At 33.5% G+C, this 144,179-nt stretch overlaps 3 protein-coding genes across 4 annotated transcripts; all 3 read right to left on the reverse strand.

The window, feature by feature from the left end:
- Positions 1–2,158: 2,158 nt before the first annotated feature.
- Positions 2,159–58,741, reverse strand: LOC115701144 (truncated transcription factor CAULIFLOWER A). 2 transcript variants are annotated; one of them, XM_030628850.2, is made up of 8 exons: positions 58,354–58,741; positions 52,708–52,789; positions 52,001–52,083; positions 41,107–41,206; positions 14,188–14,229; positions 14,026–14,067; positions 2,570–2,715; positions 2,159–2,461 (listed from the first exon to the last, which is right to left on the reverse strand). In XM_030628850.2, exons 1-8 carry the CDS (start codon positions 58,536–58,538, stop codon positions 2,338–2,340), a joined length of 804 nt encoding a protein of 267 aa, XP_030484710.2. In that variant the 5' UTR covers positions 58,539–58,741; the 3' UTR covers positions 2,159–2,337. The 2 variants fall into 2 exon arrangements, with proteins under 2 accessions (XP_030484710.2, XP_030484711.2); XM_030628851.2 differs by having other exon boundaries at positions 52,001–52,062; positions 58,354–58,737.
- Positions 58,742–88,872: 30,131 nt separating this feature from the next.
- On the reverse strand, positions 88,873–91,620 carry LOC133030533 (uncharacterized). Its single transcript, XM_061103308.1, has 4 exons — positions 91,356–91,620; positions 91,121–91,215; positions 89,206–89,256; positions 88,873–88,890 (listed from the first exon to the last, which is right to left on the reverse strand). Exons 1-4 carry the CDS (start codon positions 91,618–91,620, stop codon positions 88,873–88,875), a joined length of 429 nt encoding a protein of 142 aa, XP_060959291.1.
- A 21,899-nt stretch (positions 91,621–113,519) lies between these two features.
- On the reverse strand, positions 113,520–114,155 carry LOC133030534 (uncharacterized mitochondrial protein AtMg00860-like). The gene is made up of 2 exons (XM_061103309.1): positions 113,978–114,155; positions 113,520–113,710 (listed from the first exon to the last, which is right to left on the reverse strand). The coding sequence occupies exons 1-2, from the start codon at positions 114,153–114,155 to the stop codon at positions 113,520–113,522; spliced, it is 369 nt and encodes a 122-aa protein (XP_060959292.1).
- Between the last annotated feature and the right edge of the window lie 30,024 nt (positions 114,156–144,179).

Here is a 144,179-nt window from a genome sequence, read left to right on the forward strand (position 1 = left end):
AAGTTATTTCCTTTTGAGGTTATACCATTTCTATTTCGAGATTATGTTGTTTCTATTTTGTAAAAATTATTTTGATTTCAATATATTATGCTAATTTTATTTTAAGGTTATGATGTATCTATTTTTATAATGAATAAAAACTAACTATAAAAGTGTAAAGGAAAAAAAAATCATTTATAAAAGTATAAATGAAAATACCATAAAATTTTTTGGACCCCACTATACCTTTATACATTGGGAAACTTACAAAAATACTGAATTTTGACCTAATTTTTACAAAAATACTGTCATACGGCAAAAATAACTTTTATACTGCCTTGAGACTTCTTTTTTTTTTCTTTTACACTGTAAATACCAAAAATAAAAAAATGAGGTCTCCATCTTTCACACCAACATACAGAACCACAACAGCAACACCAAAACATCCGAAAAACAACCATTAAATATGGTGAGATGAAGCAGAAATATTAAAACTATTAATATTGAGGCTGTCATAGTTTTTCTAATATTGTTTTTGGGTTGTTCTACTGTTGTTTTGTGTGTTTAACAAATGTTAGTTTTAAATTACACAGGTTAAACCAACCACTGAATATTTGTTTGAGGGTAACTAGAATGAAAGAATTATGGACAGTAATAGTCTTACATTCCATTGAAATGGTGAAATCTAGAAGACCAAAAAAAATGAGGATGGAAGCTGGCTGGAAAAATAAACAACATAACAAATACAGCAAATGTAGGGAGCTAGGGCACAACAAGAGAACATACAGGAGAAGACATCAAAAATGAAAAGAATCAGAACAACTAAAAAGCAATACTGAAACAATAGAGGAAAACCGAGCATATATATTGGAGCATATAATACTGAATAAAATAACTTACATACAAATTTCATTATTTTCCTATTACTATTAAAAATAGAGCAATACAATAATATTTGGAAAATATGATAAAAAAATGAAAGAAAACAACATTAAAACAACCATAAAACAATAATAAAACAATACCAAAATAAACCAGTAACCGAAAGAGTAAGTTGGAGAAAGCTGGTGGCCTTAGAAGTACGGTAGAGATGGAGCCAACGCTTTGAGACCAAAGAGACTGAATGACATGAACTTAGTAGGAGTTTCTGAAAGATTTCTACAAGAAGTTCATCACAGAGCAAGCTCTCCATCTCTCTCACACACACAGAACCACACTCTCATCTTTCTCATTCTTCTTCTACCTCCTTCACATGCTGTTTTTATTTAGTTACATACTACAAAAGGAGAGAGATAGCTTTTTATTTGGGTAATATTATAGATTTGAGAAAAAAAAAAGAAAATAAATGAAGAAGAAGGTGAATAGTAGAGAGAGAGCTCAAATACAATGAAAAATAAGTAATAAAAGCTATTATACTTAAAAAGAAAAAGATAATGTGTAGAAACTAGGAAGATGTATATCAAGCTCTTCATGATTAGTTTTTTTTTTTTTTAAAAAAAAAAAAAAATTCACAAAATGACAACACCATCACATCAAAACTTTTTTACTATTAAATACAATAAAACTTTCATAATTAGTTTTTTTTTAAAAAAAAAAATATATATATGTCACTGACGTGACAATCGATTTTTCCATCAACTTTTATTATTTTTTTTTAAAAAAAATAATAAAAAAAACATATCTTGAAGTGACAAAAAGCATAAAAGGGAAAAACCTTTATACTAATTCAGTATGCAATATGTAGATTATACAGTAAAAAAGAAAATATATGCGTGTAACAGTAAAAAAGAAAGTTTTATAAAAAAAACAGTACCGTGTGTAAATATCCCTTATACATATACATCAGGCCCGACCCTGGGCATAGGCGGGCTAGGCCTGTGCCTAGGGCTTACCTAGCTCAAGGGTCCAAATTTTTTTTTTCCCTTTTTAAAATTATATATTTTTCTTACTGACTTTGAAAAATACCATATTTTTTCTAACATAAGGGTCCAAAAATTTTTTTTTTTCTTATGGCCCACTTTATTTCAGGTCTGACCTGATATACATACTGGTAGATTTTAGATTTTTTTTTTTTCAGCAAAATTGTTAGACCTTATTTAAAAGTTAAACTTATCATCAAAACTTACCCTCAAAATGTAAGAGTACTACTTCATGATGAAATGACTCCACACTACATAGATAACATAAATAAATGCATATATATTGTATAATAATATTTAAATCTTTTAACATATATGTAATTCTCAATGAGTAGCTAAAGATAGCTGTGCTCTCTTTTACGAACAATACATAATATTAATTAAGAAGACATGAAACGGATAGTATATAAAAAGTAATGCTAGCTCCATCGGTAAGGGCCTAAAGATCAAAACATTCGTGGTCTTCTGAATTGAAAGCCATCAAATTTTTCATTGAAGGGGCTGCACCCACATTTTCTCTACGACCACTCATCATTCTTGAATTAGCAGTACCATCGTAGCTACTGTATTCAAATAATATTGACGACAACTTAATTAACCAGAAGACACAAAATTATTGTATAGAGAAATACTATCTCTATGAGATGAAGAGAAAGATTCTTATTACGTACCCGATCTGCAATGCAATAGTAGTATTATTGTGTCGCAAAGGCTCTAAATTGAGTTGCACTTGCTCAGCTGATTGGTGGGTATATGAAACATTGTGCTGCCCATGATCATCACCTTGTTTACCAAACAATCCACAAATTTCCTCCAACTGTGCACAATACGAAAATTTTGAAACAATGAGTATTTAATTAGAATCTTTATAAAGCTAAGACTTGACTTATGAATATTGGAAACTACTAGATATAATAGATGAAGTATGTTAAGAGAGTAATAGAATGAAATGTTATAGAGTAAGATATGCGATTCAAATCTTATACCTAAAACACCATAATACATAGATAGATGTATACGAAAATCTTATATTAAGGACAACATTTTTGTATTTATAGGTAAGGATCGATATCTCTATTTTTGACACTTACAAAAACTACAGCACAATTTTTTATATGATGATACATATTGATATATAGTAGGTACTAGTTTTCATAAATTTGTTAATTTTAAGGTGCAGAAAAAAGGATTCAAAGATTCAAGCCTACTATAACGACAGTTAAACTATACATATTTATTATTGCAAATTAATGGAAAGCCTACTAACTACAATTTAGTATGTCATTTAAAAAATGGTGCTATATATATTTTGTCTATTCACAATATAAATATTTTTTCGTGAACGAATATCATTTTAAGTCACAATAAAATATTACTTGTTACTAAAATATTATATTAAATATAAAATAATTGTTACTAATTTACAAGTACATTTAGTTAAAAAAAATTATAATTAATACTTTTATTCACAAATTTTTTTAGTAGTTCATGAAATTTTTAATCACAATATTGTTTCCACTTAATATTATTTCCAGTGGTATAATGATATTGTTCTTTTCTTTATTTTTTTTTTAAACATTATTACTGTATTGATCTTTATATATGTGTGATAGCCCCCAAGATTAACCCTAAGACAAGTAGAGGGTTTGCTTGCTTGTCACTTATTAAACTTTATAAATAAAGACTTGACAGAACTGAAAAAGGGTTAAGTTATTCACTGTAAAAAAATTGATCGAAATTAAGAGAATTCTCTTTATCTCTTTCCCTTGGTGCGTTGCTTGCTATAGTGAAGAACACAATCTTTGTGTTCTTTATTTCACTAAAAAGATCTCACACTCATCATCTGAGCTTCCAAAGTGTGATCTAATTTACCATTGAAAAAGGAGACCACTCGTCCTATTTGATCTTTCTAAACTGCCATAGTTTGGAAGACAAGTAGTTATAGAATTTTGGAAGCATTCAAAGAAAAGAAGAACTTGCTCGTGGTGAATTCGGACTGTATCAGCAGTATGCACAAATAATAGTTATTTATTTTATCCTCTATTAGATCTATCATATCTCGTTCTTGTTATGGTTTTCTAGAGCCTTACTGAATTCATGAAAATTAGATTTATATAAATTTTTTAGTATTCTCCTCTCCAACACCCTTCTACTGCACGTAATCAAAAACAAACACAAACGTATTAAACTAATAAGTTTGTGGGTGGCTGCCCATTGGAGGCTTAAAGCAAAGGCGTTACATTAACCATCATAGACTACATATTTTGAACAAAGACCATTGTGAATATACATGATTAGGTCATCCTCTTCAACATGTTCACTAGTAGAAAAAAAAGGCATAATGCATCTTTGAAAATAGATCTATTCTTGGAATGAACCGAAGTTGGCATCATTCTTGCTTCCATTTTGTGATCCAAAAATTGTTCAGAGATAGAGTTTATTTGCGAACTCGTTATAAATTAATTATTCTAAAGCCAATTAAGGTGATCTAGTTTTGAAAGAATACAAAATATTGTGGCTACATATGTAATTGTGTTGATGAGGTTCCACTTCTGAATTTTGAAAATATTGTATAGTTTCTAGTGCCAAAAATATTGTTCAAGCAATTTGTTACCAAGAGTATGAAAAAAAGTAATCACAAGTGCAACAAAATATTTCAAACATATATTAGATTAAAATTCCTTTTGTGGTAAGATATATATAATGTATAATGACATCTAAGTATTGAAGGGTAATGAATTGTCATGAAAATATTGTGTAGATAGCATAAGTTAATTTATAAAATACCTTTTTGAATCTTTTTTCTCTCTTCCTTCGTTTCTTTCGATGGAAACAACGATGACAATAGCTAAAGGAAAAAGAAATGTGGGGAAAGATACATGGAAGGCCAACAATAAGAAGACAGGGCCTTCTTATTCGGATAGAGTCATACAAATGAGATCCTTAGATACAATTTTAGGGATTTTAGAGTTGAAGATCCAAGTGAAAAGAAAAGAAGAGGAAGCGATTTCGGGGAAAATTCATTCACTTCAACAATTGTAGGAGATCATTCGTCAGTAGAGTGAGATTTAGAAGGATTTCTTATATTGGTTGAGTCTAGCTAACAGCACAGCACATGATGTTGAGTTAGGGAAGAAGATGACTCAACTCATCTTGGAATTTGAGCATCTAGTAAAGAAACTCAATTGTTGCTATGATGAATCTTAGGAAGCTGAGGAGTTACCTAAATAGAGGACAACAAAAGTGAAAATCCTTCCAACAGAGATTGAAGATAAGGTGACCTACTGATAGCCTTCGATTGTTGGGTATGTTGCTACTACAAATCCACCCATAAGTGTGCTTGACAGGTTTGTGAGAAGATTATGGAAAGATAAAGAGATTAAGGTTGGTATGCTTTCTCATGGTATATTCATTATAAAATTAAAAAACTTGGCGCAGGGGGACAAAGTGCTTGATGGAGGTTTCTGTTGGGTTTTATGCTTTAAATAAAACTCATTTCAATATAATCGGATTTACTTATTAATAAAGATCAGAAATAACATTTTATGTTGCATGGTTCACATGATTTATTTCATGATTATATGTACATAATGTATGAATTCTATTTAAGTCCAGAACATATCAATTTGTTAATGATTATAGTGTTGTCAACACAGTAGAATATAATCTTAATTATATGTTCGAAAGTTTATTCCCTGATTTGTCAGTTCACTGGATTTAGACTGACATGATAAACAGCGATATGTATTCTTACACCTTGGATAAGTGTTATGTCCTTTCCAAGGCATTGGCAAAGTTTACCAACATCGGATGTATGGAGTATACATCAGAAGGGACCGATATTGAACTTTGATTAGATATATTAAAATTTACCGTAATATCTATTCAATTCAATATCACCTGTTGATCCTAGATCAAATGATCTTAATTCTGATATGTTTAGGTTCGATCTCAAGAGTATTATACATGTTCTTTGATTTGTTAGTTAAGCCTACTTTTGGGTCAGGGTGATACGTACATTTTGGGAACATGATAGTATAATTGAGTGGGAGCGCTAACATAAATATGGAGTCTATAACTTCTATAGGAATTTAGAAGTCAAACGATGATATCCTTCGAGCTTGGCTAAACAGAGATAAATGGTGGAGATCTCATTTCACTTCGCTGAAATATCATTTTTACGGAGCTAAGTGTTTTAAGGATAAAATACATTGAAGGTGTAACGGTACCTTAGTGCCTTTTCAATGTAGATCATCTATTAGAGGGTCATTGATCACATTAGGATTATAACAATTGATAACTAATGACGTGTCTATATCGTGGAACATATAGAGCGTTCTATATACTGAGAATGCAATTCTAAGTTCTATGCGTGGATTCAACGAAGAATTAATAAGTCAGTGAGTTTAATATATAAATTCTTGATTTGCTTATTGAAAGCTCGGATATATAGACCCATGGTCCCCATACTAGTTGAGACCATACTGCTTGTAAGACTCAGTTAATTGATTTTGATTAATCAATTATAATTCTAAAGTTAGACTATGTCTACTTTGTGAATTTTCACTAAACAAGGGCGAAATCGTAAAGAAAAGAGATTTTAGGTTTATTTATTAATTAAGAGACTTTATATGTCTAATTAATAAATATATTAAATGACAATATTATTTAATAATTAATTTTAGTTATTAAATAATTAGAATTGGCATTTAAATGGTTGAATTTGAAAATTGGCGTTTTTGAGAAAATGAGATGCAAAAATGATAAAACAGCAAAATCGCATAAGTGAGGCCCATTATCCAAAGCCCAGGCCGACCACTATTGTAGGCTTTTATCATTTATTTTTTCATTATTTTAATGCCAAATAATTCTAACTTAAACTTAGGTGGTTACCTATAAATAGGTAGTGATGGCTTCAGGAAAAAGATGATACATCTCATTCCTTCACACAAAATTTCTAGCCACCACCTTCTCTCTTCTTTTCTTCTCTAAATTTCGAAATCCTTGAGTGAATGAGTGAGTGCCCACACACATCAAGTGGTATCTCAATCATAGTGTGTAAGACTGTGGAAAATCAACCAACAAGAAGGAGATTCAGCATCAAAGGAAGGAGAGAAAGAGATCCCGGTTCAGATCTTGGTGATGCTCTGCTACAGAAAGGAATCAAGGGCTAGAGATCAGAACGGAAGGAGTCATTATATTCTGCTGCAACCAATGTAAGGTTTTCTTAAACTCTTATGTGTTTATTTTATTGTTTTAGAATTCATATTAGGCTGTTAATGAAACATGCATGGTAGTAAATCTAGATCCTAGTAAAATATATCCAACGGTTTCATTTTCTTTGATAAGAAACCCTTTATTATGAAACTGTGGAATACATTTGAGGATTTCACTACAGGGAAAATTGATTATGTTCTAACGTGGATCAAGGTGAGGGGATTAGATATCAAGTACTGGGGAGAGCCTTCATAGTTCAAAATTCTTGGAGAAATTGGGAACCCAATTCATGTGCACGACAACACCAAGTATAGAGACAGACTTTTATTCCCAAGAATCTTGATTGAGGCGAGCCTTGCTCAAGACTTTCCAACGAAATTTCATTTATTGATAAATTGGATCAAGATGTTGAATTGGGTGCGAAGTATGAATGAATCCCTATTATATGCAAGATATGTTCGGATATGGATCATGAAAATAAAGATACGAATAAAAATGAAACGAAACAAACTTGGGTTCAAAAGGAAGAAGCAGAAGTGAGGTCCATGGAACCAGTGCTGGATGAAGATGGATTTCAGGTGGTGGAAAAAGGGAAGAAAGTACAACAACAAGATGTGGTTGGAACAAAAATAAATAATCAATTTGCTATTCTAGGAACAAATTAAGCTTAAATGATTAAGAGATAGTTAAGACTAGATATGGGGGAGATCCTTCTACGTCAAATGGATAGAATTCTAGTTTAGAATGTTTGCGGGGTTTAACAGCCAGCACAAGCATTGAGACACTAGGCAATTAATACACTCAAAGAATGTTGATTTGGTTAGTTTGCTCAAAACCAAAGTAAAGAATAAGAATATGGGTGAGCTTTATTTAAAGTTATTTCCTTGTTGGTATTTCACTAATAATAACCCTTGGTTAGATAAATGGAGAATAATTATGGCTTTAAATCCTTGTATGTATTCTATATATAAGAATGTGTACAAGTCAATTCATTCATTGTATTGCTTAAAAAATTAGAAGTCAGTAAAGTTCCATATTACTTTTGTGTATGCATGACTTTAATGAGGAAGTGGAAAGAGATATGCTTTGGAAAGATTTGAAAGGCCTTAAGAATGGAAATGAAGAACCATGGATGATAGTAGGTGACTTTAATGAGATTTTGAATTATGATGAAAGAGCTGATAGAAGGAACCACAAGAAGCCATCTAATAGGTTTAAGGAATGTGTGATCCATTGTCAAATAGATGAATTGAAATATTCAGGATGATTCTTTACTTGGAATAACAAGTAGCAGCCTAATGAGAGAGTTTTCTCTAACATTGATCGTGTGCATTGGTGAGCTCAAAATGGATAGTTTCTTTCTTGAATTTAGAAGAACTTTTTCTTCTGAAAGGGGACTTTGATCATAGTCCTATCCTCATTTCCTTTCTATAAAGATTCAAGCTCCTGAAGGGAGCCATTAGATACTTAAGCATGTGGGCAAGAACAAGAAATTATCAAGAAGAGATTAGGATAAGTTGGATGGCCCCTACTGTAGGTTCTCCTATGTATCAATTGGTGGGGTGTTTGTAAAGGCTTGAGAAAGTGCTCCAAACTATAACCATGGATGAGTTTAATGAGATTCACAAGGCTAATATGCAAGCTAAACAAGTTATGTTAGCTATCTAGGAAGAGTTGGATAGAGATCCTAAGAATAGAGACTTGATAGAACGAGAACAAATGGCACGAGATAAGTATTCTCATTACCATAAAGCTCACAATTTGTTATTAGCTCAAAAGGTAAAAATGAATTGGGTAAAACATGACGATGAGAATACTTCCATTTTCATGCTTCTTTGAAATCCAGGAGAACTCAAACATATTTAACTCTATCAGGGATGAGAGTGATATTTGCCTTGATAATGCAGAGGAGATTCAACAAGCTTTCTTTGATTACTATCAGAACTTGTTTGGGACTTCAATGAGCAATAGACATAAGGTGTTCCAATCGGTTGTGCGTGTTGGTCCTGTACTTTCATCGGAGCACATTCAAGTTCTACAGTAGCTATTCACTTTACAAGAAGTGAAAGATGCCATTTTTTCCAAACCTGGTATGAAGGCTCCTGGTCCAAATGGGTTTGGGCGTTCATTCTATCATGATAATTCAGAGCTGGTGGTAGAAGATGTCAAAAAGGCTATGAATAATTTCCTAAGCACGAGGAAGATTCTTAAAGAAATCAATAAAACAAACATTACACTCATCCCTAAAATCAAATGTCCAGATAGTGTTAAAGACTTCTCACCAATTTCTTATTGTAAAGTGATCTATAAGGCTGCTACTAAAGTCATTTGTTCAAGACTAAGGAATTTCATCCCTAAAATTGTCACGGAGAACCAAGGTCAATTTTTTAATGGGCGATATATAGCTCACAATATTATGGTTTTTCAAGACCTCATTAGGCACTATGAAAGGAAGAATTGCAAGTTTAGCTGCATGATTAAAACTGACTTGAGGAAAGCATATGGCACCATTGAATGAGGATTCATTGAAGAAATGTTTGTTAATTTTCATTTTCCTTGAAAATTCATTGATCTTATTATGGCATGTATCAAAACCCCCAAATTCTCCTTATTAATTAATGGTGAAATTAAAAGGATTTGAGACAAGGAGATTTGATGTCTCTTCTATTGTTTGTTCTAGGCATGGAATACATGTATAGAATACTGAAGGAAGTGGGTTCTTGATAAGGTTTTAAATTCCATATAGATGCCTACTTTAAAATTGAATCACATGTGTTTTGCGAATGATTTCCTTTTATTTTCCCATGGTGATTTTGTCTCAATTTTGCTAATGTTGAAGGGTTTAAAGTCATTTTCTTCAACTTCTGGGCTACTGCCAAAAGAAGAAAAATTAGAGATTTATAGTAGTGGAATGCATGAATTTGAAGTCAACTGAATGCTTGATCTCTCAAGATACACAAGAGCCTATCATCCTTTCAGGTACCTTAGCATTCCCATTTGTTCAAAGAAAATATCAGCTAGTGAATGTAATGGCATCCTTGAGAAAATTGTTGGTTAAATCCGAGTGTTGTGTTTGAGAAACTTATCTTATTACATGGGAAGAGTTACACTTATCAACTCTGTTTTTTTTAACTATACACTCGTATTGGGCTCAAATAATGATCATCCCAAAGAATTTGTTAAAGGATGTACAAGCCAATTTTAGGGCTTGTCTTTGGAAAGGCCCAGCCGACACTACTGACCAGGTTTAGTGGCTAGGAAAAATGCTTGTTTGCCAAAGAATACATGAGGTTTAGGCTTTCGGAAGGTCCTTGATTGAAATATGGCTGCAATCGGGAAGTATGTGTAGGAAATTGCCACCAAAAAGGATTCATTATTTATTAAAGGGATTAATAGCGTTTACTTGATGGACAGTAATGGATTGGAATACTAGCCACCAACTGAATGTAGCTGGTATTAAAAGAGATTAGTTGATGTCAAGGATGTTTTTAGGGCCAAGATTGATTTGCCACACTTTTTGACCTAGGTATAGCTTTAAAAGTGGCCATGACTTATTTTTTTTAGCAATCTCTTGATGTGGGTCATAAGGTGGTTTAGGATGGATTGAGTATCACGAAGCATAAAATGGTCTTTTGGTTTGTAAGGTTGTAGCATCTTCAAACAAGAGAACAAATAAAAAAGTTTGATCCTCTAATTGATCAAATTTGTCTTTTATGTGTTGTTGATAATGAGAGCATAAGTCATTTATTTTTTTATTGTCAGTATAGGAAGACTTGTTTGTAGGAAGTTAAGTGTTGAATGGGATAAAAATGTGCTTCTGTGGATTTATTCTAATTAATTAGGTGGATTCATAAAGCAAAGAAGATGAGTGCTACTAAGAGGAGTATCATGTATGTTACTCTTGCGACTTTACTCTACCACATTTAGAGAGTTGGGAATGATGTATATTGGTACCATATAATATGGCATATAATTAACACATTATAGATGGTTGAAAATGATATACAAGTTATGATTACTCTTGTAATAAAAAAGCTCATACAATAGATAGAGATTGGTTTAATTTGTTATGTCAAAAATTGTGTATAGTTTTTGAATTTTTTTGGGATATGGTTGTACGTGGTTGGTTAATATATTTAGAAGTTGAACAATATAATGATTCCTATTCATAAAAAAAAGCTTATTTTATAATCGCTCTATAAATATGTAGTTGTCTCTAAAAAGCACTGGGGTTCTTGTATTCTCTTCTTCCCTATTAGAGAAAAATACATCAAATAATAGTATATTGTTTGAAGATCAAAACTATCTATGCAAATTCTATTAATGGTTTCAGGTTAGTGCTTCCACTCTCGTGTTCATCATCTTTTTTTATTTAGCAAAGGTTTAATTTATAGAAATATGATTTAAGTTTTCATAATAAAGCACTTTTAGTAGCATGATTAGCTGTTGAGATATTATTAGTTGCTTGAGTGTTTTACATTAATGACAAAATGGGACTCTTTAGGATATGTTACTCTTTGGGGAGATGTGTTAAAGACAACAACTCACATTCTTAATAGGATACCAACTAAGACAGTTACAAAACACCTTATGTGCTTTTGACAGGTCAAAATCCTAGCCTAAAACAGTTTTGACATTTAGGGATGTCCACTTCAAGAAAGAGCATATAAGCCACATGAAAAGAAATTTGACTCAAAAATAGTGAGCAACTACTTTATTGCCTATTCTTAATGATCTTAGGGGTATAAGCCACAATTTGAAATATTTTTGAGACGGGAACTGCAACATTATTTGAAGATGTGGAGTTTCGGGATAAATAAGATTAGACACATTTATTTTGAGTAATTGAATTAAAACGCGATTGCAACTATCATTTTGAAATTTTTCAAGCTTCTCCACATATCATTTATATAAGGAAATAAATATGAAACCTCAACAACACAATATATGTTAAACAAACCCCCCATTTGAACATGAGGTAATTGTTCTAGAAGAACAAACTCAACATGTTTAAGAACAAGAGCCATTAAGATAATCCACAAGAGAAGTAAGAAGTAATTTTAGATGATTGTATTATATTTCTTCAAAAAAAAAAATAATGTGACAATGGAATATTATTCAATCGACTTTCTTTAGGCTGCAAAAAGTTCTAACTCTAAAAAGTTTATTTGTTGAAGAGTATATACTATATGCAAGACAATAAAGTTTAGAAATTTGTCCAATTACTCGAAATTGTAAAATTAATTGGTTGTAAAGGGATATTTAAATCAAAGAGGGATACAAATGTTAATGTGGAGAGGTGTAAGGCAGATCTTGTAGCTAAAGGATATACTATAAAAGAAAGCATTGATTATAGAGGTTTTTTCTTCACTTTCATCGAAAGACTCTTTTTAGATGATAATGGAACTTTCTGCTCATCTTAATCTTGAGTTACATTAGATGGATGTAATATATCTCTATGGTGATACTGATGAGAAAAAATTATATGGTGAAACAAAAAAAACTACTTTTTGTTACGTGAACCAAAGAATATGGTTTGTAAAATGAAAAAATCTAAGCTTCACATGAATGGTATCACAAGTTTCATCAAGTAGTTATCTCTTTTGGTTTTGAGATAAATATTGTGTATATCACTAATTTAGTGGGAGTGAGTATATATTCCTTGTTGTATATGTCGATGACATATTACTATTCACTAATGATATATGTTTATCACACGAAATTAAGAGATTTCTATATAAGTATTTTGAGATGAAAGATTTTAGGGATGCCTCTTTTGTTTTGGAAATTCAGATACATCGAGACCATTCTCGAGGTATTCTTGGATTATTACAAAAGAGCAATATCACTAAAGTACTAAAAAAGTTTGGCAAGCAAGATTGTAGACCAGGTGCTACTCATGCTGTTAAAAGGAGAGAAATTCAATCTTAATTAACACCTTAAAAGTTACTTGAAATTCAAGATATGCAAAAATGTACCTACGCTTCAACTATGAGTCTAATGTAATGTCAAGTATGTAAATATCAAGATGTTGTAACATTGTTGGCAGATTGTAAGAGAAAAATTATATTTGTTGGCAAATATGTATAATGTATAATGCTTAATAAAGAGTGATACAAAATTAAGTGATCAATTATGGTATAAGTAATAAAGGTTATTAAATTATCATGAAAATAATGTGTAGAAGATTCTATAAGTTAATTTAAAATTTCATTAAGAATTAAATTACAAATACCCAAAACTAATTTTATAATCTTTCTATATACGTAAGTAGTGGTCCCCAAGAAACAATAAGATTCTTGTATTCTATCTTTCCTCGTCAAAGAAAAGTACATAAAAATATTGTATTATTTGAAGATCAAAACCTTCGGTGCAATCTCTATTCATGGTTTGAGGTTAGTGCTTTCACTCTCGTATTCATCATTTTCTATTCATTTAACAAGGATTTCATGATTTACAGTTTTTATATTAAAGCATTTTTAGTAACATGATTAGGTTTTGAGATATTTTATGTTCCTTCAGTTTATTATAAATCCTAACATGGCCATTTTTTGGCATTATAAATCATTGAGTTTTATCACAAATTTACGAGTGGTCCTAAATCATTACAACGTATATGAATATTAAAAAGATTAGGCTGGAAAATCATTTGGATGGCAATTAATAAGTAAGGAGTCTATAGTCCAATCATTTTAGCATGAAGGGTCCACTACTAAGAATATTTCATATAGAAGAGGGATAATATACTCCTAATTTTTTTTGTTCATTTTTTTTTTTGGGAAACATACCTATTTTTCTCCGCTATATTTTGGCTGTGAGCTTTAAAGGTCTATTTGTTTTTCTTTGAGGTTTCTCACTCATAATTAATTTTATCATACAACTAGGTATAGGTTAGGGAATTAAAACATACCTTATTTTTTAAATTGTTGTTTTCTTCCATCAACATTTCTTCCTGCAAATTACTCAAACCTTTGTAATGAGTCAATAGTATTGAAAATATAGTACTCATCCACAAACATAGCATTTAAATATATATATATATATATACACAAAGAATGAAAAATACATGTACCTGCCCTCGAAGATGAGAAAATTCATCAATCATATGCTCATTCTGCAAAATAAATTAATGAAAATAATTTCATTTTACCATTATTTAATGTATAGTGCTTACTCGATGACTTTATTCATTACAATCCTTACTTGCTAGCTATATATGTTCATAAATTATTTAAATATATTTCTTTAGATGTATTAATAAATATCCAATTAAATATTTGTTAAATATATGACACCTATGAAAAAATAATTAGAATTTTTTCTTAATAAAAGGCTAAATATAAAGTCTTGTCTTTTGACATAGTTTTTTTCTTAAATAAGTTTTTTTAGTGTTGTATCCTTTGATTCTTCTTTTAATAATGTAGTTTCTAGTAATCGAGGGGTATCAAATTTAAAATCACAATATGATAATATTCGTTTTAAAGATGAAGAAGAGGATGTAGTTTCTTATCAATCATTTCAGTGGTCTGAGGGTGTGGATATGAGAATGTGTTTAGTGGGGTAGATTTTGACGAAAGGTGCTATTGATTTCGACACTAAGAAACACCAATTGACTTCTTTATGGAAACTAGTTAAAGGAGGCTTTTATATAGATGTTAGAACATCATCCATACTTATTGATTTGCTATGAAATTGATATTGGGATAGTCATTGTAGATAGTCCATGGATCTATAATTGGAAATAGTTTTTGATCAAACGATTAAAAGGAGGTAAGAATTCACGACCTGTTGTTATTGATATGTTGGATATTTTGGTACAAATTTTTGAACTACAACAAGGATTCATGTCTGAAAGGGTAATAACAAATATTGGTAATTAACTTGGTGTTTTTGCTGAAACTAATAAAAATAATTTTATTAGTATTTGGAGGGATTTTTCAGGATTCGTGTTACAATTAATATCCATAAACCTTTCTGAAGGAGAATGAAGATATATACAACAAGAAAGAAGTGACGAGTTCTAGGCTTATTTGAAATATGAGAATATTCTGACATTCATTTATATGAGTGGATTAATGGGGCCTGACAAAAGTTTTTACCAAGTTTATTTGAAAATCCAATTAAGAAGATTGTGAATCCTTATGGCTCCTCGATTAAAGTGTAACCTCACAGGTAGAATCATTTAATCAGAGAAAAATATTTGCGGACAAAAATATGTGTTTAGTTGCCAGAGTAGGTCAGTTATTTGCCAGACATGGATCATACAAATATCGTAAATTGATGAGATTCTAATGGTAATAAAATTATGAATGAAGAATTGGTACAAATCAAGGTGATCGTGATCTCATTATGGGAAAGAGTCAAGATAGAATTTGAGGAACAAGTAATAAATTGTGGGGGTGTAAAGTTAGGAAGTTAATGAAATTCATTTTATACTTCTAGAGAAAAGGAAGGAGTGGGCATGTTTATTTTGTAAAACAAAAGGGTTTTATAATTAAAGATAAAAAAGAGGTAGGCCCAACAATCAGGGTGATGGGGGTATGGAAAGTTTATTAGGCTATGAAGAGGAGGTTTCACTTCACTGTACAATTGAAAATTCAAAACATGCATTAGAGGTGGGCCTTTAAGGTAGGGCTTTGCTAGATTATTGATTGTCGTAGAACTGTCATAGGCTTTGAAACCGACGAGCTATTCAGTTCCTAAAAGAACTTTCTGTTCAAAAGAAGCCTAATTTTATTTTTTTTATGTTAAACATTATGTTATAACGTAAATATTGAATCCATTAAGCATCAATTGGGATTTGAAGGTTGTTTTATAACTGATGCTCAAGGTCAGATAGGGGGTTTAAAAATTCTCTAGAGGTTTGATGAGGAAGTTCATCTTTTGGGTTATTCACGCAATTATGTTGATTTATTAATTACTACTGAAGGATATAGTTCATATCAGCAAACATGGGTTTATGGTGAACCAAACCAAACTATATGAAGAGAGACTTGGAATTTGTTAAGATAGCTTCATGTTAAAAGGTGTTTGCCATGATAGGGGATTTCAACACTATAGTTAGCCATGGAGATAAACAAGGTGGCTAGCCTTATTTGAATTGGTTGGTGGAAGGGTTTCAACATGTCTTTCTAGATTTTAGTCTGATTTGTATGGAATTTACAGGGTATAAATATACTTGGGAGACGGATAAGGGTAAAGTGTCATAGGTGGATATTCAGTTGGATAGAGCATCAGTAAATCTTGATTGGCTTACATTATAGCCTCTTGCCAAATTATTTAACTTGGAAATCTCTTTTTCAGATCATACAACTAAACTGTTATAGCTATAATTTATATTACCTACTTCACGAATCTCAAAATTTTGGTTTGAAAATTCTTGTATTAGTAACCCAATGTGTGAACAAACTATCCAAAATATTTTAGATACTCATATGGATGTACTGATACAAGATAAAATTTATTTTTGTTGAGAGGAGCTTCGGGAATGGTGTAAAAAACCAATAGAAAATTCAAAGATTGTATAAAGAATATAACAAGAAGTTCAAGAGTTTGAAACACAAAATTGATGAAGAGGGGATCTAGTTATACTAGGAGCAAAGGTAGCTGTTATTTGAAGTCTTTCATCAATGGGATGTTTTTAGGAAAAAAAAAGATCAAAAAACTTTGGTTGAAAGCCATAAATCAAAACAATAAGTACTTTCATGCTACTGCTAGTGCTCGACGTAGAAATTATCAGTTTAATTTGTTACAAAGGGAAGATAGAAATTGGGTAGATTGGAGAAATAGTTTATCTAATATTGCTCAATTACTTTAATAATATTTTCCAAGCCTCAAAATCTACCTAGGAAGTGATTGTGGAATTAATAAACCCTTATATTACAAACATCGAGAACCAAGTATTGATTAAACAGAGGAGGTAAAGTATGCACTCTTTCAAAAAAAACATATTGATAAATCACCAAGACTTGATGGTATGAATCAAGCCTTTCATCAGAAATATTGTTGGTAAAGATATGGTTTCGGGGGCTCATAATGTTTTCCTCACAGATGTTCTTCTGAAGAGACTTAATGATACTAAAGTGGTCCTAATTCCAAATAATAAAAATCCAAAAACAATGGGAGATTTACAATAAATTTTTCTATGTAGTGTGTTGTTTAGAGTGGTGTCTAAGGTCCTTGCTAATCGGTTAAATCATTTACTTCATGGTATAATTTTAGAGTTCAAAGTACTTTCATATCTTGCCATTTGAACACAGATAACATCATGGTCTCTTTTAAAGTCTTGCATTATTTGTAGAGGAAGCATAAAGGGAAAGAGGGTTATATGACTCTTAAGTTGGATATGAGTAACGCGTATGATAGAGTTGAATGACCTTTCATTTTAGCAATGTTAAGGTGCATGGGTTTTTAGTAGAAACAGTTTCAAATAGTTTAGCAGTGCCTTTCAATAGTTTTACATAAGGGTATGAGGGGAAGGTTTGTGTTAGGGCCAATTGTTCTAATAAGGGGGTTCGACAGGGTGATCCAATTTCACCATACTTATCCTTGATTTGTGTAGAAGATTTCTCACCCCTAATTCAGCTTATGAGATGAGAGGATTGATTCATGAATGTAAGGTGACTAGGGGCCCCTAGTAATCTTTCATATGCTTTTCACCAATGATAGTTGTTTATATTGTAAGGCTACTACAGATGTGATAAAATTATTTAGTGTTTTTGAGTTGCTTCAGTCCACTCAATTTTGCCAAATCTTCCATATTTTTTGTACAAATATAGATATGACTAAATGAAATGGTTTTTTCTCATTGATGGATATTAAAGAGTTTGGTGAGAACAACAACTATTTAAGATTGCTATGTATGTTAGGAAGAAAGAAGAGTGAGTTATTGGGTATTTTTAAGGAAATGGTGAGAAAGTAAATACAAAAATGGGATTGATAGCTATTGTCTTGAGATGGTAAGGAAAGACTCATTAAGAAGGTAGTTCAGGCTTTATCGAATGAAGCAATGAATGTATTTCTTCTTTCATAGGATATGTGTCATGATTAACAACAAATGATGAGTTAATTTTGCTGGGGAAGCTCTAATTCAAAGAGGATACTATTCATTGGATGAGTTCACATAAAATGACTATTTATAAAAGTCAAGGGGGCATGGGGTTTAGAAATCTTTGAGATCTTAATTCATTTTTATTAAGCAAATAAGCTTGGTGCCTTATTCAAAATAGTGAGAGCATGGTAGGGAAGTTATTTAGAGCTAGATACTATCCTACCGGTTTTTTATGACAACAAAATTTGGTGGTAATCATAGTTATGTCTAGAGATCTATTTTAGAATCTCAGCCATTACTTAGACAAGGTGGGGAAAGATTAATAGGGTTAGGTTTTGAAGTGGATATATTAATAAACCTCTGGTTACGAAATGATGTTGATCCATATGTGCATACTCAACATCGAATGCTACTTAATCAACCAGTATAGAGCCTAATGAAGTTTGACAATCGTGAGTGGGATGAGGTTCTGTTGAAAGATGTTTTCTTGGAAAGAGATCTTAATCTCATCATGCAAACACCTTTCACATATTCAGTGAAGAAGAATGGTTGTATTGGAGTAAAGAAATGCAAGGGTATTATTTAATTAGGTTTGCCTATAATATTCTTCAAGAGCTTAAAAAGTGGGACACAAATTACAATAGCATTTTTGGAGGAAGTTGTGGAACCTGAAAATACCAGCAAAATGCAAACTTTGGCATCCATCCACTATCTCTTTACCTGCTAGAAGTCATCTATAAATGATATAGGTGCACTTTTATTCAATTTGTCGATTATGTCTTGGCGAACCTAAAACCGGTTTAGATATATTATTTTAGTGCTCATTTGTTTAAGAATTTTGGAATAAGGCTCATGTGAGGAAACCAATAGGAAGTTGGGGGGTGTTTGCTGACTGGTCCTTTCATATATGTAGATGAAATCAAAAGAAATGACGAGGAGAATATGCTTGTTATGTTGGGCGGTTTGGCGAATTTGAATTGAAGTGGTGTGGAACAAGATTAATCCTTTGGTACATAATGTGATAACATTGGCAACTACTACACTTGATCAATGGTTAATAGTACAAAGTAAAGACACTAATCTAGTTTTAAATGGACATTTGACTCATATTATGGTTGTACTGTGGAATAAACCAGCAGAAGAAACGATTAAGGTCAACGTTGATGATGTTATTTTTGCAACAGAGGGTTAGTTTAGTTACGATTTCCTTGCCCGTGACTCTAGTAGATGATTAATTGAAGCTAAGTATGGTAGTTAGGAGGGTAAAGTTTCACCTGATATGGCTGAAATAATGTGATTGAAAGAAGCACTTAGTTGGATTAAAATCAAGAGGTGAAATTACGTGGTTGTGGAGACTGATTGTGCTAATCAGTTTCATGCTACTTATAGTGATATTACTATTATTTTACCTTATTGTCTATTTATTAAAGATATCAAAGATATGTTATCTTCTTTAAATAATTTTATTTTATATTTTGTTAAAAAATCTACAAATAAGGTTGATCATACTCTTCCAAATATATCTTGTGTTTCAAGTGATTGTACTTTTAGAGGGGGCTTTGTCCTTGCTATTTTTTATCTATTTTGTATGTATATTCTTCTTTTATTTTTATATCATATTGTTTGTAATAACTGTTAGTTACTTTTAAAATTTATTTATAAGCATGTTGATATACAAATTAGTTATTATGTTATACATTAGTAACCTTCACGTTTACTTTAAAAATTAATAAATTATCATATAATATAATGAGCTACCATATTAAGCAAATATTTCAAATTTTATAATGTATCATAAATTATTTATAAGGAAATTACAATATATATATTAACAGCAAGAACTCGTCAACAATGTTATAGTAAGAAATAATGAGTTATAATTGACTTAGATAAGTATGAGAAAATGAGAGTAAGTAGTAGAGGCTGATTCGAGATTAAGTGAAGAGTAAGTATGAAAAGTATTAAATGAATGTTGTATTCAAATCACAGCTCTTCCACATACAAGGTACCGACTCCTTCTCAAGTGTAGTGAAGAGGTATTTATAGGGGGCTCCAATTTTCATTTGTTGCATTTGAGATGCTCAAAGTGGCCCCCTAAAGGGACCATGTACTATCTAGAAAATGGCTTTGAAAAAAATGTTCGAGCATTAGAATTAAAGTAGTGGTGGTTGGGTATCAGGTTATACTGACACCTGGGATCATGCTCCCACTACCTTATATCGTAGGTACATCCTTGTACCTCCACTCTTTCGTCTCATCTTTTGTTTGCGTCATGGGTGTGCTTGCAGACCTATCCTCACGGTGCCTCTTGAAGGTCCACTTTGAGGGGAGTAGGGTTGAGGTGAGAAAGACAACTTGCATGGGATCTCCCCTAAAGGGTCATGCATCTTCTCACTAAGAGGTGAGATCCTTATCGCACAAATGGTCTATGTGGTGTTGAATAATGTAGGGGAGCAAGATATACCATGCACGGAAACAAGCCCTGTCTTGCTTTTGTGACCCATGTGGCGCGGTGCCATGCACAAAAGCGAGGCCCCTCATTTTCCTTGGTTATCTAATGGCACGACAAAAGGGGGTATGACCCTTATATTTCCCATGATGCACCCAATGTGAGAAAAATAGGGTCCCTTTATGACCATAATCTCTGAATGGTGAGATTGTACCCTTCCCCAAAGAGTAAGATTATATCTATTCACTGCTTAACTTTTATTTCTCTTCATGAATTTGAAATCCTTACTCAAAGAATTTGTGGGTAAAATGCCCATGAGTTTATGAGTGCACTTTTCAAGTGTTCTTGTGTACTCTTGTACTCTTTATGTTTTACTACTCCATGCTTCAACCTTTCAAGAAACACATCATCCATGATCCTAGTAGTATCTTTTTGGGAGAGTATGGACCATTCATTGACATCATGGATCTTGATGCAAGCAAGTGTGTTAATCTCCACTATTGATTGCCCTTTGATTAAAGGATTGAGAATCTTCTTCCTTGTTACTATAAATACAACTTTGTGGTATCGAGTGTTTCATTCACACATTTTACTTTAGCTTAGTGGTAGAAGATTTAACTTTAAGTCTTTGGCAAAGGAGCTAAAGTCTCGAGTTTGATTCCAACCCAGATCATCTTTGGCAAGAAGTTTTTTTTTTCATGCATTCATGTGCATGGGTTTTGGGGACCCGAATTTCTTCCCATGTTAACCCTCGCTCCTCATATGGGTCACTTATTGGTTTACCCTTCTAGTGATGGCCCTTCATGGTAACCTTTCCTTTAGGCCTCATTCTCTTGGGTAGCAAGTGGATGTGAGAAAAGTAGGATTTATGTAACTCTACCTATTCGTATACTTAATTCTGAAACTTCCTTGACTCCCACTCTACTTGTTACCTGTAGGCTTTTAGTGTTACTACTATGCTTCTTTCCCATGTCTTTTGAGGCTAGTAGCTCAATTCCTAATTGACTTGTCCCAATGGATATTTTGTCATTTGACTCAGATGATTGGGTTGAGGATCACTTCATGATCTACCATAGATTAAGGGAGGCTCTGATAACTCACTTAGAGTTATTATGTGAGCAAAAGGAACTACTTGAGAGAACTCGAGCTAACATAGTCTCCATTGAATTGGGTGGTCATCTTATATTTATTGATACCTTAATGCACTTAGACCAACTATGATATTCATATTTGGTCCTTAAGGTGAGAGTGGAGACCTTGGAGAAGTTTATGCCCCATGTTCCCATCACCAGTCCAGCGTAACTGCCTTCTCACAAAAGCTCACCTGGGAGGGGCCATCCTAGCTTCGAGATTGGTTTTCCTTCATTCTTCTACCCTTCGGTGAGGGTCTTTTGAGGGATCCTTTACGGGCTTATTTCAACCCCCAGGCAGCCTTCTAAAAATATTGGTCTTGTGATTCTCAGTTCATCTCACAAGACTACTGCACATAGGATGAAAAACTTGAAATGTTGTGCGGACACGTCCTTTAGGAAAACCATGAGGCATGCTGCACTCCCCGCGATGCATCTTAACACCAATTTTTTTGTAGGACAATGTTCTTAGAGAGTTGTCCCCTAAGCGAATCAAGAAACTCAAAAGCATCTACTACAATTGAGTGCATGTAGTGATTATGCCTACAAAGCCTATTTGGTGGGCTTCTCTTCCCCTTGAGGGAACATTCACCTTTAACAATGATGTCTTGAAGGCAGGGATTAACCTACCTCTCCATAGGTTCTTTACGAACATGATCAACTAGATTTGTATTGCTTCTCTTCAGCTCCACCTAAATAGTTGGTTAGCATCTACTTGCCTTTACTTGGCGTACAAGGGTATACCTAATCGTGAGCCTGTGCCAAAAGAGGTCCACTATGTGTATCCCCTTTCCATTAACAAAGGTTAATGAGGTACTTTCTTTCTTCAAAAGGATTCTCTAAAAATGCCCACAATTATTAGGTGTGTATCTAACACAAGGCATTGGGGGACATACTTCTTCTTTATTGATTGTGTGCCTAAGTGGAGCAGGAGCTTTTCATGATCGCGAGTAAGTTTTTTTCATTGATCTTCATTTTCTATATTATACTTTGCTCTTGACATGATTGTTTGAAAGTTTCCTTTAAGAGGTTAGAGACATATCAAAGTTGTCAACAAAATTCTTCGCAAAGGGGCCACAGAAGCTCTTTGGCGTGCCTCTAGAGGACCAGATGTGTGCCAACCTTTTGACACCCTCCAATTTGAAGAAGTATGGCCTCACTGATTGAAAGAGCAAGATCACTTTGAAAAACATACACAAAACTCTACTATCCAAAGAGGCAGGAGAAGATCCTTCTCTCGTTGACTATTACGACGATGGTTCTAATAACACTGACGTTGAGGTCGTGATCCCAACTGCCTCTTTCAAAGAAGTGAATAGTCAAAGAGCAGCTCACGAGACTAAGGCAGATGTTGCCTCTTTATCAAAAACTTGTTCTACTAAGGATGAGGTTTGATCTCCTCGTCATTCAACTTTGAAAGAGTTGTAACCAAGGCATCTAATTTGTTGAAGAAATCCCTCCCCCCATGTCTCAGCTGACAAAGGGGGAGTCGTTAGGTGCTTCTTCTAGTACTCTGATGATGGCTTCTCCCTTGAGGTTTTGGATAATGTTTAGTGAAGATCCTCAAGTTCTGCTTTTCATGTCATGCCCTGGCCACTTTCTGAGTTTTTGGGTGATGATATTTTGTGGGCTCAAAATGTGGAAGTAATTTCTCCTTAACACTTTAGGTCTCTACAATATCAAGGTCACTAGAACTCTAACATGTACATGAGTCCTCCTAAGGAGATCAGTCTGGAGCCCCCGGATCTGATAGTGATTAATGATCCTCAAGATTTTTTTCAAGTGTCGGTAGCAACCTATGCTTCCCTTCCTTCGAGATACTCTTCAAGATCTATTCCATATCTTGCCCAAGGGGAACCTTCCTTTGCACATACTCTATTTCCTCAATCCTCCCAAGACATTAGTAACACTATGTCCAACTATGAAAAAGATAATTGGAAATGGCTCCAAGGTTGTACTGATGTGGATGTATGTACTTCATTAGTCCAAATAGTCAGTTGGGATAGAATTTTTTTTATGGCATGCTATCAACCTTTTTCTTCTTCGTAGAGTTTCTTATGTTTGTTCTTTATATTTTTATACAAAACTGATTCTATCTTTTGCTATATTATTTGCAAGCCTCAATCATGGCTCATACCACCTTAAGGGTCTCCAAGCCAACTCTTCATATCCTCCACTAGGGTCCCAATATCCTTAGAATGACAAGACTGATACGAGGGAAAAAAGGACATGGTTTTGGAATAGGCTTTCTTGAGTGTACAATGCCATTCTTCTTGTGTTGAAAAGCTTTCGACCAAGTTTCTTATTGTTGAGTAAAAGAAGGAGGTAGTAGAAAAGAAGGTGACCTTTTTGTGTGAAGTCAAGAATTGGTCTGAAAGTGCACTTGCCGAGGCCTTAAAGGTTGCTGAGTCAGCTATCCGAGAGAGAAACGACACCCTCCATCCTCTCAAAATAGTGTAAAGATCTAAAAAGATGCTTGAGAAGGAAGTAGAGCATTTAGATTACTTGGTTTATGACTTAGATGAATACTTTCATGGTCAAGAGGAGAGCGCTCGCACTTAGGAGGCTTTGACCTTCGACAAAACCTTATAAAATATTTGAAAGTGCTACCCCAACCTATCCTTTTGCTGTTGAAAGGGTGTCTAATAGATGATCCACTTGTGGCCCTCCATCCCCTTGTGAAGTTGTTCGTGTTGTTTTCCATGAGGTCGTTGGGCTTGAGCTATCTTTTATTATTCTCATTGGGTGACTAAAATATTTATTTTTTTAGAGAAAAAGACTTCTTTCTTTACACATTGTCATCCTTTGGGGCTATCTATGTTTTTTCTTCCTTACTGGCCACTTGTGCTCCGAGGCTGTTTGTGTCAACTCTAAAATTGTTGTACTGGACTTTGCTATGTTTTTTTTTTTATGACTCTTTTCCTTTACGAGGGTCATCAATCTTGTGCAACTCTTTCGATGAGCGAGTATGGGCTCTTTTAGCCAGATCTCTCTCTTTGGGTTTGTCATTTTTTGTCATGAGGACTATGGGCTTTCTGGTTCTTGTCTCTCTCTTCTTGCTTGTTTAATTATGGAGTGTTAGTTCCATGAATCTATCTCAACCTTTTATGTTTATTGATAGTTTTGTGCCTGCTTTTAAGAATTTTTCGAGAAGTGTCCTCATTTTATGGTACTATTTTTCTTGAGCGTCTTTCAACACCCTCATATTTTTAGGCGCCTCAGGCCTAGTTTTTTATCTGCATTGGGGGTAAGGAATTTCTTAAAGCATCTTTTATACTTTTCGTGACTAAGGGTAGCTAGTCCTTGTGCGTGCAAGATTTTTTTTTTATTCTTACCTCCTCTTTCTCCCAAATGTGTAGCGCTATTTATTATGATGGACACTTAAGACATTCTTCAATACTATGACAATTAAGACATTCTTCAATACTATGACTGCTGATTTCGTTTGAAATATAGAAATGTGAGGATGATAGTAACGTAGGAGATGTAGATGTAATACATATATACTAACATACCATTGATAACTACTCTGAGTAACTCTGTATGCATGGGTTGAAGCTCATCGAGGATACCCCTTCTTGATAGGTGTTACTCATTTGAATGAAATAGAAATTTGAAATATTTACTACTAGTATTGGAAATTGTCATTAGTACAGTCCTTGATTCACCTCTTTCATTGGTACTTCACCTCTTTCATGTATGGAGACTTGACGACATTTAAGTAAATGGTTTCACTGCCTTTTCTCTAAGATTTTTGCTAATGGGTGCTTTTTTCACATTTTTTGTAGGTTGGTCATGCATCTTCATTGTCGGCTTTCTTCACTCATTATCATAGTCATGTCCACCCTAAGTTTTATGGAAATGTTCAAAGAAGTGTTGTAGCATTCTCTTGCCTTTTCTGCTTTCCCTTCATCATGGTTAATCCTTCAGTTGTTAGGAATTCCATGGCTAGGTGATAAGCTGAGGTCACAACATTGAATCGATTCAGGGAAGGTATGCCCAGTATGACATTGAAAGCAACAGAGAAATCTACCACAATTAAAATTGCCATTATGGTTGTTTTATGCGGTTTCTCTCCCCTTGTGAATGCTAGTCCTATCATGCCCAACAGAAGGATAGAGTCTCTCGTGAAGCCATAAATGGGGGTTTTTCTTGATTTCAAGTGTTGCAGGCCTAGCCCCATCTTCTCAAGGGTCTTTTTATACAATAGGTCAACAGAGCTGCCATAGTCTATCTGTGACAGCTAGTAGTCTATCTTGTATTCGAGTCTTTTCATACTTAACTTTCCCCAGGCGATCTGGGATTACACAAATTACCCACATCCCTTGAGGAAAGTCAAGTGTTATGACTATGAGACTATGTAGGTATGGGAGTACACCTGAAGAGGGATTAAATGGATTAATTGTACTATCTATATTACCGAGGTGCATCTTATATTCTGGTAGCCCATCACGAAATAATTCTGCAGTTAAGCGTGCTTAAACTAGCGTAATTTCAAGATGGGTGACCTCATGGGAAGTTTTTCCAAGAAGCGTGTGAGTGAGAAAAAACCACGCTAGAAATACTCGTGTTGGTTTGTAGGGCTAGTCATCAGTCCAGGAAGCAGCCAGAGTGGCGTACTCGTGTCTAAGTGCCATAATCTGTTGGGAAGGCCAATTGGAGGCTTAAAGTGGGGACGTTACAAATAGTATTAAAGCCTTGACCAAGCCAAATTGTCGACAAGGATGTTAGACCCTATAACGGTGTTGATTGTGGCTGTCAGTAGTCTCGTAATTTGTAAGGGAAGATACTAGGTAAGCTGTGTAATCACACATCACCTAAGGAAGGTCAAGTGTTATGATTATGAGATTGTGTAGGCATGGGACTACATAGTTACAATGGAATTAAATGGATTTATTTGTACTACCTATATTAATAAGGTGCATGTTGTTTTTTGGTAGCCCATCATGAAAGAACTCCATAGTTAAGCATGCTTGACTTGTGGTAATTCACGATTAGTGACCTCCTAAGAAGTTTTTCTAGGAAGCGTGCGAGTGAGGACAAAGTATGCTTGAAACACTTGTGTTGGTCTATAGGGCTAGTCATTAGACTAGGAAGCGGTCAGCGAGACATACTCGTGTATAAAAGCCATAAATTCGTGGGGAAGGCCCAATTGAGGCTTGAAGTCGGGACGTTACACTGTAAATACTTTTTGGGATCTCATGTTTTCCAATTGCACTATATATACTAGTGGTTCATTGTGTGGGAAATGGACACCAATGGTATCTTCTTCATTGAATGTGACGGGGCATCTTCTACCTTAAAATTTTGTAGTGCCTTTTGTCTAGGCTCATGATGTATTGAGCTATAAATAATTTGTGACATCTCATGTTTTCCAATTGCACTATATATACTAGTGGTTCATTGTGTGGGAAATGGACACCAATGGCATCTTCTTCATTGAATGTGATGGGGCATCTGCTACCTTAAAAAATTTTGGTGCCTTTTGTGTACGCTCATGGTGTATTGGGCTTGTTTTCCCTCAATGGCGTACCTATCCTTACTCTCTTAGGAGTCTCCTCCTAGCCTAGGCCACCCAAAATATCATTCTTACTTCTCCTTGCACCTGTGGTGCTTCTTCACGATGTTGTTGCCACTGCCCTTACTCTTGTTCTTCATTTCACTGGTTCTCTCGACGATATTCATCTAAGTATCCTCTTCATATGAGCTCCTCCATTTCAATCTTGAGGTGGGAACATTCATTAGTTTTTTGTCTAAAGTGCTTATGGAATCTATAGAATTTGTTGGCATCCCTCCTAAATCTATCAATCCTTATAGGTGTTTTGATGGGAAATTAGTGTCATTTGTCAAGAAGATGTGTTCGCTTGAATTAGCCAATTTCATAAAGTGGGTGTATCATAGATGACACAAACCTTCCCCTCACTTTGGCCTCTTATTCATGTCATCTCTTCTCCTCTCAAAGCCTTACTTTCCCCTAGTTTCTTTAGGTACTCAAAATTTGAATGCCTTCTTGGGGGGGGGGGGTCCTTCCATCTAAACTTCATGTTTTCATGTCTGTCTTCCACCCAAATGTACTTTTTTGCCCTTTCATTAAAATCCTTGAGGTCATTTAGCTCTCTTTTAAGCATATTGTTCCACATCTTTCCCTTGGGTTATACACCATCCACTATGGCAATTATCTGTTCATCCTTGGTCAGTCGCCCTACTTTTATGGCATCTGTGTTGAAGCACTTGATGTAGTTCTTCAAGCTTTCATTCTCTCCTTGTTTGACATTAGCTATACTTGTGCTGGATGGTATAGTCTGACGAGGCATAGTGCTAGGCTAGCAATTAGTGAGTTGCTTCCATAATGAGTCAAAGCTGAGAGTCAGGCATTTGAACCACTGACATGTTGCACCTTCCATTGTCAAACATTAGCACCTTGCTTTTCTTGAGACCCTTTTCATAGTCATCAGTTCGTTAAAGGCATCTAAGTGGTATTTTTGATCTGTCGTTCCATCATATGATGAGAAGTTTGGCTCTTTGAAGTTGAGAAGGAGTGGTCCAGCCTGGATCTCTCTTGTTAATGGTGATTTCTCATTTAATTTGTCATCGTCGCAGCTACATTCCTCCGATGCAACTAAGGAAACTTTCTTACATAAATCCTCCATTTTTTGTTTAACTTCTTTCTTTTCCTGTTTTGTTCATTCTGGAGGCCTTGAGGTGTGGACTTTTTCCTATCTCCACTTTTTTAAGGCGCAATGGGTGACGTATGCCTTTATGATTTTCCATTTAGTTTGTCCCTCAAATATTGGGGAGTGGCCTTCGCCAAGGTCCTCTGGGGTTGGACTGAGACATTTCGCCTCCAGTAGGTCTAAAGTTGGCATTGCATGGCCGCACCACTTCGTGGACAAGATTGAGGCATGTTATTGTGGACGATTCAGATATTACTCTAGCCTAACCTTAAGGTTCTCAGCTCATTTGGCATTACGCTTATACAAGGGAGCATCTCAATATCCGTGTAAAAGGTCATTTAGAACTTCTTGCATGTATGCAATTGTTTCTTCCAACCTTTGGTTTTTCCACCTTAGGTAATTCATTGCCTCCACAATACTGAGTAAAACCATTTTTCTTTGTCGGGTCAGTGATGCGATGTACTTGGATCTTGTGGGACTCATAGTAGGGGGTACCATATCAAAGATGGACAATATTGTGGCCTTCAATTGTTTCTGGTGAGGGTTGTTAGCAAGACACTAGCCCCGAATTTCGTGTCTATATGTACTTCCATCACCTGGGCTTAGTTTTCTTCCCCGATGACTGGAGTTATAGGTGTAACACCTGCTAATGGGTCCTTTATATTGGTTGTAATCATTAAGGTTGTTTCCTCCCCCACTTTCTCCATCGAGATGTTTTCCATGGTGCCCTCCGTCTAGGATGACCTCGCCTTCTTCTTCGTCATACACTACAACAATTAAACCCAATAGCGGCGGAGTTATTAGCGGCGGGCACTCTCCGCCGCTAATAATAGGGGTATTAGCGGCAGAGGGTGGGGTCCGCCGCTAATAGTTGGCCAAAATTTTTTTTTTTTTTTGAATAGCATTAGCGGTTGGCAGTCCGCCGCAATTGCTCCGCCGCTAATACTAGTAGCGGCGGGCCCGCCGCTATTAGTATTAGCGGCGGACACCGCCGCTAATACTCCGCCGCTAATAAATGGGCGGGATAATTCCCGCTCATGTATTTCAAACTATTAGCGGCAAACTATTAGCGGCGGAGGTCCGCCGCTAATAGTATTTTTTTTTTTTTAATTTTGATACTATTAGCGACGGACCCCCGCCGCTAATAGTCCGCCGCTACACATATTATAAATACCCCCATCAGCCACACTTCTCCAATTTTTCTTTCCATTTCAAAATTCAAAACCCTTAAATCCCTCTTCCCCCCAAAATCCGATCCTTCCCCACCATCAGCCCCACCCCGAAGCACCCCACTCGGCGCACCACCACCCCGGCGCACCACCATCCCGACGCACTCCCGACGCACCAACAGTACATCCCCACGCACTCCCGACGCTTTTTAGTAAGTTTTTTTTTTTTTTAATCTTATAATCTGGGTATTTGTATTTGTATGCATATTGTAATCTTATAGTTTTAGGTTTTAGATTTGTATTTGTATGCACATTTTGATTTATAATCTGGGTATATATTTATGTTTAGATCGGATTTTTTTTTGTTTTTGTGATAGATCTGTATATGTATAATGTGTATTTGGGTGTATAATTAATAATATGTGTATATGTATACATTATTTGGGTATTAATTTTTTATTTTTTGTATATATATATTTTATTAATATATATATATATTTATTTAAGTATTTATTATTTTATTTATTTATATATTAACTGTATATATATATATTTCTGTCTATATATATTTATATATACATATTAATTGATATATATATATCTTCTGTGTATTTATATAATTTATTTGGGTATTTATTATTTTATTTATTTATATATTAACTATATATATATTTCTGTATATATATATATATATTCACTGTATATATATATTTTTTATGTTTTATTTGGGGATAAATATATTTTATTTGTACATTAATTGTTTTATATTAGTATATATTTTCACTGTATATATATATATATTAATAAGATATATTTTTAAAATATAATGTATTTTTTTTTGTATATTATATATATAATATATGTTTTTTATGTTTATATATATGTAAATTTAATATATATAATTTTAGTGAGTGTATATACTAAATAAATATATTTTGTAAAATTTATATATTTATTTTATTGTTGTAATTTTTTTTACTTTTTTAATTTATTTGTTGGAATTAAAAGTATTTATTTTTGTTATTTTTGTTGTTATATTATAATTTTTATTTGATTTAATTTATTTTATCGGGTATGTTTAATATCTAGTATTATCATAATAAATAGTTAAAAAATTATTTGGTATAATTTTAGGTGTTAAGTTTTGTAATTTATTATTTTTTAAATAAAGAAAAAAAAATAATGAAAAAAATTAAAAAAGTATAATATTACATAAAAATTTGAATATTAAAAATTAAAAAGTTAAATAAAAATAATTTTTTTAATTTTAATAAAAATTGTAATTAAATTATTAAATTTTTATGTAAGTTTTTAAGAAAAAATATGTTAATGGAATTTTATGTATTTTTAAGGTGGTAAAAATTAATTATTTTATATTTATTTTAATTTAGAAAATAAATTTATTTTTATATAAATGATAAATAATTCGAAAATTTAAAAATTTAAAATTTAAAATTTAGTAATTTAATGAATTTTTATAGTGTAATATGTAAAATGAATTTTTTTATAATATAATTAGTTTAAATTTTGATAACTAATTTTAAGTTTCAAAAAATAATAATTCATTTAAAATTTAATTATTTTATATTTATTTAAATTTAGAAAATAAATTTATTTTTTTATGAATAATAAAAATAACACAAAATTTTAAAAATTAATAATAATAAAGAACAATAATAATTCATATTTAGAATTATATTTAAAAATATATCATAAAATTTGTACTCATAAAATTTCATAAGACTTTACAAAAATTCAAAAATTAATAATAAAGTACAATAATAATTCATATTTATAATTATATTTAAAAATATATCATAAAATTTGTATTCATAAAATTTCATAAGACTTTACAAAAATTTAAAAATTAATAATAAAGAACAATAATAATAATTCATATTTATAATTATATTTAAAAATATATCATAAAATTTGTATTCATAAAATTTCATAAGACTTTACAAAAATTTAAAAATTAATAATAAAGAACAATAATAATTCATATTTATAATTATATTTAAAAAAATATATCATAACTTTTGTACTCATAAAATTTCATAAGACTTTACAAAAATTTAAAAATTAATAATAAAGAACAATAATAATTCATATTTATAATTATATTTAAAAATATATCATAAAATTTGTACTCATAAAATTTCATAAGACTTTACAAAAATTTAAATATTTAATACTTCATTTGTCGTCGAAATTGTAGATGGCGACAATCGATAAGTCTTGGACCAAAATCAGAAATCGTGGTTGCCATGAATTTTGGAATGGTCTACAAGCCTTTTTAGCAATGGCATCAGAACATAAGGATTGTGATGGACGAATACGATGTCCTTGTGTGAGATGTATAAATAGTAGGTTTGAAAAAATAGATAGGGTTAGAGCACACGTATTTGATCGAGGTTTTATGCAAGGATATGAGAAGTGGATTTATCACGGGGAGCCTGAGGATGCCGTCGTTGATGTAGCAGTTGCCGATGTTGAATCAGAGGATGAAATGATTCCTATTTTAGAAGACTTCTTTCCCTCGACAATTGAGGAACCACAAGGAGAAGATGAACAACCAACCACAAACCCACAATTTGATGACTTATTTGAGGAAATTGAAGCTGAATTGTATCCCGGTTGTGATTGGATTTCATCTCTTAACTTTTTAGCAAAGCTATTGCATTTAAAAGTTAGGGGGAAAATTCCTAATAACATCTTTGAAGAATTATTGAAGCTTTTAAAGTTTGCGTTTCCGAAGGAAAATAATATTCCATCAACTTACTACGAGGCAAAAAAGAGATTGAAGAAATTAGGCTTGGGTTATGATAATATCGATGTCTGTTTGTATAATTGTTGCTTATTTTATAAGGAGAATGCATCCAAGGAGGCTTGTCCAGTTTGCGGAACTAGTTGTTGGGTTACTTCCGAGAACGGGAAAGGAAAAAAAGTTCCTTGCAAAGTCATGCGATACTTTCCGTTGACACCTCGACTTAAAAGATTATATAGTTCGAGGATTACAGCGAAAAGCATGATATGGCATCATACTGGAAAATCAAAAGATGATGGGGTGTTGCGACACCGGTCGATGGTTTAGCTTGGAAAGACTTTGATGCAAAACATCCCGGAGTTTGCAAGGGACCCAAGAAATGTTCGACTTGGGTTAGCTGCTGATGGATTTAATCCATTTGGCAACATGAGTCTTGCATACAGCATGTGGCCAGTGGTGTTGGCTAACTATAATCTACCACCTTGGTTATGTATGAAAGATAATTATTTTTTGCTCTCTACCCTAATTCCTGGTGCAAAATCTCCAGGTAAAGACATGGATATATTTTTAAGACCTTTGGTAGATGAATTAAAGGAGTTGTGGAATAATGGGGTAGCAACGAGAGATAGTTCGACCAACTCGATGTTCACCATGCGTGCTGCGCTTTTGTGGACAGTGAATGATTTTCCTGCTCGTAGTAGCTTTGCAGGTGGAGTGGTCAAGGTTACAAAGCTTGCCCTACTTGTAATGAAGACACGACGTCCATTCGAGTGATCGGGAAGACATCATATGTTGGTCATCGAAGGTTCTTGCCAAGTAACCATGCAATGAGAAGGGATACTCGATTTGATGGTAAAGTTGAAAGAAGACCTCCTCCAAGACGATTTACTTGTGAAGAAATATTATCACAAGTTAATGCTCTCGAACCCCAAATTCCCGGACATCATGAAAATTTTGGGGGCGTGAAACGTAGAAGAGTTGCAGAAAATTGTAATTGGAGGAAAAAAAGTATTTTCTACGAGTTGGAGTATTGGAGCACGAATATTTTAAAACACAACATTGATGTCATGCATGTTGAGAAGAATGTGTGTGATAGTCTCCTAGGAACCATCTTGGATAATGATAAATCAAAGGACGCAACCAATGCGCGCCATGATTTAAAGAAGATGGGTATTAGGGAATCGTTGTGGATTTATGAAGATGGGAATGGGAGGCTAATGAAACCGCATGCTCCTTATGTTTTGACTCGTGAGAAAAGACAACTTTTTTGTCAGTTTGTTAAAGGAATAAAGTTTCGCGATGGCTTCTGTTCAAATTTAAAGAGCAAAGTTTCTCCAGATGAGTCTAACATTATTGGGTTAAAATCCCACGATTGTCATGTCATTATGCAGCGAGTACTAGCGGTTGGTGTCCGTAAATTTCTACCTCGTGACACTGCAACAACTATTACTCAGTTGTGTAATTTTTTTCGACAGTTATGCTCTAGAACTCTAAATGTAAAAGATATGGAGGATGCTCAAAATAATTTAATTCTGTTATTGTGCAAGATGGAATTGATTTTTCCTCCAGCTTTTTTTGACATAATGATACACTTGGTATTGCATTTGCCTGAAGAAGCGATATTGGGTGGCCAGGTCTTTATGAGATGGATGTATCCTTTTGAAAGGTACATGACAAAATTGAAGAATTATGTGGGAAATAAGGCACGTCTTGAAGGGTCAATTGCAGAAGGTTATGTTGCTGATGAGGCAGTAACCTTTTGTTCAATGTACTTTAAAGGGTGTGAAACAAGATTTAATCAGCTTGATCGAAATGAAGATGCGCCTTCTGTTTGTCGCTATCTCTCAGTTTTTAATTCTCAATCTCGTCCTTTAACTAGCGGACTTATCAAGCCTCTTGATCATATCAGTCGTGAAAAAGCTGAGTGGTACATTCTTCAAAATTCTCCTGAAATCCAAGCTTACTTAGAGTAAGTTTGTTACATTTTTATAAATTATTTTATTAAATTTTTAGTTTTTATTTTCTATCTCCCTCTATCGTATCTTGACATTATCATACTTTACAGTGAACATTTGGACAAGATCAGGCATGAATATCCTAATGGTAATCACGATGTCTTGCATAGGCAAACTTTCCGTCCGTGGTTTCATAAGAAGGTATAACGACAAAATTGTAAAGTTTTAATTCAATCATTTATATTCCTCTCATATTAATACATTTTATGTATTTAGATATATGAGTTGCACAAGCTTGGAACTTTACAAAATGGTGATGAGTTACTCGCTCTCGCTTCCGGGTCCGATTACTTAGCAACATTTTACGAAGGTTGTGTAGTGAATGGTGTTCGGTTTATTGCATCAAAGCGAGACCAAAAGCGGAAGACACAAAATAGTGGTGTTACTGTTGCTGGAACTGAAGGGTTTAATTATTACGGCACACTTGCAAATGTAATCACTATATCTTATATTGGTGCATATACAGTGTCATTGTTTGAATGTAAATGGTATAACACTAATCCATTAAGAAAGAAGACAATCACTAAAAATAATATAACTAGTATAAATACTCGTGGATATTGGTATCAAGATGAACCGTACATCCTTGCTAACCTGGCGAAGCAAGTTTTCTATCTTGAAGATCCACTCAGAGGTCGCGATTGGAAGGTTGTTGAAGATATTAGCCATCGACAAATTTGGGACATTACTGACAACGAAGATGAGACTGATGTAGATGTTGTTAGTGATTCTAACTCTGCCAATTTTGTGTTGACGGTTGATCTTGGAGAGTTGATTATGCAATCGAAAGAACCTCCAGTAATTGTTGAATCGTCCGATCAGTTAGTGGATTCTGACATAGAGAATAATGAACTTGATGAAAATTATGTTGCTGAAGAAGTAGATGATTTACTAGTTGAACATGTGGAGGATGAAAATGTAAACTTAGTGAATGATGGAAATGATAGTGATTCTTCAGTGTAACTTTTATTTTGTAAACATTTGTTACTAAATTTTTTGACAATTAAAGGACTATTTAATTTCTTTCGCATTAACATTTGTGTGATATTTCAATTATGTGTTTCACATTTGTGAATTCTTACATTTTTTTCCGTCTTCAAAGTAAAGTAAAATGTCAGCTACGTTAGCGACATACCACGGTGGTGATGGTGATGGCAGGGATCCCCCTGATCCTTCTAGGGTACCGTCGTCTTGCGAAGCAGGTTTTCATATTTTTTCAAATCTACAATTGTTCTGAATATAAATAGTGAATGTATGATTTACTAATAAAATTATTTTTCCCTCGAATATATATAGTTCCACCTCCGGTCAGAAAGGGTCGTGGGGTTGCCGCAAACGCTAATCTCGAAAAAAAAAGGAGAGATGCTGGTAAGCCCTTACCGGTGGAGGTAGATCTTGAAACAGGCAAAGTTGTCGGCACTGAAGCAAGCAATTATGTTCGATTTCTTGGCCAACAAGTAAGCATGTTGTGCCCGGGTGGTCATCTAAATTTTTCTGATGTACCCCAACAATACAAGGATCAAGTGCTCAATCGAATTAGAGTGAGTGATTTTTAATTATTAAAAGTTGTAATAATTTTATGTCCTCATTTATAAATTAACATAACTTTAAATTACTTTTATCACATAGTACTACTTTGATATCGATGGGAATCCCCATCGAGACCTACTTATGGGGACTTTATATTCGGTGATGGCGGAGCGGTATAGTGAGCGAAAGACACTCAGACACAAGCATTTCAAACAACATTACAAAAAACCAGAAGATTGGGACACAGTTCTCAAATTCCCCCCTGACTACTTGAATACCGAGACTTGGAAACCGGTTTGCGAATTGTTCGTTAGCGAGGCATTTTTGAATCGTTCAACTAAAAATAAATCGAATCGGCAACTAATGAAATATCCAACAACGCAAGGCACAAAATCGTTGGCGTCCATTCGCCACGGAATGGTATGTATTAATTCTTTAATTGTTAAATGTTTCATAAAAAAAAATTCTTTAATAGTTAATAATATTTTTTTCTTATAATAAACTAATTTAATTGTTTATATTTGTATAGGGGGGTCCTCCTGGAGAGCATGTAGTTGAAGCATGGAAGGAGATCCATGTGAAAAAACCGTCTGGAACTTTCGTTAATGAATTAGCTGCAAAAGATTATGTAAGTGATTAAAATGATTTATTATTAAAATTTATATTTTATATTAATTACATATTCTAATAATTTTGATTTAAATAGGAGGAACTGATCAAGGAGCTTGATAGGAAGCGGCGGAACGACAATCCCGGAGCGATGCGGACCGAATCCGAATACGATGCGGTTATCAGTTTGACGTTATGGAAATAGTTCTAGGCCAAAGATCTGACTATCAAAGAGGCGTGGGTAAAAGGCTCAAGGGCAAAGGAAAGAAACCAATCCCTCAAACTCAATCAACGGTGCCTCCCCAACCAACTACTGAAATGATGAGCACTGTGGCAGATATATTCTCGGTATGCGTGCCACTTGGGGGTAATTTGACGCCCGAACAACGTGCCCAAATATTTAACCCACGCTTTGACAATTTCATTCAAACGTACGCCGATCGCGATCGCACGGTGGTTCGTCTTCTCAGAGTCATGCCGCTCCTCCGGAACAGCAACAACAACCTCCTTCGCAACCACAATTTCAGCCTTCCTCGCAACAACAATTCCAAAATTTGTCACAGCAGCAATTTGAAAATTTTTTGCAGCAGCAACCCCAATCTTTTCCTCAGCAGTTTCCTCAGCAGCAACAACAGTCTGCTCCGCCAATGGGAAATCAGTTCTTATACCGAACACCGTCAGAGTCTCCTCCGCTCGGCTCGAACTTTGCTGATTTTGGATTATTTGGGAGTTCATCGCAGGAGAACCAATTTTTTTCAACTCCCATTTTCAACCAAGCTGAGCTCGGTAATTTGACGCTGGGTTTATCATCAGACCAAGCGTATGTGCCTTCTCCGCCACGGGCTTCGGGGACTCGTACCGAAAATAATCCAGATCAAGACTTCATAATTAGAGACTTGAATGAAGATGTTAATGAATAATTTATTTATGTTTTGTAATAATTTAGTTTAATTTTGAGACAATATTTTATTAGGATTAATATGTTAAAGTTAATTACTTTGGAGACAATTTTGAATTATTAATAAATTTTATTAAATTGTTTTAATTATATTAATTAGATTTATTTATTAAATATTTAATTATTTATTTATATATATATAGGATTAATATATAAATAAATTTTTAAAAATAATTATTATTTTTTTTTTATTTTGGGGTGTTGTAGCGGCGGAGCAATAGCGGCGGGACCCCGCCGCTATTGCCCTGTGTCAGTCTCGAAACACGAAACTGACACAGGGCAATAGCGGCGGGGTCCCGCCGCTATTGCTCCGCCGCTATTAATAGTATTAGCGGCGGACCACGTTTTTGGCCGCTAATACTATTAATAGCGGCCAAGCAATAGCGGCGGACCAATAGCGGCCGAGGTCCGCCGCTATTGCCCTTTAGCGGCCAGATTGTGGACCAATAGCGGCCGAGGGGCCCGCCGCTATTGGTCCTTTATGTTGTAGTGATAATTAGTTTCTTATCGTCCAAGTTAACTTCAATGTGCAAGAGATGCCTTGAATGCCTTAGCATCTTAGGGGACCATGTACTATATGGAAAATGGCTTCAAACAAAAGTCAGAGTAGTGAAATTCAGATAGTTGTTGTAGAGTGTCAGGTTGTATTGATACTCGAGATCATGTTCTAAATACCTTGTACTGTAGGTACATCCTTGTACATCCACTCTTTTGTCACATCTTTTGTAGGCGTTGTGGTCGTGTTTTTGACCTATCCTCCACACATCTCTCATCCAAGCTTGTGTATGCCTTACGGACTTTGGCATCATAGAACCTCTTGACGAACTACATTAAGGGAAGTGGGCCTAAGGTGAGAAAGACGTGTTGTATATGGTCTCCTCCAAATAGTACTCATGCATCACGTCAGTAAGAGGTGAGATCCTTGTCTTACATAAGGCTGGTGTGGCATGAAACGATGCAGAGGATTAGGATGGTGTTAGGGAGCGAGACATTGTCAGCCTCCCATCTCGCTGGTGGTTCGTGCGACACAACACCATGCAGAAGTGAGCTTCATCTCTCTTCATGACCAATGTTGTGCGATGCCATGCATGAAAGCTAGGCCCCTCATATTTTCCTTAGTGATCTAATGGTGCGACACGGGGGGCATGACCCATATATTTCTTGTGATGCACCCAAGGTGTGAAAATGGGGTTCCTTTTTGACTGTGCTCCACGTGTGGCGAGACTTTACCCTTCCTTCTAGAGTATTAGATTAGATCTTTTCAATGTTCAACTTTTGTTTCTCATCATGACAAAAAAATTCTTGCTAAAAGGATTTTTAGGTCAATAATATATTGTACTCACTCATATCTGTGGATTATAACTGTTTCAATTTGTTACCCGTGTTTTCAGCATGGGACATGTGGATTTTAAACATAAGCTTAAGGCCCATCAGTGGACCCAAATAACATAAATTGGGCCAAGCCCAAGATCTACTCTGCCTTCTTAGAAAACATCAATACTAATCACTTAGGCGAGGTTTCGTCAAGCTGAGTCAACATCTGAAATGGTATGTCTTTGTTTATTTAGAAGAGGTCCTCTTTACAAATCCGGAAGCATAATTTTCCCAAAATCTTAGATATAGAATAAGATCTTACTAAAAAGGGAAACTGGATAATTTAAAATCAGGTAATTAATGTGTCATTGATTACCCATAAATAGGATGCGGTATGAATAACTAACTACATGATAAGGCCTCCACGTCAGCATACACAAGGTGTGTTATGTGTCGGGCTTCATCAGATAAGCCCAAAGTGAATTATTTAAACAATCTTTCAAAAATAAAAAAGTGAATATATTATTTGTAAACTCCCCATTGGAGGAAAAAGGGTGACTAGAAGGACCTCTACATGTACACTATAAATACTAAACAAATCCTTCATGCAAAGGGTTAGAAATTCTTGGTATACTTGCTCAGGCAAAGAGTAGAATGCACATACTTACTGTCATCCCTTAAGCTTTACTAGCAAAATAATTAATTATATTGACACTTGGACTACAGCTCGTTAATTCCCCAACTACGTAAAAACTCTGAGTGTTCTCTTCATTTATTTCTCTCTGAATTATATTTTCTTTAACTTTTATATTTAATAATTAGTTTTATGAAAAATTCAATAAAAAGAATATATATATATATATATATATAAATAAGAAACTTATAAATTACTTAAAAATCATAACAAAGAATAACATCAAAATTTTAAATTATTTAATTAAAATTTTATTTGAATAAATTAAAAAGCAACTGCAAAGTTACTTCTCATATATAATGTAAACCAATCTCCTTACTTTAAACTAAACATTGTTAACGAAAATAATTTTTTGAAAAGAATTGACTAATCAGTATAATTAGTAGGGTTGTACATCGGTTGGTTTGGGCGGTTTATCCTATATATTTTCTAACCTTATTTAAAGTTCGGGTTGCTAAAACTTAAGTGCAACCGGCCAATTTTTTAAAAGAAAAATTGTAAACCGACTAACGGTTTGGGCGGTTTGGTCGGGTTAACCCGGCCAAACCTTTTTTTTTTTTTTTTGGTTTCAAAGTCAATAAAAATTAAGAAGATAAATTAAAAATATCAAATTCCACCAAAGCACAACACAATATATATGACTTTGAAACTAACAGTTAAGTATATATTTTTATATTATTATATATTTAATCGTTTATGTTATATATAATAAAAACTAAAAAGTACAAAAAAAAAAATCAAAGTTGGGTTGGTCGGGTTATTCGGTTTAATAGGGCGAGTTGGACTTATTTTCAACCCGCCCAATAAACAGATTGGGCAGGTTGTAATTTTTTCGGGTTATTTCGGTTTGTAATTTTTATCAGTTTTTTCGGTTCGGTTTGGGCGGGTTATTCGGTTTGGGCGGTTTTCAAATTTTTTTGTAAGCAATGATGAAAAAACACTTGTTTTCTACATTTTAAATTGATCACTTGAAGAGTATGTTGTGATTGTATTATTTTTTAACACAAATAAAGTAACTCTTAGTTTCATTGGAGTAAGTTTTACAATATTGAAAATAAATAGATAAATAATAAATTGTGCATAATAGAGATCAAGAATTACAATAAAATTAATAAAATAATATATATTTTTAAATTGTTTTAAAATAATAAAGTAAATAACAAAATAATGATAAATCTCACATTAATAATAATAATTTTTTATTAAAAAAAATATAATATAGTTTATTAATTATTATTTCTATTTTCACAACATCCAATGCCCTACTTCAAAAATAATTAAAAAATAAAAGATCTTTTTCTTTGTCCAATGTTAAAATTCCTTCGATCGTTTTAAAGTAAAAAAATAAATACTTCAATTACAAAATTAATGCCAATGACTAGCGGTACAATTAAATTCAATAGTGATATAAAAATAACAGTAGACTTATATAAAGAATTTTGCACGTCAATTTTCAGAATAAAATGCAATAAATGTTCAACTGTATGTAAATTATCCATTTTACTATGATTAACAATTAATTTATTGTACATATGAATTAAACAAAAGAATTTTAGTAAATATTTTTTGACCCCAATATTATGGCAACAAAATAAACTATTTAATTTTTCAACAATAATTGTATGTATGTACCTTAGTTGATCTTATTTTCTTCAATGACATGTCCAATTTTTGCTCAAGCTGTTGAATTTCATTCAGTCCCAAATGCTCCAAATCCTCCCCGAGAATATTCCTAAATAGAATTATAGGAGTATGTTTAAGTAGGGGCTCTACTAGTATATTGTCATAAATTATTTGAAATATGGACACAGTGTGTGTCTATTGTTGGGAATAATGGATAAAATTCAAGTTTCCCTTCAGGAAAAATATTTCTAAGAAAATATAATGGAGTCTCTAAAATTTTTTTTTGATATAAATGATCAGTCAGAACTACAATCCCACAACATATTTAAAATTTTTAGATTTCTTCCAATGTAAATAGCATTTTATGAATCATAATCAAAGCAGTAAATGCCCTCAAGAAATTATCTATTGGCAAATAAAAATCAAGGTGAACTTTCAACTATAATAACAATAATGGGTACACAATATTATACTCTCAAGTTTTGATAAATACTTGTGGTATACAATCAAAAATCTCACACTCATGACTAGTGTGGCAATTTCACCATCTCTCTACAAAATATTTCTCACAATTTTAAGGAACTCTCTTTTTCTCTCTCGGTTAGATTTCTCTCACTAAGAGGTATTCTCTCTATTATTCTCTCAAGAGTCTCACACTTCACTCTTGGAATAGCTTGTGATGGGATAAAAAAATGCAAAGGATTGAGCTCTTTTTATAGGCCTCCTTGGATGTATGAGTAATATACAAAAAATCAACCTTGCATTAAATGTATGGTTCAAAATTTATCTATACCTTAAGTACAAAAATTACAATTTGAAGTTTCCCGTGGTTAAAAAATAACCATTACCCATCAATTCTCTCACCTTTTCAATCTATGTGGAAGAATTGGTCGTGTCTTCATCATCGAGAAATCATCCAAAGACAAGTCAAGCTTATGTTGAGGATTTTTTTGCACTTGGAATAGCTTCTTTTCAAGTGCATCATAAGTCCAATGATATCTGACTCAATGTGGTTCGTTCTATAGTGGTAAGTAGCATTCTTGCTTAGGTCAATTGCACTCTGACTGTCGCAATGAATCACATACCTTTCTTCTTTCAAACCCAATTCTTGGAGAAAATTCTTTAGCCATAACATTTCTTTTCCAAATTCTTCTAGAGCAATATACTCTCTTTCTGTGGTAGATAAAGCAAATACACTTTTGCAACTTTGACTTCCATGATCAAACTCCCCCTAGAAAAGTGAACATATATCAAGATGTATACTTTTTACCGTCAAGATCATTGGCCATATGTGCATCTGCATAACCTTCCAAGATTTGTTCTCCTTTCTCGAAGCTCAAAAATATATTTTATGTCCCTCTGAGATATTTGAAAATCTATTTTATAGTTTCCCAAAGTAGTTTGCCTGAATTTACAAGAAAATAACTTATGACTCCCACTGCATAAGTAATATTCGATCTCATACAAACCATTGTGTACATCAGGCTTCCAATCGGTGAAGAGTAAGGAATAACCAACAATTTCCTCTTTTCTTCTTCAAAGGAAGGACCTGACTCTTGATGAGTTTGAAATGGCCACCAAGTTGTGAAGAAACTAGCTTTGCACCTTTCATGTTGAACCTCTCAAGTATTCACTGAACATAGTTCTCCTGTGAAAAGCATAATTTTTTAGAAGGCCTATCAAGAATTATTTTCATTCCTAGGATTTGTTTGGCTGCCCCCAAGTCTTTCATATCGAAGACCCCTGATAGTTCTTTCTTCAGCTAACTTATCATCTTACCATCTTGAGAAACTATTAACATGTCATTCACATATATTAATAAGACAAAAAATTCCTCATTAGGAAATTTCCTTATGAAGACATATGAATCTGCCGCTAATCTCTTATAGCTCCAATACCATCATGAATGAATCAAACTTCTTTACCATTGTCGTGGAGCCTGTCTACACACTCTACAAAAAAGATGTTCTTTCTCTTTCACCTCAAAACCTTCAAATTGTTGCATGTAAATTTGTTCTTCTAAATCTCCATGAATAAATTTAGTCTTTACATCCATCTGTTAAAAGTCAAGATCTAGACTCACTACTAGTCCAAAGATTATTCTGATTAATGATATTTTCACTACTGTCAAAAGTATTTCATCAAAATCAATCCCTCTTATTTTACCAAAACCCTTGGCAACTAATCAGTCTTTGTACTTTACCAAGTTTCCATGTCCATCATCATTTAATCTAAACACAATTTATTCCTTAGGGCCTTCTTGCCTTTTGGAAGTTTCACCAACTTATAGGTGTTGTTCATCGTAAGGGAATTCATCTCGTCCTTCATGGAACCTATCCACTTGTATTTGTATTTATGAGCCACTACATTTTGGTAATTCTCTGGCTGCCCCTTATCAGTTAGAAGAATGTACTCCAACTATAGATATCTTTTGTATTTAATTAGTCTTCTAGTTAACCAACTGTGAGATCCCTCATTTTCTGGTTGCTGGTACTCATTGCTCCCCCTGATTGATGTTTTCTTGTGTTGGTACATCTTCTTCAGCATCACTATCATCACTATGGGACATCTCAACAACTTCTTGTAATTCATAGTTTGACCATTATTGTTTTGGAGGAAATAACTTAGTGTCAACCTTTTATGGTTGACTCTTTTCTTCTCTCGCACCTTCAATTATTTAATCTTCATAAAAGACCATATCTTTGCTTCTTATGACCTTCGTGTTAACTGGATCCCTAAGCCTATACCCAAATCATTATGAAGATACATGGAACTGCTTTATCGTCAAGTTTGAACCTTTGTTCATTTAGTACGTGCATGAATGCCTTGCATCTAAACACCTTCAAGTGTGAGTATGACACATATTTCCTTGTCCATACTCTTTCTAGAATATAAAACTTTAATGGAATTAATAGAGATCTATTAAAAAGATAACATGCAGCCTGTATTGCTGCTCCCCAAAATGGTCTTGGTACTTTGAATGATCTCATCAAGCATCTGATCCTTTCTATAATGGTATGATTCATTCATTCTGCTACACCATTATATTGAGGAGTTATAGGTACCGTCTTTTCATATTGAATCCCATGTTTAGAGTAATAATTTCTAAACTCATGAGAAGCGTATTTACTTTCATTGTTTGTTCTAAGACACTTTAATAGCTTTCCGATTTCTCTTTCTACCATATCATGAAATTGTTGAAAAATCCAAGCACTTGGTCTTTCATCTTTAGCATATAGACACAAACCTTTCTTGATGCATCATCTATAAATGTTAAAAAATACTTTGCTCATTTCAAGGATTTAACTTTAATGGGACCACAGACGTTAGAGTAAACTCGATCCAGTACCTCATTTTTCTTAGTAGAGGAACTCTTAAATAAGACCCTATCTTGCTTCAAGCAATGCTCACAAGGATCATATAGAGTACCTTTCTCCAATAAAAGGAACTTCTTTGCGAGTAGTTACAAACCCTTTCACTTATATGGTCAAGTCGTTGTGCCATAAATTTTGTGAAGTACCGTCTACTACATTTATACATTGTTCCAAGCTTTCCCATACAAGAAACAACATAGCTTTTCTCTTGCAACAATCATTGACACTTTACAAATTTTCCAATTCTTGTTTTCAAAGTAGCTTTCGTACCCATGCTCATCTAAGGCATGTAAAGAGATAAGATTAAGACGAAAATACAAAACATACCTCACATTCTTCAATGTTAAATGATAGTTTACATTCATTTGAATAATTTTGGGGCATGCAAAATTACCCATCTTCACATTTTAAAAGTCACCATCATTGTATGTGGTAACACATCTGTTAATTGAAAGTGATGTGAAAAGAAGCTCCTGAATCTACCACCTACTCAGTGATATCATCTCTAAACATTCATTAACAATCACTCTCATCATATCTTCTTCTATAGTGGCATTCGTAGCTGTGTTGCTGTCACCATTGTTTTTCTTCTTTGCTGGCCTCTTGAATTTTTTACTTCAAAATCCTATGAATTTTCTTAATATGATCCAACTTGTCACATTGAATGCAACCCTCAATTCTAGTTCTGGAATTTGATCTGCCTATGGAATTAATTATCATTTCCTTTCCTACGTTCTTTGTTTGGCTTCTCCCCATATTTTTTAAAATAAGGGCTTGAGATTACACACCTCCCTCATTCTTTTGCTTTTCAAATAAAACCAAAGCCACTATAATGATTTTATACTCCAACTTGTCCTTCCAATTAGTAAGAGTGGTGATAAGGTGATCATAAGATGGAGGAAGTGTTTCTATTATCAACACAATTTTTTTCCTCATCCCTAAACTTCCCTTTGAACCTTATCATTTGAGAATATCATGCCATTGAAATTACTCAAATGATGGAGCATATCCACATTGTCTTGCTCCCACATCTAGTACAGTTCCTTCCACAAGTAGAACTTGTTAGAAAGATTCTTGGACATGTATAAATTCTCTAAAAAGTCTCTTAGATTTCTTTAGCAATCTTGTACTCTTTCGAATCTATATTTTTCAAGATGATATCTGATAGATTTAGACGAATTGTACTACATGCGATCTCATCTATCTCCTCCCAATCTTAACCTTCATCATACTAGGCTTTTCTCTTGGCTGGATAATGCCTTGTAGACCTTTTGCTGAATAAGGAGATCCTTCATCCTCCTTTATAAGAGGGAAAAATTACCGTTGTCACTGAACTTCTCAATATCCAATTTTTCGCCCATCATGTTTCTTGAGTCTCACAAAACTTTGTACTGGCTAGGTGATTCCTAGGAAAGACCATGTATATATATATATATATCAAAATCCTATCAACAAAGCATAGGTTTGGATAGGCTTCTAGACGGAATCACTCTTATAAGTGAGTTCCTAAGAAAGACATAGAGAGTCACAAGTGGACTACTTAAATTCTAGTTTCCCATACATTTCTACTTACGTTGTGCGTATAACCAACGCTACTTCATAAGTAGAGCTTCCAACCTTGATAATCTGACACAAGTTGTTGGGAATAATGGAAAATATTTCAATTCCCCTTCAAGATAAATATTTGCAGGAAAATACAATGGGGACTCCAAAATTCTTTTTTGATGTGAAACATTAGTCAAAGCTGCCATCACAGAGAATATTTAGAATTTTTGGATATCTTCCAATGCAAATAGTCCTTTATAAATAACAATCAAAGCACTAAATGCTTCCCAAAAATTATCTCGTGGAAAATAAAAAGTACGGTAAACCTTTTGTTATAACAATAAAATGGGTAAACAATACTATACTCTCAAGTATTGACAAATACTTGACGAATACACTCAAAACTCTCACACTCAATAGTGTGGTAATCTCACTATCTCTTTACAAAATATTTCTCACAATTTTGTACGAGCTCTCATTTTCTCACTCTAAAATTCCTCTAACTAAGTATCAAGTTAGTAAAGCTTTGTGTTAGTGAGTTATTAGTTAGTTGGTATCATAGAGTTGGTTAGTTGAGATGTAACTAACTCAAGCTACTATAAGTAGCTCATTTGCATGCTGTAACATATTTGAACATTAATAAAAAATTTGTTCCATTTTCTTCTTCCTCTGTTTTCTCTCACGATGGATTGCTCATATAATATCAGAGCCACTATTGCTGTGTGGTCTTCTTCATCATCTTTCTTCTTTTTGTTCTGTTGATTCTCTAGTTTTCTTCCTATGGCGCGCAGTGGTGGAGCTCAAACTCGAAACACTCGCGATATTGTTAACAAATCGAATGAATCGAATCAATACTCTGTTCTTGGTGAAAATTCACGATCTAGGACTGCAAATGATCTTTCAAATCCTTTCTTCCTCTCCAATGTTGATAATCCAGTTGCGATACTAGTACCTAAGATTCTGACAGAGAGTGAGAATTACAGTACTTGGAAAAGGTATGATGATTGCTCTTGTTGCGCGAAACAAAATAAAGTTTGTTAATGACAAGTTTCCTCAGCCAGATGAGGAACACGATCATTATGATGCGTGGTGCAGGTGTAATACTACTGTAATATCATGGATACTTCATGCAATTTTTGGAGACATTGCTGATAGCATTATGTACCTCGATAATGCGGCTGAAATTTGGTCTGAACTACATGAAAGGTTTAATAAGAAAATGCTCCAAGAATATTTGAAGCTAAAAAGATTATGCAGAATCTCACACAAGGATCAAGCAATGTTACTACCTATTTGACTTGATTGAAGTCTCATGGGATAAGATTCGTGAATATAAACCACAACCTGTTTCTAGTTGTGGTGTTATGAAGGTTATACTTGAATATCAAGAAGAGGATCGACTTCTTGAGTTTCTAGTTGGATTAAATAATTCTTTCAGCAATGTCAGATCTTAGATTCTAATGAGAGATCCTCTTCCCACTATTAACAAAGCCTATGCTTCAGTCGATCAAGAAGAAAGACAAAGGAACCTAACATTTGGATTTGTTGGATCAGGTGTGTCTAGTGATGCTGAAAATTCATCCAACAACTCTACTGGACAATTTGTTGGTGTTGTACAGCCTTTTCGATCCAAGTACAATTGCACACATTGTGGTATGGATGGACATCCTTCTTGTGTAAAAATTCACCCATTAAATAAAGATTTGAGTTTTCATTCTAATTCCAATTCTTTATTCCATTGCTCAATCTGTCACTATGCTAAAGAAAGGAAGTTACCATTCATTTCTAATCATAATATTGCCAAGAATTGTTTTGATCTTATTCATGTTGACATCTGGGGTCCCTACAGTACTTTGACAACTTAGGGCTATAAATATTTCATCGCAATTGTTGATGATTGTTTTAGGTATACCTTGATCAATCTCATCAAATAGAAATTTGATGCACAATCTATCATTTTCCCAGTTTATTCAACTTGTTCAAACTCAGTTTGGCAAAGTTATTAAAGGATTTAGATCTGATAATGCTAAGGAACTGCAATTTAATGAATTGTTTTGTAAACTAGGGATTGTGCATCATCACTCATGTGTCCAAAGACCACAGCAAAATTCTGTGGTTGAAAAGAAGCATCAACATCTTCTCAGTGTTGCTAGGGCTCTCTTGTTTCAATCTCATATTCCCTTATGCTATGGGGAGAATGTGTTGCTACAGCTACCTATTTAATCAATAGGACACCCACACGTAATCTCAAAAATAAATCACCTTGTGCCATTGTTCATTCCAAACAACATCCATATGATCATTTAAAGGCATTTGGCTGTCTTGCCTGTGTATTTACCTTGAGTCAATCAAGATCTAAGTTTGCCCCTAGAGTTGCTCCTTGCATTTTTCTTGGTTATCCACTAGGAATGAAAGCCTACAAGTTACTTCCTTGAACACAAACAAGCTTTTCCATCCCAGAGATGTTCAATTCATGAACATATATATCTTTCCTTTTGTTACTTCTAAACATCTTCCTACAACATATGATAACTTTTTCTCCCAGGTTCATGTCCTTTCTCATTATACCCCTAACTATCCTGAACCTGAATTTGCACATAATTCTACACCAGCGCAGGATCCTGCCCATGTTATTTTACCTGAACAGGTTTCTAATCCAGTAACTCCTACTGACCAAGTTCCTGCTGCTGTTATTGAGTCTGAACAAGTCCCTGGTCCTTTTGTTGTTACTAGAACAGGAAGATCAACTCATAAGCCATCATACTTAAATGACTATCTTTGTTTCTTGGCTGCTAATGCTTTTACTCCATCTTTTCAGGGCAAATCTGTTACTCTTTATATATCCCTTGTCTGAGGTTGTGTCTTATCATAGGTTGTCACCTACTTTCAGAGCTACTGTCTTGGCCATTTCGAGTTTGTTTGAGCCTCAACTTTTTAGCCAAGCACATGGTATCCCTGAGTGGGATAATGCCATGGATACTAAGATAGATGCTCTTGAAAACAATGATACTTGGATTGTGGTTTCTTTACCTGAAGGATAGCATGTTATTGGTTGTATGTGTGTATACAAAATCAAGCTGAATACTAATGGGAGTGTTGAGAGACTCAAGGCTCGGTTGGTTGCTAAAGGGTCCAACCAACAGGAGGGGATTGACTACGCTAATACTTTTGCACCATTTACTAAGCTTGTGACTGTCAAACGTGTTATTGCTTTTGCTGCAATTAAAGGCTGGTATGTACATAAGTTGGATGTAAACAATGCATTTTTGCATGGTGATCTCATAGAATATGTGTACATGACTCTTCCTCAAGGTTATAAACCTAAGGGGGAGCTTCCACACAACCCTGTTTGCAAGCTAAAGAAGTCATTGTATGGTTTAAAATAAGCTTTGAGAGAGTGGTTTGCAAAGTTTTCCACTACCTTGTTTGATGAGGGCTTTCATCACTCAGCTACTGATCACTCATTGTTTATAAAGCAATACATCCAATCACTTCATATTCTTTTTGGTCTATGTTGATGATGTCATTATTGTTAGCAATGATCTACAACAGTTGGAGGCATTGAAAATCGGGTTAAATGCCCGATTCAAACTAAGAAATTTAGGGAATCTTAAGTTCTTTTTGGGCTGGAAATAACTAGATTAGAGAAAGTCATTTTTTGTATCACAGAGACTATATGCCTTACAACTTCTTGAGGACTTGGGACACCTTGGATGTATACCTATGAACACACCTATGGAAGCCAATTTTAAGCTTGGATAAGATAAAAAGGAAAAGTTGGCAGATCCAACTTTATACAGAAGAATCGTGGGAAAACTTCAGTGTTTCACCATAACAAGGCTAGGCATTTCATACTCAGTAAATACACTGAGTCAATTCCTTGCTGTCCCTCGTGCTACTCACATGAATGCAGCAGTTAGAGTCCTTCAATATGTGAAAGCAAATCCTGGACGAGGAATTTATTTTGCTCCTGATTCTGAAGTAAAACTAAGAGCCTACACAGACTTGGATTGGGCTGCTTGCCCAGACACGAAAAGATCAACAACAGGTTTTTCTATTTTCATAGGGGATTCAATCATATCACGGAGAAGTAAGAAATAACACACGATTTCAAGTTCTTCTGCAGAGGCAGAGTATAGGGCAATGGCAAATACAACTTGTGAAATTGTGTGGCTCTTGTCTATTCTAAAAGAACTCAAGGTTGATCACAATGGACCAACATTGTTGTATTGTGATAACAAATCAGCACAGCATATTGCAACAAACCCGGTTTTCCATGAAAGGACAAAGCACGTAGAGATAGACCGACATTTGGTGAGAGAAAGGTCCAAGAAGGGATTATTAAGATTGTTCATGTGGCTTCCAAGGAGCAACTAGCAGATATATACTAACTAAATCTCTATTCCCTACGCAGTTCAAGTATATTAAAGACAAAATGGGATTGAAGAATACATATTGCCCATCTTGAGGAGGAGTATATCAAGTTAGTTAAGCTTTGTATTAGCTAGTTATTAGTGAGTTGGTATCATAGAGTTGGTTAGTTGTGATTGACTAACTAAAGCTACTATAATTAAGTAACTCATTTGTATGCTGTAACAGATTTGAACATTAATAAAAATTCTGTTCCATTTTTTTCTTCCTCTGTTTTCTTGTTTTCTCTCTCTCGATGGATTGCTAATACTAAGATGTATTCTCTCTATTTTTCTCTCAAGAGCCTCACACTTTATTTTTGGAATAACTTGTGGTAGTTGTGATGGGATGAACAAATGCAAATGAGTGAGTTCTATTTTATAAGCTTCCTTGAATGTATAAACAATACACAAAACATCATTGAATGCATCGTATATTTATACTTTTTAAGTCAAAAAATGACTTGTAATTTTTCACATGATTGAAAAACAACCTCCTTTCATAGAAAAAAGAAAAAACAATTGCACATAATTTTTGTTTTAAAATAGGGTAGGGTAGGATGTGATGTATGGACAATATATACATATATTGTTTTTTTAAGAAAATTATCTTCATATTAATTAAGAAAGCTATTGCTAATAAAAAGAATAGCCAGTATTTGAGAAGGTATTAATGAAGCCTTTTCCAAAACACAAATCAAGAATTTCTTGCAAGAAAATATACAATTTGATTTTGCATATCATTTTATACTTACAGTCGGTATCAACTTTCTAATTCCTGAAGATTGAAAAGTGTATTATATACGTACGAAAAACAAAAACTTATATACTGATTAAAATAAATTAAAATTATTCAATAAATTCAGAAAACTGGCGCAATGTTTAATTTGGTATACTAGATTATAATTTTAGTGCTATAAAGACAAAAATAATGACGCCATAATCTATTGATTAAAAATAATATAATATATAAAAATTTCCGATGTTTATATATATTTACTGTAGCCAACAGCAAAGTTTTTGTGAGTAAGAAATTATATGGAAACCTCAATTCTATTATCCTTCAATTTATTTATTTATTTTACTGTTTTTGCTATTGCCCCTTGTGAGGGAATTTTACTTAAATATTCTGATATCAAAAAACTTTTACATTCATAATTTCATATATATATGATAAAAGAAGATAATGATACAACAATTTATCCAAACTATTCATTTAGAAAAATATGGAAAGGCGCGCTTATGATACTACCATAATTAATGAGAGCTCCAAACACACACACATATATATATATATGTATATTAATTAGTTTGATATAAAAAGATAAGGAATTATTTAGTGTAAGGGTTTATTTGGTGGACTTTAGTTGACAAGACTGATATTAAGAAAATTTTAAACTCAAACACGTATTTAAATTAGTTATAAACCATATATAAAAGTTGAATTACCTCTCATGCATTTAGTTTAAATATATACAAGGATATAAATCTTCCTGAAAAAAACTTAGGTTTACATGATTGTCATTTGCAAAAATCCAAACCAGATAATAAATTCCTCATAAGAGTTTGAATTACCTCTGTGTACGTCGAAGGTGTTCAACTTTTTCTTTCAGCTTTAGATACTCTTGATAGGTACTCTGTATGTATGATAATGACCACTTGAAATTGGGGTGTTATAAATAAATAGCATTAATTTCTAAATTCTGATAATAGTACAGCATACGGGTACATATATATAGAGACAATAATAAATATCATAAAGTTAACTTATCAAAAAAAAAAATATATATATCATAAAGTTATACTACCTCACGAAAACGATACATATATATATTAACAAATTATAGGATCGGGTTAGAAGGAATAATGATGTGTGTACCTATAAATTATACACAAATATAGAGATCCAGTCTAAATAAAAATAATAACTTATATAATTACCATTATGTGCACATATCCCTACTATTATTATTATATCACAGATGTATAAGTACATATTGTATATATTAAGTTAGAGAATCTTTTTTATATATATATATATAAATATATATTTTATTGAATACATCTCTAACTTATATTTGATGAGTAGAAAAAATTAGGCTCTCGTTAATACAATAAAAGCTGTTCTAATGTTATTTTTGCCACCATAAATTTTTTGAAACTTTCCTAAAATTAATAGTATGTTTAGAAAAATATTTCACTGATTAATTAGGGGAAAGGAATACTCTAGCTATTTTTTTTTTGAAAAAAAAATACATATGCATGTAAGTATATGTACGTACCTCTATGTCCTTTCCTGATAGTAGTTTGCTTTCCTGTTCTGCATAGCAGCATTTTTCATACCTCTCAAGTGTCTTGGTGATGCTGAAAAATATTTAATAAAATAATACACGTTATAAATTAGTTTAAAACTAGCATAATTAAGCTATATGTTGCTGTCCATGGACTCATACTAAAATGATAATAGTAGACAGATATTTATATATATATATATATATATATCTATACGACTCGATCGAGATGCTGAATGTATAAATTCTGTACATAAAACTAACAAAAAGTAATTAGTGTCATATTACATTATTTTTTTTATATACAGTCAGTATAGCTACGGTACGGATCGGCAGATATAACTGTTATATAGATAATACTCTACTATTTATTCTATGTGAATATAATCACATAAAACACTACTCATTATATGGCTGCTGTATCATTAAAAGACCAACTAACTAAAAATAAACTGTTCATATTTTGAAGTTGGGATACATTAATTACTATGTGAAATTAACATAATATGTTTTACACTACAGATAATAGTTTAACAACTTATAAATTTATAAATATTTCTAGTATATTTACAGTAGAACTTTTTTTTCTGACTCGAAGGACTATATATAGAACTTTCTAGTTATACTACTAGTCACATGTTATTTCTACTGTACACTATTCTTCTTAACACAAATATTTTTATATCTCTTTCCAAATTAAACTACCATAAAACATGACAATTTATTTATCACAATAAATTAATTCATAATGCAGCAGGGTACATGTGATTATTGTTCCTCTAACTTGAATTCTTGAAAGACGACCATGCGTATGTTAAAGCTTTCACTGTATGACTATTATTGAAACACAATGTAGTATTTATTAGTTGTGGTTTTGTCACTGTGATGCAATTAATATATCGTTGCCCGCACATATTGACAGAAAATGAGGAAGTGAATGAAGAAAATATTATTATAGATAGTGTGACAGTGATAATTAATTAGTGTGTTTAATGATAACTTAATAACGTAATGTAATAATGATTAAACAAATTTAAAATGTTATTACTTCTAATTATAGAAGACTATATATCTAATTAGCATATTTCACATATATTATTAATGCGCGCAGTGTGTTTGGTTTGACCGGTGGAGAACTGGGGGTAGTTTCTTAAAAGAAAGCATCTAGAGAAAAGTTTGCTGAAAGGTATCTACACGTAGTTGAGAGGATGAATAAAGGGCTTATTTAGGGTATTAAATTTTTAAACATTATATATTAATATAATATATATGGAAATGCTTATTATCATCTATATATGCAGATGATAGTTTAATTTTTACTTGCCAAAATTTTGAACATATCAGTCTGAAATTAATGGCTCATTTTGATTCATATTATATACCCTAATGGCAAATGACTTTTTTAATTCTACATTTTGAATCAATCACTACAAAAAATCTTACTTTTGGTCACAACAAAACTTGTGACTAAAAATAAAAAAAATTGTGACTAACTATAAATTATTATTCATATGTTGTGACTAAAAGGTCCGTGACTAAATGTATTAGTCACAAAAATTATAATTTAATGTGACTAAATGTATTTTTAGTCACAATACTTTTTGTGACTAAAACTAAATTAGTAACAACTTGTGCCTAAATGCTATATTTTAGTCACAAATAATTTTTTGTTGTTACTAAAAGTCATATTTTGTCACAAAAAATTAATGTTGTGACCAAAAAGTTGTCACTAAAACTAATAATTTTTTGTAGTGAATATTTTTGGATTAAATCAAATTCATGTTAGGAGGTTTTCTTGTGGGCGCCCATGTTGGAAGTTTGGTTTAGAAATTAGATAAATAGGATATAAGTAGATTGTTCTATCTCAAAACTTATTAATAGTATAATAAGTTTATAAATTGTACATATTAATTATGTTTTACATATCATTAATATATATAAGACTCTCTAACATTATGAAGATTATAATAAACAAAGAAAATGAATATATTGCAGAACAAATATAGTAAATGAAGATAACATGCACGGTTTTGATGCTTATTCCCAAGACTAAGTGCCCAAACCTGGTTAGAGACTATCGACCTATTGCGTGTTGCAATATACTTTACAAGGCTGCTACAAAGTTGATTTGCGCAAGGCTCAAAAACTGTCCTTCCTAGTTTAATTGCTCAAAATTAAGGAAGATTTGTTCAAGGTAGATTTATTGGTCACAACATTATGATTTGCCAAAAGCTTATCCGACACTATGGAAGGAAGTTTAGAAAAGCAAACTGTATGCTCAAATTGGACGTCCAAAACGCATATGAAACTATTCATGAATGAGATTTTATTGAAGAGATGCTTTACGCTTTTCAGTTCCCTCCAAAATTTATTAAGTTGATTATGACTTGTGTGAGAATTCCTCAGTTCTCTTTGATGTTTAATGGCTATTTACATGGATTTTTTGAATCCAAGAGAGGGTTGAGACAAGGAGATCTGATGTCTCCGCTTCTTTCTGTCTTAGGCATGGAATATCTCTCCCGCATCATGCAGAAAATTAGGAAGAGGTAAGACTTTATGTTTCATGATGTGGTGACTTGAAGCTAAATCATTTGACCTTTGCGGATGATGTACTACTCTTTTGCAATGGAAATTCCAAAAGCATCTACCTCATGCTCCAAGGCTCAAATTATTTTCACAAACTTCAGGTTTATTTCCTAACCCATCTAAAACTGTCTTTTATTGCAATAATATGAGTGACTATAAGGTTCAAAGAGTTCTTGATGCTTCGTGATTCAAGAAACACGATTTACCTTTCAAGTACTTAGGTGTTCCAATATGTCCTACGAGAATCTCAACAGCAGAGTGTGGTACCTTAGTTGAAAAAATGGTGGCAAGAATAAGAAGTTGGAGTACCCGAAACTTGTCTTTTTCAGGGAGAGTGGTGCTCATCAACTCAATGTTGATGGCCATTCATTCCTACTGGTGTCAAGTCATGCTTTTGCCAAAGAAGATTGTGTTGGAAATAGAATCTATTTGTCATAGTTTCTTGAGGAATGGAAATCATATACTTACAGGTTCAACAGTAATTGCCTGGAGCACAATTTGCTTCACTAAATTTTCAGGAGGTTTGGGTTTTAGAAGCATTTCAGATTGGAATATGGCAGCTATGTTCAAGTACGTTTGGGCCATTGCTAAAAAGAAGGACAACATATGGGTGAAGTGGGTGTACAATGTGTAGATAAAGGAGGAGAATTGGTGGTCTTATAAGACCACTCCAACAACCAACTTGTATTCCCACAAAATGGTAGCTATAAAGGATAGAGCAAAATAGTTGTTTGACATGAATCAAGCTTCAAATGACAGCTACAAAGTGGTTGTTGGCTTTCATGCTCTTCAACCTTTTCACTAGCAAAGTTGATTGGAGTTCTATAGTTTGGAGCCGACTAAACTTACCTAAACATAGTTTTATTTTTTTGGCTTACCATGCTGAATAGACTCAAGAAAAAGGATAGATTGCAGCTGTATAAACCAGTCAAAAATACAAGGTGTTTTTTCTGCAATGCTAATGAAGAAATAGTGCAGGACCTCTTTTTCGAATGTCCCTTTTCTTTGGGCTGCTTGAAGAAGATCAAAGAATGGCTTAATTGAAAGATGGCTGCCAATTCCCTTCATCGAATTGTAAGATTGATCCGAAAAGTTAAGGTTAGCAAGGTTAAAAAATGATATTATCTGCTGTCATTGCAGCTCTTGTATACAATGTTGGCATGCTAGAAATGATGTTTTGTGGCAAAACTCAACAACAAGTATAGATAGTATAGTTATCAAAGTAAAAGATATTTCTAAAAATAGAATCACATGTACATGGCCAAAGAAAACAACCATTAGTGATAAAAAATGGTAAGACACCTTGTAAAGATTATTCTTGTATAGGTTTCTCCTTTTCATGGAGAATGCTATTTGTTTGTACAAAAAAGTTTTAAGTAATGAAAAACACTTTCATCAAAAAATAAAAAATAAAAAAAAAAAAAGAAGATAGCATATGCATGTAATTTTTAGTTTCTTACTGATGAGGGTTAAAATTCATATGTTAAATTTTAATTCTTTAATTTTTTTAGTTAGAGTAGGTGGAGATAACCTGCAAATTATGAGAATCCAAACTAGTGTCTGTAAGAACCAGTATATTATGTAGTGACAAATTATGTACAGTTGCGTCTGGGATTCGTAGTGTGTTGTCTGGAGTTTGTACTGTTAGTGTACATAAGCAAAGATATTTTGGGTTTTAATTGTTTAGATGGTAACAGCTATCTATTTCGGGATTCTTGGTTTAGCTGGGCATAATTATAACTTCTTGGTATTATGTTGAGAAAAGCTTTTTAATCGGAGATTAGGGATTACGTTTCTTTCTTCTTGTTTCGTCTTTATGTTCCATGGCAGGTGATCTTGAGCTTGGTGGTATTGATCCAAAGTTGCAGATCAGAGCTTGATGATGTTGAGTTCAGACTGAAAGAATTTCAGTATCATCTTCATCACCAGATCTGAAGGGAGTTCAGATTGAAGAAAAGTGTTGAAGAGAGCTCATCATTCACACAAGGGAATCTTGTATCTCCAATCAAGAGTCTTGGTTGGTATGGGTAAGGATTTAAAAGAGTGTATTGTTTACATTATTGTTTGTATATTTGTAAGGTACATATTTGAAAATAGTGAAAGTTATTACTCTGGTTCGAGGAATCTAAGCACTAGGCGCCTAGAATGAGTTTCTAGGGCAGGTGAAGCTTGTAAAGTTATTAATTAGTTTTTATATTATTTTTATACATTGTTATTTTGTTAGAACTATTAGATACTTATTAATGGGTGTGGTCACGATCGGAACAAATTTCATTATGTATAAAAGCACCAGTGATGACAATCATCGCCAGTACTTTCTATAAGTCCCCGTCCACGCGCAGCTAAAGACATTTACCCCAGAGCATATAATATACCCAAAATACATTAGTATATATAAATATATATATATATATATCACATTCTATATACATATATGATCCTGTACATATAATTTTTATATACGTAGCACATATATAATTGATTTAAATATAACTACAGATATTGTGTGTCAGAATATGTAAAAATTTAGTAACCGACCGAATATAACGTAAAGTAGATTAAGAGAGAGATCGATAGGCGTATCGGTTACTTGCCAAAACAAAAAATATACTGAAATTATATTTACGAAAAAGCAGAAGTCGCGATAAAATAAGTTTTGCAGCTTTAGGGCCAAATGGGGCTTTTTTTTTTTTTTTTGTTTCCTTCGAGCGAATATTCTGCTTATCTCGATCCTAACACCTTAACAATCCCGTGAAAAAAAACTGTTTAAAACATGCATTATAGATGCATATATAATATAAATTAAAAGGATATATACTTTTAGAAAAACCAGAATTGATTTTATAACCTAGAAAAAATTCTGAGTTCCTGATCTGGGTGATCGATCAGCTTTGTATAAAGAATTACTAGTCTTCAAGCCACAAAAATTCCTTAAAATCAGTAGATAACGATATTACCCGGGGCCATATTCGTTTTAATAAAATAAAAAATCTTTCACATACTTAATATAAAAAATCATGATATATATATGGGTGAAGAAAATATATATACCTAGGGCCGCTGCAAAACTCAAAGAGTTTGCCTCGAGCAGAAAAGATTATTAGAGCAACCTCAGCATCACATAAAACGGAGAGCTCATAAGCCTTCTTCAGCAAACCATTCCTTCTTTTAGCAAAGGTCACTTGTCGATTTATCTTGTTTTCAATCCTCTTCAGTTCCACCTTTCCCCTACCCATATTCAAATATAAAAATATATATTTCTATATAGCCAAATTATGAATTTAAATGTATATAGTAAGCTTGATATGCTAAACTACTATATATATAAATATAGTTTCTTGTATAAGCCTTATGCCTTTTTCTTATCCGGCCTTTAGGTTAAAGTTTTCTAATCCTCTCTTACCTACCGTATACCATAACATTAGCATAGATATTTAATTTTCCAAAAAGAACAGAGAGACAAGAAGCAAATATTACTATGGGTACTTGGTAGGTTTACTATTATTATTTTCATTAATTAGTTTTTTTTTATATATATATAAAAAAAATTATATTTGTCCTATTGTTTTTTTTTCTAATAGTAAGGCAACCATTCGGTGTAAATACTGCCTTCACCACCTCTTCGTAGCTTTGATAATGTTTGATCTAGGTATCAACTATAGTAGTCTTATGCCTTATTCTGCTTTAATTAAATTATGAGTATGTATCCCATGAGGATTTTCATTCTATTAAAGATAACACTTCCACAACAAAATTTTCTCCCAAAAGAATAAACATAATTCCTTACAATTGAATTGTTATCAAATTCGAACACTTAATCCAAACAAAACCAACTTTACTACTACACAACATGCGCTATTAAAAATTTTACTTTTAGTCACAATAAAATTTATGATTAAAAGTGAAAAAAATTGTAACTAATTATAAATTATCATCATTCTTATATTATGAGTAAAAGGTGTGTTTTTATTAATTACAAAAATTACAATTTGGTGTCACTATATATGTTTTAAGTCATAATATTCGTTGTTAGTAAAACTAAATTAATAATAATTTGTATTTAAATTTTATGTTTTAATTACAAAATAAATTTTTTGTGATGATTAAAAATCACATTTAATTAAAAAAAATATGTTTTGATTAAAAAATTCTCACTATAGGTCACCGTTTTTTGTAATGCTGGTTGCTTTGTTTGTTCTTTTTGTGAGGTCAAGTTGTCTTATTAGTAGTTTGTTTATATATGTAAGAAGTCAGAAAAGATATAGTACTGTCTATATCATCACACACGTAAGTAACATCACCACAAGAAAAGCAGTTTCAATCCTTTGATCAATTCAAAAATAATGTCAGTATACAATAATAATAATAATAAAAATAATTAACTTTTTTAAATACACGCAGTTGTAGTCGTTTACATTCCTGCCTTTAAGGGCTGCTGTATACGTGTCGAACTGAGTATGGTACTGGCGATGGGAATCTTAAGCTTTACTTTCTTTTGCTCAATCTTATTATGCCTTCCCTGGCGTTAACAATATCTGTACGAACTCTTGTTTTGAAAATATCAGTACGAACTCCTTAGTTACTCTTAAAAATATAGTACGAACTCTTCCTATTATTTTTTTTATTGAGAATTGTTAAAATCTATTACTAACTTCTAGGATTTTTTTTAATATTATATGGTTATTAATTTAAAAAAATTATTGCTAATTAATAATAAAACGTCAATTATATAGTACTAAATACTCTTGGTAACTTATAATAATGCTCTTGTTTATTAATTTTAGTGAAATGCTAAAAGACATCAGTAGTACCAAACACCCTTTTACGTGTCAATATCGCTATTGGTTTAATTAAATATCAGGTTCCGAGAGTATCATTAGAAGTTACCCAAGTACATCAATCCTATTCTAAAACGATTTTCCCCCTTAAGTTACAAAAAAAAAAAAAAAAAAAAAAAAAAAAAAAAAAAAATCAAAGAACAACAACATGAGGAGTCTAGGTCGTCTTAAGGGACTGTACTGGCTCTTTCTCGAATGTTTAAAAAAAAGGCAATAATTTCCTTGGTAAGCAAAAAACAGTAATTACTTGTGATATATATTTAACTATACTGTTGCGATAAAATACATCACATTAATGTCAAGATCAAGTAAACTTAATCCCACCTTGCTCCAATAACTCAATCAATCAAGAAGAAAGAAACACAAAATATAACATAAATGAATGTATTGTATTGAATATATATCTCAACTCGGATATTACAACTTGGATATCCAAGAATCTAGGAACACAAAGTAACTCAAACAATCAACTTCTTAACTTTCTAGTGCTCCACATTAACTGAAAACTTAGACACTGGGACACACTTATATACATTTTGAACTAATTGACTTGTAACTAACAAAACTATCATCAGTTTTGAGCTTGGCAAGTGATCGATCATAACACCACAAAATCCTCCACAATCTTGAGCTTGTGCCACTGGGATGTATCAACAAGGTGTTGATTAATGAATTTGTTAAAGACTGAGGTCTCATCCATGACCCTTATGTTTAGTAACACTAACCAATATCTGAATTTGGCTTGTCAAAAAAAAAAAAATAAATAAATAAATAAAAAAATATTAGGAGCGGAATTATTAGTGGGGCGCACCTTCTTCCTCTAATAACTACTATAAAAAGGGTCACCCATGACCATTAAAGATATGTCATTAAATGAGTATTTTTCATGTCCAATGATAGGACTTGTTAAGATACTTTATCACATTCAGTTTTGCTCCACATGAAATGTGATAAATTTTCTTCTTTATTTAAACTCGATATTAATAATCTCTATTTTTATAAATAATCAATATTATAAATTTGGTTTGGAGTATTAATATTAATGTTATTTATTTACATATTTTTAACTCAAATTTTATATTATCATTTGATGAAATATATATTAAAGTCTATCTTTAAATTACACACATAAAAATGATTGAAAAAGGAAATTATGTGAGAATATTTTGTAGAAATTATATAAAATTAATACACGTAAAAATAAACAATTCTTAAGTCTATATTACACTCTTATAGATTATTGTAAACATTTCTAGAGAACCAAACACAGGAAACCCTAAAATACATTATCAAAAAAATAAAATTGAACTATTTAAACATTACTGAGTTCCAAATAGCTAGAGCCTCCACCGCTCCATTAATTTCTTACATCTTGGCAAATAAGAAGATTAAATTTATTAATAAAATATAGAAAAAAAAATATATGTAATGTATCCAATTCACTACAAGAAAATTGGCCTATCCCAATATGAGGTATAGTTCCTTTAAATGAAAAGATTTCTTATCATTCCTGAAAAGTTGTGGACTCATGGATGCAGCTCGTGGAAGGCTTTCCTGCTCTTCCGAGAAAGGTGTCTAGGAAAGCAAGCCCTCCTCCGGAAAGGAGTTCTGGATGGTTAGATGCTCTTCCTAGAAGGTACTTCTGGATAGTCGACTTTAGCTAGCTCTTTCCTATCCATGAAGGACCTTCAGCAAGTGCCTGGACCGTGACTCTGGAAGCCCTCATACTTGCTCTAGGATGCACTCCTACTTACGCTAACATGGAAACCTCGCTCAAAGGAGAGTTGGTTAAGTTATTTATCGCCTAATTAACTTAACAACTTTGATTCTTGCAACCACCGACTTTAGGATCTTGATCCTAAGGCCTATAAATTTTACCAACACTTATCATTTGAAGATAATGATCAGATTGAGATTGAGAGTTAGAGAGAGAAAATATTTAGAGGTACAGAGAAAGGAGAGAGATTGGGTTTTGGTTTTTTGAGAAGAATAATCTATAGACGAAGAAGGTTCTTGGGTAAGAGTGTGAGAGTTAAAACATTTTGAGAGTCGATCACGACTGTATTGTACCTATACTTTCTCAATCAGTAAAAATGATTTGGTGGTAAGCCATAAACTAGAGTAGCCATAGATCACATCAATCTATCAAACTTGAATAAATATATATCTTGGTGTTGATTTTTTTATTTTTTGCCTTATTTGTTTTATTGTTTCCCTTACTCTGTTCATCTTTGTTTTCTCCAATTATTATTTGTGATTTGTAAATCTTTTCATTGTTAATAGTTTGATTTTTTTAACGTTTAGTTGATTTGGTTCTGCACCTTTAATTGTAACTTTCCAACAAATAGATAGTAATCAATCAAGAACACAGAATTAAGATTTTTTTTGCAAGTGTTCTTGAAGAAACTTTAATGTCATCAATGGTGAGATTCCAATTGGAGAAATTTGATTGAATAGGAGATTTTGCACTATGGAGAAAAAATTTGAAAGAAATCCTAGTGCGCCAAAAGGTATCCAAGGTTCTTGGAGATGAGAAGCTTTTGGCCGAGAAGAAACCAGAGAAAAGAGTAGAAATGGAGGAGATGGCACACTAAAGAATCATCATTTATCTATCCAACAGTGTTCATAGAAAAATCATCGCAGAGAAGACGATTAAAAAGGTTTGGAACAAGTTGGAAGAACTATACTTAAAGCTATCAATTGCTAGCTAGATTAATTTGCTAGAAAGGTTATACAGGTTTAAAATGATTTCTTCCCTTTCTTTAGATGATAATATTGATTGATTTAATGACATTATTGTGGGATTAGCTAACATAAGTCACAAGGTTGATGAAGAAAGACAGACTATCATTTTGTTAAGATAACCCCATTTGTGTATCAAGAAGTCAATGCAGCCATCAATTATGGTAGAGACGTAATTGCATTGGATGATGTTCTTTTCGCACTAAAGTTGAAAGATTTCGAACTACAATTGGAGAAAGAATCCAAGAAAGAAGAAGTGCACTTGGCAATAGGAAGATCGCCCACAAAAGGAAGTTCTAAGAGTAAAAACCATCACTCTCAATCAAGATCGAATTCCAGAGAGAAGAAAAAAAGGAAGTGTTACTTCTATGGAAGGTCTGGACACTTGAGAAGATTTTGCAAGAAGTACAAGGAGCAACAAGGCTTCAATAAACCTCACAATGGAGGTAGGAAAGACAGCTGACATCATCACCATGGGAAGGATTTTGCTGCAATCACGGAGGATAATGATACTGCTCCACGGATGAAGAGTTGTTCTCTATCTCAGAGTCCTCAATGAAAAGGGAGTGGATTCTTGACTCTGGATGCAATTATCACATGTGCCCGAGTCGAGAGTCAGTTTTTGATTATAAATCAATTAATGGAGGTAATGTTCTAATAGGTAATGATCATTCATGCAAGATCATTGGAATAGAGAAGGTTGCCATCAAACAATATGATGGTGGAATCAAGGTGCTGATGAATGTAAGGCACATCTGGAGCTTAGAAAAAACCTCATATCCCTGGGTGCACTTGAAGATGAAGGATACGAATATAAGTACATGCACGAAAGCTTGAGGATCACCAAAGGTTCCTTAATAGTGATGAAATGTGAAAAGATCAATGGTTTATACGTTGTCCAAGGAGAAACTTTCGTAGCCAAAGAAGCATGGATGGTGAAAGGGCTAGAATCAGGTATGCAACCGTGGCTTCACAAACTTGGACATATCAGTGAACAAGGTCTGAAAGAACCGCAAATAAGGTATCATTTAAAATTTAGATTCTTGTGTCTTACCATTTTGTGAAGCTTGTATTTTACGGAAACAATATAAGCTAAAATTCACTCCAGTAAGGCACACAACTAAGAAGATACTTGATTATGTGCACGCTAATCTTTGGGAACCATACAAGGTGCATACTCACTCCGTTAAGCAATACTTTCATTCAATAGTTGATAACTATAGTAGGTGTGTTTGGACCTACTTGCTAGCAACTAAGGATGAGTGCCGGGAATAGTTTAGAATTTGGAAAACTCAAGTGGAAAACCAAACAGAACTTAAAATTAAGAACTTTACAACATATAATGGGTTGGATTTTATTAACTTTGAATTTGACAAATTGTGTCAAGAATTCGGAATCACTAGGCATAGAACCGTAGTGAAGACCCCAAAGCAAAATGGTATTGCTAAAAAGATGAACTGAACCCTGTGAACAAGTTACATGTTTACTGTTCAGTTCTGGATTAGAAAAACCATTTTAGGTGGAAGCTATAGCAACCGCCACCTACCTTATAAACAGAAGCCCAAATAGAGTGACAAACTTAAAAACACCTAACGAAATATGGTACAATAGAACCCCCAACCTAATGCATTTAAGAACTTTTGGGTGTATAGCATATGAACATCAATCTATTGACAAGCTAGAACCTAGATCCGGGAAGGGAATTTTCCTAGGTTATGCCTTAGGAACAAAGGGGGATATAAGCTACATTTCCAAGAAGGGTAAACCAATAGTTGTGATTGTTTTATGCTTGGGGACATAACTTGACAAAACAAGCGGTACTTTATTTTGTAAAGAAAATAAAATTTATTCTAATTACAATTAATAAAGACAAGAACATGTATCATAGATTATTCGTGTAATGATCGCATGTTAGATTTTAGATTAGTAAAGGCAATTAGCATTAATTATTGTAGTTTTATAATTTTTGTGGGTTCCATTTTTAGAAATGGGCACTAGAGTTTTAGTTTCTCAATTTTAGAGATTTTATTAAACTCTAAGAGTATTATTTAGGTGTTTAGGTTGAATCAAATCAAGATGGCCAGCTGCCAACCTCACCAGCAGCCACTTAAACCTTAGTGCAAAATTCTCAAAATTCCCATCTTACTTACTATTTAAGTAATTATAAACCTAGGGGTAAAATGGTCTAAAACCATAACCCAACATAAATCCGGTATTCATAATATCTCAAATATTTGTCCCACTACGAATAGGTTCTAAACTTATCCATGTGACTATAACGGCCAACAATCGCATTTTTTATCATCGTTGAGCAAAAATCATAAAAATTGTATAATTTATAATTAGCATAAATAATATTCCTAGATTTTAATAATATTTATGCTAATTATGAATTATACAATTTTGATGATTTTTTCTCAGTGATGACGAAAAATGCAATGGTTGGCCGTTAAAGTCACATGGGTAAGTTTAGAACCTATTCTTAGTGGGATAACTATTTGAGATATTATGAATACTAGGTTTAAGCGGGGTTATGGTTTTGGACCATTTTACCCCTAGGTTAATAATTGCTTAAGTTGGAAGTAAGAGGGGCATTTTAGGAATTTTGCACTAAGGTTTACGTGGCTGCATATGAGATTGGCAGTTGGGCATCTTTATTTGATTCAACCTAAAATCCTAAGTATTATTGGATTTAATTAATTTAAGAAAACTTAGAGATATTACCTTGCTCTCTCTCTCTTCCCTTCGACCCAAGCACAAACCAACAGTTAGATTGGGATTTTTTTAAAGTAATCTTATGGAGATTTATTTGGAATCAAGTAGGGTAATCATAAGATAAGAGCCCTAGCTTCTTCTTGTTGAGTTTTTAAGTTGTTTGGTTAGTTCAAGCATGTTAAGTTGTGATTCTGCTACTGTTCGAGTTAGGGTAGTGACTTGGTTGTTTTCTATTGTTTAGTGGAGTTGTTTTAAGTCTGAATCGTCTAGTATTGGTGTTTGATTTTTGGGTTGAGCAAGTTTGAGTTCTAGGAACTCAAACTTGGATCAACAATGGTATTTTGAAATTCTGGAAAATTGTTATTGTTTCTGGTTGGAAATTATTCTTTAATTTTGTTATAGGTGATCTTGAAGGTTTGGTTTAGTTTGGACACAAATTGGGCAAGTTTTGAACTTTTTTGGGTTACCTAGTGCAAACCGGTTAATTGGCTCTACAGGTCCTGTAGAACCAGTTAACTGGATCAGGGGCAGGATTCCTAAAAAATCCATTTTGTTGGTTTGTGTTATTTTTAGAGCCTTAGTTTGTTGTTTCCTCGATAATTAGAATATTTCCATGCTAGTTATTGATAGAAAAACTTATAATTGTGAGTTTAGGTCCCCAATTCGAGTTTTAGCATGTTATTTACCCATCTGTGTAAATGTGACATAGGGCATCCATCCAGCATGTTACTTTCTGTTCAAGTCGGCCAACACACATGAATTCGGAAACAAGGTAAAACTAGCATAGAATGTATTTTATATGAGTATGTATATTAATTAATGCATGCTATTTTTAATTTGCACACTACCAACACTAGTACGGTAGCGGTACTCAGTGTGTTGGTACAATGTACGATGTTTAAAGAGTCCAGTATGTTGTTACCAACACTAGTACAGACATGTACGCAGTGTATGTGGTATAACACTTAGGGGTGCTTGAGGTACGGGGAAAACCCTACCAACACTTGTACAGTAGTACAGTGGTCGTATGATAGTAAAGAATGTTCTTACTTATCTGATAAGTCTTATGGATAGGTGTACGGGCGCCTAGATGCAAGTTGGTATTATATTATATGTTATGTGCTTTTCTTATTGAGTCTGTCGACTCAAAGATATTACTTCCGTGTGTAGGTAAAGGAAAGGTAAAAATTGAATAGGAATGAGTTCCGGGCTTGGAGGATGATGTTGGATATTATTTTACCAGGATCTTAGATCTACTCACAAGTATGTTGTTTAAACACCCTAAATATGAACTTTCTAAAACGATAAATAAACACATATAAAGTTAAGAAAACCTTACATTGATGCAGCGGAATTAATGTCTCCTTCCACTCAGATCTCTAACCCTTGATTCCTTTCTGTAGCAGAGTATAATCAAGATCTGAGCCCGAATGTCCTTCTTCTTCAAGTTTTGATCCTTCACAGTCTTCCAATCTATGATTGAGTTACTGCTTGCTGTGTGTGGGCACTCACTCTTTCACTAGGGTCGAAATTGATGAAGGAGAAAAGAGAGAGGGTTTCGGCCAAGGTGTAGAAAGTGGGGAAGGCTCAGTTTTTCTGAAGAGAGAAATTTCTGTCAGAAAGATGATCTGAAAACTTATGTTTTGACTGAGCCATCACTTTCTATTTATAGGCAACTACTAGGTCTAGGTTTAGAATTATTTGGCATTAAAATAATGAAAATATTAATTTGAAAAACTTCATCTAAGTGGCCGGCCATATGGTGTTTAATGGGCCTGACTTGATTTTGCAGTTTTATCAAATTTTATCTCTATTTTCTCAAAAACGCCAATTTTCCAATTCTAACCTTTTAAATGCCAAAACTAATTATTTAATAACTAAAATAGATTATTAAATAATATTGTCATTTAATTTAATTATTAATTAGACATAAAAAGTCCATTAATAAATAAATAAACCTAGAAACTCTTTTCTTTACAATTTCACCCCTGCTTAGTGAAAATTCATAAAATTAGACATAGTCTAACTTTAGAATTATAATTGATCAATCACGAATCAATTAATGAGTCTTACAAGCAGAATGTTCTCAACTAGAATGGGGACCATGGATCTATATGCTGAGCTTCCAATAAGTGAACCAAATTTACCAAGTAAATTCCTACTTATTAATTCTTCATTGAATCCACTCTTAGAACTTAGAATTGCACTCTCAGACTTATATAGAGCATATTGTATGTTTCACGATATCAATATACTATCTCATTTAACCATTGTTATAATCTTATTGTGATTTAAAGATCCTCTATATAGATGATTTACATCGAGATGGGATTTCTTTACCGTTCTCACCCCTCAATGTATTTTGCCCCTTAAAACACTTAGCTACCTGTAAATGGTGTTTAGTGATCTAATAATTAGTCAGTTAAACAAGAGCTCATCCATTTACTTCTATTTGCTAAGCTCGAAGGGAATCATCACTTGACTTCTATACACCAGTAGAAGCTATAGATTCCATATTTATGTTCAACACTCCCACTCAATCATACTATCATGTTCTCGAAATATACGTATCACCCTGACCCGAAAGTAGGCTTAACTAATAAATCTAAGAACATGAATAGCACTCCTGAGTTGAGCCTAAGCATATCAGGATTTAGATTCTTTTAATCTTAAGATCAACTACTGATATTGACTTGGAAAGATATGTATAACGGTAAGTTTGTAATATCTTAACTTAGTTGCAATATCGGTCCAGTCCAATGTATACTCCATACATTCGAAACTAGTATACTTTACTAATGTCCTGGAAAGAACATAACACTTACTCCAAGTGTAAGTACACATCATCGCTGATTATCACATTAGTGTAAATCCAATAACAACGATGAAACGGGGACCAAAACTTTTGATTCATATGATCACAATCACATTCCACTGTGTTGACGATCCTGTAATTGTGAATAAACATATGATCTGGATTTAACTGATTTTGTGTGTATGAATGTAATAAACATATTAAACATATTAAACCATTAGCATGTAAAATTCATGCAAACATCAATCACTTCAAATTTCTTATATTGATAAGTAATCAGATTGTAAAGAGTTTTATTTAGGGCATAAAACCCAACAAACTCCCACTTGCACTAATATAAAACAAACTGTGCAAATAGGTCAATCTGATGTCTTGATCTTCGAGATCAAGTGTAGTATATTTGAATCCACCCAAACTTCGGAAACTAGTTCATAAATACACTTATGAAAAATCCTTTACTATATGCTTTACTTATCAAGGGATACCGAAATCTTTCTTGTTTTAAAAGTACATACGAGATTAACGAAGACATATCTCTCATATTTTAAAATATGTAATTGAGATAATACAGTGTAGACTTTTCTTCAGTGATATAACTTTCTTGGATTTCGAATACACAAAGTTATAATTCTTCTCTGGTAGAGCTTGAATTATTATACAATAATTCCTCCACCCCCAAAGTAAGCACCATCTTAAGAATTTCGAAATTAGATGGTGTGATACAAAGACAACTGATACACAGTTCCTTAATATCTAACATATAGATCACTTTCATAAATCCTTCTTAAATATCTTCTAATGTTCCCTATTTGATTACATCTCAGATAGCTCCCACTCAATAGCAGATGTCTGGTTAAATAATACTTTTAACCTCTGATTGTTTAGAGAGTTACCTAGTTGTGACTTTTGTATTAGTCTGAAACTTTAAGTCAAGACTAAGTCAGCAACATAGCAGACTAGTATTTGAAGTGAAAAATACATGCTAGAGATAAAGTAATCAAAATTAAGATACCATAAAATTTTATGAGGATTAAGAATTCTTGGTTCAAGTCATTCGAATGGACTGAACTAGAGTTCTTTATCTTATTCTCATAATTCTGATAAGCTATACCTATCCATGTGAATGGTTAGATTTGCTTTTCAGTAGTGTTCTTAAGTACCTATCACAAGTATCAACCTAATGAAGATGGGTGTAGAACTTTAAAATTCTCCCACTCAATTAAGGTAGTGTGAAACTTTAACAAAGAACTTTCAAAGGTATCAAACTTTTACTTACAACAGTAAAATCGAAATGGAACATACAATCAAGATCAAGAATTTATATTGACAATAGCTGACTCGTTATATTACTTCCATGTTTAAAGAAGATATGTGTTACATAGGGAATTGTGGAATAGACTCCACCCCTAAGAATATACATATAGGGTACCTGTGGATAACCTCCAGCCCTAAGTATATAGAGATTATGATCCACCCCTAAAGGTTGTAAAGATCATGATTCTCTAAGTGTGATAGAGTTTATGTGGAGTTGAATACTATCTAGAGTTCATTAGATATAAAAGATCGTTGAACTGCATAGTTTTCTTAACTTTTCTCCACCCCTATCAGATCATAAGATCCTTTTATTAAACAAATTCTTAATAATTGTATGAGAATTAACAATTATTGATAAACATAGACATAATTTCTAGTGTTTATATAATATAACTATATGAAGAGTTGTAAATATTATAGAATTTGCATCAATAATAAAAACACTTACACATACAAACATACAAATATAATGTGGTAATAATTGATGAAGATAAAATTAAATGAAGCTCAATCTCATTAATTGCAATAGGGAATTTCGAAAAAAAAAACTTTATTAATATTAAAAAAAATGTATTGCAACAATATGAGAGAAACAGGGATAAATATCCCTAACTAAAATTTGAAATCTGAATTGTCTTTAAACTAAAACAATTAATTCAAAAATAAATTGAAGAGCTTCATCTTCATCTGGACGATTTCACCCTTTGGTCCAGCTTTCTGATCCAACTCAATTGAGTTCAAGTAGCTTGGCCTATTAGAAGAAGAAAACAAATAAACAAAGTTAGTCCAGAATCATAAATCCAATTGGATAACAATTCACTAAACTCTTAAAGTTTATAATTTGAAATACCTTGTTTCTTTGCAAGAAGTTTAGGACACTGGGGTTTCCAATGACCTTTCTTATTGCAGTGGAAACACTTTCCTTTAAGTGTAGCATCACCAGAAGGAGCAGCCTTTTTCATGGCTTTTGTTTGCTTCTTGGTGTTCTTCCACTTCTTCTTCGATTTGGGTTTTGAAGCAGAGGCAACATTTGCTTCAGGTTTCATCGTCCCATTACCAGTACCAGGATTATGAGGTTTACTCCCTTTCTTCTTGGGTCCTCCAATCAAATTTTCATAAGTTTGAAGGTCATTGACTAATTCATGAAAGTCAATTTCCTTCTTATTCATGACATAATTTGATGTATATGGTAGAAATGCTGGAGTCAGGCTATTCAAGAGAAGACTAACTTGAGTAGCACTGTCCATTTCAGCACCATGATCCTGGGCTTCTTGGAAATAACTGGACATGAGGAGAACATGGTCACGCACGTTTTGATGAGGTTCCATCCGTGCATTAATGTACTTCTTAGTCGCGTCAGAGCGTGACTGAAGCGATGCCTTACCGAATAGCTCATTTAACTTCGTCATAACTTCAGCAGCCTTCTCGGTTTTAGAAAACCGAGTTTTAAGGGTGTCAACCATGCTAGAAAGCATAAAGTATAGAGCTTTGTCATTTGCTTTCTGCCAACGCTCATACTTTTCTTTCACAGCTTTGGATGCATTATCCCCAGGCACTTCAGGTGACGGCTCAGTTAAAACAAACAAGGCACTTTCTCCTATGAGAGCAATATTAATGTTCTCATTCCATTTATTAAAGTTAGATCCATTCAGCTTATTTTCAGTCAACAGTGATAACATGGGATTCATTTTGATAATACAGGATACTACAAAATAATAGAAATCAACAAATAGAAATTAATAATGGTTTAACACACAAAATCAATTCAGAAATTATAAGCACATAACAAGTAGGAATGATGTGAGAAAATACTTAAAAAATTCAATCCTAAATAATTTCCAAGGTTTTCAACAAACTGATATCAGTGTCCCGTTTAGGCGAGAGTCAAAGCTACCATCCATTGAATAGAGTTGTCAGCTCATCTAAAATGTTAAACATTCTAGCAACCTTTTATTCGATCAAGATTGAAATCCAGCGTTGTCCCGTTTAAGCGAGAGTCAAGGCTATTCTATCTTATGAGCTTCTACCATTGTTTCGCAATTTGCAAGTCAAATATGGTCGCCACCATTAGGGTGATCTATACCATATAAAACACTTACAAACCACTTATCATGCGAGATTAGACGGTGCGAAATTGCTAATGAACGTTCCTCCATTAGGGAGGATTACTCACTAAAACAAACGCGGTGTAAAACCCACAATGGAGATCGAATATCTTAATAATAATAAAGCTCATTATTTAAAATGTATTTTCTTTATTATTCTAATAAATAAATCTCATTAAATTCTAAATTAAGAATTGAAATTCAAAATAAGAATTTAATATAATATTTATAAAATTATTCTTAGATGGTGATTGAAATAAAATTAATTATTTCCATCTTAGTAATAATCTTAAATATAAATATTAAGGAAATTAATTTAAGTTGAATTAAATAAATAATTAGCAACTTAAAAAATTTCCTTTGAGAATATATTTATTGGGTTCGAAAATTTAAAGTATATAAAAACACAATTTTCGAAAATAATAAAAATAGAAAAGAAATACTTCAAGCAAAAATATCACCTATCTAGATATTCTTTTGACTAGTTAATACAATTTCTAATAATATATATATATATTTTAAATTCATTTATTTTAAATTAATCAATTAAATGAAAAAATCATTGATTGTTGTTGGTCCAAGAATTAATTTAAATAAATAATTAATTTACAACTCAATCTATTTTTCAAAATAAAAATTCGAAAAATATTGCATAAATAAAATGCAAATTTCGAAATTGATTAATAAAATAAAGAAAAATATATATATTGAAAATTATTTAAATTTAAGTTGAAAAATTAAATTTCAACCTAAAAATAATTTTCTATTTAATTAAGTGTCATGAAAAATCAATAAATATTTAAGTATCATGATGAAAATCAACTTAGATATTTAGATTCTTCAAGTTAATTAAATGTATTAAATTCAAGAAATAATTAAGTGTAGAGAAAGCTTAATTATTAATTTCTATTTAATACTAGGAAAAATATACTTAATAAAATTGTACCAAAATTAATTATTTAAATAATTAATTTCACAAAGTATAATTTTCCTATTTAAATATTAGAAATAATAAATAGTCTAGAAATTACTATCTAGAAAATATCTTATTTGACTAAGTATCTTTTCAAAAATTTGAAAAATATCTAATTTAAGTTAGATAGAAAAAATCTAAAACTTAAATAATTTCAAATTTAGATTTAATTAAATATCAAAAATTAAGTTGTAACCACTTAATTTGAAGATATCTTTATAAAGTTAATATTTGAAAAGATATTAACCAAAAAATATCTAAAATATTCCATTTTAAGTTAATATTTGAAAAGATATTAACTTAAAAAATATCTTAAGAATCTTTAATAACTAATGCCTAGGATTCCTCAACTTGATTTAAAATTTAAATCAAATATTCAAATTTAAGTTAGATAAGAAAAATCAGTTGTTATAACTAATTTATAACTTAAATAGTAATATTTAATTAAATAAGCTCCAGAAATAATCTTAGTTAGTTAAAATTCTATATTTAATTAAATACAAGAAAAATACAAATAGTTTGTCTAGAAATAATATCTAAACTAAAAGTGTTTTTCTTAAAATTAACTTTAAAATATTAAAATGAAAATAAATTTCATATATTTTAAAAGTTAATTATGTTGCTAATTCAATTTTATTAGGTCAAACTAATATAATCAACCTAGTACAGTTATTAAAATCAGGCAAATGGGCCCTCACAATTGGGGTAGTTCATGTGAGGGGGTGTTGGGTTCAGTATGTCATACCCACTTCTATGGCTCCCAACTCTCACACAAGGCCCAAAAGAGAGGAATTTAACCTTAAAATGAATAACTGTTATTAATTGAATAGGTCCAATAACTAAATGGACCTAAATAAAATCTATCATGGTGTGACATTTTATTTAGCAACAACCTATATGTATCTATATTAAAACAAAATAAACATATAGGCTCACACAGGCACACTTTGGATGGATCCTATCATGTTGCTAGGTCATACACAGATGAAAGAAGATTGTAAAATTTACCTGTTACAAATTATTAACTTGACCAAGGGAGCCATCAGATCATTAGATCTGTCAAAAAGTAACCATGGCTATTTGCAATCAAGTAATAATAGGTTTTGAAAAACTTACACACAAGTTAAAACCACATACTCCTGCAACAAGGTTAGCTGGATAGTTGGAAGTAGGATTTATTTAATTTTAAATAAATAATTTCGAAAAATAAATAATTAAATAAAAAATATTTTAATTTTCGAAAAAATAAAATTTTAAAAAAAATATTTTAATTTTGGAAATAAAATAATTTAAATTTCGAAATTTAAAATTAAACCTACTTTTTGAAAAATTAAGTTTCAACCAACCTAAATATCATTTCAAAAAAATTTGCTAACTACTTTTAAAAATTAAATGTTATTTTAAAAATAAAAATTAGAAAAGATAAATGAAATATCTTTTCAGATTTTAAATTTAATTTAAATAAATAAAATAACAAAATTTAAAAGTTAGCAAAATATCTTACATCTATTTAAAATTACATGATTATAAATATCTTATTTTAAATTTAAATAAGGTCAAAAAAATCTAAAAAAATTTAATTTTAAAAAAAAATATCTTAAAAGATAAGATATAATTAAAAATATCTTAAAAGATAAGATATCTTAAAAATATCTTAAAAGATTTTATAAATATCTTATAAAATCTGACCTTAAATTTAAAAAAAAAAAAGAAGATATAATCAAATTTAAAAATAAGATAGATATTTAAGCAAGAAGATAGATACTATTTCTATTCAAATTCAAATTACACTAATATCTTGAATTAAATTTAAAAAATATTAAATTAATTCAAAATGATAATTAGAATTGAATTAGGAATAGTAATAGTATATATACAAAACTATACAAAAAATCGGAAGTTAATTCCATGAAAAAGCATGAAAAATCAAAGAAAAACGAAAAAATTGTGAACTATACGGACAGTTTTGCGATCGCAGGAAAATTTCAAAGATGTACTCGATTTTTTCAAATCTTCAAAAATTCATAACTAATTCAAATAAAATCCAAATTGAGTTCTGTAAAAGGCTAACTTGCTTAATTTTTTCCATACTATCCAATAAAAATAATTCCAGAAACAGAATCGCAATTATGTTTCACGAAAAATCACAAACATCAATCAATCATCAAATAACACTCAATACAACATGATACCATCCAAAAACAAACAAACAATCGTTTTAAAGTCCAAATTTCATGTAAGTAAATCAATTACCATGGCTCTGAGGCCAGTTGTTGGATATTATTTTACAAGCAAGGATCTTAGATCTACTCACAAGTATGTTGTTTAAACACCCTAAATATGAACTTTCTAAAACGATAAATAAACACATATAAAGTTAAGAAAACCTTACATTGATGCAGCGGAATTAATGTCTCCTTCCACTCAGATCTCTAACCCTTGATTCCTTTCTGTAGCAGAGTATAATCAAGATCTGAGCCCGAATGTCCTTCTTCTTCAAGTTTTGATTCTTCACAGTCTTCCAATCTATGATTGAGTTACTGCTTGCTGTGTGTGGGCACTCACTCTTTCACTAGGGTCGAAATTGATGAAGGAGAAAAGAGAGAGGGTTTCGGCCAAGGTGTAGAAAGTGGGGAAGGCTCAGTTTTTCTGAAGAGAGAAATTTCTGTCAGAAAGATGATCTGAAAACTTATGTTTTGACTGAGCCATCACTTTCTATTTATAGGCAACTACTAGGTCTAGGTTTAAAATTATTTGGCATTAAAATAATGAAAATATTAATTTGAAAAACTTCATCTAAGTGGCCGGCCATATGGTGTTTAATGGGCCTGACTTGATTTTGCAGTTTTATCAAATTTTATCTCTATTTTCTCAAAAACGCCAATTTTCCAATTCTAACCTTTTAAATGCCAAAACTAATTATTTAATAACTAAAATAGATTATTAAATAATATTGTCATTTAATTTAATTATTAATTAGACATAAAAAGTCCATTAATAAATAAATAAACCTAGAAACTCTTTTCTTTACAATTTCACCCCTGCTTAGTGAAAATTCATAAAATTAGACATAGTCTAACTTTAGAATTATAATTGATCAATCACGAATCAATTAATGAGTCTTACAAGCAGAATGTTCTCAACTAGAATGGGGACCATGGATCTATATGCTGAGCTTCCAATAAGTGAACCAAATTTACCAAGTAAATTCTTACTTATTAATTCTTCGTTGAATCCACTCTTAGAACTTAGAATTGCACTCTCAGACTTATATAGAGCATATTGTATGTTTCACGATATCAATATACTATCTCATTTAACCATTGTTATAATCTTATTGTGATTTAAAGATCGTCTATATAGATAATTTACATCGAGATGGGATTTCTTTACCGTTCTCACCCCTCAATGTATTTTGCCCCTTAAAACACTTAGCTACCTGTAAATGGTGTTTAGTGATCTAATAATTAGTCAGTTAAACAAGAGCTCATCCATTTACTTCTATTTGCTAAGCTCGAAGGGAATCATCACTTGACTTCTATACACCAGTAGAAGCTATAGATTCCATATTTATGTTCAGCACTCCCACTCAATCATACTATCATGTTCTCGAAATATACGTATCACCCTGACCCGAAAGTAGGCTTAACTAATAAATCTAAGAACATGAATAGCACTCCTGAGTTGAGCCTAAGCATATCAGGATTTAGATTCTTTTAATCTTAAGATCAACTACTGATATTGACTTGGAAAGATATGTATAACGGTAAGTTTGTAATATCTTAACTTAGTTGCAATATCGGTTCAGTCCAATGTATACTCCATACATTCGAAACTAGTATACTTTACTAATGTCCTGGAAAGAACATAACACTTACTCCAAGTGTAAGTACACATCATCGCTGATTATCACATTAGTGTAAATCCAATAACACTGATGAAACAGGGACCAAAACTTTTGATTCATATGATCACAATCACATTCCACTGTGTTGACGATACTGTAATTGTGAATAAACATATGATCTGGATTTAACTGATTTTGTGTGTATGAATGTAATAAACATATTAAACATATTAAACCATTAGCATGTAAAATTCATGCAAACATCAATCACTTCAAATTTCTTATATTGATAACTAATCAGATTGTAAAGAGTTTTATTTAGGGCATAAAACCCAACAGATGACTCATGTCAAGATGGCGCAACTTGAAGTGTTCAGTCTCGGGACAACTTGGGTTGTATTTTGTAGTTGCTGTGCGACATGTTTGTAAAAGTATTTTGATAAGGATTGTAAAAGTATTTTGATAAAGATTGTAAAAGTTTAAACACGGGATCCCAATTTAAGTAGATATATACATGTTTATAAAGTTTAATAGTCTAAATTAGCACAATTTTTTAGGAAAATCCTTTGATGAGCAAAGGTGGCACGTTAATAGAAAATTACTATAGTGCGTCTAAGTATCAGGGTGTTGCAATTCGATATTAATTTGATCAACACTAAGGTGGAACTTTAATAATTGGATAATTTGAAATTTCTAAATTATTCAATGTTTTTTAAATGCGCTCATGCATCATATTTGAATTCTAAACTTGATATTTATTTTTCATTTATTCCATTTATATTGTATTTATATCATATTGCTTATATCTCACTTTATGTCAATTTTATTTCAGTCTATTAATAAAATAGAACACACCCAATATACAATTAATAACTAGCCCTACAACTTTGTAACTGAATTAGATGGGAAGGTACTGGAGGATTAAGATTGAGCTCACTATTGAAAAAAAATGAGATTTTTGGACTATTAAAAATAATTGAGTATGGTATTGTCATCAATGTCTATGATTGGCGCCTATCCGACTGTCTCAAAACTATGTGGAATAGGTATAAATGGAAAATCATTGGGAAATGCTCTAGCTGGCTATTGAAATAATCAGCAATAACTGGCACTATAGCCGATGGTTTTAAACCATCACATTAAAAAAGTACATATATTTATGGATCTAAGATATATCTCAAATATGAGATTATCTCATATACACACCAACAAAAAACAATAATACAAACAATCTCATATTCACACTATACAAACAACAACAATAATTCGAAAATCTTACGAAAAGTATATCATCTGTAAAGAAAACATCCAAAAAAAAAATTAATAAGCTTCTAAAGATCTTCTTTATAAGCCAAGCCTCAATAAATACTAACCCCAACCACTAGTCGCCATTGTCATTCCCACACTTACCGTGTAATATCCCCAAAAAGAAATGGGAAATTTACCACTCATGACTAAAATATAATGTATTTTGCATTTTTATTTGTACGGTATTTTTTTTTTTTGTACAATTCATTATTTTCATCAATAGTACTTTTCAAATTTTTATTAATTATATTTTACGATTTGGACTTGCATGAATATTTTTGTCTATCTCTCTCTCCCTACTCATTGTTTTCTTGTTCATTTTCTACGTACATTCTTTCTCTCAACACAATTATCCTCTACAATTAGGTCATATCAACTTCTTCTTCTCCTTTTTTTTATTATTTTTTTTAAAAAAATCACTTTATATAGTTAATATATACCCATTTCACATACAATGTTTCCAACCTATAGTTGTAACTAGTTCTAGTTCAGCTTCCCCTTTTCCTATTTTTTTTTTTTCAAAAAAGCTAAGAAAAAAACTCCAAAGTTGTTCTTGTTATGGGTAAAAAATCTCTTTTAACCTTCGAAGCTAACTGTAATTGACAAAACAAGCCTTCTTACTTCTAAAAATATATTTTTTTTTATGAGAAGGCTGAATCTCAAATGACTAAGCACCATAAAAAGCATATAGAAGTGGAGGCCCTATCCACTTTTAGTATTCTATAGTTGATTATTATTATTATTATTATTTATAGTTTTAAAATATAAATTTATATGCTAAAAAATGATTTGGGTCCAAGTTATTGTATTTGAAATATTACATTAAATTTATTTGCATCCACAGGCATTTAAAAATTTATTAAGCTAATTCAATAGTACTCACCTTTCAGCTCCCACCCCCACTTGAAAAAAAAAAAAAAATACTTATCACTTAATCTAGGACACAAAAAATCTCCATTATAGTTATTTTTAAGTATTTTTTTTTTCTAGATTATTTGTGTGTTGTTTTACTTTTTACTTTTTTTTTTTTTCTGAGTTGACCCAATGTGTTGATGGTTAATTATTTTAATTCCATATTAAAGTCAGGTTATTATTCATTATTTGTACATGGAGATTTAGTTGTTCAGTTAAGATCAAATTGAGTATATGTTTATTTGTCATGGTATCAGTGATTTGTAGTTGTTTTTGTTTTATTGAGATAAATTATATGTTGTTCTTACGTCTTTTAGGTTGTCAACAAAATATGTTGATATTTAGCTAACTTACATATTAAAGCTGTGTTGTTGTCTACTTATTTTTTTAATTGTACTTGAGTTGTCCAAAAAAGATAAACAAAATGAGTATATATTTAGTTTTTTAGATATATTTTTGAGTAGTTATCTAGTTGTTTTGTAGGTGATTTTAAGTTGTTGTGCAATTATTTTAATGTATATTTTAATTTATTTTTTATATTTTTTTGTTGTATCATGGTGTTGTATAAGTAATTTGTTGCTGCTTTTGATTTATTGAAATTGATATTTAGTTAATTTACATATTAAAGTAGTGCTGTTGTCTAGTTGTTTCTTAATTGTAATTGAGTTATGTAAAAGAGAAAATATATATGAGTATATATTTAGTTTTTCAGACATATTTTGAGAGGTTGTCCAGTTGTTTTGCTGTTGTTTTGATTTATATTTTAGATTATTTTTGATATATTTTTTTGTTGTGTTTATATAAGTGATTTGTACTTATTTTTATTTTATTAAAATTAATTTTCTTTTGTTCTTACGTTTTTTTTATGTTGTCAAACAATATTAAAAGTAATATCAAATTATATTTTTGTTTGACCAACAAAATGTTATTTTATATTGACCAACTAATAATATTGTTTTTACATTAAAAATTTACTATTTAATTTTTAAAAATAGTATTTTCTTCTTTCCTATTTTTTTATAATGTGCGGCAAAATTATTTTTCGTACAAAATTATTTAAAATAAAAATATATCACACTCATTTTATTAAAATTTTAGATACAGTTATTTTTTTTTTAGAAATTAATGTATTTTTTAGATATGTATTTTTGAGCATTTTACACAACTCTAACTAGCTTATTACTAATCCCTAGTAATTCAAGTGAATAAAAAATATTCTAATTCAAAATTTTAAATCAAATTATACCAAATGAGTATATGTTTAGTTTTTGTTGGATACATATATTTTTGAGTAATTAATGTACAATTCTTTTGTAGTCGTGTTTTATTTTTAAGATTATTTGTGTGTTGTTTTTATTTAATTTTTAGTTGACACAATGTGTTCATGGCGAATTAATTTTATATTAAAATAAAATTATTATCGTGTTGTTTATTCGTTGTTATTAAGTTGGTTGACTAAGAGAAAAATAAGTATATCTTTAGCTTTTTATGGGTACATATATTATTGAGTTAGTATAAATGTGTTTTGTAGTTGATTTTAAATGTATTTTATACATTAGTGGTATTTTTTAATTTCTTAGAATTATTTTTATGCCTATGTAATTTGCATATTGAAATTAATTTTTTATGCAGTTCTTTTTATTATTATATAGTTGTTTAACCAATTAGAGAAATATATATATACATATTTTTTTATAATTTGTGTGTTGTTTTTATTTTTTATTTTTAACTTTACGCAAGTATTGATGTCCAATTAATTTTCATATCAAAATAGAATTGTTATTATGTTGTTTTCTTGTTATTATTAGGCTGTATAACAAAGAGAAAAATAAGTATATATTTATTTTTTTAATGTGTAGATATATTTTAGAGTTGGTGTACAAGTATTATGTAGTTTTTTTTAAATTTATTTTATAGATTATCCGTGTATTTTTTTTCTTGGATCTGATGCAATTCATGGAGTTGTTTTCATGCCTATTTAACTTGTGTATTATATTATAGAGTTGTTAATTTTTTGTTATTTAGTTATTCAATCAAACAAAAATGAATATATCTATATATACATGTTTATTTTATTTTATACATTAGTGATATTTTTTATTTTTTTAGAGTTATTTTAATGCCTATGTAATCTGCATATTGTAGCGGAGTTTATGCACTTTTTTTTTTTTTTGTTATTTAGTTGTTTAACTAAGAGAAATAAATGTATATATATATGTTTTTTTTATTTGTATGTTGTTTTTATTTTATTTTTTAAGTTGACATAAGTGTTTATGCTCAATTAATTTTTATATTAAAATAGAATTGTTATCGTGTTGTTTATTCATTTGTATTAAGTTTTTTCCGTATTGTATTTTTTGAAGTTTTTGTCTTATAAATTTATTTTTGTTTGCATAATATGATAAACTTTAATTGATTTATATGTTATGGTTAAGTTGTTTTCTAGTTATTTTTGTGTTGTTGTTTAGTTGTTTTGCGTCGAGAAAAGAAGCTCTACACATTGAAATTCACTTTGTCCGAATTCGCCACGTTGCAACTACTGCTGTGTTCTGACGCTACAGTTTCTGAGCGTCAGGAAACTCTAAGGCTTTGTCCCTCACTCGCCCACATAGCCACATGCGTATCACACTTCTCCTTGCATATTTAGGGGAGTTTTTCTACCGTATTTTTTCTAAATAACAAACTTTAAAAATATTATATTTGAAATTAATAAACTATATAAATATTTATTTTTTCTTGTAGTAGTATAAATATTTATTTAAAGTAATATTAACCCAAAATAGAAAAAAACCCAAAAGAAATTATGTTTACTTAAGCTTATTTTATTTAATATGAAATTATATGAGTATTTAGGGCATAATGGGTAAGATTCTAATCTTACAAAGCTAATTATGTATTAATTGGAGATTATTAAAAGAATAAATAAGTATGTGTAATTTGTAAATTCCAGAGATTTTATTAGAATATATTAGTATTATATGTGCCATTTATAAAATAAATATTTTAGGGTGCGACAAATGTGGAAACCTGATGGATTAGCCAAAGATGTTACAACAGTAATAATTATGAGATTTAATATTTTTGGAATATTTTAGTAGATATTTGTGTTGTCGGGGTAATTGTTATGACCAATTTACCCCTAGCCTTAGAGTTAACTTAAGAGCTAAGTTAAGGGTATTATGGACGTTTTGTATATTTTTTTAGGATTTTGTCTTTGGTGGAAATTCTAGTTAGGCTGAGTTTAGTTAAGTTAGGATTTGATTTATTAACTAATTTTTTTAGAATAATCAACATCATCCTCTTCACTCTTTTCTTTCTCCCTCTCGAAAGCCTTAGAAGCCAAAAGAAAAAGACCTAGTTTCTAACAGATTTTTATCTCAGTTCAGTAGGGATTCTTGTTCAAGGATAAGGCAATTTTGTGGAGAATATCAAGGTAAGTTTAATCTTTTATTTTCTTTGATTCTTAAAAGAAAATTTAGATTTTTTATGGGTTTTGCTTGAGTTTGGTTCTGTATGGATAGTGTTGGTTAGAATCTATTTTCAAGCTTAATTTAGGTTATTTATGTTTGATTCTAATAGTTATGACTGTTGTTTCAGTGAAAGCCTCAAGCTTGAGTTCATGGAACTAAAGTTTGAACTTTAAGGGTAGTTTTGTAATTTTGAGATAACTCTTGATTTTGAGTGTTTGGAGTTGTTCTATTAATGATTTTAAGCTGATCTATGAAGTTTGGTTGAGTTTGCTTAAGTTTAGAAGGAGTTGTGTTTGAAAAACTAAGTTTAGCCATTTATGTAGGGAAAAACTGTTAACCATTTTTAGACGATGAACCATTTTCCCAGGGTTGAAACCTAGTAAATGGTGAACCATTTGGGGTGTTTTCCAACGCCTAGATTTTTGTGTTTTATCGATATTTAGGGTATTGCCATGCTATTTATGGATAGAAAATTTTTTTATTTTGAGTTTAAGTCCTAAAGCAGGATTAATTGAGTTATTTACCAGTTTACCGTTGTCATGATATAGGGCCCAAGATTGTAGAGAATTGTTCCACTTTGGTTGGCCCGCACACCTGAATTTAGATTTGAGATAAGAAAAGTCAATTGTACCACATTGCATGGCTAATTAAGTTACGGTAATTACCAGTATTACATAAGAGTTACAACTCTATCTTGAAACCGCTGTTTGGCTTCTTACTTATCGATTGCCTCATTAGGTAACGATAGTGACATTAACTGTCTCATTTGGAAATGAGAGTTAGCGAATATTTTATGAAGTATCAGGAATGTCTTATTAGAAAAATAATTCAATTATTAGTATTATGTCATAATGGAATGATCTGTCTGATTATATGTGTGAGTATATGACTGTTATTCCTTATTGTTATACTTTGTACATGAATTTGTGTGTCTCGTTTTTCTTACTGAGTCTTTGTGACTCACAGGTACTTTGTGGTGTAAGTAGGAAAAAAGAAAAAGTAGATGAACCATGATTTAGAAATTTTTCTGCGAATGTACGTACCAGCTCCGCCAACATACTGTGCTTTGTTAATAGGACGATGGTTTCACAATATTTTGGTTTAGTATAAATATTTTGTAATGAAATGATTTTGCGGTACTTTAGTAAAAGTTTATAACATGAGGATCCCCGAACTCAGTAACTTTTTAAACAATGTAAGTTATACTTAGAAAAGTAATTAGTCAACTTTTTATTAAACCACAGTTTCCTTTACAAAGCTAGTTTATTATTGTAAACTAATTTATAAAAGCACAGAGATGGAGCCTTTACAAGTTAGGACGTTACAATATTGTATCAGAACAATCAAGGTTTAAAAGTCCTGAAGACTGGCTTGATATGTACATTTATTGTAAAGACTAGTTTGACTCATGGTATAGTAAGTGCTACTTGCTTATCTATTTTGAGTAACTGCTTATATAGAAATGCATAATGGGAATTATGAATAGGAATATATATACTACGCACCTGAGGTGATTTGGTAGGCTTAATCGAAAGCTTTCTTGGCTCAAGGCTGGTGGTGAGGATATGAATCCTCCACCACCACAAAACTGGAAGAAAATGTATGATGCAATGAATGAGACAATACAATAGCAAGGAAATTAGATTAGAGAGTTCAGGAAGCAAAACCCGCCACTGTTTGATGGTGGTTCTAATCCACAGAAGGCGGAACAGTGGATGAGTATGATAACATATATCTTCGACTTTTTTTAGTCAAGGGTAACGATCTGGTTGGTTGTGCCATATTAATGTTGCAGGAGGATGACCATATTTTGTGGGAAGGTCATCACATAAATACTATGACTTGGGATACGTTCCGAACTTTACACTATGAGAAATATTACAATGAATTTTATTCGGGTTGCTAAGGTAGAAGAATTCATACAACCAGTTTAGGGTAGTATGACAGTGATTGAATATGCCACAAAATTTGATTGACTGGCTAAATTTACTTATGACGAAGTAGCAACTGAGGTTGATAGAAAGGCAAAGTTTAGCCGAGGCTTAGAAGAACATATTGCTTGGGTAATAATTATGGCTGCTAAATAACCATGGGTTGTTTGATCTAATGCTGAAGTGGTTGAATTAGCCCTTGCTAATAAGGGTGCTGAAGATCAAATTCGAATGAAGGGCAACATTTGAAAAGATTCTTGGAAGCTTTTTTCCAATTTTTGTCCCGGTATGGGTTTTGACACCAATGATCGAAAGAGAAGACCCAATGATCCACCAACCACGCGTCCCAATAAGAAGTTTCAAGGTAATCATTGTTTTTTTTTTTTTTTGAACAAAAGGAAATTTTATTCAAAACCTAGCAAGAAATACAGCAAAGGCAAACACCCACAAACTACAAGTGTAACACCCTACTAGTTTAGGCGTGCTAATCAATGCTTTTCAAAACTATTGTGCAACCTTTTTGCTAATCAAAGGGTTTTTCAAAAGTGATAAAATTTAAACATTAATAAATAAACATATACTGTATTACATTTATAAAATCTGGGATCCCATATTTACATTTTTCAACTTTACATAATCAAAAGATATCGCACAATTACTACAAAATCGTGAGCCCTAGTTGTCTCGAAGATCCAACATTCCAGGTCGAACTGTCTCGATATATACAATCTTCATCTAGCTCAAAAATCACTGTCGTTCAACAATAACTTTGCCTTTACCTGCACATAACATAGCATCTGTGAGTCGACATACTCAGTAAGAAAAGCATAAAACATAAATATATAGGCAACCTACGACTAAGTGCCCATACACCTATCAACAAGTCATAAACCATGCAAACATGTATAATTGAGTCTCAAACGTTCTTGACCATAATACCACATACACTCAGTACTCTAGTCGTACTAGTGTTGGTAGCATCAATCCATACTATAAGTACAACTAGCTAAATACCACATGCACTCAGTGCTCTAGTGTACTAGTGTTGGTAGCACTAGTTCATGATTTTGAAAGGATAACCAACCATAATACCACATGCACTCAGTAATCTGGTGTACTAGTGTTGGTAGCATTGGTTCATACTTCTTTAATGGCCAAACACATACATTCACGATATCAAGATGCAATCATATATACACCAACTATCGTTCTAACGGATATGTCATACATGTAGCAAACATAAACATGTACATATGTATGTGTTATACTAGTCTTACCTAAATTTTGATTTCAGGTGTTCCGATCAACCTCAGTGGAAATAAATGCTGGTAATCGAAGGCCCTAAGTCATATTTTCTAAAAAACCAATAAGTGTTGCCCTAACACTTTCGAGGACATAAATTAACAACTAAATTTTTTTCTATTGATAGATATCATGGCAGTAACCTAGGTATTGACAAAACACTCAATCAGAATCCTAGGAAAAATCTTAAGATGGACCCCCAAATTTTGCCTAAATTGGATGGCCTAAAACTCCACTATCCCATTTTAAAACTTCCATAACTCCTAAAATTCTAAGCCAAACCTTACAAAATTTTGCAGGGTATCTAAAAGCATCACAATGAACATTTTTCATGAAGAAATCCCAAAAAAATTCTAAAAAAAAATCAAAATAAATGGCCGTCCTAAAACTACCTAAATCAGATGGCCCAAAACCTTCCTGTCCGAGATTGGAAATCCCATAACTCATCCAATCCTGATCCAAACTTTACCAAACTTTGTAGAGAACCTAAAAACATCATAATAAATATATTTCTTGCGGAAACATTAACCCAGTTCCCAACAAAATTCAAGTTATCACAACCAAGTTAAGTTTGAGTTCTTTGAACTCAAACGTGTATAACTTTTGCTACAACCACCTAAAACAATTCAAACCACTTCAAAACCGTCCTAAATAACCTTAATAATCAGTTCATAACCTTCCTAAACTTATTCAACATGTTCTATTATAAACAGCCACTGAAAACTAATAATAACCCTAGAAAACCAATAAATTTTAGGTTAGGTTTTACCTTAGAAGTTTGGAGGAACTAGGGGTTGAACTCCTTGATGAATTCCACATAGGAAGAGGCTTGAAAGTTGTGGAAAACAGTGAGTTTTGGCCCTGGTTCAGAAGCCATGAAGTAGAGGGAGAAGGAGAAGGTGATTTTGTATTTTTTGACTTTTCTTTTTCGCTTTTGACTTTGCTTTTTCTTTTTGGTTCCTTTTTATTTTGCTTTTACTTTTTGTTTGCTTCCTAAGCAGCTGGTCATCCTCAAAAGGATGAGCCACAATCACCTATCCCTTCCAAAAAGAGTTACTAAGCTCTTAGGGTAAAAAGACTAAAATGCCCTTGTTTCCCCGTAAAGTTATCTCATAACCCTAGAGGTCAAATGGTCCAATTCTGCTATTTTGTTAAACCTCGATATTCTAAGATATCCAATAATATTTCCTCGTAAAATACTTGATAAATTTTTTTATCTATGTGACTAAAATTGCCATTCGACCCTTTTCCATTGTTACCGGGCATAAAAATGTAAAAATATTAAAATTCACAGATAGCATGCATATCACACATATAATTCAATAAAATCTCCGGAATTGAGAAATAATAATCATAACACATATTTTCATAAAAATAGGGTCTATAAAGCATTAAATACATAAATAATCATATAGTCATATTAATTAGTGCTAAGTGTCCCACTAATCCCATGTCTAAGTATAATGGACATTCCAACTATCCCCCCGTTAAAAGGATTTTCTCCCTGAAATCTAACCTAAATAACTCTGGATATTGAGTCCTCATTTCAGACTCTAACTCCCAAGTGGCCTCTTCCGCCTTGCTATTCTTCCAAAGTACCTTGACTATGGTGATAGTCTTGTTCCGTAAAACTTTGTGCTTCCTATCGAGGATCTGAATTGGTTGTTCCCCATAGGATAGATATGGTGCAAACTCTAGGGTATCATAACTCAAGCCATGGGTTTGATTAGATACATACTTCCTAAACATTGATACGTGAAAAACATTGTGCACTGCTGACAATGCTGGAGGTAAAGCTAATCGTTACGCTACTTGTCCAACCTTCTTGAGTATTTCAAATGGCCCTATGAACCTATGACTTAACTTGCCCCTCTTTCCAAAGCATTTTACACTCTTCATTGGTGAAATCTGTAAGAAAACATGTTCTCCTACCTGAAACTCTATCTCTCGATGCTTAGGATTAGCATAACTCTCTTGCCTACTTTCGGGGTAAGCATCCATGCCTTGATCTTTTCGATTGCATCACTGGTCTTTTGAACTAACTCAGGACCCAAATACCTTCTTTCTCCAGTTTCTTCCTAGTGAATAGGTGATCGACACTTCCTACCACAAACAACTCATAGGGAGCCATCCCTATTATACTCTGATAGTTGTTGTTATAAGAAAATTCTATTAATGGTAGGTACTTACTCCACGAACCTTAAAAATCTAACACACAGGCTCGTAACATGTCCTCCAGAATTTGATTTGTTCTTTCAGACTGACCATCTGTCTAGGGGTGAAAAGTTGTACTAAACTTCAGCTTCATACCCATGGACATCTGGAGACTTTGCCAAAATTTGGAAGTTAATTTTGGATCTCTATCTGAAACTATGGATTTTGGAGCTCCATGGAAACACACTATCTCCTTAACATACAACTTTGCATACTGATCCACTATAAAGGTGGTTTTCACTGGCAAAAAGTGTGCTGACTTTGTGAAACGATCCACAATTAGCCAAACTGAATCATACATTCCGATAGTTCTAGGTAATCCAAAAATAAAATCCATGGTGACATCTTCCCATTTCTACTCACGAAGTGTCAAAGGCTGTAGTAACCCTGTCAGTTTTTGATGTTCAGCCTTGATAAGTTGACAAGTCAAACACCTTGACACATAATCTACCACATCCCTCTTCATAATGCACCACCAATAATAGGGTTTCAAATCTTGATACATCTTGGTGGTACCCGGATGTAATGAATATGGAGTGGTGTGAGCTTCATCTATCATCTCTTTCTTAAGCCCACTATCGTTTGGAACACAAACTCGATCCTTATAAAGTAGCATACAAGTATCAGAAACCGTGAAGTCCTTAACATGTCCAGCTACGACTTCGACTTGAGTTTCGATTAACTTAGGATCTTCCAGTTGGGCACACTTGATTCTTTCTATTACATCAGAATGGAGTGTCAAGTTACTAAGTTTGCCCACCACAAACTCAATACCTGTGTTGACCATGTCAGTGGCTAACTGGGGAGAAATTATCTTGGTACGAAAAACTTGTCCAGGGCCCTTCCTACTCAAGGCATCGGCCACTATATTGGCTTTTCCATGATGATAAAGAATCTTGCAATTGTAGTCCTTGACTAACTCTAACCACCGTCTTTGTCTCATATTTAGATCTTTCTAATTAAATAAATACTTAAGACTCTTGTGGTCAGTATAAATTTCACATTTTTCCCCATAAAGGTAGTGTCGCCAAATTTTTAATGCGAACACCACTGCTGGAAGTTCCAAATCATATGTTGGGTAATGTTACCCATACTCCTTTAGCTAAAAAGAAGCATAAGAAATGACCATGTCAGTGTAACACCCTAACTCGCATAGGCCTGTTAACGTGATTTTAAACATACTGTGCAACTCGTTGCTAATCAACGAGGTTATTGAAAATCGTGAATAATTAAAATTTTCTTATTTAATTAAAAACTTAAAGTATAACATATATAATATTTCAGGACCCCGTTTACAAAATACTTTACAGAAGTTTGCTATACATATAATCAAAAGTTTGTCGCCTAGCGACTATACAACAAAAGTCTCGATGTCCCAAAGATCGTACGCTACAGGCCTAACCGCCCCGACATGTACAATCCTCATTTGCCCGTACTCACGCCTCCTCAACTTTAGCCTTGCCCTTACCTACACATAAAGATAGCACTGTGAGTCGACAGACTCAGTAAGAAAAGCATAACATAAACATACAAGTAACATGGGTTATAACCTGGCGCTCATACACCTGATCATAACCCTAATCCCCGTGTCCCACACGGTACTGAGTCTAGAATGTTCATACGACAATACTACTGACCATAATGTCAGCCTATACTCACTATGCTAGTCATACTCTAGCCATATTGATGTGACAGCATCGATCAGTATTTTAGCCAACGTTAACATACATTTATCAGTAATCGATACAACTCTATGTATACTATTACTGCTATCAATGTAATCTAACAGGCATAAAAAACATGCACACTAAACATGTAATAAAATATGCATGATATTATACTAATCTAACCTCAATTGTGAATTCAGAAGTGCTGGTCAACCTGAGTGGAACAACTGCTCGGCAAATTATAGGCTCCTAAAATCACATCGATAACAACACACATAAGTGACTCGCTAAATCACAACCGGGACTAAGGTTTAAAACCAAAACCCTATCCACTGCAACTTAATATGGTAATATCCCAAACTAGCAGGGAGTCAACCAACTAGAAACCTAAAACTGACACGAAACGACAAGCTAAAAAACTGATTTTCCCTACTGCAAAATTCGGGTCACCAGTCTTACAAGTAGTGTAAAATCGGTTAGCCGGTTTTACCCAGAAAACCAACAAAGCTTCAAACCCTAACCAAATCGTTTCCAAATCCAACCAAACTTTCCAGACCTGCATTTCACACCCCAATAAACATATTCCAAGTGATAAAGTAACTACCCATACACAGAAACGAATTTCACCATTAAAGCTTCAAGATTGATTTCTAAAACTCAAAGCTTGGTTAAACCTACATAAAAGCCCTACTTCATGCTTAAAACAACATATCTAAACATAATACCATCACAGAAAACAAAAACAATTAATAACAGCAACCACAACTCTTTAAAATCAAATCATGCAAAGATTCACAACTTGAAGCTTAAGAACTAAGGAGGAAGTTGCTTAGATACTTACCTTGAATTGAAATCACAAAGAACTTGCTTGAAATCCCTAGATGAAGTAACAAATCCACAAACCCTTGCTGGTATCTAAGGGAAAAACGAGAGAGAGAGAGAGAGAGAGAGAGAGAGAGAGAGAGAGAGAGAGAGAGAGAGAGAGAGAGAGAGAGAGAGAGAGAGAGAGAGAGTTTAAAGAGAGAGATGCTATCTTTTTTTTTTTTCAAAATTTCTATTTTTTTTGAATAAATGAAATAAAAGATTGGTGTTACTAAATCAATCTACGCCAAAACAATATTAAAGCCTGATTAAATCCACAAAAAAAAAACAAAAGCTTATGGGGCAAAATGACCATTTTGCCCCATCCCACACTAAAAGTTATAAAATGGCATTAAGGGGTATTTTTGGAAAATTCTAAAATCCCGACTATTCCCGTCATTCCAAATGTCTAAACTATTGTCTCGCTACTAAAAATACTAAGATGTGATTCTAATAGCCATACACCGCGTTCCAAAGTTGTCGGGCACAAAATATGCAAAATTATGAAATTTTTATATGTGACATAAAAATACATTCTGAATTCAAATAAATCATCATAAATAATTAATTTCATATTAATATATATTCTTCATAATAAAGCCCTAATTATCTGCTAATTTCCAAATTGAAGCTAAGCGGTCTTTACAATTATCCCCCCCTTAAAAGGATTTCGTCCTCGAAATCTAACCTGAACAACTCTGGATATTAAGCTCTCATGTCTGATTCTAACTCCAAGGTGGCTTCCTACACCTTGCTATTTCTCCAGAGTACTTTGACAAGAGCTATGGTCTTGTTCCGAAGAACCTTATCCTTTATGTCAAGGATCTGAACTGGTTGTTCTTCATAAGACATATCTGGTTGCTGCTCAAGATTCTCATAGCTAAGTACATGAGTCGGGTCTGAAACGTATTTTCTTAACATCGAGACATGGAATACGTAGTGAACTGCTGAAAGAGCTGGAGGCAAAGCTAATCGGTATGCCACTTGTCCAACCTTCTCTAGAATCTTGAAAGTCCTGTAAATCTAGGGCATAACTTGCCTCTTTTCCCGAAATGCTTGATCCCCTTCATAGGAGACACCCGTAGGAACACATGGTCCCCTACTTGAAATTCTATATCGCTACGTTTGAGATCTGCATAACTCTTTTGTTTGCTCTGCAAAGCAAGCATTCTGGCTTTAATCTTCTCAATCGCTTCATTAGTTTGTTGCACTGATCCCGGACCTAGATATTTCCTCTCTCCTGTCTCATCCCAGTGAATGGGAGACCTACACTTTCTGCCATATAACAGTTCATAGGGAGCCATCCTTATCGTACTTTGGTAGCTATTATTGTACGAGAACTCCATCAACGGTAGGTACTTCTCTAGGAGCCTTCAAAATCCATAACACAGGCTCGTAACATATCTTCTAGTATCTGAATCGTCAGTTTAGACTGTCCATCTGTCTGAGGATGGAAAGCTGTACTGAACTTCTGTTTTGTACCCATAGCCCGTTGCAAACTCTGCCAAAATTTTGAAGTGAACTTCGGATCTCTATCCGAAACTATGGATTTTGGCACACCATGCAGTCTCACAATCTCTTTAACATACAGATTTGCATACTGATCCACTGAGAAGGTTGTTTTAACTGTTAGAAAGTGAGCAGACTTTGTAAATCGGTCTACCACTACCCAAATTGAATCAAATAAACCCATGGTTCTAGGTAATCCAACCACAAAGTCCATTGTGATATCTTCCCACTTCCATTCAGGTAGGGTTAAAGGCTGCAACAACCCTGTTGGTCTCTGATGTTCAGCCTTAATCTGCTGACAAGTTAGTCATCTCGATACGAATTCTACCACATTCTTCTTCATTCTGCTCCACCAGAAGTAGGGTTTAAGATCTTGATACATCTTGGTGGTGCCGGGATGCAAGGAATATGGAGTGGTATGAGCCTCTTCGAGAATTTCATTTCTAAGTTCCACACTATTAGGAACACAGACTCCGGTCTTAAACAACAGCATTCCACTATCCGACACTGTAAAGTCTTTGGATTGACCAGCTGAAACATCTTCTCTGATTTTTATTAGCTCTTGATCAATAAGCTGAGTAACTTTAATATGCTCTAACATATCGGATTGTAGCGTCAAGTTATGAAGTTTACCTACAAAAAACTCGATGCTTGATCTGACCATATCTTCTGCTAACTGAGACAAAATTTGAACCATGTTAGCTAGTGGCCCGGGACCCTTTCAGCTCAGGGCATCAGCCACTACATTGGCTTTCCCAGGATGATAAAGGATCTCACAATCGTAATCCTTAACCAACTCTAACCAACGCCTCTGTCTCATATTCAAATCTTTCTCAGTATAAAAATATTTGAGACTTTTATGGTTAGTGTAAATTTCACACCTCTCTCCATAGAGATAATGCTGCCAAATCTTTAAAGGAAACACTATTGCGGTAAGTTCTAGGTCATGAGTCGGGTATCGCTATTCGTAATCTTTCAATTGACGGGAGGCATAGGCAATAACCCGTTCGGCCTGCATCAGAACACACCCCAGACCCTGTCTAGATGCATCACAATAAACTACAAACTTCTCTTTGTCAGAAGGCAGAGCTAACACTAGAGCTGTAATTAACCTCTGCTTTAGTTCCTGAAAACTTTATTCACACTTATTCGTCCATACAAAACGCTGATTCTTTTTGGTGAGTTCGGTTAAGGGTGTTGAAATTTTAGAAAATCCTTCAACGAACCGATGATAGTAGCCATCCAAACCCAAGAAACTTCTAACTTCTGTCACTGTTTTCAGTCTTGGCCGATCCCTGACGGTTTCTATCTTTCCTGGATCCACTTTGATCCCATCTTTACTAACAATGTGTCCAAGAAAAGACACCTGAGACAACCAAAAGTCGCACTTCTTGAATTTGGCATACAACTTATGTTCTCGAAGTCGCTGCAGAACCATCCGGAGATGTTGCTCATGCTCCTCTTCTAACTGAGAGTACACAAGGATGTCATCGATAAATGCAATAACACAAATATCGAGGAAATCCTTGAATACCATATTCATCAAATCCATAAAAGCTGCAGGAGCATTGGTCAGTCCAAAAGACATAACCAAAAATTCATAATGTCCATACCTAGTGCGGAAAGCTGTCTTTGGGATATCCTCCTCTCGGATTCTCAACTAATGATAGCCCGATCGTAGATCAATCTTTGAAAAGAGGATCTTCCCCTGAAGTTGATTAAAAGGATCGTCGATCCTAGGTAAAGGATATTTATTCTTGACTGTTAGTTTATTCGATTCCCGGTAATCAATGCACATCCGCAAAGATCCATCCTTCTTCTTAACAAACAATACTGGAGCTCCCTAGGGTGACACACTGGGTCGAGAAAACCCTATGTCAAGAAACCCCTGGATTCGAATTTTCAATTCTTTAAGTTCTGCTGGAGCCATTCTGTAGGGAGCCTTGGAAACCGAATCTGCTTTAGGTGTCAAGTCAATAACAAAATCAATTTCTCTCTGAGGTGGTAAACCCGGAAGTTCGTCGGGAAAAACATCTAGAAAATCCCGAACCACCTTGATGTCTTTTGGCCGAACAGAGTCAGACCGAGTGGTATCTAATGCCACGGCTAAAAACCCAAGACATCCCGCTCGTAACAATTCCCTAGCTGTTAACACTGAAATTATTGGAATCCGAGACCCCTGAACCGAACCGACAAAGACAAATGGTTCTTCACCCTCTGGTTGGAAGATTACCATCTTCCTCTTACAGTCAATACTGGTTGAGTACTTGGACAAGAAATCCATTGTAACGCCCCAATATTTTGCCTTATTTTACAAAATACTATTTTTGATGCATTAATTAAAAAGATTCAAAGATGTTTGGAAATACACAGTGGGTTTTACAATAAATATGCAAAAAGGTGAATGATCATTCATATTAAAAATAAAATAAGTAGTTGAGTACAAAAAAAAAAAAATAAATAAATAAACTTGTAACATCCCACTGAGCTCAGATTACTTTACTATATAAAAAAAAAAAACAAAACCAAGGCTCCACCGGCGTTCTAGACCGTTTGCTCGTCCATAGCCCCTCGCAGTATACATACCAGAACTGACCCAACTCATCAAACTTACATTCAATGTTTCCTGTCTATTGCCTGTAGGGGGAAAGTAAGGGGGTGAGCTAAAAGCCCAGTAAGGAAATGCTTAACATACAATAGCATTCAATACAGTAAACATATCTTAAAATTCACAATAATACGATTCTTTATAACATTAACGTATCCAGTCTTAACAAAATTATATGCCTTAGCTCATAATTGTAATTTAAATAACTCCAGATATGGAAAGCTATATCATATACCATATATTTGTACTAAACGAAACCATTACATATATGTAGGGATCACAACCCTGACATCATACTCATAACACAATCATAACAATAACATATAAAAATTATTTCAATCATATCATGTCTTTACCATAACATTGGCATATCATAGCCATTACTTACATCACCTGGGCCTAGCCTGGCCCTACAATATCCTGGGCCTAATCTGCCCATATAATAACCTGGGCCTATGTAGCCCTACCATTGTTATAGGATAGGGTATCTCTATATTCAACAGTACATCACTGTATCATACCCCACCATAACAATGTCATACATGAATCAGACAAATGTAGGGTAGGGTATCTCTACATTCAACGGCCTTACCCCGTATCATACCCCACCATGGCCCCTCATTTGTACCTGAGACGTTAGCATACAACATACAACATACAACATACAGCATACAACACACCACATACATCATACAACATACAACATACAAATCGTACCAACCATAATATATTTCGATTCACAAACCCATATTGTGTCCACACCACACATTCTCAGTACTATACACACATTCATAATAATACATCACAAATAATATTTCAATAGACAAATAATTTAAATTATGCAGTTCAACACATAAAAACTACTTAATTTCCTTACCTCGAATCCCGCTGCTTAAGACTTGTTATCTCGTCACTACTACCTATAATAAGACATGGGTCAAGGCCCTAATATTAAAATTCGTACTCTTACAGTACAGCAGAAAGATCACTATTTTTGACCAACAACTACAGCAATTCAGTAAAAGTTGTCCTCAAAAAAATTATAGGAAATTCTATTATCTTTCCAATGATATAAAGATCATTAAAAATGGATTAAAACTGAGGGAGTTATGATTGTTTTACTGAAACTATTTCTGAGAAGAAATATAGAGTAACGAATTATACGACTTAGAAAAAATACAAACTTTTTGTATTGAAAGGTTCAGAACTAGAAGATAACACCCTCATGAAAGTTTTAGGAAATTAAATTCCCTTTCCAATGATACCAAAATCTTCAAAATCGGAATTATATTGAAAGAGATATTGCAATTTTACCAAAACAGTTTTGGAAGAACAAGATTCAAGAAACGAAGCAAATAATACAGAAGGAAAATAACTTTTCGACATAGTATAACTCCGAATTAACAAAATGTTCCTTCATAAAACTTATGGGAAATCGAATAAGCTTTGAGACCATATATAGATCATTAAAAATGGATGAGAATTGAGAGAGTTATGGTATTTTAAGTGAAAGTACTTTTTCTAAGAATATGAAAAAAACGATTTACAACAATATCAGAAAGATGATAATTTTCGACATAGAATATCACCGAAATGGTGAATAGTTTCTTCATAAAAATTTTAGATCATCAAATCAGCTTTCCAACGATACAAAAATCGCTGGAAATAGATCAATATTGAGAGAGATATGACTATTTTACTAAGACAATAATTTTGAGAAAAAAATAAAAAACGAGATTTCATAGTTTAACCTAAAAGTTCACAACAATAAGTGGAAGAACTCTCTTACCTCTTGATGACTCTTCTTAATCAGTGCTAGATCTTGAAATCTCAGATTATTAGAATGGTGATGATGATCTCAATCTTATGTTGATGAAAATCATGAGTGTTGTTTGGCGAAGAGAACGAAACAAGAAGGAACATTATAAATATTTGATAGATAGCGAGATGAATAACTTGTAGGGTATAGGATTTTATGAGTGTCTTCTCTAAGAATTGTGTTCAGGCTAGAATTGTGTTCAGGCTGAAAGAAAGAGATTGAGATTGAGTTTTATTTTTCTCAGGGTTAGAGGCTCTGCATATTACGTATCAAGAATGTGATAGATTTAGGTTTTATAATCTAATTAAACCTATAAAAGAAAATAATAAAATAACCCCTATAATCTGATGCTAATTTAATTCTAAATAGAATAATAAATAAAAATCTTATTTGTTAGATATAAGTTTTAAATTTGAATTTTAAAACTTAGGGTTTCTATACTAAACTTAACAGGTCGTCACTTTGTAGCTTAATTTTGACCCCAATAAAGTTAAAATTACGATAAATCTATTTCTACATAATTAATAGATCTCTGAATTATCTTTCTAACTCCACTTAAATCACCTCAATACGAGCTCTAGAACTCCAGATATGATCATTTTAGTAAAACAGTTTTTAATCCTGCGAATTTATCCAAACCTACGAATTTTTAACATTAATTCTATAATAATGTTATTTGATATCAGTTATACCATTAATTAAAATCCACTAAATAATTTATAAAACCCTAATAAACTTTCATATTGGGCTTTAATTAAATGATTACCTACCTTGTAAAAATACCATAGTATTTTACTTTCGTAGTTAATATAACTTTAACTCTCTCTAGAAAATTGGTACAATAATCTCAACTCACTAACAACACAAATATATAAGATAATTATCCTCACACAATTAATATCCCAAGGAGAGAAAAAAAAATACTATTTTAATCTTGATATTACATTCTACCCTCCTTAAAAGAAATTTCGTCCTCGAAATTTAACTTACCAACACTCGGGGTGTTGAGTCTTCATGTCTTTCACCACTTACTGCATTACCTCATTATCTACCATATATATGGACCCAATAAACATGCATTTAACCTATGTCTTATCGGTCAATCCATAACACATAAAATATACACAACTTAATTAAGTATTATTATTTCTCTATACATTACTTAAATACCAAAATGTACTCCATTACAATAACGTACATATACATGCTTTAAATACATAAGTTTTGCAATAACATGCTCGTAATTTTATAAAAATTTCTTCTCTTATGAACATCCTTACATGTCATTAAGAGTTAAACTATTTATTCTCTAATGAACATCCTTACATGCCATCAAGAGTAATACTATTCATTCTCTCATGAACATCCTTACATGTCACTTGAGAACACATTATATAATACAAAAATAACAAACACAAAGAGTAGGGTAAAAGATCTTATGCAAACTTCTCTTTAATTATTCCCGTTCTCTCATTGAATGTTATTACAGACTAAAATCTTACTCTCTCTCTCTCTTTTTTATTCCACTGTAAAGCTACGGTGTCATTCTTGCAGTTTCATAGTTGTTACTCATCGATAGATACTTTTTCCGTGGCACTTGGAAATAAACATGGAATCTCTTTAAATGGTATCAGAGCCTTGACCCAGCTGGAAGTGTGGTCGACGAGGACGTCGGACGCCGTAAGGGGGTTTGATTGTGACAGTCAGTAGTCCCGTGATCCGTAAGGGGAAATATCGGGTAAGCTGTGCAATCCCACATCGCCTGGGGAAGGTCAAGTGGGATGATTCTGAGACTGTGTAGGTATGGGACTACACAGTTCAAGAGAGCTCAAATGGATTGATTGGTACTACCTATATCAACAAGGTGCATCTTGTTTTTCGGTAGCCCATCTCGAAAGAACTACATAGTTAAGCGTGCTTGGCCTAGAGCAATTTCAGGATGGGTGACCTCTTGGGAAGTTTTCCCAGGATCCGTGTGAGTGAGGACAAAGCACGCTGGAAACACTCGTGTTGGTCTGTAGGGTCAGTCATCAATCCAGGAAGCAGCCTGAGTGGCGTACCCGTGTATAAGAGCCATTAGTCCGTGGGTGTAAGGGCCCAATAGAGGCTTGAAGCGGGGACGTTACATCCATTCCCAGAATAATATCAAAATCCACTAAATTCATCTCTATCAAATCAGCACTCAACTCTCTATCTTCTATTTTGATCGGCATAGACCTAATCCACCTTTTGGAGATAACTAACTCTCCACCAGGCAGTAGGGTTCCAAACCCTGATTCATAACTATCATGCGGTCTATCCAATTTACTAAAAATTTTGGCTGTCACATACGAACGAGTTGCCCCAGAGTCAAATAACACAGAGAAATAAGAGATGTTGACTGAGAGCTGACCAGTTACTACCGAAGGGCTGGCTTCTGCATCAGCCTGAGTTATCGCAAACACCCTAGCTGGAGTGGGTTTCACTGCAGTCTTCGGTGCCTCAGTTCTAAGCTGGGGCAATCTCTTTTGTAATGCCCTGCCATGCCACACTGAAAGCATCCCTGCCCATTACACTCCCCCAGATGGTGGTTTTTACAATTGGGGCACTCTGGGTAAGTGTATCGGGTTTCGATGCCACCCTGGCGATTTCCTCGACCCTGGTTCCCTTGGAACCTCTTGTTTTGACCCAAGCCACTGGTTGCAGTGGATGCCTTTCTTTTCTGATCTATGGCTGAACCACTACCTCCCTGCTAAAACCTCATGCAGGAGGGGTAGGAGCCCCGCCAACAATCGGAGTCCCACCAGACTCTATCGTGCATCCCACTGCGCCCTTAGCTCGCAGTGCCTTATCCACCATTTCAGCATAGGTGGTTTCGTCGTCAGTAGTAATCATCAAGTAATGTCTTATCTTCGCATTTAATCCATCCAGGTGTTTTTCTTTCTTACTGAAGTCAGTTGGCACAATTCCCAAGGCCAATCTCGCCAAACGGTCAAATTGTGTTGTGTACTCACTAACACTCATATTTTCTTTCTGAGTCAAATGAGTGAATTCTTTTCTCGTAGCACTTCTAACTGCTTCATTGTAATACTTAGCATTGAAAATTTCCTGGAACTTTTCCCAGGTCATTGTCGTGACATCATGAATCATAGACACCATGTCCCATAAGACCAATGCATCTTCTTGAAATTGAAAGGTGGCACAGACCATCGTATCGTTACCGGTGATGCCCATAAAGTTCAGGATTCTAGTAATCACTATTAGCCATTGCTTGACTTTCATGACATCCGGGCCTCCCAAAAAAACTGGAGGTGCTTGCTTGCGGAACCTTTCATACAGGGGTTCCATCCCATTCACTGTCGCCACTGGTTCGGCCTGGACAGCAGGGGCAGGTGCCACTGGAATTTCTAGAGCAGGCACTGCAGGAGCACCCTGCTGTCTCAACCGTCGAATTTCATTATCTTGTTCATTGATCCTAGCCTGCATTGATGCAAACCTATTTTCCCAATTTTGGGCATCCTGAGCAGCTTGGGCAACCTGTGGCGGATTAACATCATCCCGGCCACATGCCCTGCCCCTAAGACCTCTACCTCGGCCATGGACATTTAGGGGAATCTGAGCTCCCTGACCAGCATCAGATCCAACCGAATTGCCCTGGCTGCTGGTATTTCGCCTGGCGTCCTTACTAATCTGAACAGCCTGTGTAACCAAGAGCTAGTCTGGTCAGATTGTGATCAAAGAGAAACTTACTAATGCCGCTTATTTAGAAATTATAAACATGCGCCTATTTTACTATCAGGCTACTAACATGCTTCCTAACAGGCTATTCTTAGATAATACTATAGAAAATAAAGTACTAAGCAATAAAAGCTTACTGAACCGTGAAACGAGCTGACTACCGATGATAATTGTACATGTCGTGACGATCTTCGGAAGACAACCTGGCGACTTTGATACCAAATTGTAACACCCTAACTAGCATAGGCGTGTTAACGTGATTTTAAACATACTGTGTAGCTCGTTGCTAATCAACGAGGTCATTGAAAATCGTGAATAATTAAAATTTGCTTATTTAATTAAAAACTTAGAGTATTACATATATAATATTTTGGAATCTCGTTTACAAAATACTTTACAAAATTTGGCTATACATATAATCAAAAGTTTGTCGCCTAGCGAGTATACAACAAAAGCCTCGATGTCCCAAAGATCGTATGCTCCAAGCCTAACTGCCCCGACATGTACAATCCTCATCTGCTCGTATTCACGGCTCCTCAACTTTAGTGTTACCCTTACCTACACATAAAGATAACACTGTGAGTCGACAGACTCAGTAAGAAAAGCATAACATAAACATACAAGTAACCCGGGTTATAACCTGGCGCCCATACACCCAATCATAACCCTAATCCCCGTGTCCCATAGGGTACTGAGTCTAGAACGTTCTTACGACAATACTATCGACCATAATGTCAGCCTATACTCAATATGCTAGTCGTACTCTAGCCATATTGATGTGACAGTATCGATCAGTATTTCAGCCAACATACATTTATCAGTAATCAGTACAACTCTACGTATACTATTACTGCTATCAATGTAATCTAACAGGCAATAACACATGTACGCTAAACATGTAATAACATATGCATGATATTATACTAATCTTACCTCAATTCCGAATTCAGGTGTGCCAGTCAACCTGAGTGGAACAACTGTTCGGCGAATTATAGGCTCCTATATCACATCGATAACAACACACATAAGTGACTCGCTAAATCACAACCGGGACTAAGGTTTAAAACCAAAACCCTATCCACTTCAACTTAATATGGTAATATCCCAAACTAGTAGGGAATCCACCAATTAGAAACCTAAAGTTGACACGAAACGACAAGCTGAAAAATCAGTTTTCCCTGCTGCAAAATCCAGGTAACCAGTTTTACAAGCAGTGTAAAACCGGTTAGCCGGTTTTACCCAGAAAACCAACAAAGCTTCAAACCCTAACGAAATCGTTTCCAAATCCAACTAAACTTTCTAGACCTGCATTTCACACCCCAATAAACATATTGCAAGTGATAAAGCAACTACCCATACATAGAAACGAATTTCACCATTAATGCTTCAAGGTTGAGTTCTAAAACTCAAAGCTTGGTTAAACCTACATACAGCCCCTAATTCATGCTTAAAACAACATATCTAAACATAATACCATCACAGAAAACAATAACAATTAATAACAGCAACCACAACTCTTTAAAATCAAAATCATGCAAAGATTCACAACTTGAAGCTTAAGAACTAAGGAGGAAGTTGCTTAGAGACTTACCTTGAATTGAAATCACAAAGAACTTGCTTGAAATCCCTAGATGAAGTAACAAATCCAAAAACCCTAGCTGGTTTCTAAGGGAAAAAGGAGAGAGAGAGAGAGAGAGAGAGAGAGAGAGAGAGAGAGAGAGAGAGAGAGAGAGAGAGAGAGAAGAGAGAGAGAGAGAGAGAGAGAGAGAGAGAGAGAGAGAGAGAGAGAGGGGGAGAGAGAGTTTAAAGAGAGAGATGCTATCTTTTTTTTTTTCAAAATTTCTATTTTTTTGAATAAATGAAATAAAAGATTGGTTTTACTAAATCAATCTCAGCCAAAACAATCACTACAAGAAATATGTTCTTTATCTAAACATTTTTTCTCTACAAATATATATATTTGTAAGTAAATATATACCTTACATACGAATATTTTAGAATTCAGACTATTTGTAGGTAAAATATATTGGGAATTATTATCACACTGAGTTATTTATGATTCCTACTGATAAATTTCTATGTAAATAGTTTTACCTCCAAACATAGTGGACAAAATTTAATTAAAATTTTTGGAGCCAAATTTCCCACCAAATTTTTGTAGGTTCTACATTAATTTTTATTTGTTTTACAATTAATAATGTCATAAAGCCTACATGGCAAAAAAATTTGACAAGTCACAGTAACATGCAATATGTTATCTAACCCTGACATCTTATTTGATTATGTTTTGTTCTTCATCAGTCGCCTCCCTACCCTTTGAAGCTTTTTCCATCAAATTCAAGGGCCAAAGTTTTGACCCAGAGCTTTTTCAGTTTTGCTTTTCTGAGATGTCACCTGACTACATCTCGTGCCAAAAATTTGAAGTGCGAGCTCTCTCTCTCTCTCTCTCTCTCTATATATATATATATATAAATATATATATATACATAAAAATTTATATATCTATCTATGTAGGTTTATGAGGAATGGGGATGATGATAACTATTGGGGCTGGGTTTGACGTGGGACAAAGGTCGACGGAAAGGTGATGGAGATCTTGCCATGGTTACTAATAAGTAAGCATTGCCTAAAGGTGAATAAGAATTTTATGAATTAGATATTCTAGCTGATTGTAACTTTTACAGGGATATATATATTTTTTTAGCTAAAAGTACACAGTTGTGATTAAAAAATTGATCTAGTTAATATATATATTGATAAGCTTGATATTATTCACCTTGTGTGAATTTTAAAGAGATTCAAATATTATTGTTCTGGATTATTATTAAATTTTGGGGCATGTACTGAAAGAATTGGATTACTCATGGTCTTTTGACGAGTTGTATATCAAGTGTTCAGTGAAATGCCTCAGTGATTTATTTTGAGTTATATTGTAATTTTTGTGCTTCAATCTACTTTTGGGGCAGATAAAAAAGATATTTTCCTAGTATGTGCTTGATTTTGAGTGGTCATCCATGTATGTGTTTGTCCACTTCATGTTGTGTCTTGTGAATTATTTAGTATATGTCAATTTTATATTTTTCAAGTGATCACTTTTGAAGTCAATTGTATATCAAATACTCTTACATAAATTAATCATATTGGTTTTGTTGGATAAATTCCCATACTAACTATCTCATAAAATAAGTTACAAGGAAAAATAAATAAGACCTTTTTCAAAGTCTCAACAGACCATTATAACTCATAGAGTTTTCGGTTCTATTTTCATAGGCCTAGATCTTTTATTTCTTTACAATATAAAGAAGTAAATAAATATATCAAGACTTTAACAAACTTTCAGCTTTACAAGGAAAATATCAACAACACATTACAACTATTTCTCAGCTCAGAAACAAATACAATAACAGCCAACAACAACAATATAAATAGATGTACATGTTGGAATTTATTTTACCAGGATCTTAGATCTACTCACAAGTATGTTTATTAACATCCTAAATAAGAACTTTCTAAAACGATAAATTAAACACATATAAAGTTTAGGAAACCTTACATTGGGTGCAGCGGAATAATATGACTCCTTCCGTTCAGATATCTAGCCCTTGATTCCTTTCTGTAGCAGAGCATTATCAATATCTGAACCTGGATCTCTTTCTCTGAATCTTTGATGCTGAAACTCCTTCTTGCTGAAAGTCTTTCTTCACGATCTTCCTCACTATGATTGAGGTATCACTTGATGTGTGTGGGCACTACTCTAATCACTAAGGATTTCGAAATTCAAAGGAAGAAGAAAGAAGAAGTGGTAGCTAAAGATAGGGAGAGAGAAGGCTCAGTTTTTCTGATTCAGAAAGTGTCAGAAGAAAAGTCTTATTTTTCTGAAGCCTTCACTATCTATTTATAGCATTCCACTAGGGTTAGGTTTGAATTATATGGCATTAAAATAATGAAAAAATCAATTTAAAACACACACAATAGGTGGCCGGCCATGCCTTAGTGGATTGGGCCTTGGGTTTTGCAATTTTGCAATTTTAACACCTTTTGTATCTGATTTTCTCAAAAATGCCAATTTCCTAATTCAACCATTTAAATGCCAATTCTAACTATTTAATAACTATAAATAATTATTAAATAATATTGTCATTTATCATATTTATTAATTGAACCATACAAAGTATCATAATTAACAAATATGCCCCTATAAACTCTTTCTTTACAATTTCGCCCTTACTTAGTGAAAAATTTCACAAATAGACATAGTCTAATTTGTGAATTATAATTGATTAATCAAAACCAATTACATGAGTCTTACAAGCAATATTATCTCAACTAATGGGGGGACCATGGGTCTATATAACCGAGCTTCCAATAAGTAGATCAAGAATTTAGCACTAAAATTCACTAACTTATTAATTCTTCGTTGAATCCACGCATAGAACTTAGAATTGCACTCTCAGTATATAGAATGCTCTATATATTCCACCATATAGACACATCATTAGTTATCCATTGTTATAATCCTAATGTGATCAATGATCCTCTATATGAATGATCTACACTGTAAAGGGATTAAATTACCGTTACACCCTACAATGTATTTATTCCTTAAAACACTTGACCCCGTATAAATGATATTTCAGCTTATGTGAAATGAGTACTCCACCATTTATGTTCGTTTGGTCAAGCTCGAAGGAGATCATCCTTTGCTTACTATTCGCCAGATAGAAGCTATAGATTCCATGTTTATGCTAGCGCTCCCACTCAATTGCACTACCGTGTTCCCAAAATGTACGTATCACCCTGACCTAAAAGTAGGCTTAACTAACAAATCAAAGAACACGAATAGCCTTTCAAGATTGAGCCTAATCATAACAGGATTAAGAACATTTGATCTAGGATCAACTTGGCGATATTGACTTGAATAGATTTTACGATAAGTTTGATTAAATCTAAGTCAAAGTTCAATATCGGTCCCTTCCGATGCATACTCCATGCATCCAACCTGAGCTTTACTTTAACCAATGCTCTGGAAAGAACATAGCATTTCTTCAAATGCAAGTAAACTCTATTGTAGATTATCATATCAGTAAAACCCTATGTCTGATAAATCTAGGAAACTTTATTCACATAGTCATGTTTACTTTCCAATGTGTTGACGGCACAATAAACATGATCAAGTATGTGAAAAGGGTTTCAGATGAATTTATACATTATGTACATATAATCATGAAATAAATCATGTGAACCATGCAACATTAAATGTTATTTCTGATCTATATTAATAAGTAAATCTGATTATATTGAAATGAGTTTTATTTAGGGCATAAAACCCAACAGTACAACCTTCCACTTTCACAAGTGTGGTATTCAGCTCATGTAGAGAGAAAAGGGCAGTAGTGTTTTCTTTTGTAATCACCCTCAGAAACAAGAGAGAAAAATAGAGAGAGTTAGTGAGAGATATTGTAAGATAAACCAAGAGAAATAAAGTGAAGAAAGGAGAGGAAAAATGTTGAGATTACTAGCTGGTTTATAGCATGGAATCTCCATGAACTAGTAATCCGGCTTTGACATTCTTAGTGGAGATTCAAGCGTCTTTGAGGGAAGCTTGACGGAGATGTACCCTTGATTTTAAGCGGAACTCCGAAATCAAATCTGTAGTGTTCTTCTTTATTTTTCTGTTGTGTTTTTTTTGGCTTTTATCTTCTAAAACCAACAAAGATCATTTTAGATCTTTGTTGCTACTATTTTGTCTCTCGGTTTTGTATATGTGTTGCAGGTTTGAAGGGAAACAAGAAGTCGACCATTGAAGCTACTGCTGTAGCTTGAAGAAGAAAGGAGGAAGAAAAGAAGGAGGCTGCTGCAATACAAAGCTTGAAGGAGGAGAAGATGAGGGGCGGCTGCTAGGGTTTTTAAGAAAGAAGAAAACAAGATGGAGAGGGAGGCTGAAGTGTTTTCGGCTACTAGCTTTGAAGAAGAGTGATTTTGTTGCTAGGGTTTTCATCAACAAAAAAAGGGGAGGCTTTTATACTGCCATAAAAGGCAGTAGAGCTTTGAAAAGGAATATTTGGTTTTTGAAAAGGGAATATTCCCTTGTGATCCTCACAAAGGGAGAAAGACATTTTTACCCCTGGTTTTTGACTGTTGGGGTGTTGGGTGTAGGGGCAGTTTCAGACTGCATAATTTCCTACAGTGGTATCAGAGCTCGGGGAAGCAAGAAGATTCAACAACACCTGGAAACAACGTCAAGAAACAAGAAAGATCATCAAAACATTGAAGAAGCCAAATCTGAAATTATCAAGAAATTGATAAAGAGGAAAACTCTAACCTAAACTTTGTCTTGTTACATTCTTGCTTTTATTATCTTGTTATAATAATTAAACATGAGTAATATTAGAGTGGATGTTGACAAGTTTGATGGATCGGAGGACTATAGGATTTGGAGGAAGAAGATTAGAGCTTTTCTTGCTCATAACAAATTACTTAGGGTTCTTAGTGAACCTATAGAATGGCCAGAAAATACTTCTAAATCTACACAAGAAGAACTTCTTGAAACTGCTACTGGTTTAATCATTTTTAATTTGTCTGATGCTATTATCAGGTTAGTTGACAAAGAAGATATTAAATTGGCTAATTCTGGTGAAAATGAGGCATTAAGTGATGAGAACCAAGCCATCATCATCTTAAACTCATTACCTGAATCCTACAAAGAAGTGAAGAATGCCATTAAATATGGTAGGACAAAAATTACTTTAGAAGAAGTGATTTCAGCCTTGAAGTCAAAGGACTTGGAGATCAAGAATGAGAAGCATGGAGGTTCTAATGGAGAAGTAAACTTCAGTAGAGGGAGACCAAATCAAAGAAAACATGGACACTACAAAAGTAAAAGTCACAGCAGAGATCACCACAAAGGAAAGAGTCACAACAAGGGAAGATCAAACTCAAAAGAACCCTCTGATCCTACGGGATACTACAACTGTGGCAAGCCAGGGCATTTCAAGAGAGATTGCTATTTTCTAAACAAAGGCAAACCAAATAAATATAAAGGACAGGGAGAAAATTCTAACTATAGACCTAATTTTTCTAAAAATAACCAAGCTAATTATGGTGATGGTTATGAAAGTATTGATAGTGGTGAAGTATACATTGCTGCATCATCTTTTAAAGATGATTGGATTTTAGATTCAGGTTGTACCTTTCATATGACTAATGACAAAAGTTATATGTTTGATTACAGGGAATCTAAAGGAGGAAAAGTGATCGTAGGAAACAATCAGACCTGTGAGATTAAAGGGTCGGGATCTATCAGATTTAAAATGTATGATGGGATAGTAAGAACCCTAACAGCAGTGAGGTATGTGCCTAATCTCTCTAGAAATCTAATTTCTATTAGTGTGCTTGATGATTTGGGTATTGTGAGTAAGGTAGAGGCAGGTCATATGAAGCTTAGTAGAGGAGCACTAACAATCATGAAAGGAATCAAAAATGGTGGACTTTACTACCTACAAGGCTCTCCTATTTCAAGCTGTAACATTACAACTCACAACGACAAAGAAGATGAGATAGCTACTCTATGGCACAGAAGATTAGGGCATATAAGTTAGAGAGGCTTGCAACTCATGAGTGAGCAACAACTGTTGGGTAAGGATAAAGTGAGTAAACTAGATTTTTGTGAACATTGCATACTTGGAAAGCATCACAGATTAAAGTTCACAACAGGTACTCACAACTCTAAAAGAATACTTGAGTATGTACATTCTGATTTATGGGGTCCTAAAAAAATCAGTACTCATGGTGGCTGTTCTTATTTTTTATCTATAGTAGATGATTATTCTAGGAAAGTATGGATATATCTACTTAAGAATAAAAATGATGCTTTTACAAAATTCAAACATTGGAAATTATTGGTTGAGAACTTAACTAATGAAAAGCTGAAAACTTTAAGAACTGATAATGGTTTGGAATTTTGTAACAATGAATTTGACCTCTATTCTAAAGAAAATGGCTTGCAGCGACATAGAACAGTGAGGATTACACCTCAGCAAAACGGGGTGGCTGAAAGAATGAACCGCTCCATACTGAACAAAGTAAGATGTATGCTACTTCAGTCAGGATTATCTCAAGGATTTTGGGGAGAAGTTGCCTTGACAGCAGTTCACCTAATCAATAGAAGCCAATCAAGAGCAACTGAAGGTAAAACTCCCGAGGAGAAATGGTCAAGTAAACCTCTAAACCTTTCTCATTTGAAAGTTTTTGGATGTGCTGCTTATGCACATCAAAGCATAGGAAAACTTGAACCTAGGGCTTTAAAGTGTGTTTTCTTAGGGTACCCCGAAGGGGTAAAAGGGTATAGACTTTAGGTAAAGGAAAAAGGGGATTTAAAACTATGAATAGTAGAGATGTTATATTCCAAGAAAATATTTTTCCTTGTTTACCTAAGGAAAAGTCTAGTGCAGGAATGGAAGATACTAACCCTGCAGGTACAAACCTAGAAGTTAAAACAGGTTCTAATCAGGTGGAACAAAATGGAGAGACACCGGGAATGGTTCAGGTGGAACCTAACCAAAACCAGCAGCCCATGAACAATGGTCAAGGGGGAGGAACTGATGCTCAACAAGAGATCAGGGATGAAGACACCGAAGAGGACCTTACAAACTATCAGTTGACAAGGGATAGATCTAAGAGGACTCCGAAGCCTAATCAGAAATACAGCTACAACATTTGGAGTGAATAATTGGTTTATGCTCTTCTAACAGATTTGGAAATGGATGATATGGAACCCAAGACTTATAATGAGGCAGTTAATGGAAAGAATTCTAAGGAGTGGAATAAGGCCATGGATGATGAGATGGGATCTCTCAAGAAGAATAAGACTTGGATTGTGGTACCAAGACCCAAGGGTAAAAGTATTGTGTCTTGTAAATGGTTGTTCAAGCACAAGGAAAGAAGATCTAAAAATGAGCCTATAAGGTACAAGGCTAGGCTAGTCGCTAAAGGCTTCACACAAAAAGAAGGTATCGATTTCAATGAGATTTTCTCTCCGGTGGTGAAGTATAAAATGATTAGAGTGGTCCTAAGCTTAGCTACACAGTTTGACATGGAGATAGATCAGATGGATGTTACCACTGCCTTTCTCCATGGGGAATTGGAAGAAGAACTATAGATGACCCAGCCAGAAGGGTATGTAGAGAAAGGAAAATCGAACCATGTTTGTAAACTGGTTAAGTCCTTGTATGGACTCAAGCAATCCCCTAGGCAGTGGAATAAAAGGTTTGACACCTTTATGATGAAACAAGGTTTTTCAAGGAGTTACTATGATGCATCTTTCTATCACAAGGGAACTGACATCAATACGGTCATCTACTTGTTACTTTATGTAGATGACATGCTTATTATAAGCAAGGAGAGATCTCAAGTGGATGAGATGAAGAGGCAACTCAAGACAGAGTTCGAGATGAAAGACTTGGGAATAGCATCTAAGATACTGGGTATCACTATAAAGAGGGACAGAAAGTTGGGAAAACTATTCTTGACACAAGAGGACTACATTCAAAAGATTATAGAGAAGTTTTCAACGAAAGATTCAAAGAAAACTTCTCAACCAATAACTAGCCAGTACACTTTAACAAAGGAACAATGTCCTGAGACTGAAGCAGAGAAGGAAGCAATGAGTAAAGTGCCTTACTCAAGTGCTGTTGGGACTATTATGTACTTGATGGTTTGTACAAGGCCAGATCTGGCCTTTGCCATAAGTACCTTGAGCAAATACATGGCAAACCCAGGAAAGATTCATTGGCTTGCAATGAAATGGGTTTTCAGGTACCTAGTAGGGACACCTAAGGTTGGACTCATCTACAAGCAACAAAAGTTCAGCACCAACATAGAAGGATACAGCGATGCCGACTATGCTGGGGATAGAGACAGTAGAAAGTCTACTTCATCTTACATGTTTCTACTAGGAGGAAACTGTGTGAGTTGGAAAGCCCAACTCCAACCTGTGGTTGCACTTTCAACAACAGAATCGGAGTACATATCAACCACAGAAGCTATTAAGGAAGCCATATGGATGAAAGGACTCTTGACAGAGATCAAGTTACTTAAGTAGGTTCCTAGAGTGTACTCAGACAGTCAAAGTTGTGTACACTTGTGTAGGAACCCTGTGTTCCATGACCGGACTAAACATATAGAGATTAAGTACCACTTTATAAGGGACAAGGTGACTCAAGGTGAGATACAAGTGGAAAAAGTTCCTACTGAGGAGAACCCAGCAGATATGGGAACTAAGGTGGTGACTCTCAACAAGTTCAAACATTGTATGAACCTGTTGGGAGTTGACACAGGATGGTAAATGGACACATAATCAAGCAATGACCCTCAAAGACAGCAACAAGTAATTAAATACAGCAAAAGGCAAAGATCTTTTGGGACTGTTAGTATGGAAATTTAGGTGGAAATTGTTGGATAACTTCCCATACTAAATATCTCATAAATTAAGTTACAAGGAAAAATAAATAAGACCTTTTACAAAGCCTCAACAGACCATTATAACTCATAGAGTTGTCGGTTCTGTTTTCATAGGCCTAGATCTTTTATTTCTTTACAATATAAAGAAGTAAATAAATATCTCAAGACTCTAACAAACTTTCAGCTTTACAAGGAAAATATCAACAACAGATTACAACTATTTCTCAGCTCAGAAACAAGCACAATAACAGCCAACAACAACAATGTAAATCGATGTACAACCTTCCACTTTCACAAGTGTGGTATTCGGCTCCTGTAGAGAGAAAAAGGCAGCAGTGTTTTCTTTTGTAATCACCCTCAGAGACAAGAGAGAAAAATATAGAGAGTTAGTGAGAGATATTGTAAGATAAACCAAGAGAAATAAAGTGAAGAAAGGAGAGGAAAAATGTTGAGATTACCTGCTGGTTTGTAGCATGGAATATCCATGAACTTGTAATCCGGCTTTGACATTCATAGTGGAGATTCAAGCGTCTTTGAGGGAAGCTTGACGGAGATGTACCCTTGATTTTAAGGGGAACTCCGAAATCAAATCTGTAGTGTTCTTCTTTATTTTTTGTTGTGTTTTTTCGGCTTTTATCTTCTAAAACCAACGAAGATCATTTTAGATCTTTGTTGCTACTATTTTGTCTCTCGGTTTTGTATGTGTGTTGCAGGTTTGAAGGAAAACAAGAAGTCGGCCATTGAAGCTACTGTTGTAGCTTGAAGAAGAAAGGAGGAAGAAAAGAAGGAGGCTACTGCAATACAAAGCTTGAAGTAGGAGGAGATGAGGGGCGGCTGCTAGGGTTTCTAAGATAGAAGAAAACAAGATGGAGAGGGAGGCTGAAGTATTTTTGGCTTCTAGCTTTGAAGAAGAGTGATTTTGTTGCTAGGGTTTTCATCACCAAAAAAAGGGGAGGCTTTTATACTGTCATAAAAGGCAGTAGGGCTTTGAAAAGGAATATCTGGTTTTGAAAAGGGAATATTCCCTTGTGATCCGTACAAAGGGAGAAAGACATTTTTACCCCTGGTTTTTGACTGTTGGGGTGTTGGGTGTAGGGGCACTTTCGAACTGCATAATTTCCTACAAGGGAATATTCTTTTGTGATCCGCACAAAGGGAGAAAGACATTTTTACCCCTGGTTTTTTTACTGTTGGGGTGTAGGGTGTAGGGGCAGTTTCGGACTGCATAATTTCCTACAGGTTTCTTTTTGCATATAAATTTTTCAATTTTAAGTCCAGAAACTTAGCTAATATTTCAAGTAAATAATGTTAAAAGAATCACTTATTAGAAGTTAGCTAATACTCTGTATTTTATTTTATATGTTGATTTCATTTTCTACTATTTTGGTTATCTATTGATATTTATATGTGATTTAACTAAAAAAAAAAAGAAGCTTGGCTACTTGTTCTCTTAATATTAATTTTACTTTTTTTTAATAATTAGTAGGTGGTTGTTTTGCATAAGGATAAAAAAGTACAAAACCTCATTTCATGTTCTTTTTAAGGCAGTAGGTAATCATGGAATTTCTTATTTTTTGTTTATAGTAGTGTAGATCACTTAAAACTATGATTACAGTATTATTCTCTTCTTAAAATCTTGTGTATAACTGTAATTCTCTAGAGATCACTAATTGTCCCTCCACAGCTAACTTATAGAAAAAAACGAGCTCAAGAAAGTCTTATCACATTTGTAATGTATGGAAATTAATTTCATGAGATGTTACGCTCTAAACATGGTAGGTACTATTTAACTTTAACATGTTGTTGTTTTAAATGCACTGATAAATTTTATTATTAAGATTTCTAATATCTATTTTATTATTTTTTTCTTTTTGGCAGGAAATGGTCAAGTTCGATGTTAGTCTCCAATCTAAAGTGTCGTTTAGACTTAAGAAATAAAAAGCGCACCAAGAACACTCGAGCACCAAGATTATTTTTAAAAGTGTTGTGTGATTAATGTTTCTAGTAAGTTTTGGGTTGTATACTGTAAGAAATGTATATTATCAGTGTTTTCAATATTCGTTTTTTTTTTTTTTTTGGTAAAGGATCTCTATAGTGAATAAATGATATACTTTAGTTTTTTTTTAGTGATGTTAATATGTTATGTTTCACTTTTTATAATAATTATTAATAAAAATATAAAAAAAATATTAAAATTAATCATTGAGGGCCATATAATCCATTTCAAATATCAAGTATGATCTAATTAGTGTGCCACATGGATAAATAGGAATGTGCCATATTTCATCTTATGTGGCTACCACGTCACTCACCATGTCATACATTGAGTCATTAGTGCCAACTCGTTATGTGGGGTCCATTAAATATTTTATCTACAAATATGAATAATTGTAGGCAAAAATCTTTCTCCACAATCTTTTGTCTACAAACAAAAATTATTTGATTATTTGTAGGTAAAGATATTTACCTACATTTCTATTACTTTTACCCACACTTATAATTTGTAGATAAAGACCCTATTTTCTTGTAGTGAATATTAAAAACCTGATTATACTTATCTAATTAAATCCACAAAAAGACAAAAGCTTATGGGGCAAAATGACCTTTTTGCCCCTCCCACACTAAAAGTCATAAAATGGCTTTAAGGGGTATTTTTGGAAAATTCTAATATCCCGACTATTCCCGACATTCCCAATGTCAAAACAATTGTCCCGCTACTAAAAATACTAAGATGTGATTCTAATAGCCATACACCGGGTTCCAAAATTGTCGGGCACAAAATATGCAAAATTATGAAATTTCTATATGTGACATAAAAATACATTCTCAATTCAAATAAATCATCATAAATAATTAATTCCGTATTAATAAATAATCTTCATAATAAAGCCCTAATTATCTGCTAATTTCCAAATTAAAGCTAATCGGTCTTTATAGTCATCCTGCATCAGGACAGACCCTAAATCCTTTGTAGATGCATCACAGTATACCACATACTTTTCTTTATCTGATGGTAAGGCTAACACCGGTGCTGTGACTAGTCGCTTCTTTCGTTCATGGAAACTGGCTTCACACTTATCAGACCACACAAACTATTGGTTCTTCTTAGTCAATTCTGGCAATGGCATGGAGATCTTAGAAAAATCCTCTACGAAACGACGACAGTATCCAGCTAAACCAATAAAGCTTCTAACCTCATAAATTGTCTTTGGTCTCGGCCAATCTCTAACTGATTCAATCTTTCCCGGATCGATCATAATACCATTTTCACCGACAATATGACCTAAAAAGGATACTTGGGATAACCAGAACTCACACTTCTTAAACTTAGCATAAAGTTTGTTTTCTCTAAGTCATTGTAAGACCATTCGAAGATGTTGCTCATGTTTTGCTTCCGACTAAGAGTATACAAGGATGTCATCGATAAACACTATGACAAATTTATCAAGGAAATCCCTGAACACTCTATTCATAAGATCCATAAAGGCTGTTGGAGCATTAGTCAATCCAAAAGACATAACTAGAAACTCATAATGTTCGTACCTCATACGAAATGCAGTCTTCGGAATGTCTTCCTCTCGAATTCTCAACTGATGATACCCTAACCAAAGATCCATCTTAGAGAAGATTGTCTTCCCTTGAAGGTGATCAAACAAGTCATCGATTCTTGGAAATGGATACTTGTTCTTCACTGGAAGATTTTTCAACTCCCGATAATCGATACACATGCATTTGAAGGGATCCATCCTTCTTCTTGACAAACAATACCAGAGCTCCCCATGTGAATAAATTGTGTCGAGTAAATCAAATGTCTAACATATCCTGAAGATGATCTTTCAATTCCTTAAATTTAGATAGAGCCATCCTATATGGTGCTTTAGAAACAGGCTCTGCTCCCAGTATCAGATCAATAGCAAAATCTATTTCATGTTGGGGTTGTAAACTAAGTAATTTCTCAAGAAACACATCTAGAAACTCTTTAACCACTCTCACATATTTAGGCCCAACTGTTTCGAGTCTAATGGTATCAATCACTACTACTAAATAACCTATATACCCATCTTGTAATAAGTCTCTAGCTCTCAATAGCGATGTGATTGGAATTCGAGAGCCTTGAACTCTTCCCACAAATACAAATGGTTTCTCACCTACCGGTTGAAAAGTTACCATCTTTCTTATGCAGACAATACTAGTTGCATACTTTGATAAGAATTCCATCTCCAAAATGATATCAAAGTCTGCTAAAGATAACTCGATAAGATCAGTACTTAACTCCATTTCATCCACTGTAATCGGTACAACCTTAATCCACCTCCTAGAGATAACTAACTCCCCACTAGGTAAAAGGGTTCTGAAACCTAATTCATAACTATAACAGGGCCTACCTAGTTTATCAATTACTCTTGATGCCACATAAGAGTGTGTAGCCCCTGAGTCAAACAATAAAGTAAAATAGGATTTATTTATAAAAATCTGACTTGTAATGGTAAATACCCAAGCAAGAGTGGATATGAACTCCTTATTTGGCTCTCCCCTAGTCAACTGAGGGCTCTCCCTCTTAAAGTGTCTCATCTTACAACACTGGAAGCAGGCATTCTTATCACATTCTCCCAAGTGATGTTTTTTACAACGAGGACATTCTGGGTACGTAAATCCACCTTGACGACCACTACTCTAACGATGGTTCCCGTAGAATTGCTTGGTGTGAAAGGAGCCTTCCTTTTTGAATCGAAAATTGAATCACTACTAGTCCTACCCAAACTAGAAGGAGGTGGAGCACTGACACCACAGGAACCTTGAGTCCCTCGGGGCTCATGCAAAAACTGTACTGCACCTTCGGCTCGAAAAGCCTTCTGTACAATCAGTGCATATGGGATAGCATCATCGGTTGTAATTGTTAAATCATGATGGATCTTGGCATTAAGCTCACCTAGGTACTTTTCCTTCTTAGTGTAATCTGTAGGTACTGTACCTGAGGCTAATGTGGCCAATCGTTCAAACTTGGTCGTGGTGTGCCTTCAGTACTAGGACTAGATAATGTCCTAGAACAGTCTCCTGTGCCGCAATATTGGATGTGAAACTACCTAAGATAAGCTGGGTTTCACCTGCTTCTGCTCTCTATAATGATGTCTTTGATAAGATCCTTACTAATGGCCTACTAGGGGGTGTCCATTACTAAATTCCTTGTAGGAACTATAGAGTGCACATGCCCCTTTTGAGCCTGTTGGCATGGTCGGGGCACCACATAGAACATGGGGCGGTGTTGCCACTCCATCAATACTTTTTGGACGTCACAACTTTCTTTAGAATGTGCCCAACACAGCTCATGCCAAAGAGCATTAAGTATCTGTCGGTGATGTTTGTCTTGTATAGGGAGCTATGTTATTCGCCGCATACCCCTTATGAGATTGGGTGTTATTTTGAGTTAGTCTGGCTGAAGCAGAGCAGAACTGACTATTTTTATTTCAGCCAGCTAGGTCACCAATGGATGGGCGACACTAACTGCAAATGCACCATGAATTTCAGTTTGTGCCGCTCTTCAAACATTCCACCCCTACTTTGGAAATAAGGAATAGAGTGAATCACATCCTTTCATTGTCGGCTAAAAAGAGAAACATTATTTGGTTGAACAATGTGGACAACTTCTAGATGTATGGCTTATACGCTCCTGCTCCTAGGGTTGCGAGAGAGCCAGCTATTGATGTGGCCTGCCATGGAGATGGGCAAGGCCCTAACTTGGATGATTAATAAATACCATTGTCTCATATTTTACAGAGTCTGCAGAGGAAAGAAAGAGGTGTTTGTAGGCGCCTGGTCTATGGGGGTCAAGTAGGTGATGCCTCCCTTCGTATCAAGCCTAGAGGGCCAATTTCTGATAGACCTACATGCCCTGTGCCTACATCTAGGGGCAAGGACAAGGCTATAGTTGTGAGGTCTGATAGCGCTTCTTCTGATGATGATGGTATTTGATTGTTCATAACACCATACTTTTATTCTTGTACAAAATATTTTTGAATGCGTTCTGACTTTGCTACTTTCCTTTTGCAGACATCTCTTCCAGGCTGAGAGGTCTTGTAGGTGGGCTTTCGGATGAGACTACTAGACGAGTGAGGGCCAAGGTGGTCAGGACCTCGCACAGTGCAGATACTAGTGGACCATCACTGCGTCCCCCTACACCAAGGCTTTGACCTACCTGGTAGCCTATAGTTTAGCTTGTCGACCAACCATGGTGTTTCTTGCATGTGGCTGGCTTGCCTTCTTCATCTTTTTGCATGTGACAAGTGAGTTATGCTTTTAGTTTTCTTCATCTTCTTGGCACTATATAGGCTTGCCAGCCATGGTGCTTCTTGCATGTGACTAGCTGTCCTTGGGCATTCATATAGGGGTCTGGTCGGCCTTAGCAGTCTAAGGAGGGCACTAGCCGGCCAAAGTTGACTATTTGACACTAATGTTGTTTTTCTCTGTTTTCAGGCCCTGATGAAGTTGAGCTCAACTCGTGATGACTCAATGGTTCTGTAGATGCTTTTCAGGAGCATGTGAATGTCTTGGAGGCATCCCTTGCCCCAAAAGACAAAGCCAATTTCGAGTTGGAGGTCCTTCTTTTAGAGAAGTAGAGAATGGTCTCTGGGTTGGAGATTATGCTGAGTGTCAGGAACAGCAAGAAAACCAACCAGGCTGCTCTCATCTTTGGGTTGTAACCCAATCTTGAGGATCACAAGAAGAATGTTACAGGAGGCTCTTGATGGCCAGTAGGCCATTAAGGAAGATTACATTGACCTATCCTCCGAACTTACTTACGAGTTTTGCCTGCACAACCCTCGATCTGATTTTCCCTACATGGGTATTTTGGCCTTTGTGGAGAGAACATTAGCTTATGGGAAGGCATTATTTGAGTGCTAAAAGGAGACCGACCATACTGCTGCTTATCGAGAGGGGTCATCATTGGGTACCCATGGCAAAGTGTTGGCCGACCCACAAGTGGAGGAGGTGGTCAGCCTGGATGTTTCCCACCAGGTCGACTAAAATGATGATGATGGGGCCGGCCTGGACTCAATGGCTCTTAATCACGCGGCTCCATATTTAGCTGTTTATGCCCCTACACACATGTAAATAGAATTTTTATTAGTATTCAGCATCATGTTTGTATTATATAGACTATGTTTTCAAGTTCTGTATAGTCTGTGGCTTTTGTAAGGCCTATGGCATTTTAGTTTAGGAACATTAGTCACATTGCGTTCCGTGTGGCCTATATGGCCTTTTTGAAACTTTATGTCCTATGTGGCTTAAAGCCTTTTTAGAACATTATTTCATATCCTATGTGGCCTGAGGCCTTTTTAGAACATTACTTTATTTTTTAGCCCTAGGATCTTCATGTTCGTATCTTTGGACATAAGCCCTCTGTTTTTGAACACTACTGGTGTTTGATCATGTTGCTTTTTCATCATGGATTGTTTGACTGACCAGGTAGTCTTTAATCATTGCTATCTTATTATGGTCTTGACAAGTATGGGTCTGGATTTACTTTGCCAAGCCGATGTATACTTGCACGACTTAGAGGCAAGTTTAGTATTTAATACTAAGTGCTAAAATTTCTCTACATAAGTTCTTTATGCTAGTTTGATGTGTTGTACCGTATGGGTGCCCCCCAAGTGACCTTGCAGACAAGAGTCTTGGTCACTTGCTATTCACCATGTTTCACAGACTTTGCATGGGTACTGTCTTGTGAGGGTACCATAGTACGCATTTGGAACTAATAGAATAACTTTGAAAAGTTAATATGTGATCAACTGGTTCATAAACACAATAAATAGAATGTAAATATGGCAAGTATTCAATAATTGGTCATTGCTGTTGTGCAACTACATAAATTGAATATAGAAGCCTATATTGCACAAATTTAGCTTCTAGATGTCAAGTGGCTACTCGTACTCACCTACTAAAGCCGAGACCACTGTTGAAGAACAGTGGGAGACCACGCCCAAGAAGGGTCGTGGGTGCTAGCATTTTTAGTACTTTAATGTTGAGTAGATAGAACTGCTACTTTGGAGTAGACTTCTATAAGCTAGTTATTGGTAGTATTTGCGAAGGGGCTCTCTATTCCGGTATCTTGATAGGAGAACGAGCTCCATGTTATCGTTGTACCTTCCCAGCTTGTAGGATTCCTTACTAGTTATTTCTGTAACTTGATAAGGGCCTTTCCAGTTAGGCCTAAACACTCCTGCTGCAGAGTCTTTAGTGTTTAGGAACACTATTCAAAGCACCATGTCTTCTATGAAAAAATTTCTGCTCTTGACATGTTTGTTGAAGTGCCTTGCTATCTTTTGCTGGTAGGCCTACTGTTGGAAATTATTTTACCAGGATCTTAGATCTACTCACAAGTATGTTTATTAACATCCTAAATAAGAACTTTCTAAAACGATAAATTAAACACATATAAAGTTTAAGAAACCTTACATTGGGTGCAGCAGAATTAAATGACTCCTTCCGTTCAGATCTCTAACCCTTGTATCCTTTCTGTAGCAGAGTATTATCAAGATCTGAACTTGGATCTCTTTCTCTGAATCCTTGATGCTGAATCTCCTTTGCTGATGATCTTTCTTCACGATCTTCCTCACTATGATTGAGGTATTGCTTGCTGTGTGTGGGCACTACTCTAATCACTAGGGTAAGTTCGAAATATGAAGGAAGAAGAGAGAGAGAGTGGCGGCTAAGGAAGAGAGAGGAGGCTCAGGTTTTTCTGATTCATAAAGTATAAAGTGTAATTTTCCTGAAGCCTTCACTATCTATTTATAGCATTCCACTAGGGTTAGGTTTGAATTATTTGGCATTAAAATAATGAAAATATCAACTTAAAAATCCTACAAAGGTGGCCGGCCATGGCTTAGTGGATTGGGCCTTGCTTTTTGCAATTTTGTAATTTTAACACCTTTTGTATCTGATTTTCTCAAAAATGCCAATTTCCTAATTCAACCATTTAAATGCCAATTCTAACTATTTAATAACTATAAATAATTATTAAATAATATTGTCATTTATCATATTTATTAATTGAACCATACAAAGTATCATAATTAACAAATATGCCCCTATTAACTCTTTCTTTACAATTTCGCCCTTACTTAGTGAAAATTTCACAAATAGACATAGTCTAACTTGTGAATTATAATTGATTAATCAAAACCAATTACATGAGTCTTACAAACAATATTATCTCAACTAGTGCGGGGACCATGGGTCTATATAACCGAGCTTCCAATAAGTAGATCAAGAATTTAGCACTAAAATTCACTAACTTATTAATTCTTTGTTGAATCCACGCATAGAACTTAGAATTGCACTCTCAGTATATAGAATGCTCTATATGTTCCACCATATAGACACATCATTAGTTATCCATTGTTATAATCCTAATTTGATCAATGATCCTCTATATGAATGATCTACACTGTAAAGGGATTAGATTACTGTAACACCCTACTATGTATTTTATCCTTAAAACACTTGACCCCGTATAAATGATATTTCAGCTTATGTGAAATGAGATCTCCACCATTTATTTTCGTTTGGTCAAGCTCGAAGGAGATCATCCTTTGCTTACTATTCGCCAGATAGAAGCTATAGATTCCATGTTTATGCTAGCGCTCCCACTCAATTGCACTACCGTGTTCCCAAAAAGTACGTATCACCCTGACCTAAAAGTAGGTTTAACTAACAATTCAAGGAACACGAATAGCCTCTTGAGATTGAGCCTAATCATAACAGGATTAAGATCACTTGATCTAAGATCAACTTGGCAATATTGACTTGAATAGATTTTACGGTAAGTTTAATTAAATCTAAGTCAAAGTTCAATATCGGTCCCTTCCGATGCATACTCCATGCATCCAACCTGAGCTTTACTTTAACCAATGTTCTGGAAAGAACATAGTATTTCTCCAAATACAAGTAAACTCTTGTTGTAGATTATCATATCAGTAAAACCCTGTGTCTGATAAATCTAGGAAACTTTATTCACATAGTCATGTTTACTTTCCAATGTGATGACAGCACAATAAACATGATCAAGTATGTGAAAAGGGTTTAAGATGAATTTATAAATCAAATAGACAAGCAATTGATAAAGTGAACCAAAACATACACAAATGAATGAAAAATACTTCTGTTTCTTTATTGATGTTGAATAAAATAGATTACATTGAAATGGAGTTTTATTTAGGGCATAAAACCTAACAAACTCCCACTTGCACTAATATAAAACTAATTAGTACATATCAATTAATCCTAAATTCTGACGGTGCTTTTCAAAGGCTGTCACGGCCAGGACTTTGGTAAATGGATTAGCTAGGTTGTCCTCTGTGTCAACTTTCTCAACTAGTACATCCCCTCTTGCCACGTATTCTCTGATAATGTGATACTTCTTTTCAATGTGTTTGCTTCTCTTGTGGCTTCGAGGTTCTTTACTGTTTGCTATTGCTCCATTGTTATCACAGAGTAGTACCAGAGGCTTTTCCATTCCAGGAACAACACCTATGCTGGTTAAGAACTTTCTTAGCCAGACAAGTTCTTTAGCAGCTTCGCCGTCGCTATGTATTCAGCTTCCATAGTTGAGTCCGATATCGCGATTTGTTTAGCACTTCTCCAAACCACTGCTCCACCCCCAAGAGTAAACACCATCCCAGATGTAGATTTCCTGTCTTCAAGACTTGCCTGGAAATCTGAATCAGTGTAGCCTATGGGATTTAAAGCACCACCCTTGTAGACTAACACAAGATTCCTTGTACTCTTTAAGTATTTCAGAATATACTTAACTGCATTCCAATGTTCTTGTCCTGGATTAGACTGATACCTGTTCACGATTCCAATAGCATAACAGATGTCAAGTCTAGTGCATAACATTGCATACATTAGACTTCCAAATGAAGAGGCATAGGGAATTTTCGCCATGTCCTCTATCTCTTGAGGATACGTAGGATTTGTTCCTTAGATAGACGAATACCATATCTAGAAGGCATGTTTGCCCCATTGGCGTTGTTCATGAAGAATCTCTCTAAGACTTCGTCTATGTAGGTTGTTTGAGAGAGAGCAAGAGATCTCGTTCTTCGGTTTACGATAATCTGAATACCAAGAACATAGGCTGCTTCACCCAAATCTTTCATATCGAATTGAGTGTTGAGCCATTCCTTGATGTGAGTCATTTTCTTGAAATTGTTTCCAATGATCAAAATGTCATCAACATAAAGGACCAAGAATACTACTATTTGGTCTTCCTTGAGTTGGTAAACACAAGGTTCATCTTCATTCTGAAGAAAGCCGTAGGTCTTGATGATTTCATCAAACCTTTTGTTCCATGAGCGAGAAGCTTGCTTAAGTCCATAGATAGACCTGTTTAACTTGCAAACTTTCTTTTCCCGCCGGGAAGAACATAACCTTGGTTGCTCCATATAGATGGTTTCTTCAAGTATCCCATTAAGGAAGGCAGTCTTGACATCCATTTTCCAGATTTCATAATCGAAAGCAGCAGCTATGGAGAGAAGAATTCGGATGGATTTGAGCATGGCAACAGGACTACAAGTTTCCTCATATTCCACGCCTTCTCTTTGGGTATAACCCTTGGCTACAAGTCTAGCTTTAAAAGTTTCGACTTCGCCTCCAGCTCCTCTTTTCTTCTTGTAAACCCACTTGCATCCTATCGGATGATAGTCGTCAGGTGCGTCTACATATTCCCAGACTTTGTTCTTTTTCATGGAATCCATTTCTGAATCTATGCCGGCTGACCATCGTTTCCGTTGCGGACTAGCCATTGCCTGTTTATAGGTTAATGGATTGTCATCAATACCGTCACCTACGACCATATTGATTTCACCATCCAAGCCATAACGAGCAGGTTTTGTTGAAACCCTCCCACTACGACGAGGTACGGTTGTTTTCTGAACAGAAACTTTAGTAGTAGATTTCTCAGTTTGTTCAACTGAGGGAGTGGGATTGTCTTCTTCACGAGTGGAAGAGGACGGAACATTGGAAGGACTTATATCTGATAGAAATTCCTCTAGAACAACTTTACTTTTCGGTTTGTAGTCTTCAATATAGTTCTCTTCAAGGAAAGTAGCATTTGTAGAAACAAACACTTTGTTATCCTTGTGACTATAAAATAGTCCACCCCTAGTCTCTTTAGAATTTCCGACAAACATGCATACTTCGGTACGTGATTCAAGTTTGCCTTCTTTCTTTCTTAAGACATGAGCAGGGCACCTCCAAATTCTGTAATGGCGTAAACTAGGTGTTCGACCACTCCAAAGTTCGACGGGTGTCTTAGGGACTGCTTTAGATGGAACAACATTTAGAATGTCATTTGCCATCTGTATAGCATATCCCCAGAAGGACGTAGACAGAGTTGAATAACTCATCATAGACCTAACCATTTCCAAAAGAGTGCGATTTCTTCTTTCTGCAACTCCATTTTGTTGTGGAGTGCTTGGGGCAGTGTATTGGGATTCAATTCCAAGTTCAATTAAATGATCTTTGAACTGCATATCCATATATTGTCCACCCGTATCAGTTCGCAAGATCTTTAATGATTTACCTAATTGGTTTTGGGCCAAAGCATGAAACTTTTGAAACTTTTCAAACGTTTCAGATTTCTTTTGCATTAGGTAAAGAAAACTATATCTAGAGAAATCGTCAATGAAAGTGACAAAATACTCATAACCACCTCGGGCTTTGACATTCAAAGGTCCGCAGACATCGGAATGCACTAACCCTAAAGGGATTTTGGCACGCTCTCCCTTTGCAGAGAAAGAACGTTTAGTCATTTTTCCTTCTAGGCAGGACTCGCATACTGGCAGTTCACCTAAGACGACATTTTTCAATGGACCGTCTTTGGTGAGCCTATTGAGTCTATCAAAGCCTATATGACCTAAACGTAAATGCCATAGATAAGTTTGATCATCATTATCAATCTCTTTTCTTTTTAGGTTTCTAGGTCTAGCTACACTGAAAAGTTCACTATTTAGTGAGATTTGAGTACTCGGTCTTAAAACATAAAGCCCTTGTTCCATCATAGCAACACATATTTGAAATCCATTACGAGAAATTGAACAATTTGTACTCGAAAAATTCAATATATAAGATTGTGTTTGCAAACATGAGACACTAATCAAGTTTCTACTAAAGTTTGGAATAAATAAAACATTTTCTAAAATTAAAAATCTTTGTTGAAACTTGATGCGGGCTTTTCCTCTAGCTTTGACCGATACTAATTCGCCATTGCCAACTTTAAGCTTTAACTCTCCTGGAAGCAGATTTTCCCAAGTTTCAAGCAAGCTGATGAAGAACATACATGGTTAGTAGACCCAGAATCAACAATCCAGATGGATTTGTCGTTCTCTAAAACACATGATTCAAAGACAAAAACATTACCTTCGTTTGAATTGTTTAGAAGCCTGGGACATCGTTCTTCATGATGTCCCTTTTCATTACAATTCGAACATAGAAGATTATGTTTGATAATTGTATTTGAAGAAGCAGTTTTGCTAGATCCTTCATACCTAGTCCTTTTCCTTCGATTATTGATTGCAAACCCAGGGGGACGCATTGCAATCAAGTTCCGTTCATGGGCTCGTAATTCTGCTTCGAGCTTGTCCATGTCGGAGGAGTTAGAATTGTTGATCATGTAAGAGATAACAAATTCATTATACTCCGGAGGAAGACTATTAAGGATAAGTTGGACCCATTGTTCTCTTGATAAATCAATTCCTAGTAGATTTGCCTTTTGGAACTTCAGATTCATCATCAACAGGTGCGAGTTAATGCAACTACCAGGATGCATTTTCACACTATAGAGTTCTTTTGCTAAGATAGTAACTAGGAGAGGATCAGGGTGAGGGTTATTCATAATGACACTACAACACATCAATAAAACAGAAGTAAGGTTTTGGCTCATAAATTCATACACAGTTTAGAAAATAACAAGTAATGACATATGTTATAGAAATACTAAATCTAACATAGTTTATTTTCCAAGGTAACTCAACAAACTGATACAGTGTCCCGTTTAGGCGAGAGTCAAAGCATCATCAATTTAATAGAGTTGTCAGCTCATCTAAAATGATAACCATTCTAGCAACCTTTTATTCGATCAAGATTGGAATTCAGCGTTGTCCCGTTTAGGCGAGAGTCAAGGCAATTCTATCTTATGAGCTTCCACCATTGTTTCATAATTTGCAAGTCAAGTATGGTCGCCACCATTAGGGTGATCTATACCATACAAAACACTTACAAACTACTTATCATGCGAGGTTAAACGGTGCGAAATTGCTAATGAACGTTCCTCCATTAGGGAGGATTACTCACTAAAATAAACGCGGTGAAAAACCCACAATGGAGATCGAATGTCTCTTGATTAAAAGCTCATTATTTAAAAAATATTATATGTATTTTGTATAATCATTTTAATTCGATATTATAATAATGAAAAATTACAAATTAAAGTTGGTTTAAATAAAAAATCAACTTTAATTAATTTTCAATTATTATTTAAATTTGAAAAATAAATTCAAATAAATATCGAACAAGTTCCATAATATAATAATGAAAAATTACAAATCAAAGTTGATTTAAATAAAAAATCAACTTTAATTAATTTTCAATTATTAATTAAATTCAAAAAATAAATTTGAATATTAAATGGAACAAATTTGAAAGTTTCTTGTTTAAGTTGTTTTAAAAGAATCTTAAAAATCAACTTAAATATCTTTCAAATCAGATTTAATTAAATTTAAAATTAAGTTGTAACCACTTAATTTGAAGATATTCCATTTTAAGTTAATATTCGATAAGATATTAACCTAAAAAATATCTAAAATATTCCATTTTAAGTTAATATTCGAAAAGATATTAACTTAAAAATATCTAAAGAATCTTAATAACCAATGCCTAAAATTCCTTAACTTAATTTTGAAATTTTAAATCCAAAAGATATTCAGATTTAAGTTGGTTAGTTGTAAATAACTAAATATCAACTTAAATAGGAATATTTAATGAAAAATTTAAATTAAGCTTCAGAAAGAATCTAGATGGTTATAATTCTATATTTAATTAAATACAAGAAAATACATATAGTTTAGCTTAGAATATAAAATTCTTTAAACTATGATTTTCTAAATTAATTTCAAAATAAATGAAATTAATTATGTTGTTAATCAATTTTAATTAGGTTAAACTAATGTAATTAACCTAGTACAGTCATTCAAATCAGGCAAATGGGCCTTCACAATTGGGGTGGTTCATGTGAGGGGGTGCTGGGTTCAGTATGTCGTACCCACTTCTATGGCTCCCAACTCTCACACAAGGCCCAAAAGAGAGGAATTTAACCTTAATAAGAACAACTGTTATTAATTGAATAAGCCCAAAAACTAAATGGGCCTAAATAAATTCTATCAAGAACTATGATAATTTATTTTAGCAACAACAACCTATATACATCTATAATCAAATTAAACACCTAGGCTCACACAGGCACACTTTGGATGGGTCCTATCATGTTGCTAAGTCATACACAGATGAAAGAAGTTTGTAAATATACCTGTTACAAATTATTATCTTGACCAAGGGAGCCATCAGATCATTAGATCTGGCAAAAAGTAACCATGGCTATTTGCAATCAAGTAATAATAGGTTTTGAAAACTTACACACAAGCTAAAACACACACTCCTGCAACAAGGTTAGTTGGATAGTTGGATGTAGGATTTATTTAATTTTAAATTAAATAATTAATTTCGAAAATAATTAATTAAATAAAAATAAATTTTCGAAAATTTAAAAAAAAAATTGAAAAATAAAAAAAAATTCGAAATTTGATTAAATATTTAAATTTAAAATTAAACCTACAATTTTGAAAAAATTAGGTTTCAACCAACCTAAATATCATTTCAAAAATTTTGCTAACTACTTTTAAATTTTAAATGTTATTTTATAAATAAAAAATTAGAAAAGATAAATGAATATCTTTTCCAAATTTTAAATGTAATTTAAATAAATAAAATAACAAAATTTAAAAATTAGCAAAATATCTTATATCATTTAAAAATTACATGATTATAGTTATCTTATTTTAAATTTAAAATAAGATAAGATATAATCAAATTTTAAAATAAGATAGATTATTAAGCAAAAAGATAGATACTAACTATTTTCCAATTCAAATTACACTAATATCTTGAATTAAATTTAAAAAATATTAAATTAATTCAAAATGATAATTAGAATTGAATTAGGAATAGTAATAGTATAAATATAGAACTACACAAAAAATCGGAAGTTAATTCCATGAAAATGCATGAAAAATCGAAGAAAAACGAAAAAATTGTGAGCTGTACGGACAGTTTTCGCGATCGCAGGAAAATTTCAGCACACCCCGATTTTTTTTCAAATCTTCAAAAAATCATAACTAATTCAAATTAAATCGAAATTGAGTTCTGTAAAAAAGTAACTTGCTTAATTTTTTCCATACTATCCAATAAAAATAATTCCAGAAACATAATCGCAATTATTTTTCAAGAAAATTGACAAACATCAATCAATCATCAAATAACACTCAATACAACATGATACCATCCAAAAACAGACAAATAATCGTTTTAAAGTCCAAATTTCTTGCAAGTAAATCAATTACCATGGCTCTGATACCAGTTGTTGGAAATTATTTTACCAGGATCTTAGATCTACTCACAAGTATGTTTATTAACATCCTAAATAAGATCTTTCTAAAACGATAAATTAAACACATATAAAGTTTAAGAAACCTTACATTGGGTGCAGCAGAATTAAATGACTCCTTCCGTTCAGATCTCTAACCCTTGTATCCTTTCTGTAGCAGAGTATTATCAAGATCTGAACCTGGATCTCTTTCTCTGAATCCTTGATGCTGAATCTCCTTTGCTGATGATCTTTCTTCACGATCTTCCTCACTATGATTGAGGTATTGCTTGCTGTGTGTGGGCACTACTCTAATCACTAGGGTAAGTTCGAAATATGAAGGAAGAAGAGAGAGAGAGTGGTGGCTAAGGAAGAGAGAGGAGGCTCAGGTTTTTCTGATTCAGAAAGTATAAAGTGTAATTTTCCTGAAGCCTTCACTATCTATTTATAGCATTCCACTAGGGTTAGGTTTGAATTATTTGGCATTAAAATAATGAAAATATCAACTTAAAAAGCCTACAAAGGTGGCCGGCCATGGCTTAGTGGATTGGGCCTTGCTTTTTGCAATTTTGCAATTTTAACACCTTTTGTATCTGATTTTCTCAAAAATGCCAATTTCCTAATTCAACCATTTAAATGCCAATTCTATCTATTTAATAACTATAAATAATTATTAAATAATATTATCATTTATCATATTTATTAATTGAACCATACAAAGTATCATAATTAACAAATATGCCCCTATTAACTCTTTCTTTACAATTTCGCCCTTACTTAGTGAAAATTTCACAAATAGACATAGTCTAACTTGTGAGTTATAATTGATTAATCAAAACCAATTACATGAGTCTTACAAACAATATTATCTCAACTAGTGCGGGGACCATGGGTCTATATAACCGAGCTTCCAATAAGTAGATCAAGAATTTAGCACTAAAATTCACTAACTTATTAATTCTTTGTTGAATCCACGCATAGAACTTAGAATTGCACTCTCAGTATATAGAATGCTCTATATGTTCCACCATATAGACACATCATTAGTTATCCATTGTTATAATCCTAATTTGATCAATGATCCTCTATATGAATGATCTACACTGTAAAGGGATTAGATTACCGTAACACCCTACTATGTATTTTATCCTTAAAACACTTGACCCCGTATAAATGATATTTCAGCTTATGTGAAATGAGATCTCCACCATTTATTTTCGTTTGGTCAAGCTCGAAGGAGATCATCCTTTGCTTACTATTCGCCAGATAGAAGCTATAGATTCCATGTTTATGCTAGCGCTCCCACTCAATTGCACTACCGTGTTCCCAAAAAGTACGTATCACCCTGACCTAAAAGTAGGTTTAACTAACAATTCAAGGAACACGAATAGCCTCTTGAGATTGAGCCTAATCATAACAGGATTAAGATCACTTGATCTAAGATCAACTTGGCAATATTGACTTGAATAGATTTTACGGTAAGTTTAATTAAATCTAAGTCAAAGTTCAATATCGGTCCCTTCCGATGCATACTCCATGCATCCAACCTGAGCTTTACTTTAACCAATGTTCTGGAAAGAACATAGTATTTCTCCAAATACAAGTAAACTCTTGTTGTAGATTATCATATCAGTAAAACCCTGTGTCTGATAAATCTAGGAAACTTTATTCACATAGTCATGTTTACTTTCCAATGTGATGACAAAGACAATAAACATGATCAAGTATGTGAAAAGGGTTTAAGATGAATTTATAAATCAAATAGACAAGCAATTGATAAAGTGAACCAAAACATACACAAATGAATGAAAAATACTTCTGTTTCTTTATTGATGTTGAATAAAATAGATTACATTGAAATGGAGTTTTATTTAGGGCATAAAACCTAACAAACTCCCACTTGCACTAATATAAAACTAATTAGTACATATCAATTAATCCTAAATTCTGACGGTGCTTTTCAAAGGCTGTCACGGCCAGGACTTTGGTAAATGGATTAGCTAGGTTGTCCTCTGTGTCAACTTTCTCAACTAGTACATCCCCTCTTGCCACGTATTCTCTGATAATGTGATACTTCTTTTCAATGTGTTTGCTTCTCTTGTGGCTTCGAGGTTCTTTACTGTTTGCTATTGCTCCATTGTTATCACAGAGTAGTACCAGAGGCTTTTCCATTCCAGGAACAACACCTATGCTGGTTAAGAACTTTCTTAGCCAGACAAGTTCTTTAGCAGCTTCGGCTGCTGCTATGTATTCAGCTTCCATAGTTGAGTCCGATATCGCGATTTGTTTAGCACTTCTCCAAACCACTGCTCCACCCCCAAGAGTAAACACCATCCCAGATGTAGATTTCCTGTCTTCAAGACTTGCCTGGAAATCTGAATCAGTGTAGCCTATGGGATTTAAAGCACCACCCTTGTAGACTAACACAAGATTCCTTGTACTCTTTAAGTATTTCAGAATATACTTAACTGCATTCCAATGTTCTTGTCCTGGATTAGACTGATACCTGTTCACGATTCCAATAGCATAACAGATGTCAAGTCTAGTGCATAACATTGCATACATTAGACTTCCAAATGAAGAGGCATAGGGAATTTTCGCCATGTCCTCTATCTCTTGAGGATCAGCCGGTGACTGTTCCTTAGATAGACGAATACCATATCTAGAAGGCATGTTTGCCCCATTGGCGTTGTTCATGAAGAATCTCTCTAAGACTTCGTCTATGTAGGTTGTTTGAGAGAGAGCAAGAGATCTGTTCTTCCGGTTTCTGATAATCTGAATACCAAGAACATAGGCTGCTTCACCCAAATCTTTCATATCGAATTGAGTGTTGAGCCATTCCTTGATGTGAGTCATTTTCTTGAAATTGTTTCCAATGATCAAAATGTCATCAACATAAAGGACCAAGAATACTACTATTTGGTCTTTCTTGAGTTGGTAAACACAAGGTTCATCTTCATTCTGAAGAAAGCCGTAGGTCTTGATGATTTCATCAAACCTTTTGTTCCATGAGCGAGAAGCTTGCTTAAGTCCATAGATAGACCTGTTTAACTTGCAAACTTTCTTTTCCCCGCCTGAAGAACATAACCTTCTGGTTGCTCCATATAGATGGTTTCTTCAAGTATCCCATTAAGGAAGGCAGTCTTGACATCCATTTTCCAGATTTCATAATCGAAAGCAGCAGCTATGGAGAGAAGAATTCGGATGGATTTGAGCATGGCAACAGGACTACAAGTTTCCTCATATTCCACGCCTTCTCTTTGGGTATAACCCTTGGCTACAAGTCTAGCTTTAAAAGTTTCGACTTCGCCTCCAGCTCCTCTTTTCTTCTTGTAAACCCACTTGCATCCTATCGGATGATAGTCGTCAGGTGCGTCTACATATTCCCAGACTTTGTTCTTTTTCATGGAATCCATTTCTGAATCTATGCCGGCTGACCATCGTTTCCGTTGCGGACTAGCCATTGCCTGTTTATAGGTTAATGGATTGTCATCAATACCGTCACCTACGACCATATTGATTTCACCATCCAAGCCATAACGAGCAGGTTTTGTTGAAACCCTCCCACTACGACGAGGTACGGTTGTTTTCTGAACAGAAACTTTAGTAGTAGATTTCTCAGTTTGTTCAACTGAGGGAGTGGGATTGTCTTCTTCACGAGTGGAAGAGGACGGAACATTGGAAGGACTTATATCTGATAGAAATTCCTCTAGAACAACTTTACTTTTCGGTTTGTAGTCTTCAATATAGTTCTCTTCAAGGAAAGTAGCATTTGTAGAAACAAACACTTTGTTATCCTTGTGACTATAAAATAGTCCACCCCTAGTCTCTTTAGAATTTCCGACAAACATGCATACTTCGGTACGTGATTCAAGTTTGCCTTCTTTCTTTCTTAAGACATGAGCAGGGCACCTCCAAATTCTGTAATGGCGTAAACTAGGTGTTCGACCACTCCAAAGTTCGACGGGTGTCTTAGGGACTGCTTTAGATGGAACAACATTTAGAATGTCATTTGCCATCTGTATAGCATATCCCCAGAAGGACGTAGACAGAGTTGAATAACTCATCATAGACCTAACCATTTCCAAAAGAGTGCGATTTCTTCTTTCTGCAACTCCATTTTGTTGTGGAGTGCTTGGGGCAGTGTATTGGGATTCAATTCCAAGTTCAATTAAATGATCTTTGAACTGCATATCCATATATTGTCCACCCGTATCAGTTCGCAAGATCTTTAATGATTTACCTAATTGGTTTTGGGCCAAAGCATGAAACTTTTGAAACTTTTCAAACGTTTCAGATTTCTTTTGCATTAGGTAAAGAAAACTATATCTAGAGAAATCGTCAATGAAAGTGACAAAATACTCATAACCACCTCGGGCTTTGACATTCAAAGGTCCGAGTACATCGGAATGCACTAACCCTAAAGGGATTTTGGCACGCTCTCCCTTTGCGAGAAAGAACGTTTAGTCATTTTTCCTTCTAGGCGGGACTCGCATGGGCGGTTCACCTAAGACGACATTTTTCAATGGACCGTCTTTGGTGAGCCTATTGAGTCTATCAAAGCCTATATGACCTAAACGTAAATGCCATAGATAAGTTTGATCATCATTATCAATCTCTTTTCTTTTTAGGTTTCTAGGTCTAGCTACCTTTGAAAAGTTCACTATTTAGTGAGATTTGAGTACTCGGTCTTAAAACATAAAGCCCTTGTTCCATCATAGCAACACATATTTGAAATCCATTACGAGAAATTGAACAATTTGTACTCGAAAAATTCAATATATAAGATTGTGTTTGCAAACATGAGACACTAATCAAGTTTCTACTAAAGTTTGGAATAAATAAAACATTTTCTAAAATTAAAAATCTTTGTTGAAACTTGATGCGGGCTTTTCCTCTAGCTTTGACCGATACTAATTCGCCATTGCCAACTTTAAGCTTTAACTCTCCTGGAAGCGATTTTCCCAAGTTTCAAGCAGCAAGTGAAGAACATACATGGTTAGTAGACCCAGAATCAACAATCCAGATGGATTTGTCGTTCTCTAAAACACATGATTCAAAGACAAAAACATTACCTTCGTTTGAATTGTTTAGAAGCCTGGGACATCGTTCTTCATGATGTCCCTTTTCATTACAATTCGAACATAGAAGATTATGTTTGATAATTGTATTTGAAGAAGCAGTTTTGCTAGATCCTTCATACCTAGTCCTTTTCCTTCGATTATTGATTGCAAACCCAGGGGGACGCATTGCAATCAAGTTCCGTTCATGGGCTCGTAATTCTGCTTCGAGCTTGTCCATGTCGGAGGAGTTAGAATTGTTGATCATGTAAGAGATAACAAATTCATTATACTCCGGAGGAAGACTATTAAGGATAAGTTGGACCCATTGTTCTCTTGATAAATCAATTCCTAGTAGATTTGCCTTTTGGAACTTCAGATTCATCATCAACAGGTGCGAGTTAATGCAACTACCAGGATGCATTTTCACACTATAGAGTTCTTTTGCTAAGATAGTAACTAGGAGAGGATCAGGGTGAGGGTTATTCATAATGACACTACAACACATCAATAAAACAGAAGTAAGGTTTTGGCTCATAAATTCATACACAGTTTAGAAAATAACAAGTAATGACATATGTTATAGAAATACTAAATCTAACATAGTTTATTTTCCAAGGTAACTCAACAAACTGATACAGTGTCCCGTTTAGGCGAGAGTCAAAGCATCATCAATTTAATAGAGTTGTCAGCTCATCTAAAATGATAACCATTCTAGCAACCTTTTATTCGATCAAGATTGGAATTCAGCGTTGTCCCGTTTAGGCGAGAGTCAAGGCAATTCTATCTTATGAGCTTCCACCATTGTTTCATAATTTGCAAGTCAAGTATGGTCGCCACCATTAGGGTGATCTATACCATACAAAACACTTACAAACTACTTATCATGCGAGGTTAAACGGTGCGAAATTGCTAATGAACGTTCCTCCATTAGGGAGGATTACTCACTAAAATAAACGCGGTGAAAAACCCACAATGGAGATCGAATGTCTCTTGATTAAAAGCTCATTATTTAAAAAATATTATATGTATTTTGTATAATCATTTTAATTCGATATTATAATAATGAAAAATTACAAATTAAAGTTGGTTTAAATAAAAAATCAACTTTAATTAATTTTCAATTATTATTTAAATTTGAAAAATAAATTCAAATAAATATCGAACAAGTTCCATAATATAATAATGAAAAATTACAAATCAAAGTTGATTTAAATAAAAAATCAACTTTAATTAATTTTCAATTATTAATTAAATTCAAAAAATAAATTTGAATATTAAATGGAACAAATTTGAAAGTTTCTTGTTTAAGTTGTTTTAAAAGAATCTTAAAAATCAACTTAAATATCTTTCAAATCAGATTTAATTAAATTTAAAATTAAGTTGTAACCACTTAATTTGAAGATATTCCATTTTAAGTTAATATTCGATAAGATATTAACCTAAAAAATATCTAAAATATTCCATTTTAAGTTAATATTCGAAAAGATATTAACTTAAAAATATCTAAAGAATCTTAATAACCAATGCCTAAAATTCCTTAACTTAATTTTGAAATTTTAAATCCAAAAGATATTCAGATTTAAGTTGGTTAGTTGTAAATAACTAAATATCAACTTAAATAGGAATATTTAATGAAAAATTTAAATTAAGCTTCAGAAAGAATCTAGATGGTTATAATTCTATATTTAATTAAATACAAGAAAATACATATAGTTTAGCTTAGAATATAAAATTCTTTAAACTATGATTTTCTAAATTAATTTCAAAATAAATGAAATTAATTATGTTGTTAATCAATTTTAATTAGGTTAAACTAATGTAATTAACCTAGTACAGTCATTCAAATCAGGCAAATGGGCCTTCACAATTGGGGTGGTTCATGTGAGGGGGTGCTGGGTTCAGTATGTCGTACCCACTTCTATGGCTCCCAACTCTCACACAAGGCCCAAAAGAGAGGAATTTAACCTTAATAAGAACAACTGTTATTAATTGAATAAGCCCAAAAACTAAATGGGCCTAAATAAATTCTATCAAGAACTATGATAATTTATTTTAGCAACAACAACCTATATACATCTATAATCAAATTAAACACCTAGGCTCACACAGGCACACTTTGGATGGGTCCTATCATGTTGCTAAGTCATACACAGATGAAAGAAGTTTGTAAATATACCTGTTACAAATTATTATCTTGACCAAGGGAGCCATCAGATCATTAGATCTGGCAAAAAGTAACCATGGCTATTTGCAATCAAGTAATAATAGGTTTTGAAAACTTACACACAAGCTAAAACACACACTCCTGCAACAAGGTTAGTTGGATAGTTGGATGTAGGATTTATTTAATTTTAAATTAAATAATTAATTTCGAAAATAATTAATTAAATAAAAATAAATTTTCGAAAATTTAAAAAAAAAATTGAAAAATAAAAAAAAATTCGAAATTTGATTAAATATTTAAATTTAAAATTAAACCTACAATTTTGAAAAAATTAGGTTTCAACCAACCTAAATATCATTTCAAAAATTTTGCTAACTACTTTTAAATTTTAAATGTTATTTTATAAATAAAAAATTAGAAAAGATAAATGAATATCTTTTCCAAATTTTAAATGTAATTTAAATAAATAAAATAACAAAATTTAAAAATTAGCAAAATATCTTATATCATTTAAAAATTACATGATTATAGTTATCTTATTTTAAATTTAAAATAAGATAAGATATAATCAAATTTTAAAATAAGATAGATTATTAAGCAAAAAGATAGATACTAACTATTTTCCAATTCAAATTACACTAATATCTTGAATTAAATTTAAAAAATATTAAATTAATTCAAAATGATAATTAGAATTGAATTAGGAATAGTAATAGTATAAATATAGAACTACACAAAAAATCGGAAGTTAATTCCATGAAAATGCATGAAAAATCGAAGAAAAACGAAAAAATTGTGAGCTGTACGGACAGTTTTCGCGATCGCAGGAAAATTTCAGCACACCCCGATTTTTTTTCAAATCTTCAAAAAATCATAACTAATTCAAATTAAATCGAAATTGAGTTCTGTAAAAAAGTAACTTGCTTAATTTTTTCCATACTATCCAATAAAAATAATTCCAGAAACATAATCGCAATTATTTTTCAAGAAAATTGACAAACATCAATCAATCATCAAATAACACTCAATACAACATGATACCATCCAAAAACAGACAAATAATCGTTTTAAAGTCCAAATTTCTTGCAAGTAAATCAATTACCATGGCTCTGATACCAGTTGTTGGAAATTATTTTACCAGGATCTTAGATCTACTCACAAGTATGTTTATTAACATCCTAAATAAGATCTTTCTAAAACGATAAATTAAACACATATAAAGTTTAAGAAACCTTACATTGGGTGCAGCGAATTAAATGACTCCTTCCGTTCAGATCTCTAACCCTTGTATCCTTTACGTAGCGAGTATTATCAAGATCTGAACCTGGATCTCTTTCTCTGAATCCTTGATGCTGAATCTCCTTTGCTGATGATCTTTCTTCACGATCTTCCTCACTATGATTGAGGTATTGCTTGCTGTGTGTGGGCACTACTCTAATCACTAGGGTAAGTTCGAAATATGAAGGAAGAAGAGAGAGAGTGGCGGCTAAGGAAGAGAGGAGGCTCAGGTTTTTCTGATTCAGAAAGTATAAAGTGTAATTTTCCTGAAGCCTTCACTATCTATTTATAGCATTCCACTAGGGTTAGGTTTGAATTATTTGGCATTAAAATAATGAAAATATCAACTTAAAAAGCCTACAAAGGTGGCCGGCCATGGCTTAGTGGATTGGGCCTTGCTTTTTGCAATTTTGCAATTTTAACACCTTTTGTATCTGATTTTCTCAAAAATGCCAATTTCCTAATTCAACCATTTAAATGCCAATTCTATCTATTTAATAACTATAAATAATTATTAAATAATATTATCATTTATCATATTTATTAATTGAACCATACAAAGTATCATAATTAACAAATATGCCCCTATTAACTCTTTCTTTACAATTTCGCCCTTACTTAGTGAAAATTTCACAAATAGACATAGTCTAACTTGTGAGTTATAATTGATTAATCAAAACCAATTACATGAGTCTTACAAACAATATTATCTCAACTAGTGCGGGGACCATGGGTCTATATAACCGAGCTTCCAATAAGTAGATCAAGAATTTAGCACTAAAATTCACTAACTTATTAATTCTTTGTTGAATCCACGCATAGAACTTAGAATTGCACTCTCAGTATATAGAATGCTCTATATGTTCCACCATATAGACACATCATTAGTTATCCATTGTTATAATCCTAATTTGATCAATGATCCTCTATATGAATGATCTACACTGTAAAGGGATTAGATTACCGTAACACCCTACTATGTATTTTATCCTTAAAACACTTGACCCCGTATAAATGATATTTCAGCTTATGTGAAATGAGATCTCCACCATTTATTTTCGTTTGGTCAAGCTCGAAGGAGATCATCCTTTGCTTACTATTTGCCAGATAGAAGCTATAGATTCCATGTTTATGCTAGCGCTCCCACTCAATTGCACTACCGTGTTCCCAAAAAGTGCGTATCACCCTGACCTAAAAGTAGGCTTAACTAACAATTCAAGGAACACGAATAGCCTCTTCAGATTGAGCCTAATCATAACAGGATTAAGATCACTTGATCTAAGATCAACTTGGCGATATTGACTTGAATAGATTTTACGGTAAGTTTAATTAAATCTAAGTCAAAGTTCAATATCGGTCCCTTCCGATGCATACTCCATGCATCCAACCTGAGCTTTACTTTAACCAATGTTCTGGAAAGAACATAGTATTTCTCCAAATACAAGTAAACTCTTGGTGTAGATTATCATATCAGTAAAACCCTGTGTCTGATAAATCTAGGAAACTTTATTCACATAGTCATGTTTACTTTCCAATGTGATGACAGCACAATAAACATGATCAAGTATGTGAAAAGGGTTTAAGATGAATTTATAAATCAAATAGACAAGCAATTGATAAAGTGAACCAAAACATACACAAATGAATGAAAAATACTTCTGTTTCTTTATGAATGTTGAATAAAATAGATTACATTAAAATGGAGTTTTATTTAGGGCATAAAACCTAACACCTACAACTTTAGGTTGGCTTGTTCTCTTCATTCTCCTACTTCGTCAAGGGACTCACCCAGCAAGGTGTTGTTTGTTTGTTGGTCATAGGTTCTTCTTCTGTGAGTTAATGGTACTAGCTTTACATGCAATATTGCCTCGTAGCCATAAGCTATATTTAATGGAGTTTTCCCAGTGGCTGTATTCTCGATTGTCCTATGTGACCATAGGACCATAGGAGCAAATCTGGCCAGTTGCCTTTTTCCTCATCAAGGCACTTCTTGAGGGTGTCCTTGAGGGCTTTGTGGACAACTTCAACCTCTCCATTTTCTTAAAGACGGGTCATGATAGAGAAGCTCTTGATGATTCCATGTCTGTTGCAGAAATCAGTGAACATGTCACTGTCAAACTATTTGTCGTTGTTTGACACAATCTTTTAGGGAAGGTCGAACCAGGATATGATGTTCTTGACAACAAAGTTAAGGAACTTCTCGGAGGCGATTTTCGCTAGGGGTTCAGCTTCTATCCATTTGGTGAAGTAGTCTATTGCGATGAAAGCAAACTGTACCCCTCCTTTTTCGTTTGGTAGTTGACAAATTAGGTGTATCCCCCACACTGCAAAGGGCCAAGGAGACTGCATCGTCGTAAGCATAGTAAGTGGAGCTCTTAGTATGTTCAAAAATCTCTGGCACTTGTCACATTTTTTGACATAGTCCATCGAGTCTTCGATCATCGTTGGCCAAAAGTACCCCTGTCGGAGCATCTTTTTTGACAAGCTTTACTACTGAGCATGATTGTCGCAGAAGCGTTCATGCATTTCTATCATAATTCGTTCAACTTTGGCTTTGGTGACGCACCTTAAGAGAGGGATATAAAAACTCCATCTGCACATTATCCTTTCTAGGATCAGGTACCCAGCAACTTTTCTTCTTAGTTTGCTAGCCTCGTTTTTGTCTTCTAGCAAGGCTCTAGTTTGAAGGTAAGCTCTACGATAGGTGTCATCCATGTTGGTGTGCCATCCAGCATGTTGACCTCTTTTGGGACAACAATGCTTAGTTCTTTTATGAACAAGATGGGCACTAGGTTTGCTTTGTCAGCTATGGTACTGCTCGATAGGCGGGCAGGTGCATCTACTGTGGCTAACTATTCTGTGGGGTTCTGATTGATCATGTAACCTTTGAGCTGACTTACTAAGTCTCTAAATTTTCACAATTCGGCGACCATTTCATCACCTCTAGATGTGTATTCACCCAAGACTTGATTCACAACTAGTTAAGATCGCTTAATATGTCTAGGTGCTCAACCTATACTTCATGTGGCAGCCTCAGGCCAGCTATCATGGCTTCATATTTAGCCTCGTTGATTGATGCTTTGAAGCAAAATTTGATTGTTTCATGTAGTTGTTGCCCCTAGGTGTTGTAAGGGCAATGTTGGGTTTTGTGCCCTAAATAAAACCCATTACAATCTGATTAGTTATCAATTTAAGAGATTTGAAGTGATTTATGTTAACATGTATTTTACATGCTTATAGTTTAATATATATATTTAATATATGCACAAAATCAGTTAAGTCCCGAACATATATATTTATTCACAATTACAGTATTGTTAACACAGTGGAATGTGATTGTGATTATATGATTCAAAAGACTAAGTCCCTGTTTCATCAGTGTTTTGGATTTACACTGATGTGATAATCAGCGATGAAGTATACTTACACTTGGAGTAAGTGTTATGTTCTTTCCAGGACATTGGTAAAGTATACTAGTTTCAAATGTATGGAGTATACATTGGACTAGACTGATATTGAAGTTAGTCAAGATATTATAAACTTACCGTTGTATCTTTCCAAGTCAATATCACTAGTTGATCTTAGATGAAAAGAATCTAAATCCTGATATGCTTAGGCTCAATCTCAGGAGTGCTATTCATGTTCTTTGATTTATTAGTTAAGCCTACTTTTGGGTCAGGGTGATACGTATATTTTGGGAACATTATAGTATGACTGAGTGGGAGCGCTGAACATAAATATGGAATCTATAGCTTCTACTGGTGTATAGAAGTCAAGTGATGATTCCCTTCGAGCTTAGCTAAATAGAAGTAAATGGATGACCTCTTGTTTCAGTGACTATATCTTAGATCACTAAAACATCATTTACAAGTAGCTAAGTATTTTAAGAGGCCAAATACATTGAGGGGTGAAACGGTAAATTTATCCCTTCTCGGTGTAAATCATCTATATAGAGGATCTTTGATCAAATTAAGATCATAACGATGGTTAAATGAGATAGCGTATCTATATCGTGGAACATATAGAACGCTCTATATAAGTCTGAGAGTGCAGTTCCAAGTTCTAAGAGTGGATTCAACAAGGAATTAATAAGTTAGGGAATTTACTTGGTAAATTCGGTTCGGCTTATTGGAAGCTCAGTCATATAGATCCATGGTCCCCATTCTAGTTGAGACCATACTGCTTGTAAGACTCAATAATTGATTTATGTTTAATTAATTATAATTCTAAACTTAGACCATACTGCCTGTGAATTTTAACTAAGTAGGGTTGAAATTGTAAAGAAAAGAGATTCTAGGTTTATTTATTAATTAAGAGACTCTATATGTCTAATTAATAATTATGATAAATGAAAATATTATTTAATAATCTATTTTAGTTATTAAATAATTAGTTTTGGCATTTAAATGGTTAGAATTGGAAAATTGGCGTTTTTGAGAAAATAGAAATGAAAATTGTGAAAACTGCAAAAGCCAAGTGAGGCCCATTAACACCATGGTCGGCCACTTGTTCAAGCATTTTCTAATTATTATTTTCATTATTAATGGGTATTACCCATGAATGGGTAAAATTAGAAAATTTTGAGTTTTTATGCTTAATTTTTCTATCTAATTAAAAAAAAAAATCTCTCATTTTTATATCATATGGGCTGAGATTGTTCCATCACTAAAAAAACATTAAAAAAAATGTTTTTTTAGCAAGAAAAATTTGAAAAGAAAAAGTTGAGTTTGAGTTAAATATTTTTGTATGAACATATTTTTGATATAGTGTAAAAAGAGATATTTTTTTGATATTTTTTTTAATTAAGTAGTTAAAATTAAGCATAGAAATTCAAATTTGTGATTTCATTATTCGTTATTAGATCAAAATTCGATAGTTTGATATTTTTAAAATTAATATTTATAGTTAAATTTATTTAGTAACCATTTATTGGTAATTCTTCTATATATATTAGGGAAATGTGACTAAATTATGTAAAGTCAATTTTCACCTTCATAAAAAAAAGTACTGATAATGAACTTTAGACTGCCAATGATTTTTTTAACGTCTCAATTCAGAAATATCTTTCGGTCGGTCGGATCACTATCTCATGTTATTCCCATTCCATGGTGTAATGCAACGATCTATTATTAAAATTTTGGCGATAAGAAAACTGACCAAAATGCTCAGCCACATATGATAAAGTGATACAGAAAAATATCAGATATCTTTGAGCCTTATCTCTAATTAATTATAGCATGAAACGCAGTGATCCAATAATAATGATAAAACTACAAAGCTGGGAACATAGCACAAGAATAACACCCTGGTAAGCACTTTAAAGCAAATCAAGATTATGTTTCATAAAATGAATAAACTACAAGACATGGTGATGTACGTTGTTGGAAAGATGGGATGTAATTTGTTTCTCAAGTGATTAAACTACTCGTACGCACAATGATATTTCTCACCCAAAACTACCCATCTTTCAGAATTAGATTTTTTTTCTTAATTTCTTCTTTTGAATGATACAAAGCCTTGAAAAGTTTGCCTTTTCCAGAAGATAGAATTGCTTTAGAAACGATGCCACTATGTGTGAAGCTAAAATGGCCACGTATATTATTATAGGAAGACATAAATATTTTATATCTGTGGATGACCTTGTCTCTGAAACTTGAATCACATGTGATTTTTATACACATATATACTATATTAATTATATAATACATCAATGATCAAAATGTAGACTACCCTAGTTATATACTTAAAAAGCAATCTTTTTATTTTCCTCTGTGTTTTATGATCATGTTTGGAAGCTGTATTCGATGAACCTTGGAATATCGGATCCACATGTCCATATCTCTTATCTTATCTCATCCTTTAATATTTTCTTTCTTTTTTAAATTTAATTCGAATAAATAAATAATAGAAAATAAAAACCTTAGTAGGGATATGATGTAGTAGGTTATTAGCTTAGCTAGTAGTAGAAGTAGAAATCGTCCTGAGACAGGCAACCAATTGAAGGCTACACCTACCATCAGATATGTTCAATACTTACGACTTTTTGGGTACAATGGGGGACAATTTAAGGCCCTGTCCCATAATGTCTCGCCACTGAGAACATTACTTGCTGAGTTTTAGTGGGTTCAAGACATCTAGGCTCGAAGCCAATAGAATTAGGAGCTTTTACCAAAATGGACAAAATTTTGGCCACTTCACATAAAATATACTTAATCATGTTATATGTCAGTTAAAATGTAACAATTATACACAAAGTATTATAAAATAATATAATTTAAAGAAAGAAAATAGAGAAGAGAAAATTTTTTGAGCATGATATTTCAATGTGGTGATTCTCAATTTATACGAGCTATAGATTTAGAAACTAAAGAAAAGGGCATAACAATTACAATTAATGGTAACTAATTTGAAGTGATTTGGACATCTGCAAATATCTATTATTTATAACACTCCCTCGTGTAAGTCTATAATAACTACCTCATTAAAAACCTCACCGAGAAAACCCAGTGGAACAAAACTTGATCTAGAGAAAACGAGTGCATTATGAAATTACTCTGGCTCATGTTGCCATTCTTGGAGATCTTTGAAGCGACAGATTCAAATCTTGTGAACTATTTTCTCAAAAGTTGATGTTGGTAATAACTTTGTGAATAAGTCTATAAGATTATCACTTGATCAAATTTGTTGAACATCGAAATCGTCCTTCTCTTAAAGATTGTGTGTATAGAAGAATTTAGGTAAATGTATTTAGTTCTATCTTCTTTAATGTACCCTTTTTTAAATAAGTGATGCAAGCAGCACTATCTTCATTAAAAACTGTTGGTACTTCTTTATTGGATGTTAATCCACATGTTCTTCAAATTTGTTGTTTCATTGATCTTAACCATATGAATTCTCGACTTTTCTCGTAAATTGCAAGTATCTCAGCATGATTTGAGGAAGTAGCCAGCAGAGATTGCTTTGTTGACCTCCAAGATATAGTAGTGTCACCACAAGTGAACAAATACTTTGTTTGAGATCTAATCTTATGTGGATAAGATAAATATCCTGCATCTACGTAGACAATGAACTGTGGTCCACAATTATTAGAATAGAATAGTCCTTTATAAATAGTACAGTACCCTAATGATAGCAAAGTATGTGCTTAATCCCTGTAAAATGTCTATATATTTGAGTAGAACTAAATCTAGCTAACAAATTGATAGAGAAAGCTATATAAGGTCTTATGTAGTTACCAAGATACATTAGAGCTCCTATTGCACTTAGTTATGGTACTTCAGGACTAAGGAGCTTGTTAACGCAGAAATCTAGACACAGATGTCTGGCCACATCCGCTCGCTAGATTGGCGAGAATGTATTTTAAGTTAGGTATAAATAAGAGAGACACAACGATTTATAGCAGTTCACTCCCTGCACTTCAACAATAATGGAGCTACGTCTACTTCGAGTTTTATTTTCTCACTAGATGGATTATAGAAAAATGGCTAAGTTTGGATACTCTAATTTCTAGAGAGAGATGCTCTGACCATATGGGAACTTTTTTGAACTTAAAAATGACTTTCTGAAGCTCTCCTTTTATAGGGAAGGAGGTCCTATTAAAATAATAATAAAATACTCCAAGAAATATGGAAAAATAAATTTAGGCTAATGTTGACCGCTGATAATGATCTAATAGTGAAATTGACTCCAGAGATCGGTGGTCAATTTTTAAAGCTTGATTTGTGTCTGCATGACCTGCTTCGGGTAAGTTGTAGCTTAAATTCGTAAAATCTTGAGAGGGAAATTTAGAGTTGATAACATCAAAATTGAAATTAGATTGTGTGGCATGACTTGATAGATCATTGAAATATTTTCAAAACACAAGTTAAATTGCGTCAATTGGATCACTATCGAGTGAGTTATGGCTATTTTACTAAAGGTTGTCCTCAACCCAACGCCTAGGTTAACATCCAGCACCCAATTTTACATGCATAGTCAACCTGGACATTGGCTAAGTAGGAAAACGTGTCAGGGATATTTTTGATTCCTATAAGTGATATTTGGACACCACTTAGCCAGTTTCTTTATTTTAGTAGTGAAGTTGGTTACCAGCTCTCAGAGCACCTTATTTATATAAGTTTCTTGAGAAAGTGCTAATATTCTCCGCTTTCTATCTCTATAGATTTTAATGCCCAAAAAAAGAGTGAAAAAACCAAGTCGTCAGAATCTGACTCGGGATCAGTTGATAGTGGCTGTTTGACGGGACCAAGAGGTTGAAAGAGTGGATTGTTGGTTTAAACCTTTGAAGATCGAGAAGCAGATGACGACTCAACATATTGTTTAACCCTTGAAAGTCTCTCTTTAGTATCTTCTGCGCTAGACATGTACACCTGAGACTATAAAAGTAAATCAAGTTAGTAAAGAAAATTAAATATGAATAATAAAATAAAACAATAGTCCCCAACAACGTCGCCAAAAATTTAATGTGTGTCGTAAGCCACAACAAAGTTACTAATATTTTAATTTCAATACCTCTAATTATTTTCGTATAATTGTAAGTAAGGGTCGATCCCAC

Source organism: Cannabis sativa, chromosome 8, assembly GCF_029168945.1.
Source record: "Cannabis sativa cultivar Pink pepper isolate KNU-18-1 chromosome 8, ASM2916894v1, whole genome shotgun sequence".
Classification (NCBI taxonomy): Eukaryota; Viridiplantae; Streptophyta; class Magnoliopsida; order Rosales; family Cannabaceae; genus Cannabis; species Cannabis sativa.

Coding starts and splice junctions, on each gene's coding strand:
- LOC133030533 (XM_061103308.1), bottom strand. CDS start 91,620: ATGGCTCCCTATGAACTGTTATATGGCAGAAAGTGTAGGTCTCCCATT. Junction 91,216..91,355: donor CAAGCATTTCGGGAAAAGAG/GCAAGTTATGCC, acceptor AATACGTTTCAG/ACCCGACTCATGTACTTAGC. Junction 89,257..91,120: donor TCCTTGACATAAAGGATAAG/GTTCTTCGGAAC, acceptor CTTTATGTGTAG/GTAAGGGCAAGGCTAAAGTT.
- LOC115701144 (XM_030628850.2), bottom strand. CDS start 58,538: ATGGGTAGGGGAAAGGTGGAACTGAAGAGGATTGAAAACAAGATAAAT. Junction 52,790..58,353: donor GAGTTTTGCAGCGGCCCTAG/GTATATATATTT, acceptor AATATTTTTCAG/CATCACCAAGACACTTGAGA. Junction 2,462..2,569: donor ACTATTGCATTGCAGATCGG/GTACGTAATAAG, acceptor ATTTGAATACAG/TAGCTACGATGGTACTGCTA.
- LOC133030534 (XM_061103309.1), bottom strand. CDS start 114,155: ATGTGTATCGATTATCGGGAGTTGAAAAATCTTCCAGTGAAGAACAAG. Junction 113,711..113,977: donor CATTCCGAAGACTGCATTTC/GTATGAGGTACG, acceptor TATCCTTTTTAG/GTCATATTGTCGGTGAAAAT.